Source organism: Chanos chanos, chromosome 4 (assembly GCF_902362185.1).
Source record: "Chanos chanos chromosome 4, fChaCha1.1, whole genome shotgun sequence".
Lineage (NCBI taxonomy): Eukaryota > Metazoa > Chordata > Actinopteri > Gonorynchiformes > Chanidae > Chanos > Chanos chanos.
This window is the reverse complement of record NC_044498.1, coordinates 41,640,045-41,761,940: the sequence shown is the minus strand read 5'-3', so window position 1 is coordinate 41,761,940 and position 121,896 is coordinate 41,640,045. Positions and strand designations below refer to the sequence as shown.

Here is a 121,896-nt window from a genome sequence, read left to right as displayed (position 1 = left end):
TGTTTTCTCCAGTGTGATACTGTTCAGTCTGGCCTTTCAACTCCTCAACAGTTTCTCATATCTCTTTACAAGTTTCTTAGAGAAGTGCTCATTCCAGAGCTTATGGAAGGAGCAGCTTAACATGTAAAAGAAGGTGCTTGAATCATTCAGGAAGAAAGTGGTGGTCCTGGAGTGTTTTCCCCACTGGGAGAGATGGAATGAGATGGATTTGGGGGAGGAGTGGGATCTAAGAGATAAGATAGGTGGAAACAAAAACAGTCTGACTTTTATCTGCTGCGGACGTGCTCAGCTCCTCTCGTCATGTTTTAAACCCTCCAAGCCTTTTTTCCATCTCACTCATTCATTCAGAGACAAAACAGGAGCTAGAAGCCTTAACTGACAACTAATGGAGTCATGATCTTGTTGAAATAAAGTCACATGCTGCACAAAGGCTACCTGTCAGAGTTGAAACAATGATATATTGCATTCAGTATAAAAGGTACCAATCTTTATATGCGTTATGAATGTAATGCACTCACCCTTTTCAACAACCCAATACGTGGCTCTGTTTATTGTTATAGATTTACTCTTCCATATTTAAAATGTCCTATTGTTACATGTCTGAAATTCTGGTCTAATAGATTGAATCCTTGTATACGTAGCTCTTAATTTAAGCGTGGCTATACTTCTTCAATGCCATAACTACAGCAATCAAACAAAGTGGTAACTCTGTCTGTCTGAAGTGAAGGACTGTAGTTTTAAAATGTGAGGCAAAACCTTGTGTTCCTCACTGGTTGTTTATCCATTTCCTCATACATTCAGTATGAGTTTCCATGAGTCTCATGCAACTCAATAGAGGAATAAGAGAGGAAAAAAAACTAGTCGGAAAAATATTTTATGAAACATATTCCATATTCATAAATTTCTGTGCATAAACATCTGCATTTCTCTTCAGTGATATGCTACACACTGAACTCATCCCAAATGTATTACAAGTGTTACAAATTATGCAGCAAAATGACATGAATATGGTCGACTTATGTGTGGTCTACTGAAATTTAATGGAGTGCCCTTGGAAGACATTTTGTTACGGTTTCCATATTGCAATGATCTCCCCTTGGCTGCCTTTCAGGCCATTACATAAGACTTTCCAGAGTACACTTAGAGACATTCATTATTGCAGATTAAGATTTTTTTAATGAGAACATAAAAGGCTTCAATTAGTCAAGTGTTTTCAACAACATTTGAACCCCTTCTTTGAAAACAATCTTACATTACCCAGAAAACAGGGCCAAACCTGTTTTGTGTCTTGGTCAGTCAATGCAGTCATGAGCATACTCCTCTGTCTGACAAGATGGAGAGCAGCTTTCCTGTGATCTGTTAGGAACCACAAATGCATGATGGTTCATAACAGATGCAAAATTGCAATCACTCTAAAGTGTCAAGCTGGTCTTAGTACATCTCAGTTTTTATACTGCTCCAGTGTTAACTACTATACCATGTACAAGCATTGTCTGTGCTTGTACATGGTATAAATTTTGTGTTTTGAAAAGCAATGAAAAACAAACACATATACACATGCACGCACACACACACACACACACACACCACACACACACACACACACCACACCACACAAAACAGCAAGGTTGGTTGTCTACAGAACCCTGCTTGATGAAAGTGGAGCATTGCGCATTTTTCTTTAGACAGCAGTCTGACAGGAGGTGACACATCTTAGGGTGAGATGACTGTGTTGGCATCAGTGATGCCAACCAGGCTCAAGTCATTCATCACTGCAGCACAGTCCCAGTGCAGAAAGATCTCAATGCTTCTGGCATGTCACAGAGTTGGACAAAGGAAATTTTAAACATACAGCCTATAACATTTTGGTGGTGAGCAATTTGACTGACACTTCATTGATTTTTGTAGCTTGTAACCTTGAATTGCCTTCCCTCTGTGTCTGCATTTTCTTACTACCAAAAACATGTCTACAACCACTCTCAGTTTTTGTGTCCAAAACTCTGACTATGAATATGAGTGTGATCACATTTTCCTCATCTCTTAACAATTGGCCCCTCCTCTAGCCCTTAAAAAGAATGGAGCATTTGTTTTAACAAGAAATGTCTTTTAGAATAAAAAATAAACCTAATGCGATCTGACAAGGCTTCATCTTGGATACTTGGGTTACATCACACTGTTCCATTATCTCCTCGGACAACAGCTGCAGCCTTCTGTCTTTGTACCATGCAGCTACACAGAAATATCAGATCCAGACAGAGCCAAACCAGTGAAGCACAATTACACATGTGACAAATGGGATAAGTGTCCTGGCATGGAAAGTAACAGGAGGATCCAGATTCCATCACATCACTGTCTTTGTGCTAAAACATGACACTTAGATCTCTCTTTATGTAAGTCTATGATGATATGGATGACAGTTCAGTGAGCAAACATTGACTCAGCGACAAAACAGATAGCAAAACAAAATGTGCTGAGGATATCAGCTTCAAGAAATGACAGGTTTTATTTGAAGTTAGGTTTGGGCACACATGCCAGTGAATGAGACTATTTTCTTGAAGTATGAGCTTTAACATATTTCATAATTGCCTTAGGACAAATTGTAGGAAGAGCAAAATGAGAATAAAACTCATATAAACTGTCTCCATGAAAATATTATACATAAGGTGCATCATACCTTTGAAATACCTTATTTGAAGTTACCACCACAAAATTTTACGTTTATTACATTATGAGACAATTATTACAATATTATGATGTAGTTATTGTTTTTTTTAATCATTATTTTGTTGGTTACTGCAGCTTATTACAATGAGGTAGCACAGTGATATTTTGTAGACAATAAACTGTTTTGTGCAATGGTTCCCAGGTATCTGATCTTTGTGGGAATGCAATTTAACAATCATTACAGGCAATAAAGACATGCCATAAATGTGCACCAAGAAACTAACAAACAGAAAAAAATTTCCTGGCTTTCACCATAAAAACTGGAAATTAAAGTCTCAGTTGAATATATTTAGATAATTACTGGAAAAGCAAACATCAGAAATAGAAATAAATAAAACAGAACATTGCATTTTTCGTTCCACGTGTTAAGATCAGTGTCACGTTCAGGACTGAAACATAGCAGACTGTTAGCAGACAGAACCACCCTAAATAGAACAGATATGATCTTATATTCTTCTGCTCAGTTCAGTGTGGCCCAGTAGTTAGGAACAACATCGTGTCCAAACTGTTTCCATTAATTCAAGAAAGTAAGACACAAAGTTAGTGCGTTCCAAAATGCCGGAAGAACAAAATTAAACAAAACACAACTATAAAACTTTGCAGCACCAGACCCACACACAAAGAAAGACAGAAAAAAAAACTAAATGGCAAACATTGGTAATAGAAAATTCTGGTGCTTCCAATTGCTGACAAAAAATGAATGCGTAACATCATCCTTAGTGTAGCAAAACTCAACTAGAGGAAATATTTCTTCCAAGTGCTGAAAATTGCGTTTGAATGTAGATTATGATGACCATAACCCTTTTATAACACTGTTCTGTTCCATTAATGTCCATTAATGTTCTTTTCTTGGTTTGGCCAATCTCTGAGAGGGTTTTTTTCAAATGCACTGGTGCTCCAAAACCCATACACAGTGCTGTCTTTTCACCAAACATTTCACCAAAACTTTAATTAAACAAGTGTATTTGACGATTTGCAAAGGCGGAAAGTGCTGTTACAAATAACTTTTAGAGCACAAAAACCCTAGCAAGACATGTTCTTTCAGACGCTGAATTAAAAAACCGTAACGTTGCAACGTTGAAGTGCAACCCACAATTCTCAGGACTGGGACATTACTCATTACATACAGCAACATAACATATGCTTTTTAAACTTCTTTTCTTTGAACAGCGTGGTGAATTCCTCCCACTTGCAGTATAGTCTCAGACCCCCCAGTCATAACTCCATGACTTAACCTAATCTTGTGCCTGCCTCTCATCAGAGTGAGATCAGTGAGTTCATCTCAGAGTCATTCCATCCTTGTTGACAAGTGGGAAAAGGAGGGAGAGCAAGAGAGAAGGGGAGGAAAGAGGGAAAAACAACACAATCGAGGTTTCTCACGAATCAGTCTGTATTCTAGAAGAACAATCTAAATTCCGTGTGAATAACGTTCATATCACTTTTCAGTTACAGCAACACCCTCTCTGTCTCTCTCTCTCTCTCTCTCTCTCTGAATGTCGACTGGTTCTTGTGTAATGAGGAGTGTTCTTTCATTTCTTTCTCCTAAAAGTGTAAGACGTATCAAATTGCAAGAACCTACAACCTAAGTTAGTGATAAGCCACATTCTCAAGTGATAGTGGGGGTCAGAATTAGTCAGTTTAAGATAGGTGTATCCACTTTCAAAGGACTGAGATGTGCCAAAGGAGACCAAGGGTCAGGCATCACATCAGACCAATAAACTAATAAACGCAAGCTTATTTTCCCCCATGCTGTTTAACATCAGCACTGGCCTTAGTTTACTTTTGTGTATACTTGGGTAACAACATCAAAGCACATTCTAGCACTGGATAAAATTTTCACAGACCTTTATTTAGTTTAATGCTGATAAAAAATTTTGCTATTAGTTTGTGTTTTGAACACTCAGGAGAGGGGATATTCATGACAGGGGATGTCTCTTTCATACCAACTGTATGAAAATTATATCAGGAAGGTCACAAACAGTGTCAAGATTATTTGCTGAGCAGATGCTTTGGGGGTATCTGCACAGAGTAGAATGAGTCAGTATTACCAGAAAAACATTGCTGTTTTCATATTGCGTCAGCAGATAAAGTTTGGAGACAAGACAACAGTTCTGGAGCCATGTCACAAGCCTGACTGAGTAGGTGTTGTATAACACGTTTTCCACAGCACTTCTATCTCATTAAACTGTTGATAACTAATCTTCTTTTTCTTTCTGTTTAAATGACTGACTGTTTGGAGCTCACCCAGTCAGGCATTTCCATAGACATAACTGATGAGATTAGGAGGCTACGCAATTGGAAAGAAAAAAAAAAAGAAAAAGTTTTCAGCCTGCGCATATCGCTAACAAACCAACCCTGGTGCAGGATACAATCATTTTTTTAACAACCTGAGAACTGAAATAAAATGCCAAATTCTGAGGAACTTTATATATGTTCTCAATAAAGAAATAATTTTTTTTTCAGGAAAATCACTATCTTTCATCTTTTGGTAGTTCAGCAGAATCAGTTTCATCCCTGATATATACAGTCCAGTTTAATGCTATACTCACTGGAACATGGACAACATCTATTAGTACTGAAATGTGAAATCGCTGTAAATTACACTTCTGCTTAACAGAGAGCAATAATATATCTAACCTTAAGTAAGCCCGAACTGTTGAGTGTTGAAAATGCTTTTCTAGGCCTGTCCTAGAAGATGAGAGGCGAGGGGTCAGTGAGGATCGACAGGCTCAGCAAAAGGTTCTGAAGCTCCATGTGAAAATCAGTGGGTGTATTTGCAAACAGCTGGTCACAAGCATTTTATGGTTTTAGAGGCTGGGCTACTGGTCTGTCTGAGGCTTTGCTCCGCTTCTTTGGCAAGCAGTCACCCACATGAGTGCCGGATGGCCGCTTTTATAAACACTGCCACAGACTTCTTTTTTTTCTCTAGCCTGCCCTCATTGCGTCTTCACTCAGTATGCGCAAGCTTTCTCTTTAGCATTCACTGGCTGAATGATACATTAATCATGTCAACACAAAAAGAGACCTTGTGACCATTTTAACAGAGCTTTAACAGAGGTAAAGCCACTTGGAAAAAATGTTCTTTGTGGTGTCTTTAACAATAAAGCATGGTTAGGCATCCAACACTGCCATTTGAGGCTTCACTAGAGGAATGTTGTGCCACGGTTGGAAAAGAAACATTTCACTATGGAATTTGATTGTTTATCCAAGTGTCAAGGTTAGATATTCTATTTGTTCCAAAGAAGGTGCAGAAAGATGAATTAACTTTTTGTGATGTCAGAATGAAATATCTTTTAATCCGCACATCATGAAAATTGCAGCACGACGTCCTACATGATCTTAATTTCTTCATTTTCATTGTGTTTTCCAGCATAATCAGGTGATGCATTCAACTATTTTTCCATTTCTTGTTGACTGACACGATTTTAGGACCATGTCATGTATTTGGTTATTTATGTGTTTCTTTGCTTTTTATGTAATTTTTTTGTTTTCTCTAAAACTAACATTTTTGGTCTCATGTCTATACTGAAATAAAAATAGAGGAAAAAGAGAAGAAGAAGGAGAAGAAGAAGAAGAAGAAGAAGATTCATTTTAAACAGCCGACACCATTGGCAAGGCAGGCTGAATTTTGCATATTTACCGCGCACTGTATTTACATTACAGTACAGTTTAAAAAGTTCTTAGTGAGAGCAAAGGATGCTAATTTTTTATGAATTCAGTTTGCGCCAGATTTAAAAGAAAATGTGAATGCTAACTTTGCAGTCAAAGTTTGAAAAGCCTTTAATAATTTTCCTGTTACCTCTCATTCCCTTTATATAGTTACCCATCCTGAATGATGGTTTGAGCTTTAAAAGGTTGAGAAACAACCTGTCACTTCTATCCAGGATTCTTAAAAATGTTTTATAACATAAGAATATGCACTTTTGTTAACTGCATAGCCTAGTCTTAAAGTCTGTTATGTGGTAGTGTTCCACTGTTTTGCTGTGCAGCTGTGCTCTTGCATCTTGGAAATCACTCAGAAAATTATTTACCTGAACTGCGCTGCAAAGTGTACAACAAGGGAGGGGAGTATTCTTTGGCCCTGTGCTTTCATTTCCAATGAATGTTATCCCACACACTTTAAAAGCCTGGACCCAATTATCTTGGTGGAGCTTGAAAGAGCGGGCAGCTTGCCATGGCTATTACAGATGGTCTGCTGCCAGTCTCCTTTTGACCCATGAACACAGACATACACACAAACACGTACATATACACAAACACACACACATACACATACACACACACACACACACACACACTCATATACACATGCATGCACACTCACATACACACGCACACGCACACGCACACGCACACAAAAATAAAGAAAAGGGCTTACATAAGACAGTGTATTGTCTTATGAACAAAAAATTACCAAAATATTCAGTTTAATTAAGTTTTGTTAGTCAATTTTTGAGGAAAAGAACTGCCCCAGATTGGTTGGCTTATCTTAAATTTTTCAGGATAAAATGGAGATATCAGGGTCCATTAATCTAAACTATAAAAAATTGACCTTCATATTAAATTAAGTAGAACATCATTTTTGCCAAGTGTACTTACTTGTTTCCCCATAAACATTTTTCCACTTTCTGATGAATTCAAAAACATGCCACTTACCATAAACTAGCAGTCAGTTTACACCACATGCCGGAACCTCTCATAGCATTGTCACTCACCCTGCTCATGGCAGTTATGTAATCTCTGCATTCTTTTCCCGGTCCTGCGCTTAAAAACCACAAGTTGCCCGAGTATCTAAAATATCCAATAATGCTATACTGAAAATATATATTGGATCTAACCTTGCTAGGGTTAAAACTGGTTACTCTACTGAAACTGTTCTGAAAAGTAACCCATCTCACTGATAAATTAAGGTTCTACATTAAAAATGAGATAAATATAAAATCTCAAGGGCAGGAAATAAGCCGACTGCAAACATTAACAGAAATGATAATTCTTTCAGTTGAATAGCAGAGGCTGTGACAAGCATTTGTTGCTGTTCATTAATTACCATATAACAATGGCTTTTCCTCAGGCTGTCAGCTAGCATCAAATGTCGTGCTTTACACATTCTCCCTTGGGTCTACTGTGGCGGCATGGTGACACTGGCTTAGTGCTTGGGGCTTGGCTTGCTCTTGTACAACAGAAGTTGGCTGTGTGGACGGAGTTGGCAGTCAGGCAATCATGACTCAGGATAAGCAGGCAGATTGAATTAACCCTCACCTGCACTGTCAGCAGTGCGGAGCACAATGTAGACAACAGAGGATTTTAGTACAGTCCATGGCAACAAATAGTCCACGGCAACAACCTCGAAGGGACCTTGTGAGGTGATGCCACAGAGAACAGTAATGTGAACAATTTTAAGACTGTGTTTCTCCATTATTAATCTTTAAAAGTCTTTATTTGAAAATACTAAAATAAACATTTGTTAGTACTTGTGCAAAGAATAGTGAACTCAGCTCTTACTATTTTCAGTTTTAACTGGATGAGAAAAAGAGGGGTCGGAGTGGGGGGAGAGGAAATTTAAAAAGTGTTGAGAGGAAGGAGAACCTTGGGCAAAACTAATGTCCATTTCCAGCTAAACTTAATTTCCACTGCGGACAGTTTGGCTGCTACAGCATTTCATTAGAGTCTAATAAGTCACACAATGCCTGACTCATGCCCTCTGTCCAATCCAGCTGAGTGAATAATTGTATGTAGACTGGTGAAACAATTGCAGCACTGGCTTCGAGACATGTATGCATTGCTACCTTTGTTCGCCTGCTTGATACTTTCACTTGCCCTGTGTATCTGGGAAAAATACCTTTTTTTTAACATTTAAATCACCATAGTAGCTTTTCACTTCATGTTTAATATCTTAGCCTTCGGGTCCCTCACATAAAGCTCTGTACATTTCACAACAGGCAGCACTGTAGGTGTAGGTGCCATATAGGTTGCTGGAATCTTCCCTTTTACCAGAGTCTTTGGATATTACTGTCCAATACATTCTAAGTAAAGCTATTAAAAGCGAATGATCATTCATTCTTACACTGGTACACCACTCAGTAGATACAGTCTGACAGTAGAGAGGATGTGAGTAAAGCAGGCAGTTTTGAGCTTAGTCTTTGGGAGCAGTGAGGGGTCATCACTGTCCTCTTTATTCTCCTGTCAGCAGTGAGGAAAACAAGTGGCCCCATCATTTCCTGCCTTGAGTCAATGACCTGGGCAAAGGCTCAAAAACAAACTCTTGAGCTTCTTTGAAATCTCTATTTCATTACATCCTCCTGTCCTTACAGGGCTTGGGGAGTTGGACATGTGATATGAAGCCTGAGACACTGTACTTAACTAAACCTGAAAATTATAGCCCAAGGCCCTTTTCAGTTAAGATGCTTCATAATTCAGTTAAATCAAGCCTTCTTGTCTCAAAATGACCTTGAGATGACCTTAGATGAGAACTGTGAGAAATTCAAATGATAGTTGCGGAAAACCGCTGGGACAGCAGTTTTCATCAGAAAAAAAAAATGCCATGATGGGATGTCATAAAAATAATCAACAAAAGTTACTGGGAAATATTAAAACATTAGACAAACTGTGACCCCCCCAAACCAGCTCTGGTTCAGTAGCAGGACATTAATTTGGTTCTTGCAGCTTTTATAAGTTAATTATAGCAGACTTGTACAACAAAATTCCCTCCACAAACTCTGTCACCTCACTCTCTGCAAAGACAAATTTATGTAACTCCCTCTCTCAAGTACAAGAGGCTGACTGAAAGGTTTATCTGTAGGCGTAAGCCAGGCTCTTTTATTTGTTCAGTCTCCATGACCCTACAGTTCATTCAGGCCTAATGCTGACTATTTGTAGCATCCTCTGGAGAAACAGCTGCACTGTGTTGTCCAGCTGACTCATAGAAAGCCATTACGAAACAATCAGACAAAAGCAACGAAAACATGTCACAATGTAGTAGATTTAATGCTTGGGAGTGGACAGTGAGCATGTCAACTGCAATAGTTAAGGGCTCTTTGCAATAATGTATCAAGTCCGATTCAAAAAAGTTATTTTTGGAATTGTGACTTCTAGATTTGACTGCCCAAAACTTAGGCCAGTTAAAGCCATTCAAGAAACCATACAGAAGTAAGACAGAAACTGATTTAAATCTTAATTTATGTTTTGTCGATACACCTCAACTGGCAACAGGTGCCGAACTGAACATTTGTTTCACTACCACATTGAATGCTAAGCGGGTGTCTGACTGCAGTCTTTTAGCTTTCACTCTGTTTCTTACAAATGGTCCTTCATAGAGAATCTTTCTTTGAACTGCTAAGATTCAAACCTAATTTTCAATATGATGTGTAGAAAAAATTCATCATACTACTTCTTGATATTTTGCAGTGGGGCCACAATATCTTCCTTGGATTGAATCTGAAGAATAATGTGGGTAGGGAAGTCCAAGTTCAGCAACAGTTAAGCTCATTGAGGAATGGTTTAGTCCTTAATTATTGACTAAAGAGGGAACTTGTCAACAGAGGGATACATTATAAAGCAAGCTTAACATGACATTCTATAAATTATTTGTTGTAACTTAATCCAACATTCCTATTCTGGCTTAAGGTTAACAAGATAGATCAGTTCAGTCTCTCTCTCTGTCTCTCTAGCAAAGTATGAGTCCATAAGGAGAAAAGTAGAATGAGCACTTAATGAATTATTTTACTGATCACCAGAAACTTTACTCAACTTAACCTGTTCCAAAGACTTCATCAAGGATCCCAGAGATCACCGATCTAGAACATTCCATTTTCGTTTATTTCTCCTTCTTGTCCTTCTTGTCCTCCTTGTCTTGCCGCTAAGCATAAAGTGAAACTGTAACTGACAATACAATGAGAGTTTGGGATAACTATAGACTTGGGGAAATTCCACTTTAAGAAAGAAAAAAATCCAAACAAAAACAAGCACGCAGATGGAAACTGTGCATCAAAATTTCTTTATTTTCAAATAGGTACAAATTCTACAGGCAGTTTTGTTCTGATAAGTGCAAGCTGTTGTTTCCCATCTGTCAATGCCTTTCAGCTGGAACTCTGCTTGAACTCTGTTTGACTGGATGACGTGTGATGTTGCAATGAGCTCAACCACACATAAAACAGACAGTACAGTCAGTGTTTACATTTTCTGTTCAGTGTTGTGATGACACGCTCTAGGTAGCTGGTCGATGCTTGTACTAAAACACTTGACACTTAAAAAAAAACTTTTGAAATATTTCACTCTCAAGAACCTTTCCTTTAACATGACCCTGACAGACAATAGTTCTAAGGTGCTTAACCCCTCTGCAATGAAACATTCCAGTGTAACATCCTCACATGAGAGTGATTTTGACACCATAACAGGAAAAACATGTTCATATGCACTTAATTCTACTGCCAAGATAATGTGTATACCATACATTTGATTATAATACAGTTACCATCTATAAAATATACACCTTTTGTCCATCTACATTGTTGGCATAATCATACAGATCTTCTGACGGTGTCTTACAGTAACTGTGTGAGACGGGCTTCCAGTCAAATTCTCTTATCCTTCACACTTACAGTATACAGATTTCATATCACTTGCAAAGAGCCACTGACTTCCTTTCTATTGTCCTCCCTTGTTTACACCTTACCACACCATAGCCTGAACTTAACTTGACATCAGCAGCGGTTGACAAAAAGACAAAAGTCAACAGAGAAAAACTAGCTTCAGTTCAAGTCTCATTCTATGGTCAAGGCCTTATTTGACATTGTTAAGATCACCACAGCTTGTCCACTGAAACATAACCCCTTTCTTTGTCTGAAATTCACCATTCTTCTGCCACAATATCACATATCAACAGGTAATTGTTCTATTAGTTCTGAGGAGGGCAGCAACAGAAAATGCCCAAGGACATTGTTCTGTGACACTGTATGGTCTATTGTTACAAAGCTTGTCTGGTCAGAAAAGCAAACTGACTGCTGATTAACATTTCTAGAATATTCTTTTCGGTTGTGTCATCATTACTTTATATTCAGTGGTGATTGATTATGCATAAATCAATTGTTCAGATTCACAGAATGTGTTTTTCTGTTGTTTTCACTAAAGGTTGCTGTATATTTATATAGCAACCATGCTATAATATAAATAATAACACAGAGGAGCTAATCTTAGAGAAATTACTCATCTGGCATAAATGGTTATCAGCATAAACACTGTTTAGAGACTATACAATTCAACATGAGAAAGAAGCCAATATCTCTAACAGTTGCCATGTATTCCAGCACTTCAAACTTAAAGACCGTAAAATTATCATCTCTGTTCTTGACCTATCAGTCAAGGGAGATGATGTAGCTGTTTTTAAATATAAGAATGAGGTACCTTGCATAAAAGCCCTATGATAAAACCCATGTAAACATGTCATGAGTTTGACTTAGTTGTGTTTTCAAAGTGTTAAGTCACAGACAATTTATGTCTCCATAACAAGAGATTTGCTGTTAATTAATCAGGCTGTACAAGGTCAATTAAAAGGTACCTTTCATCCATCATCATTAACTTTAGAATGACTGAAAATAAGCTAGATCAGACTGTGCAGCGCAAGACATGTCGATGATGTCAATCTGGTCTTCACTTCTTAAAGTAGGCCTACAAATATGCTGACATTCTCAACATCACATCAATCAGATTACTTTCCACTAAAGCACTGTAACAGCCAATCTTATCCATAACAACTGGCAGGGTGGCGTTTGTTTATGACCTATAAGCTGGTTAATGGCCTGACTGAAAGTTCATATGGTCTGCTGGTCTGGTGAGAGCAAGATCAGTCTGAGTGGCCCTGACCTCACGGTTTGTTTTGAATGAAACCTCTGGCATGCGTCCTAATGTAAACAAGAGTGAACCAAAAATTGAGTTGTAGCTACTCTCACATTTGGTGTTCTTGATGTGGGTCACATCAGGAAAGACTGCAAAGTGAAATATCTAAAATCAGTAAATGTCCTCCTTGAGTTATCTTGCAATGGAAAAGAGCATTTTAATAGATATAGAATACAAGGCAACACTGAATCTCTGAACCAGTTCCTGGGGCTGACTTCTGACTTGACTGATCAATAGCCTTTTATGTTCCATTGTAAAGGATCACTTTATGATCACTAGCTATTGATCGACTGTGACATCTAGGGATGACATCCACTCTTCCAGTTACCGTTCATCACCATGTTCTGGCCAAGTTTTATTCCTCCTCTTGATTCCCAGATTCAACAAATCCAGCTCCATAAAAATCTTATCCCACAAGAAGAGAGATCCAGTCCAACTGTAGAACTTTCAGGGGTAATTTCCACAACAACGGTCCTCACTAATGTGCGCCGACTACTATGCCAGACAGCAGTACTTTTTCCACCAGGACTTGGAGAGCTTCTTCATCTTGTCGGGTGTGCGTTTCTTATGCCTCTGCTGCTTCTGGCTGTCCGCTTGCTGGATGCCAGCTACGATAGCAGCATCAAACACTTCCTTAAGGTTCTTCTGGGTGAGAGCTGAGCACTCCATATAGGAGACAGCCTGTACATCCTCGGCACACAGACGAGCCTCCTGTGGATCCACAGGCCGCTCTTTGTACTTGGCAAGCTCGATAAGGACCTTAACGTCCTCTCGGAGGTCTGACTGCGTGCCCACCAGCAATATTGGCGTGCCTGGACAGTGCCTGCGAATCTCAGGTACCCACTTCTCCTGCACGTTCTGGAAAGATGAGGGGCTGACCACGCTGAAGCAAAGCAGAAAGATGTCGGCATTAGTGTAGCACAGTGGACGCAGTTTGTCAAACTCATCCTGTAGGGAAAAACAGAGAGAGAGAGAGGGAGAGGGAGAGAGAGAGAGAGAGAGAGAGGGAGAGAGAGGGAGAGAGACATGTTGAATGGATGGATAACCGTTTAGTTTATTCAGTCCCCACCTTCCCAGCAGACAGATGATACATGCTGGCACATACTGACACGTTTTTCAAAAGGTGTGGTTCACATTTGAGAATTTTTAGGCAGTGAGGTAATTTAACATTACATGGGCTTTTGGTCATAGGAATATTAATGCTTCTGTGTAAAACGGATGACCGCCTCATCTGCTCCAACACAAAGGTCTTTCGGTAGGCTCTTGCCTCAACACGATATGACCAAAAGTAGAGACACCAACAAACATTGAGAACTAAAGTAGACCCAAAGAGGGGCAGTTCACAAAACGTCCTCAAAGATTTTTTAAATGCAGAGATAAAACCATTTGATAAAGCCACCGACTGCATACAAGTGCTAGAGCCTATATTGTGGTGGAAAAATGAATGTCCATAGTGATATTAGTTGATAGTCACTTTTAAATGTGAAATCATGAAACAGAGCAAAGAAATTGAAAACACACAAATACAGGCTTATCTACAGGCCTGACCCAGCCGGTGATAACACTGAGATCTGAACTCATGACCTCAGCAATGGGGCAAACTGTTATCACCACACATACAGTATACGATTCTTCATTAGAAGAAAACCCACACAACTGGAAAGGCATGGAAATTCCAGTATGCTGTAGCTGATACTGTTTCTGCTTTATTACAAAAGCATGAGCAACACAAGTTTTCACAATTCACAATTTTAACATTTTCTCAAGATTTGGATAATATGGATTTTCTTACACAGACATTTGTTTTGCTTTAGATTTAGATGCTACGTATAGACCATATGAGATGCCATTGCTGGAATAGTACACATTTTCACAGTGGTGAGCAACAAGCTCACTGGACCGCAAAGTAAGGGAACAGGCTTATCTACAGTAACAGCCCTTTAATCCTTGTACATGCAAATCCTCATGATTAGATATCTCAACTCAGTCATATCCCATCAACATAAAAGGTTGGCATGCCTGGGCAAAACAACCTTATCTCTTAACTTCAGTATTCTGTCACTTTTACTCTCTTTCATCTTTCATGGTATCTTCCGGTTGGTCCAAGTGATTCTCTGAGAGACCTGAGTATCCTCATAAAAAACTTCAAAGTCTGTCACAATAAGGGTTTACATGTACAACTACCATACAAGACCAGTCTCAAATGTTCTGTTGTGTGTTACAGAACTTTCAAATGCCTTTGTGGGTGTTAGCTACTTAAAATGAAAACATTTAAGATTGGTCCACAGTCAGATCAATATGTTATTTAACAATTAGCTCTCTGTTGGAGTTCTCAAAAAGGCTTTTTTTCTGCATCAAGGCTAGATATTTGAGGTCCACCAGGCTTATGATCTGAACATTACACCAACTGCATTCTACATAACTGCATAGTCTACGGTTATGTGCTTCGATGAGATTTTCTCTTCCTAGCATTTCCAAACGTTTTCTATACTGTTTGTTTGCTAAACAAATCTAGAACCTTGTGAACTCAGTCTCTGAGCAGAATCTTTCTCCCTGTCTAGACAGCAGCGCTCCAGATCTCTCTTGGCTTGATTTCCTGCTGACTCTCCCCCAGGCTTTCTAATCGCCTCAAAAAACACAGTGGTCTCACGTTTCCTCTGACCAGCTCCAGCTGTGCCTCTGCTGAAACTAGGTCTCCTTTCCCTGAGTTCAGGAGAAATTTATCATAATTAAGAATGTTTCCCATTTGTAATCATCCCCTGCTGGTTCTGCTGTCCCAAACAGGGAGATACTTGTTTGACTGGGTAACCTCATTTCTGTCGTCTGTTCACACCAAGTGAGGCTCCCTAATCCACAGCCCCCATAAAGATCCTCAGCTAAACCAAGTTTTGTCAAACACCCTTAAAGAATCAGCAAATCATTGTTGGATCAGAATGTTAAGTACATTACATTCGTAAATGCTACATACATCACATTGATCACTGACAATTTATTACAGCCTTTTGATTCCGTCAGGAATAAGATCAAAATCACGGTAAAACTTATGGCTATAGAGACCCAATTAGTCCGGCTGAACTTTACACGACATTCTCTGCGTGTACACAATTGTGTCTGAAGTTTACGTAAATGGTTAACAGAACTGATGTCAGTATGTTTACAGAATGCAATGTAAACACTCGGCCATATCTTTACATCATGTTCAAAGTGAGGAGCTCGGAGATAAACGGACATTGTCCTCAAAGAATTACAGAATTTCACAAGGATAAAGATGACATAGAAAAACAAACCTGCCCAGCAGTGTCACACAGCTGAAGTTTCACAGGCTTCCCGTCAACGGCCACCATTGCTGTAGGACGAAAACCTGAGACTTAATGGTCGTTCAGCCTCCATGCAAAAGACCACAGTCTATAAGTTAACTGGGCCTCATTTATTCTCGTCTTATTTATTCTCTTGTTTATAAAACAAAAAATGAAAGGCAGAAGGTAAGTGCACCCGCTCATTTTAAGTATAGCGTGGATGTACACAGCCGATACAAAAAAATATTTACAGTAAATGCACATACTTCAAACAATCTAACAAAATATACTGGGAAAATAAAGAAATCAGGGGTAGGCTAAATGTAGTTGACAGACCTGACATACTGTGCTGTGGGTTCTATTCAGTTTACCTGAAAAATTATCAAAAGCTGTGGGGACGTATTCCGTTGGATATCCATTGGTGGTGTAGCTTACTATAAGACTCGTCTTCCCAACTGCACCGTCACCGACAAGCACGCACTTAACCTTGCGCTCTGCCGCGGAGCCGAATCGACACTTCACCGCAGTTGACAATTCCCTGTTCCGAAACCGTCTCGGGGGGACCGGAGGAACAGTGGTGGATGGAACAGGTTTGTATTCTCCAACCCCCTGAGGAGGCATCGCTGTAATAACTGAGAGTTAATCCCAGCTTCTCCAATCCATCTATCCACAGCGGTGATGGTCTGAATGGAAGAGTTGGATAGCAGGCTTCGCTTTCTCTAAAGTTTCCATAGCAAAGATAGTCATGGGCTGGACATCATCTGGGGGCACCCAATTCCAAAATAAAAAGTGAAAAAACTTCAACTACACTAGATCAGTAATAATATTTATAATAATAATAATAATAGATTTGATCACTAAAATCAGGGACTTTACGTAGGTTTAGCAAGTTTGCCTGATATTCGCGGAGGTGCCGTTGTACAACTCTACCCATCTACTCCAGTCTCAGTGCTTTACCCGAGAATAGCATGACATCATTGAGCAAGTGAAGAAATACTGGTTACGACCTCAGTGACCAATAGAGAGGCAGTATAGTCTGCTGAAATGAAACGAGCCTGTGAAATCCATACATTCGCGCGCATGCACGCACCGTTGAGTACAGTAATGCGAACTCCCGTCGGATTAAACGAAACTCTGAGTGAAAACCATTCTTGTTTTGAAAGACTTGAACAGGCAGCGGATGAACTCCAGTGAACTCATCTGCAGTTTGTTTCACTTGAGTTCATGTTGTAAAAATAGGTGACGGCTTTGCAGTTTTGATCAGTAAAACACGTTTTTGCCAGTTGACTACACTTATAGAGAGGATAGCAACAGATTGTGATTTCAGTTTGTTAGTGTTATTAGTCTATCAAAGCTTTTATCTGCATAGACAATAAAACTATGAAATACACAATCCACTTTATTGGAGTTTGGTGGAAATCATCTTTTTGTCACTTTTGTCTATTTTATTTTCAATAATAATTTCAATCATTTGTTTAAGTATCATTAAATTCTTTCAGGACATGCACTGAGAAAGTTTCAGTGACAATTCCTAAGTATTTAAAGCGATTTCTGCCCTCTACTGGCCAAATGCCTCAGTGGGGCAGAATTACAGTGAGTGTGTCATGAATGCCGTAAGTCTGTTCTCGGGGGTTCAATATTATTCACTCTTTATTCCAAGAAAAATACGCAAAATTTGAATTTGATTATTAGATTATTAAATTTGATTATTACAATGGATGTTGCAGGGCTGAAACCATATTCATAGTACACTGATGTAATTGTATTCCTTTTTCCAATGTCTGCAGGAATCTAAACATGATATGGAAGGATACATTCTAAGTGAGGAGTGTTGTACATCTGTGCCCTTCCTGGCATATGAGTTTAACCTCAGCTTCCCAGGTTTTCATGAGAAACTGAATGGCTAACTGGATACCAGTGTGAATGGCCAAATTTGAACATCTATGCACTTAGGTTGGGATTATTTTAGAGTCTAGACTAGAAACAGAGTTACTCAGAGGCCCTCATCAAAACAAAGTCATTGACCATGAGCCCAAATAAGTTTGAGAATGAAGTACTCATCCCTAGTGGAATATCAGGGAAATTTCTTATCTCTCACACATAGGCCCACCAGTTAGATATGAAAGAACAGCATCAACAGCACTGAACTCACCTGAAGCTCAAGGCAGGCTCAATGCCTGTCATTATGCTTCCAGCCATACTTACCTTGTACAACTGGTCCCCTCAGGAATATTCCCCACACTGTGTAGGGAGAGCAGGGTTATTTGAGTAATTAGGTAAAATCAGCAAGTAAACAAAAGTTGGCCATGCAACCAGGGGGCCCTTCGTATAAAGAGACTCATTCACAAGGAGCTGAAGAGGCATATGCTTGAGCAAAAAATTAAACCACTTTTCAAATTATGTGTTGCATTGTGTGAAGTGAATTTTTAATGTCCATAAAGCAAAGTTTAGAATATGTTAGGGATGTACTGATACATTGTAAAGCTTCTGTATGAACTCAGACATATGTACTCCAATTTGCTGTCTGTATATATATATACATATATACACACACACACCCAGACACACACACACACATACATACATATATATATAGCTGTGTGGTGAATTGAGCCACAGGACAGGTGCATGTTGAATCATTTGACTAGCGTACCTGCATAGTAATTTAATGTAAATTATTCTTAATTGTCATGATTTGTATTTTTATGATAAGCACAAATCAGCTAAGGCATGATCCTTTTTGCATTACACAGCAAAAATCCACAAGCACACAAGCACAACTTTTCCACTTGAAAAATTAATAATAATAATTAAAAAAAGCAGCAAAAGAGATACTATTCTAATCGTTACATTAGAATACGGAGAACAACAGTTTTTTTACCCCACAGTTGTAGGTAGGAAGCGGAACGATTAACTTTAGAGTATGTTTCCCGCCGGTAAATTCAACCAATGTAATCTGGAACGCACGCTGACTACTGAAGAGACATGATGGCAGAGAGTACGGAGAGTACCTCTGACAGGGAAACCGGTGTTGTTTTAGGATTTTTAGAGGAAGCTGAGCCATGGCAACTTTTGGCTTCCCAGTTTCCAAGCAAAGTAGGGGGTAAACCAGCGTGGCTGAGTCAAGTGGATCTGCCCGCTCTCCCGGAATTAACTTGCGAGAAATGCAACCTTCCACAAGTTTTTCTTTTGCAGGTTTATGCTCCGATTGCTGGATACGAACGAGGTTTTCACAGGACGCTATTTGTGTTCTGCTGCAGGACACCATCCTGTTACACACGAAACGACAATCTCTGTTTTAAAGGTAACGTGTTGATTTTGTTCGTAACAGTGTTAACTGATGCTCTGTTCTCAGTTACTCATCGCAACATTCGAACCTCTTACCAACTTTAGGTGCATCGTATGTTCTTACTTATAATCACACGTTCTGAAGATATTGAGACTAGTGTGCGGTATCAGTTATTGTACGGTTTCCCCTCACTTCCAGTGTACAGAAGTCAGCTACCAAGAAGAAATGACTTTTATCCATATGACCCTCCACCTGACGAGAAGCCCGTTGAGATTGAGGGTGAGCAGCACACACTCAGTTCTGGAGTAAAACTGTGCCGGTTATGCGGCTGCCCAGGGCAAAAAGCATGCTCTCGGTGTCACACCGTTACCTACTGCAGTAAAGAACACCAGACCATAGACTGGAAGCAGAGACACAAGGCTGAATGTTGTAAAGGTAAGTTCAGTTTGTATGAAGGTGTTCTAAAAGGATGATGATATTAGTCCATGTACTTTAGGAGTACACATGATACATGCACAATCATTTATTTGACAAGTACAAACAAAAACAGAATGATTAACTCAATAACTAATTTAAAAAGTGATCCTTAATTTAACTGACAGTTCCTCCAGGCGCGGATATATCAAATACTTTTCTGTTTCCTGAGTTGGAACTGGTCACAGAACCCGAGGAACTTCCAACAAAGGACAAAGACTCACCTGAAGCTGTCAAACTGGAGCAAGAGAGTATTCAGTGCTCAAATGACGGTAGGGATCTAATTGAACTTTTTCACAAACAGTGAGTTGCAAGCAAAGTGAGGGCTGCAGCTCCATTTGTATTTGGGCGGGGGCTCTTAAGGGGACACATTAGGGTTTATACCGATGCTTGCATGCCCTGATTTTTTTTTTTTCGCTCGGAGATGTGGGGTGGGTGGGGAGAAAAACTATTGGAAAACTCTACAGGTGCCAGTGAATGATTAAGTCAGACATACATGCATGAATTTTGCATTTTGGTTTTGTCAAGAAGACCTGCTAGTAGCCTAGTAACACCAAATCTCTATCTTGACTCGAACTGTTGAATTCAGAGTGTCAAGGAAAATAGGAAAATAATTAGAAATAGAGATCAAAGTGCCCGTCGTTTTCCACAGGTTTGGAGGAAAGTGAACTTGAAGGTATGGCTCTGCATGAATCTAAGGACAGTAAAATGTTTCAGAAGTTTAAGGAACGGATTGCTGCAGACCCTCATCAGGTCAGTACATGAAAGAGAGTAAAATTACCTCTGTCAAATCGCTCCCAAAAACCGTAGTGTTTTACGAATGCACTTCATACAAATTCAAGTGTGAATTAGATACATTTCTGTTGGAATTTTAACGGATTTTCCCACATTTTTCAGGTGTTGCGGTATTGCAGAGGTAGCTCTCCACTTTGGGTGTCATCTGAACATATGGCCAGTGAAGAGGAAATTCCCAAATGCTCATGTGGTGCCAAACGGATCTTTGAATGTCAGGCAAGTAAAAATCTGACCAAAAAAAGTCCAGCTAAGAGTTTTGTTATATCTTCATGTCTCAACCTGGCAATAACTGCTTTTCAGATCATGCCCCAGTTACTGAATCACCTCAAGGTAGACACCCTGGACGCCAGCATTGACTGGGGAACACTGGCCATCTACACATGTGCTGACAGCTGTGACCAAGGCAACAGATACTCCCCAGAATTCATTTGGAAACAAGACTTTGCAGTGGAGCAGTCTGTTTAAAATTGAATACTTAAAAAAGGACAACATAGTTAGCATTTGTAAAGAAAACAATTAGTGACTGACAAATCTGGCAGGTACTCAAGGCTCCATTTGCACTTGACTTTAAAGCTGAAGTCCAGATCCTACGGATATGATTGGGCTGTCATGGAGTGAGCACCTTTCCTTAACACATGGTATTAGTTTATGTTTCAGTACTCATTCAAATTGTCAAAAATATATGTATATTTCTTTTCACATGCTTGAAGTAGTGGGCATAATTGCAGGCAGGGTGACTTGACGGAGTCATTCCGATGATCTATTTTAATAAATGAATGCTTTGTCTCTCTCAAATGTCATACTTTTTGTGGGACTAAGTAGAATGTATTCTGTGTTATTAGGGTCAGAAGACCCACACACATAACTCACACATATCTTCATACATAACTGTTTGTCTTTGTACTTTCACATCACCTACACACTTACAAAATTTTGACCTTCACGCGTATATAGATGGTCATTTATATGTGTGATAAACCAGAGGGTCCACCAAAAAACACTCATTTTGCTCTCGGATATGGGTTAAAGGTGCTTGTTATCTAAGACATATAAGGTTAAAGGCCTTGTGGTGCCTGTGTATATCGTAGCTTTAGTCACAATAACACGTTGGACTCAGTAACCTTGTGTGGAAAAGCGTCTCCTCTCCCCTTCTCTCCTTCTTCGGCTGTACCATCAGTAAAAGAAGACTACAACCAAAATCCATCTCTGCGCCTTTTTTATTATTTTACCAACAAACGCAAATGCCATTTTCATAAAGCAGAACTCAATGCATTTTTTTCAATATAGAAAACATCTAGCTGAATACAGCTGTTGCAAGTGTATCCAGCTTTACAAACAAATACAGCATGGTTTACTTATCCTAAACACAATCTGCAAACATGCAATGTGTTGCAAAAACACTCGCTCCATTTGTGAATAATGTGACTTTTAGCCATTTCTTTTTTTTCACAGAATTGTTTTTGGAAATGACAGTCCCGAACATGAGGTGGTGCTATTTAAGGGATTACATGCCTCCCTTGTGGGGAAAGTTTAAGCCACTGTTGTGGCCATCCTTCCAGCCCTTCACTAATGTCCAGCATTTGGCTTGTTCCTAGCAGTGCAGGACTTTGGACAATAGAGGGCAATAAAGGACGCAAGGAGCATGTGGTCAAGTGTATAAAACTTGTTACTGAAGCTTTTTGCAATACATAATGCATTGAACATTTGTAATACTGAATATTTGTAAAAGACGCTACATTTGCTAGGTTTGGGCATGATTTTGGCTTTTTATAGCTTTGCTGGAGAAAGGCAGTGCTGAAAATGGCTTTAGCCAGTTCAGTGTGTCTGTATCGTGATCACAGTGCACGACCATCCAGATGTTACTAAGCGTCATAAGTGTCAACCACGATCAGATTAAAATGTCACGTGTGCTAACGCAAAACCAGAAATTCCCCGTTATCAAATCAGAGACAAATTTTGTTTTTAAGCATAGATGTTTTTTGGTAACATTTATGACTTTTCCAAAATTCTGTTGTTGTTGATCACTTCGAGGGGATTAAGCACATTTTTGGTTGATGAACGTGGGATCTTTAAGATGTCTCCTTAGAAACATACAAACTGTGTTGTTCCCCACTTGTCAGATCAGTCTCTTCATTATGCTGTTTTTCTTTTTCATTACAACGGTTACATTTACAGTCGTGTGAAGATAATTATGGCTGACAAAAAGAAGCTATGTTAAGTCCACAGTTGTTCAGACCTATGCCTGACAAAAGGTTCTGAGAGACCAGAGCAGTTTCTTCACAAGTTTAAAGTCACGTTCATATTTTGCACTAAAAGGCAGTCAGAACGATCGCTTAAATAACCGAAAACAAATAAAACCGGTAAAGAAATATTTATTTGTTTCCAATATGGCAAAAAAAAAAAGAAAAAAATTGAAAACACTGTGGGAGGGATTAAGATCAATAAAGAGTGCTTTTAAAAAGGTGCTGAGCATCAGACCTAGGACAGTATTTCTTCAAAAATCAGAAAAGTAAAGGAACAGAACACTGACTGGATGACTGGAATAAACTTCTGATTCGTCCCAGCCTTGTCTTAGTTCAAAAGCAACTAAAACATTTACAAACTGCACCAAAGTCTTTACACACAGACATGAAAGGCCTGCCCCAAAGGTACCATCTTAGGTTCTCATTAGAGTTACTATGCATTTGTTATTCAGTTTGTCCACGACATGAAAAGACTGGCAATTGAAAGAACTCAGACATCAGTCAAATCTGCTCAGAACAGGAATGTCTCATACAGGTGTCCCTGGTAGGGATGATATTTCGGGATTTTAATAATCGTTTAAGAACCCTTACGTAAAAATGTACAATAAACAACACGTAAAACTAATGTGTGAGGCAAGCAAGATGGAAAACAATAATCCATGTAAAAAGGAAATAAAACATACTAAAATAATGTGGATGTCTTCTGGACTTGATTCACAAATGGGTCCTGCATCAGTTCAGTTCTACCCAGAGGTTCCAATGCGCAAATGAACGACAAAACCTAAGCCACAATACGGAGAGATCTCCAGCATGACTCAGGAAATAGCAACAAGAAAATATGGCCTGCGAAGGAATTATGTCGTCTTCCTGAATCCTTTTAAAATTGGGTAAATGTTTTCAAATGCTTCATAGATTTCTCCTCGAACCTTTGCACCTGAAGGAAAACCAAAAGAGAACAGAAACCCATTGAAAAATATGAGCTTTTAACCTTTTTGAAATAACAGGTCACTAAGTGTAAAAGGTAAAACATGGTACAATAGGTTCTTACCTGTGAGTACAACTTTTCCAGACACAAATATTAAGAGCACAATTCTGGGCTTGATCATTCTGTAGATTAATCCAGGGAACAGCTCAGGTTCATAACTGTTGGATAAGCAGATTACAGAAAGCCTTTAGTCCTGATACATCATAGATCATATACATGTCCACACCTACAACCTCGCTCAGTTGCGGAAGAAACACATACTGCAAAAAAAAAAGCCAAGTCATTTACAAAGGGCCAAAGCAATATGACCTCATGATTTGCATTTTTTCTGAGATGACAGTCATTTGAAGTCAAGTTTGATAACTGGCTGCATCAGCTATTTCAAAGCGAATCCCTGCAAAGTATTAAATATATACAAGCAGCTGACTGCGGAAATGCAGCTATGTTTATGCCACTCCGTGTTGTGTTAGGTCTCCAAAAACATATGGTAATGAAGCTGTCCACTGACTTTGAAAGCTAACCCCAACTTACTTCACAAGAACTTCACTAATTTTAACTAGACATACATAAACATCTACAAATTTACAGCACACTCTCAGGCAGATTTCCAACATTTTATATTTCAAAAATTCTAGACGGTTCCATTTGTGATTTATATGTTTTGGCACCATGACACTTTAATCCTAACAAACACAAAGTTTCACAGTTTGTATAGTAACAGGACGTATCATCAAAGGTCTTTTAAACTAGCGGTATCTGAAAATGTTAACTGTCTCTTATGTCCTTGATCTTTTATCAAATTATTCAATAAACATTATGTAGCGTATTTTAACTTAAAAAACAAAAACAAAACAAAACATACAACACTGCGCCAGTAAGGCCTTCACTGGGCTTGCAGACATGTTTGGCCCTAACCTTGCTGGTTAGTGCCAAAATTCCTTAAGTTTCACTCCAGTTGGTAAAATTTCTCAGTAAGGTAGAAGCTCTCACTTGCTTGTCCACTACAACAAATGGGATGTGTGTACTTTCAATGGACCTTCAACGTCACCACCAAAACTGACTTATTCTGGCTAATTAGCAATAATGCTGTAAAGTAATGAGGCAATCCGGCAATCAAAGACAGCCTACTGTTTAGTTCTCATACCAACCTTTTGTACACTGAATTTTTTTGCTATCTGTATGGCAGAAAAAATAAACATGCAAAGTGTTTTGATTATTACTCTGCTGAACCCATTATATCTAATACACTTAAACTCAGAGTTTTAACTAAAAAAAAGTTGATTTTCAACTGTAAAGAAGGGTGAACCATTTGATTTTTCAACCTAAAAGTGTCTAAGAAAGTGTCAACTCAGATTTAAAGCTAAATTCTACACGACTATGGTACATTCTTATATGAACCAATACTGACCAAACTAAATTCATACCAGACATACTGAAATGTTTGGTACAAATACACCTGAACACCTCTGATATACTATGACACTCTAACATAAAAGAACCTACCGCACACACTTAAAAACACTATGATGAATCATACAGCCGTCAGTCATGTAACAAAAGCAACAGATTCTCAAAAAATAGGAAATGAAAACAAACAAACAAAAAACGGTTTTCTGAAAATGAGACGAGACACACCTGCTGAACTGTTGGTGTGTAAGAACAAGGCCCTCCAACCGAATTGGGAACTTCACATCACAGCTCCCCACCATGTTCTGAATTTTGAAATCCAGGAATTTGGCAGGGAATCCCAACTTCTGCACCACTCTGGCATATTTTCTGGCAGCCAAGCGCGACTGTTCCTCACTGTTGGGAGAGAAAGGACGGCAAAACAACGGTTCAACTTGTCTTGCTTTTTCCTTTCTAACATGGGGAGAGGGATGTCTTGGTAAATGTTCAGATAATAAAGTTATAGAGTTTTTTCGTTTTTTTTTTTTTACCTTTTGGCCCCTGTGCACACCATTTTGCCTGAACTGAAGATCAGGGCAGTTGTTCTCGGCTCTCGTATTCTCATGATGACAGCAGCAAAACGCTGAAAGGAAAAGAAAAAGAGGCTCTCATGACCATCAGGGCTACCACAAATTTAACAGGCTGACCATGAGTGGAGAGGAGGACAAAAATTAATAAATAAAAACGAACAATCAAAAAAAAAAGACAGACAACAGCTTCTCATTCCCTATAGTCAGTCTCCCTCTCAGTGGGTCTTGGCATGTTCACCATGAAAATGGACATTGAAAGAATGCCCTATGGTTCCCGTATTTATGGCCATACTTTAACGAGAACTTCTACCCACTGATAGAGACACATCTACTAAAACATCAAAAACCACATTTGCACTCAGCTACACAGTTAATTCATTAAAGAAGCAAAAGGTTAAAGTGTTACCTTTGGATTGTATTCAGCATTTCTAGCACGCAGAGCTATTGTCTTCAAGTCAAGTTTGCAGCCCAGATTCACTGTTGATACAATATTCCTTCACGGGAAGCAAGATAAGAGATCAGACATGTTGATATGAATTTCCAAAAAATTAATCCTCAGAGAGCAATTCCAGTGTTTAAACATACATTTAAAGTTTGCATCAGTAAATGTAACAGTTTCACTGGGTGAGCCATGGATGGTCCATCATACATCAAAAAGCAATATCTTCAAAGCATCTGACATGCATTCCTGTGTTGGTTATTTAATTGCTTACATTATAAGACAGACCACACCTGACCTTACATCATTTCTCATGACCTTTGAAGATAAAATAAAAACTTGTGGTCAAAAAGTAACCTCATTACATGACCAGATGTAAAAATACAGCCATAACTGTTCCACAGCTAACTCCCAAATAATTGCATCGCTTCTCAGAAATTAAAAATAGGATTATACATTGCTACATCTTTTGGATCGAGACCGTTAGATTTACTTCATCACTAAATTGGACTACTCCATATGATGGCTGTACTGTGCTATGTGTGCAGTAAGTGTTAGAGGTAACGCCACTCACTGGAGCTGGGGCACAATGCCAGAGCTTTCGGAGGCAGGCGTAGCGGGAGTGATGGGGGTCATGGGGGTAAGGGGTGTGGTAGTGTAAAGGGGTGTGTTGCCCGGCAATGCTGTGGTGGTGCTGACAACTTGTGAGTGGTAGAGCTGAGGTGTTTGGCCTGAACTGCCCGCTAGACCAGCCTGCTGCTGGGAAGCCTGCTGCTGCTGTTGCTGTTGTTGTTGCTGTCTCTGGTGCTCTTCCAGTGGAGACAGGCTGTGAGTATTCTGTACAGGCTGGGGTGTCAGCCCTGTGCCATATGGCATCATAGGGCTGAACATGGGGAGGCTTGGTGTCATTGCCCCCTATGGAGAGAGAGAGAGAGAGAGAGAGAGAGAGAGAGAGAGAGAGAGAGAGAGAGAAATTGATGCTCTTCCAAAGCATCAGTTTTTCCTAGGCCAACTTTTAGGACAATGGTTCACAGCCCAGTATTATCAGCTATTTATGTACTGAACTCAGTACAACTCACAGAGTCTAGTAATGGCCCTAAGTGGCTACTTCAGCATGAAAAACCACTAGACCTCTGCCTGTTTGTATTGAGTGATCCATATTAGAAGAACTATAAAACATAATGACTCTGTCATGTAATATTTTGAATCTCTACTGATCTAACATGTGTAATAGATAATTTTGTAACAAATAATAGAGAACAACATTTATTTCAGTTGTTAAAAAGCTAGAATCCATGTGCTGCCCGACTCTCTCTAAGGCAGCAGCTTGCCAATATCTAAGTGCCACTTAAATACAATATATTATTTACCAATAGGAGAAGATCCCCATGGACAAATCTGAGAACCATGATGTACAACGCATGGACTGACCAGCACTTGAGGCCACCAGACACGTCAACATATGTGAACAGACTGACAAATTCCTATACGACATGTTTTATGCTCTTTCTGGTAAAAACTCAATGCATGGTTGAGTCTGATACTCACCTGTGGAGATGCTAAGCCTTGAAAAGGAGGCAAACTGTTATTCTGCTCCATGCCTACGCGTTATGAAGCTAAAAGCAGTTGAATAAGCTCAACGGCTATGTCTGCAACGAGCAGCTTTCCAGGTTTGGATGACAGTTCTCAGTTACGATGACCTGCATAAAGAAACCATTTCATTTGACATACGTATAACACTGTGTATACACTGCTGGTGAACAATAACAAGTTGACTAGAGCACTGCTAAAATGACATTTAATCTATTTATCCAAACATGATGGGATGGTGGTGGCATAACGCAAACCCAGGTAATCTTAGGAAAAAAAGTATCAGATATTGTGGCATCGCAGCATGAATAACAAAAAACAATCTATAACATTGTACAAGTTACTGATGCTGATTTACACCGTGTTAACTCCGAGTGGCTTCTTGTTTGTACACAGTTAAAACCACTGCTGACACAGGCGCGAAAAACGTGATATCAGGAGACTATCTGGACAAATGGCCAATTAACTAACTTTATCAATTCACCTGAAATAAAGGTTGCATATACAGGATCAGATTAATTAGCACACATGCTATATCAGCTAGCGATGTAACGTAACCTAGGTTAGATGAACAAGCTACTCTAATTTCTGCGACAAAATGCGTGACGTTTCCTAATTTTCCCAATTCTCATGAACACAATTTCGGCGTCATACAAGTTCTGCGGCTGCTATGTAGAAAATGCTAGCAACAAAGTTACAATTTAACGAGCTAATTTATGATTTAGTGCTAGCTAAATTGGCTAACGTCACTCGGGTTTGCTAACGTTAGCTAAGCTAACCTGCCACACAACTGTGCTAGCAGTTTGGTTTACTGACAGAGCTAAAGTACGTTCTACATGCATTAGCAAACCGAATGCAAAGAACTCGAGTGTATGTTGTCCGGAAACGCGTTTCAAGTGTAAGCCAAGATTTTCAGAAATGAGAATAACCCAAAGTGTGCAAAACTTACAGTCTGTCAGCCCCAATCTAATATCCCTAGCTGAAATTTTCTCACTCCAACAAACTCATTGAGGTGCGCGGAAACATGAGAATACAAGCATTTCCGCCAAAGCAGATGAGAATTTCCGGTGTTGCTGCATCTTCACCGGCGGCGTCTATACAGAGTCACGTGCAAATAATTGGTTTTCAGAACAGCCTTACAACGAATACACTGTTTAATTAACCTGAATTACCTGAAATATTCTTCGTTCAAAATTGTGCCTATGCGTCTTTCATTTCACCGTAATACATTGTTACAAAAGGCTCCTGAATTTGAGTTTCGGTTATTTGAAAACAGACTGCTGTTACTCAAGAATGGTTTCATTCTTGATCCCTTTTTGTTCTGTATCAGAGGAATCTACTGATTTAATCCCTGGGTTTCATACCTTCTCCCAGACCGATTCTTAAATCGCCATAATTAAGGGGTCATTTGTGAGTGGACCATGTCTGCATTTTAACAACAGTCTAGAATTATGAGGACAATAAGCATAGTTTCTTTACAGATAATAGATTATAAATAACAATTATTATAAATAATGATTATGAATTAAAAATAACAAATGCCTCTGTGTTAAATAAGTCATTGTCAGATAAAACACATCTGAAACGTCCCTGTTTAACTGAACCAGTTTTCCCATGTAAATCAGACCAAACCACAGCGTCACAGAACAGTAGGTATCAGGCATAAATCACTCCTCACTAAAACTAGGCCTGTACAAAGTACCAACTGCAATTCAGTCAAACATCTTGCACAAATATTTCAGACTCTTCAGTTAATTGCCTTGTGACACAGCACTCCAATGATCATCTGTTCTACCAATATCCCTACACTTTAGCCATTACTTCCTCCTTTTGAAAGCCAACACCTTCATTTACTTTTGTTTCTATGTATTTAAACATGTGACAAATACCATAAATACAAGTTACTTTCTCACTGTGGAAATATGTCTGTCATCAATTCCAAAATTCAAAACATCATATTTCTTGAGGAAAGAGCAAAAAAAGACAACTGATACATTGAACAGATTTTTATTTTTAGTGAGAATACAAAAAGAACAGTAAGTGAAGGATCCATTACATGTAAAATCCCGGAAAGCAAAATGATTTTGGCGCGGCCAAATGCATGGCTTAGTCCTTCCTGAGTGGTACCATCTCCTCTTTGACGCCCTCCTTGGTAACGATGCAGATCATCAGGGCATCCCCAGTGTACACATCTCTCTCAGCTGCTGAGATGAAAACGTCTTTGACTAGCTGCACGGCCTTCTCCTTGGTCAAAGGCACATGCTGCACATTCTCCATGTTCTTGAATCCAATCTGAATACAAATAAATAGCTTTAATGTCACCAAAAGGGTATGAAAAGCAACAATTATCAGAATTTATTGTACAAAAGGTAAACTATGATGAGCTTGCGTTGTCACGTGTTCAGAAACGGTCAGTTTATACAAGACTTTTATGTGCCTACCTGGTTGTCAAGCAGTGGCTGCAGCATTGCGCTAGCTGAGCCTCCAGCTTTGTAAGTGTCTCTCTGATAGGATCCAACTGGGTCAAAACTATAAACTGCACCCCGCCCTGTGGAAAGAAACGTTCAAAATTGAGTGACTCTATATGTCTTTCATTTTACCATAACACATTGTTTTAAAAAGGCTCCTGAATTTGAGTGTCAGTACACTGAGAACAGACTATAGCCATTGAAAAGTAATCTCACTTTTCTCAATCCAGTTTTTCCAGTATTAGAGAAATCTGTAAATCCCATCCCTGTGTTCTGTATTTTCTCCCAGACGGATTCTTAAATTGCCATAGTCACGAGCTGTCATTTAATAGTAGATTATCTCTGTATTTTAATATGTCTTGAACTTAGCAGGCAAAAAGCACAGTTTCTTGACAGTTTGTTATAACTAAAGGGATGTCCCATGTGAAAAATGTCACTTTCAGATAGATTTGTAATGTCCCTATTTCACTGAAGCAATTTTCCCATGTAAATCAAACCATACTGCAGCATCACAGGACAACAGACATCAGGCACAAGTCACAAGCTTCAAAATATCAACTGCTACACAGCGAACTTGCTTGCACTATTAGTCCAGAGACCCTTCAGTTAATTGCTAAGACAAAAAGCTGTCCCATAATCATCAGCAGAAAGCATTTCACTGCCACCTTTTTACGCATTCTTCTGGTTGCAAAACCTGTAAGTCTCCACTGTGAACTTATATGCTGTGGCCAGCTGATTAAATACACTCATGTAGTACCAGACTAGTCTCACATGGTTCACAAACACCCTGAATTTGTTAGTGGCAAGTCTTCTACAAGCTACAAAAAAAAAAAAAAAAAAAAAAAACACTTCTCGGGGATGTTGGTCCATACTTGAACTATGGCTTGGTGTGACTTTTTTATTGATTCAACTAATGATGTTAACAACCTGCTCCATCTCAACCCAAAAACAATTAGATCAAGGCAGGTCTAAGGAGTGCACAGGTAACTTAAGCACAGTGAACTCGCTGTCATATTCCTGGAATCATCTGGAGGGAATGTGCCCTTTGTGACACCAATTATTGTAAGTACACTAGCTCCGGGCAGGATGGGTCCATGGACTCATGATGTTTATGCCAGTTCCTGACTCTTGATGTAATCAACATTTGTCAGATCAGGATATGATCATGTGCCCATGGTTGTCATCTGCTGCTTGAACAAATCCAGTCGTTGAGATGTATGTTCCAAGATGCCATTCTGTATGCCACTGATACGCTGCACTACTACTCCACTGTTTGTGGCATGCCTGTTTAGCTTGCACAATTCTTGCCATTCTCCATTGATGTTACCCATCAACAAGATGTTTTTCCTCATAGGACTGCTACTGACCAGACCTTATTGTCACACTCATTCTAACATTCAGTTAAACATGAACTGGATGCTTCAATGCCTATCTGCATGCTTTCTACAAACACAACATTCACATGAGTTTGTCTGCATGAGCAATGCATGAATTGGGTGCTGTATGTAATACGATGACCATTGAAAACAAATCTGTGCTATCAAAACTATCAATAATAATAATCAGTAACATTACATATTTGAGGATAACAATCCATAAATTACAATGACAGTCAGTACAGGAGGCTTTAACTCAATCACCAAAGGAAACCTACCCTCCTCATCAAGGCCACCGATGATGTTGTAGACATAGTAGGGGAAAAACCGCCTGCCGTACAGAATTGTAGACAACATAGCAGCGATGGCTCCACTGGTCATGGTCTTGTTATTTGCATGCTTGTACATCTGAAATAACACAGATGTTACTCTTTTAAAGGTTTTTTTTAAAATATCAGTATTTTTTAAAATACTCTGGGTATTTTGAAAAAAATGTAATTTGGACCTGTAAACTTAATTAATAACCCTTACAATGGTTTCAGTACAGATTCTGTGATTTGATTTATAGTCAAGAGTCATTAAAACAGCAAGCAGTTTCAATTCAACTGATGTTGGCTATCTGTATCATTTACTGTCGAGACGACTCTGGACAACAGCATCTAGAGAACAGTTCAAATTTCACTGGCATATAAGTAAACTCACCTTCAGCCTTGCATCAATGATTTTAGTCAGAGTGAGGCAGTCGCCATGGAATCCACTGCAGCCAATCACTGTTGTGTCTGTCCTGAAATTTTACGGACCAGAAATCTCAAATGTACACATCGCGACTATAACGTGCTTAAATTTAGGATGTGTAAATATCATCCCAATAATATTGTACTAAACAGGTAACTTATGATTTCAAACAAAGACTGAGCAAAAGAAGGATTCACTTACAGTTTGTAACATTTTGGAGAATCACGACTGTGGATCGAGTAGCCTTCACTTAAGCGTGTGTCTGAGGCAACGATAGCAAAGTCCTCGCCAGCAACAGCCAACACAGTCCTATGGGATGACAAATTGAACATATAAACATTAATAGATCACTCAGTGCTGGCTGTCAGGTATGAGATGGAAACAGCTGTCGACTTCAGAGCACGAACATAAGTAATATCATAAGTAAAAATAACACATAGTAAAATCCTAACTTTGGTCGGTAATATTTAGGTATGACTGGCAGATTATGACTATTGCACAGTTAGCATATAGTTACTACAACAAAGATAATAAAATGAAACTAAAATAGAACCTCCCTGGTAAACACTGAACCAAGGCTAAATCGCTTAAAAAGCTTAACTCAAACTTGTTCTGCATTACAACTTCAAGTCAAAGTAATAAATAGAATGTACCAAGCCAAATTAATTTTTCGTTTCGGTTCACTCTCCCTAAGTTAGCTAGCACAGAGCCTGACAGATACCCGAATATTCCCTTACTTGCACTTAAGGTTTATAAATGATTTTTAAAGCCTGAAAATCGCCACAAGACAAAAACTTTCGCTTAACTGCCAAGAGTGACGCTTTGTTATTACGGCCAACATTACTTAAATGGACTTGTTTAGCACAACCATTGTATGGCATACGCAACCAGCTTAGCAAGATAGTCAGAGTTTAGAAGTAAACCGGTTAATTTTGCTTGAAGTCTGGTGAGATCTTACCCTCCATTGAATGCATATGGGGAGAACTTGTGTTCTACTGGTCCAGTGTAATGATACTCTTTCATCCCCCCATTATTTCCAGAAAACTGTGTTGAAAGCATTGTGGCTAGATACAAAATGTTAGCTCCTCCAGAGAAATCTCGCTGTCTCACTGCAATATGGCGGTCGTTTCCGTACGTCTCTTCTTCTACGTTTGAACCTTGACATCCACATGAGTCGTATCGCGCCACCTATCGCCATGTAATGTGTTGACAAAGGATCAGAAATCCACTACTTGGGACTGGCACCTCCCTTACACATGTTTTGCCGCACATTCCAAATATAATCCTGTATTCATATTCTGAAAACTAAAGCGATTTCAATGAGCAAGAATTAAGGTATTACATGCAAAGCATAAACTTAAAATGTATGCGACGTGCTTTACAAATATTCTACACTATCCAAGAACTTCATGCGTTTTGCAAATGTACAGTACAATGATCATAACAGTAGAGTTTGCAAATATATCGCACCTCAGAATAAGCAGTAAGTACATGAAGCATGGTTTATAAACACTTTGTGTTCGCAAACAAATATAGTGCGAGCAATAAACTAGAAAAAAACCCGATTTGTTAACAAATCTTTGTGTTACACGTGCAGTCGGTTCTTTAGTGAATTTTATGGCTTTTCAGCAGGATTTATCAAAGCTTCATTGACAAACATGTTCTCACTGACTGAACTGCCTTTTACAAATATGCCCAACCAACTAAAACATGTTTTATTAATTTGCTAAGACCTTTTACAGTATTTGTAAAACATGTGTTTGTTTTTAAAGCGTGGTATAATTGCAAATGATTCTATGTTTTTGACGGCTGTGTTGTGTTTTTGCAAAAAAAAAAAAAAAACGATTTCCAATCTTGTACGATTACAGTTTTAGCAAGAATATGTAGTGATTGCACTATGATACAGAAGAACCTTTTTGCTTATCTGACTTTCTCGTCACTAGTGGGTTTTGATATAAATTTTGAAACATGTGACTTGAGCTGTATTTATTTTCGTAAACATTCGAAATTGTTTGCGTGTTTACTATACTGGTGAATGCAACTAATGTTGAATTGCAACATGACTGCAATGTAGGACCAACATTCACGCCTCAGGTTTGCTGACGGAATGTAATTGTTTCCTGGTCCATCACAATCAAGATGGCTACTGTTCTATCTCCTCGTCAGTGTGATAGCAGTCCTGCTACCCCTGGAACGCAATCTTTAAAGGTAAATTTGCATTGCTTCTAGTGTTTTAGTCACACAGAGCACCATTAGTGCGAACAAGCCATAAAAAGTACGTTTACTGTCGCGTGTGAAGTCGAAAACGTAACGTGTAATATTCCGCCTTTGTTTTCATTCATCTCTGTGGCGACCGTTACCGAAGCGCGGCGTAGCTGGTTAGGAGAACATAACTCAGAAGTAATTAGAAGCATCTCTGCATCCAGTAACGTGTTTTCCGGGATGTTTAATACACTGGCGACCGCACACCTCAGTTTCTTTTGCCGACAAGTATTTGCTGACTTCGCATTGCACCTAAACTGGTTGAATACTTCTGTGACCCTATGTTTTAATCAGTTATTGTGACCTGAATTAGTCCCATTTAGTCTCATTTTTGTCAATTTCCATCTGCTCTTTATTCTCATGGAGACCAAAGTCTTTAAACTTTACACGAGTTACTGATATCTCTATCCAAGCGAACATGCTTCAGTAGTCATTACTTTGTAAAACTGTATGAATTCGGTTCACTGTTTTCCAAGGACGACTCAGAAGATTATTTCAATGATGGCAGCCAACCACCAAAAAGACGTCGCATGGGCTCAGGCGACAGCTCAAGAAGCTGTGACACGTCCAGCCAGGAACTTGGGTAATGTTACTACATTAAACGGTACCGGCGGTAGTTCATTTGGATAATGCCGCTGATTTAGATTTTTGTTCAGAGCTCACACAGTAATGCACAATTCATTTCTGACTTGGAAATTGACCACATCTTTAACATGTTTGCTGATGTGTTCCAGAATAGTATTTTATATTTTACACCATGTTTTGTTTTGTTTGTTTTTTTCACAGGCCAACATATTTTCCAGCAGAAAATCTAACAGAATACAAGTGGCCCCCAGATGATACTGGAGAATACTATATGTTACAAGAGCAAGTCAGCGAGTACTTAGGTGTAACATCGTTTAAGCGCAAATATCCAGGTAATGTGTTAATAATCCTTTCATTATTATCATTTTGATATAGATAATGTTGAAAGGGTACGGCAAAATTTCTCTGTTTTTGTGTGTTTGTGTTTCTCATCCTTTGATAAAGATTCGCATGTTTACTGTGTCATTATTTCTCTGAAAAAATGTATTAAGTGATTTATATTAACTATGTTAAATGTTGAACGTTATTGAACGATAGATTGAAATAGTGAGAGTGTGTATTCACAGCATGTATTTATCACTAAAGTATTGCTATTGTGCTTGCTAAACCTTTCCTGTCATTTAAGATGTTTATTTGTTTCTGTGGTTCTCAGATTTGGAAAGGAGAGACCTGTCTCACAAAGAGAAGCTGTATCTGAGGGAGCAAAATGTCATTACGGAGACACAGTGTACTTTAGGTGAACTTTTTCTGTGACCGTCTGGCTCTTTTGGATCATGAACGAACCATTTTTCAGGGTGTTTAGAGAGTGAACTTGTAGAAAATGTTTATTTATAATCTGTGTCATTCTTGTTACTTGTCATCCCTTCACTGTTTTTTCCCCTTCTGCTCCAGGTCTAACAGCATTGCGGAGTGATGAGGTCATTGACCTGATGATTAAGGAGTACCCGACAAAACATGCAGAGTATTCTGTCATCCTCCAAGAGCGTGAGCGCCAGAGGATCACGAAAGAGTACTCTGTAAGTACTCTCAGTGCTGTAAGTACCCCTCTCACTGTAGAGTTCTCTGAAATGTTTGAATAATCTGCACATATTTCCAAAATAGCAATTTAAAACGAGACAATAAATTTGAACGAAAGGTTATTACTCTTTTGTGTGTTCGTATGGATTGCTGTTAACCGTGCTGTTATTGGGCATTGTTGGTGTAGGAAAAGATTTGAACTTTTTTTTTTTTTCATTTTAGAACCACATGGAGAAGTGAAATTAACATTTATTCAAATACTTACCCCCTGACTTAAAATTAAGTGGAAAACACATTAGCAATTAAACATCATATTTATTCCAGCAATTAAAACATTTCCGTGTAACACACAACTACGCACTCCGCCTGTACAAATGATTTTTCTGTGACTTGTAGTTTACAGTTTAATTATTTAATCTGAGCCACAAGCCTCTGTTTGTTTGCAGTTTTCTTGCATTGTGCATTGTTGTGATTGATGTTTGTCATTGCAAAACATAAAAAGTGTACATATATGCCATAGTTACTAAAACATGCCTGGAACAAGAAAATGAGAAGCAAAAGAGGCAATAAAAAAGCAACATTTGATAAGTAAAATTTGAACTGAAAACTAAATTTGTATGAGAATTTACTAATTAAACTGATATAATATGACACTGTACACTGTTGCCAAGGCTTGCTATCACATTTCCACCATTATGTGGCTGAGGAATGTGGCCATCATGTGAGAGAGTTTGAGGATGTTTCTTTTGTGACTGCATTCCCCCACAAACTTTTCTGTCCGAATCTTGTTACAAAAGTATTTGTGCAAATATGGGACGATCTCTTCCGGATAGCAGCAAAAGAGAAATTTGTATTGAAGTCAAAAGTGTAGTTTTAAATCAAGAAATGTATGAAACCCCCATGGCTGGTTCAGACCCTACTGTTTGTAAGAAGAAAAAAAAAAGAAAAATTTAAGTTGAACAGAAACTATTTTTTAAAGACAAACTCACTGGTAATGGTAATCTTATTAATATGTATAATTTGAGGGTATGAATAGTTATAGTGATGAAAAAGTTGAATTTAAATTAATTTTAGATAATCGGTATGTTTTTGTATGGGGGTGGCCAGAGAAAACCCTCACATGTTTAGATTAATTAAAACTAACAAATAAAAATGAACAAATGTTACTTATTTTGCCCTTGATCTCTCTCTCCTATAGATTTTTAGCAGTCAGTTTACTTAGAGCTTTAGTAGTGACGCCACGTAATTTAAGTGTAATTGGTAAACCACATTGTCATCTATATTTTCTGGCAAGATCAGCAGTAATTGTAAAACCTGATGTGTTATTTATGTTAGGAGATGTGGTGGACTGAAAGGTTTCATATTTGACTAGGTGGTACTAGAGAAGCCTACCGTAAAAATTCCAGCACTCTCAAGGATGAGTGCTAAACATGTATCTCCACCTAAGTGTAAATTTGGCAATGTCTTACAAAAGACTCCTTACTTTGCCCATTTGGTTGTATAGCAGCTTTTTCCTTTTTCCAATTTAACTTGTAGTCAGACATACGGCACAAGGGAAGGAGATTTTTCCACAAACTTCAAAAGGGTAGACATTGTTAGTCCTTGAGGTAAATTTGACTTTGCGGTAGTGCTAGAACATTAGTCCGCTTGACTCTAAAATTGCTTTGTTTCGTATTGACACGTCTCCTGACTATCAGCTGACATTGACTCTCATTAAAGAAAAAAGGATCAAGGCAATAGGTTAAATCTACCCCAGCTTTGCTAAGCTACATGAAAACACACTAAATATAGTCATTTTTCCTTTTTAGCAAATGCAACAACAAAACCCTCAAAAGGTTGAAGCCAGCAAGGTTCCAGAGTACATAAAGAAAGCTGCTAAAAAGGCTGCCGAATTCAACAGTAATTTCAACAGAGAACGGATGGAGGAAAGACGAGCCTATTTTGACCTGCAAACTCACGTGAGTCCATATTGTCTGACTGCAACCACTCAGCCTTACTTTATACAGATAGTTTTAGGACACTGTGTTTATTTTTTAATGTTATGATCTGGATACAATTTTTAATATTTTTACGAGCGTGTTAAATGATTCAGGGTCTTAACGTGTTAGAAGAAAGATCCAGATTAACATTTTACCTTCTCATTGTCTGTGCAGATTATTCAGGTACCTCAGGGAAAATACAAAATTCTCCCTCCAGACAGAACCAAGACTGGCCCATATCCTGTTGCCCTAATCCCCGGGCAATTTCAGGACTACTACAAAAGGTAAATTATGCTGTCTCTGTCTCCATATTTTCTTTGCTTGGGTGGAATTTGCATAGTCAGTGTGTTGTCAGTATGTTCAAATAATGACCACTTTGTAAACCTCCAAGGTTTTGAAATATTAAATGACAGAAAGATCTCAGCATTACTCTGACAATAAATGATGCCTTCCTGCTTGAAACCCTTTGACTGGTGTGTTCTTTTTCTGTGTGCAGATCTGTAATACTATCCAAGACTTCAGTGTCCAGGTTTTAGCATCATGAGTAACACTAATGGTTGTTTAATCACTTGCAGATATTCTCCGAACGAGCTACGTTACCTGCCCCTGAACACGGCTTTGTACGAACCTCCGCTGGACCCAGAGCTCCCGGCCCTGGACAGTGATGGAGATTCAGATGATGCGGAGGAGGGCAAAGGAGAGGACGGCAAGAGAAATAAAGGCTCCTCGGTAAGAGAAACTGAGTGGGTTTCTTTAAACTGCACCCTGTGAGGAGGTATGAAATCATGTCAAACAGCTGCAGGAATCTTTCATGATTTCATCAGAACAGTCGCCTCTGTCTTGCTACATGTCATGATTTGTTATTGCTCTGAAGACAACTGTGAAATATAAAAAAAAAAAAAAAAAAAAGTTAACCTTTCGCATATTTAACATTTAACGGATAATTGTCCCAAATGCTTTTCAATGAGAATTACGACGTTGTGTACCCAGGATAGTTCATCCGGAAACACGTCGGACGGAGACAGTCAAGACAGCGGAATTCAGTCAAAGGGCAAGAGCAAGGACCGCGCTGGAACCACGGGCAAAGATGCCACCCCTCGCCCCCTACAACACAAATCTGTCCCCGGGTACAAGGTAGAAGAAAAAAGCCCCTGATCTTCTTGTCTCCCAACACCATCTCTCTTCCCCTTTTCCTTTTTCCTCCACGATCCTTTTAGATTCTCCAGCACTTTCAACTCAGAAAGATTTTTTTCTGACCCGACGTTCAACATAGCCTGTACACACAAACACACACACACACACACACATACGTGCATACGTACATAAACACTCCTAGTGGTCATGGCATGTTCTCGGGACCTCCTTTGTGGACGGGACTTTCTTAGTTTTCCTTTTTTTTTTTTTTCCAATGTTTGCTACAACCTACCCCACTCAGAAAACACAGTACAGACTATGAAGCAATAATGTTTTTGGTTGTTTCTGTTAGCACTTTGGGGCTTTCTTGTGCAAACTGCACTTTTATTTCCCCCCTTCAATATGTACAGTACTTTACGTTTTATTATTGAGTTTCTTAAAATACCTCTTTTTCTGCCTGCCTGTCAGATTAGTTACAAGGCAAGTGTGCAGACCCTGGCTGCTAAATTCTTTTTTTTTTTCTTTTCTGAATTATTTAGGTTTTAAAATTTTCATCATATAGCACTACAAGAAAAGAAATTTTAATATTTGAAAGTGTCTATGTCTTGTTGTCCATGCTCTTAATGCAGTATAGCTGTAAAGGCATGCAGTTGTTATCAAACTACTGTTTGATGTGAACTTCTCCAGCTATTCTGTTTAGCTGAGTGCCAATCATTTTTCAGCATTGGATTTCATACTTGATCTGATTGAAATTTTTGTTTTGGTTGCCTTTGATGAAAAAATTGATGCTTTATTTTTTTCTTGTTAAAACATTTCATGGATCAACAAAAGATCTACCTGTTTTCAGACCCGATAATCTGGCAGAAAATAACAAATGAAGGGGCATCGCTGCCAGCAGTCAGGACTTGGCCTTTCTCAAAAGCTATTTAATTATGGCCAAAAGGTTCCTGTATATTTCATTAGCCTAAGCTTTACATTACAGTTTTGATGTGCACTTTTTCACCTTTTTTTGACATTTTATCATACCCCTGCCTCCTCCATAACACCCTCCGCTCTCTGTAGATATAATCATTTCTAAATATCTACTTGACTGAGTTATACTTGTAGACTGCATTCACTTGAATACTCATTTAGAGGCGTATTGTGTTTGCTCTCTTAGGTTTTCTTTATCTTTCTATGCATTAGTTGCACAGTGTGTAATATGCGTATTCTAGTTTGACATCCCCTGATTAGCAAGCGCCCTGTTGTGTCTGTACATATCTGCAGAAAATAAGCAGAGTGACATGTTTCACTTCATGAGGGGAATTTTACACCAGTTTTGAGTTTACTGTAGACAGCAGCGTGATTGTAGGGAATGAGTACTGGGCATGAGGAAACTTTAAAGAAACACTGTATTTTGAACTAATTTGCAGAACACTTTTGTTGAGACAAGTGGCAGTTTGGATTATAGACCTTGTTTTGGGTCATCACACCTTAAAAGACCTCCACAAAGTATGAAACATCATGTTTCTGCATTCCTGAAAGTGCAGAGAAAACAGGTTCACATTCACTATTTTTCCCAATATTGTAACACTATAAAGATGAGATCAGATAATTACATATACATGAATGATAATGTGATTATTTTTATATAGACTTCAGCTGTTGTCCAGCCTAAAACAACATGAATCCAGCAATGGCAATAAATACTCTAAAAAGGAATTGAATTTCTTCAGAAAGACATCATTTGTAAAATACCAGTTACACTAACAGTTGCAAACAGTTTCTTTGCAGGAACTGTTTTTGTTCTAAATGCAACATCATACAAAAACAGTACCTGTGTTAATGTCAGGCTTCTCAAAGACTGTCTTGAGCCTCAGCCGTACTGTTATGTGATTTTGTCGAGTGTTATATTGGAAAAATGTGCACTGGCTGATTTAATTTGACTTTGGCACAGTCTTAAGAGGCTGTCTCTCGCTCTTTTTCGCGGGGGGGAAAAAAAAAAGGTCTTGCTCTAGGTTTAGGTGAAACTTTTGGAAAAAAAAACTTGGAATAAAAGAACAAATAACAACTATAATATTATACATCTTGTTTACACAGACATTGTGTTATTTTTTTTGAAGATCTTTTTCATAAAACTGTTGGTGGCATAAAAGCATTTAGATTTTAAAGTTACAGACATTTTAGCCCCGTCTTGTGCAGTGGTCAAGTAAATATTGTTGTTAAGAAACAAAACAACAAGAAATCAGTACAAAACTTCTTTTTTGAATGTGGGGCAAAAAATATGAGCCTATTTTGTATTTATTTCCAAGAAAGAATTAGAAATCGTATAATCTCTCTCCGTATGCTGAGGGCCCATTATAGCTTTTAATCTCTCTGTTCCATCACAACTTGCATCTCCATTTTCTCCATTTTTTTCTCTCCTTAAGATAGTAAATATATAGTAAATATATACCAAATATTGTATTTGGCCAAGGCTGGAATCCGTTAGGGAACATCCTTCATTTTAGCCTGCTGCTCTATACACAGCAACAATAAAACGTATGTTCATAACAAATACAGCCCTAATTGAGTTGAACACAATATAGGTACAGCTTCTGTTGATCCTTCACTGTACTGAATGTTGATGACTTGTTTTTTTTCTCTTCTCTTCAAAATTTTCCTGTCTGACATACTTGGTTTTAGTGCCACAGCTCCCGTATGGTTTTTTGCAGTGAAATGGTTTCCTTTTAATGAAACACTGCTCTTAAGTTAACTCAGCATTCCACTTACTGTGAAGATATGGAACCCTATTGCCCTTTGTTTACTTTGCCGAGAGCTTTATTAACATCTATCACATGTCTATAACCTGTAGCATCTCCTTTACCCTCTCTCTGTTCAATGTTTGTCTCTTAAAAATGATTACCGATCTATAGAGTGCAATCGTTTTTATAGCAATGCAGCCTTTTTGACATGTCAGTATTTAGAGTGGTCCTCACAGTAAAGCATTTGAATAAAAAGGTTTCAAACCAATTAGACTGTACAGAGATTTTTTGATGGCGTGAACACTGCATTAAAATGTCCAGCCTCTCAGGAGAACAATTGTACATGATCATTTGCACGTGACATAAGATGGAGGTGTCCTCTTTCCTCTACATGAAAATGCCTAAAAAATGCAGAGGTTATTTTTATATGTATCTGTTTACTCTGAGAAGTATAATAGAAATGACTCGTTTCTCTCAGCACTGAGTGAGTCGGTTTAACCCACGACAGTTCACTTGGTTTAAACATAGTGCTTCTAAGACACCAGATAGATCATTTTTCTAGTTTGAGAGGAGTTCACAAGTACTTGATTTTGTGAACATTTATATTTAAAGGCTGGGATGTAGGTAGTTGACCTTCACAGAAAATGTGTATGTTTGAACAACAGCACAAATCATAGACTGCGTTAACTTTAATTCATCGTGCAGTAGGACTTACACGTAATTTAGGCAAATGTTACGCTGCCAGTTTCTTAATTTTCTGCTCAATGTTTTTAAAATATATGATTAATGTTCCTATGTTGTATTAGAACATATGAATAGGTTTACCAAATCTTTCATTTTGCATATTGTGTTTTTATGTGAGGAATCTATTTAACAGTATGGCCCAGAGGCATACTAGGCATCGATGCCATGACGTTTATAGCATTGTTCTGCCCTTGCAGCCAAAGGTCATACCCAATGCTATATGTGGTATATGCCAGAAGGGTAAGGAGTCCAACAAGAAAGGCAAACCGGAAGCTCTCATTCACTGCTCCCAGTGCAATAACAGTGGTAAGTTATAGGCTCAAGGATGTCCAAAAACAGTAAATATTTTCTATTTTTTAAAAGGCCAATTTAATGATTGTGTTTGTTTATCTGAGTTTGTTTATTGAGGTTTGGTCACGGACGTAGTGTTTATTCCTTTAAGTGTACAATTTCAGCAGTCGAATCAACTGAATCTACGCTTAAAACAATTAGTTGCATAAAGTAAGCATTCATTTTGGTTGTATTACATATCTAGTGGTTAGGTCACTACCCTACCTGCAGGGTTTTCTGTAAAGCCACCAACCAGTGTGCTATATAAACAATATCATGCGTGCTGTAACACTGAAAGACAAATCATAACTGGCAACCATGTTGACATATGTACTGCATTCTCTTTTAATTAAGTCATTGGATTCCTCCTGACAAATTCTTCCCATCCCTGCCCTCAAAACTTGGAATGTGTACATATGGTGTTAACAACATGACTGAATGTGTGTCAGTATGAATAAACATTAAGAGTGAACTTTTGCGTGTGCTGTAGGTCACCCATCTTGTTTGGACATGAGTCTTGAGTTGGTGGCGATGATTAAGACGTACCCGTGGCAGTGCATGGAGTGTAAAACGTGCACCGTGTGTGAACAGCCCCACCATGAGGAGGAGATGATGTTCTGCGACAAGTGTGACCGTGGTTTTCACACTTTCTGCGTGGGTATGGACTCCATCCCCACTGGTAAGTCAACCCTGATTTCTTTCACCACTTCACTTCCTTTCTGTTTTAAAATATGTGAGGATAAGGGCCAACAGATAGGTAGACAAATATTTCTGCTTGCGCTTGCAAGTGTTTTTTTTTTGTTTTTTTTTGTGAACCACAGTAAAGAATTATACAGTACCAGCATTGAGTGTCTTCGTAGAGCGTTGTTCCAGAACTGAGCATTGGCAGTGGTTCTATAAATTCCTGAAACTCTTTTGGTTAGATGCGACACTGTTTTTCCACATTAAAAAAAAAAAAAAAATCCACTAGCTGACGATGTGAGAAAACGCTGTTTCAGTGGCCGCACCATTCTGTAAATGTGCAATGATTGTTGATTTTATATGCAGTCAGCTGGTTCAAATTTGTGTCTGTTTTGACATGCGTTTTAAAACAGTGTGTGGACTTTGCGGTAGAACAATGGTTTTTTTTTTTTTTTTTGGCTGCGGTTGACTCTCATCTTAATTTCACTTTCATTTTACTTTTACTCTGGCTTCATTTCCTTGTGAAACATCAACAAGTTAATCCATCTTTGTCCTCTTTTTTTCTTCTTGTCATGATAGCCAAGATAATTGGATGCTATGTGTGTGCTACCACACGGCCTTTATTGGCAGTCATGCTTGGCTGGTATTTGACTCATTTATGTCTCATTCGTGCCGGCAAAATCAACATGTTTTTGTGTTTTTGTTTGCTGAGATACAGCTTCTCAGAAGAACTGAAACTAATGATCAAGTTTTTCCTTAGTTTTGGCAGTTACCTCATATAAGAGCTACTATTAACTCCAGGTTTGCCCTGAAATATCCTCACGTGTTTGCTTTAAAAATTCGAGTGAGAAGACAGCATGCATGTTGGAGGTGTCGTACTGCTGTAGTGTTCTGAGTTCAAAGCATGATTTTCTTTTTGTTTCTGCTTCTGTTACAGGTTGCTGGGTTTGTGAAATTTGCAACAAGGACTTTTCCACCCCACAGAAAAAGGGAGGAACAAAAACGCCCAAAAAGTCCAAATCAGCCCATAAATAGGGCTGATTTATTTGAAATGAAATATGAAATGCACATTTTTTTTTTACATACTTTTCTGTATTTTTTTTGTTAAATTGAATTCATAGACAAGGTATTTGAATTGATGTATATACTGACTTGCTTTTCAGGTAACTGTTCAAATTTGTAGCTGATCCTTAACTTTTTTTTACTTTTTTTTTTTTCATTTGTTTATAAAATAAACTACTCATGACTGTGAGATTTTACTGCAGTTCATGGGAGAATTCAAACCTTTTCCTTTTGTTTGTGAATTTAATGAGCTGTAAACCTAGCTGACTGGCTAACACTCTGTGGCATTAACAAACAGATGTCCTGTAAAGACTCATGCCTGCTGGACATATATCTTTATTACAATACCTCCTCATGTATATTTGACACTGGTCACCTTAATTGCCTTCAGTTGATCACCTGGAAGGCGAGCAGCTTACCACTGCTCCTGAACGAGTCTCTCAGGGCACTAGCCAAAGGAGCTCCGATTTCCTTGTTTAGTTCAGTTGGACTGGAGTGTGTCTGTATGATGTCATGTAGCAGATGCCACGTGGTGGGTCAATGGAGTGTTTTGTTTGTGGATTCATGTCACCTGATAGGTCTGTGTGTGTGTGTGTGTGTGTGTGTGGAACAGTGAGTATGTAGGAAAGACAGGTGTGTGAACACCAGATTAAAAGAGACAGAGCTCCGTTCAACAGCCGGTGTTTTGGACTGAGCCAGTAAAGATTGGAAACTGCCGGCAGTTTATGTTACGAAACCGCCGAGGCCGTCCGCCGTCGCGGTTTTCACACTGTCCCATTTGTGATACGCTACCTATTCAAGAACTGTTTAATCAGTCACAGACCAACATAAATTTGCTCTTTTTAAGATAATTTCTGATAAAAAAAAAGAGGGGGGTAAAAGTTTGGTAATATTGTAGTGAAGCAGTGATGCTGTGAAATAGTGTAATGTAATGTTTTCCATGGGTTGTCCACTAGATGGAAGCCAAGGGCTTTTCTTTTCAAAGATTCCCTCATGCATTGTATGTCAGCGCATGAGGATGCCTGTGATGCCTTTGGTCTTATTTTTCATTACTACAATTAGTGAAATGTAACAGTAAAAAAAAAAAATTCAGAGGCAGTAAAACATAAACTCTCAGCAAAGTGGAAGTTTACTCTCTGAACTCATTAAAGGACCTATCTAAGTTTTTCTTTTCTTTTTGTTATATAAGAAAAGACTTAGGAATCAACTTAGTTTATTTTCGTTTGTGGTGATGTTGCTTTGTTTCCTTTAGATACAACTTAATCTGACAAACGTAACGGAGCTTTTTCTGATCCCTTGAAAAATCAGGAAAAAAAAAAAACAAAAACAAACTGAAATAAACTGCTTGTTGAATGTTGAGCAGAGGGAGGAAAACAATAAATACCCCCAGACAAGCCCCCACCCCCAACTACTACTAAAACAGTCATGGTTGCAGCACAGTAGTTAGGGATTGGAATTACCTCATACATATTCCAGTGGCCTGGACTCAGGGTGGACACCTGCCTCACACCTGTTTTCTTCTCCCAAACATATGAAAGGCAGGGTCTAGGTGTGCAGGCTGCTTCACATGGATACCACGCTGTAGCTGTGGTCAGTGTTCCATTCCCATTCCGTCAGAATAGGGTGTCACTTAGTGAAGGTAAAGAGGCGTGTGAGAGGAGAGGTTTGGCTGTTTTCTCTCTGTAACCACGTAATTGCTGAGGGGCTTTAGGACTCTTTACTGTTGCAGATGGGAATGTACAGGTAGTTAATAATTGACATGTCTGTAGAGTCTGAGGATGGCTCCCGGCAGGATCCCAACCTGCATAATCTCGTACTCGGGTCTTGTCCCACTCAGGGCACGTATAGCAGAATAATTTGGGTGCAAATGCGTAAATAAGGGCCTTTTTTCTATGTAAGGACCCTGATGATGACATTGTGATCGGACTGGCCTTATATATTTGAAGTACATCAGTAGACTCCATGAGCCTTGTATCCATGAGCCTTTTGTTGTTTTTAAATGGATATGCCAGTTTTCATGCCCGAGGGATCAAGAATGATGTTAAACTCAAACTGTCTAATATGGTGATAAGTATTCATGATCTGTGACAAGACTTTACTCCTACAATGGACATTGTCTATATCTCTCTCGCATATGTCAGTTTTTTTTTTTTTTTATGTATTTGGGATTAGGGAAATGCTGAATAGCTACTCCTTGACATTTGTTTCGCTACCAGTGATCACCATGTACACAGTGTCCCTCGGGAACAAACTGATGTCTTTCCTGATACTAAATGAAACCTACTGGAATAGTGCAGCAGTCAACACACAGTGCAAGAGTTAACAGCTGGTTGCAGTTGTTCTCAGGCTGCACACACACACATCGATTAAGTCAAGAGCCCGCTGTGCTGCCATGTGACTGCTGTTACTCTGCAGCTGTACAGTTGGTTAGTGTGTAAGATGTCTCACTGCAAATGGTACAAAGAAGAGAGCAGCTGCAGATGTTGAGTTTACCCTTAGTGAGCATCTACCCTACTTCATGTGGATGGTAATGGTGGATTGCCGCTAACAAGGCACTTGGTTTTAAAGTTCTCCCTTCTTGTCATGTTTTTTGTGAGTCTGGGGGGGGGGGGGGGGGGGGGGGGGGGGGGTATGGGGGATTTACACCTCTACGTTAAAGCTTTTTTTCAGGCTGTCCATAAGTGCTACACTCTCACATTTTAACACACCACTAAACCGAAGCACACTGCTCTGCACCACTGTGCCCCCGTGAGTGAAGACAACATATGGACAATGCCCTCCCTTCCTGTTTCGAGGCAATGTCGTTTCTGGCTGAGTGAACTCCTGGGAAGGGGACGGTTACCTTTGACCTCTTGGAGAACTCATTTACTCTGGCACACATTGAGAAGATGATGGGATCTGCAGGAAGGGATGCAGCCAGCCAGCTGTCACTGAAAACTTGTGGTGGAGCTGTGAGACTCCTATGGAGGAATGCTCCCCTTTTGAGTAGATCAAAAAGTCCTGAAACAGTTTCAGAGAACCCCACCCCCCACCCCTATTAAAATCGCCATTTATTTTACTTATTGTCTATTAACATACTGTGTGCCCATCAATGGTTCGCATACACTCTGTAATGACATCATTTCTGAAGTTCTACATTTTCCTGTGTAAGAATAAACCGTGTTAGACAGTTTAACTTTACTCTTAGTAGATCTTTTTTTGTTTATCATTGTTAATCTGTACCCCCACCCTCCCACCCCCAACCAAACCTCTTGCTTTTCCTTCATTTTACAATTCCTATTACTCAGGCATGACAGCTGTGGAACTGACATCACTTCCCTGTCCTTTATCTGGTGGGGCGGTAATTTAAGCAGCCAGTATTTACAGACTCTAACCCATCTCTCCACCACTCTCCATCATCCTGTGGGATCTCCATTCTTTCTGATGTGTCACTGGAGCACTGTGTGCACTGAAACTTGACCTGTTCAGAATACACAGTCCTCTAGGGACATGTCAAAAGTAGCCCACCTGTTGGTTTGTCTTTTCTGTCTTTTATGAAAGCGTTATGAAATGAACAATACAGGTAATTTATTTTTATTAACCTTTATTTTACCTGAAATAATAGCATTGTCATTCAAAAATCTCTTTCGCTATGGGCTCCTGACTAGAATAGCAACACACAAAGTTTCACATTTAAAGAACAAAAAAACAAAAAAAAAAAAACATATCGCATCAAGAAATCAACCAGTAGTCAGTGCATTGGCTGTAAAGTATTCTTTGTTCCTATTTTTGAATTCTTTCACTCTTGTAAAGGAGTGAAAGAATTTAACATAGATAAGGAGGCAAGCCTTCCAAGAAGGCTTTAGAGTATGTGTTAGTGGGTCACTCATTCAGTTGCTCAGAGAAAAAGAGTTTGTTCAACAAATAATAGCTTTAAAAAAACATATAGATGACTCACTAATTTGTTCAAATAGTGGTTTTTCGAAATTAAACTAAAAAGTTACAGCTGTGTTACCGTGCTGTTCATCTCAGTCTTATGAAACCGAACTGTGGCCTCCCTTGGCTTTCTGTTTCAATGGGCCATAAAAATGAATTAACACACACGTAAAATTCACCATAAGGTGAATGAGAGAGCTAAATGACTAAAGAAGACAAAGGTTACTCTCCTTTGTAAGCCAGCAGATGGTTACAAAAACCATTAAAAAAAAAAATCCCACAGATACCTTTTAATTGTCGTCGGTAACCAGTGACATTCAAAAAAACTCTGACCTAGTGGAAAATCACATATTTTGGCATCATATTAGGTTGATGAGTCAGTGGGTTTGTCAGACTAATAAAAATCCAAGGACTGCAGTTAGAAATCTGTAAAGCATTTGCATCTTGAGAACACAATGTCTCCCAACTTACCAGCCAACATAACCTCCATGCTACCAGGAGGTTTCGGAGGGGTCACCAGTAAAAAAAAAAAAAAAAAATCTTTGTTTCGGGCCATCAACAAAAACATAGTGATTTTGCTAAACAGCACTGGTTGTACTGGAGGCAGGTGTTATGGTCAGGCCAAATTTGCACATTTTGTCCTTGAACATCAATAATATTTAAGGTGTTAGAAAAGAATGTGCATGAATTTTGTTGTTGATTTGGTTTACATTCAATCGTATTTATCGAGATTGTGAAATTACTGTTGTGTGAATATCGCAGGTCAACGACGATGTCTTAGTATAAACTGCAAAAGTGTGGATTTTAAAGAAAACATGAGGAATTTATGTTGTCTCTCGTGAGATTAAAATTATGCTATAACAGTGAGGTAATTTTCCAATCTCTTATGATTTTGTAGAGATGATTATATTTGAATCACAACTTGCACAAACGGTAAATGTAATCATGTAATGTAATGTAATAATAAACAGTTGAGTTTAATATAGAAACCATTAGACACAGTGTGTGTTGCAGGCCTCTGAAGACGAGAACAAGGGGACTTGTGGGTAGACAGTGAAGAAAAGACCTTTCAGGCTAGAAACTTCAGTCGGTCATTGAGGATAAATAGTGTAATCTTTAAGTCTGCATTACAAAACGTTAGTAATTAATTATGCTAGCAGCATTTTTTTATGACTTCAACTACTAATCGAGCTGGTTTGAGAAATTTGGTGTGCTTACATCTGTTGGAAATGGTTAGGCAAATGACCTAGTGATCTATGTAGAACAAGGAGCAGTTGTCTTTATATTACTAAATGTTTGCTTCTGGAGACTGGTATTTGAGCTACACATTCTGGATTTAAACCAAACCTTCATGGGGCATTGTTCAGTCCCTTTTTCTTTGCTGTTCCAGTGTAGGCTCTGACAGAGACAGCCCTTTGCCCAAGTTTGCTGTGTCCGTGATGTACCACACAGTCCCCTCTGGTGGCAGCCTTTGTTTCCTCCTGGTTAATGTTGAGAGAGATCCTTGCAGAAACATCTGCTTCCCACAGAAAATGCATTAATGCTACGGTTTGGACAATCTTAACTGAGATAGGGCCAACATCATGAGGACAAGCCACTGTCCATTTCTGCTTTTACCCAAAGACGTGCAAAGCACATGTCTTGGTATGTCTTTGGGAACCATTCAGTGTAGGACTGCCCATCATCTCTTAGTAAGGTATTGTCAGAACTCATAAATATAATGGATCGTGAACAAACCCTGCAGCATTTTCCCAAAACCAGCTAAGAACCCAGTCAGCAAACTGTCAGTTCCTGAGCTAAAAATCCTCAGTGGGCATTCTGCATGATCTACCAGAGTTATTAGTTCCTACATTCTGGTTCCTGGCTTGTTTTCATGATTAATCGCCTCACCAATATGTTTTTGTTGTACATGGCAGATGCTTTTGTAAAGCTCCCACTGAACTGTGCCACCTGTGCAGATATGTTTCATATTAATTATGTGGCACCCCTCATTCTCCATAGCTATCAAGCTGACAAGTGGAAACAGGAATAAAATGCGAACAAAAAGACTTAAGGAGCCAATTACAGTCCTGGTTCCTTTGGACACTTTGCCAGCATTGCAAACCACGATTTTTGCACTTGGTAGGTGGCTGGTCAAGTGTCCTGCCAGGAGCTAATCAATGAACAGACTTATTAGTGAAATCCGTAGACCTAGACCAGGTCAGCTTAAAAACTCGACTCTTCACTACAGTCTGGTACATTTAATGTTCATTTGGCTAGCTCAGTTCCAAAACCTGCTGGAAACTGATGCCTGACTCATTTCAAATTTAAAAGTCAAATGGAACAAATTGCTTTCCTAGAAACAACCACCCAATGATTGACAAAGCAAATACTTTACTCTACAGTTCACTCCATAAAAGCACTATTCATCTTCTTCACTGACAGTTACCACACTTAAGTAAACAAAGCATGCCATGCTTCTCACAAGTTCCTGTCTTTGTATTTCTGTGTGTTCAGTTGAAATAATAAATAAATGATACATAATAAACAACAAGGAGCTGTTTGGAAAGAAAGGGGAAATTGTGTCACAATGAAACAGGGGATTACCATGATGTTGTGATTCCATAATCTTTGGTATTGACCGAATTTTTCAATGAAATTGCGTGATTCTTTTATTCAAGCCTTCTTTTTGCTCTCTATCACCAAACAAGTAATCTATAGGCAATGGAAATGGTTGGCAGCCGTCATATGTTAGAAATATGATGTGGCATGTGTGTTTACCAACACCCGGCCCAAACGCCAAAGCAAAATTCATTCAGACATGTAGTAGTTTGGTTGGGATTAAGAACGCATTTGTATCTAAATAGTTCGTATTTTCTGAAATTACACCAAATAGCCACAGTGCATGTTTGGAAAATGTAAAGTAAAAAATAATATGGAGATCATTTTGTTAGTTTTGGTAGTTGTTTCCCGAAATACACATATAACAAAATTTTGGTGTATTAGGGCCTGACATTTGCTTAGGCAAGTTCACGATTAAAACAGGAGTATATATAATCTAATCTCCAACAGGCTTTGGTGAGATGACCAAAAGAGGCATGCTCCCAGGCTACTGGACGGATTGTGAGAGGCCATAGACAAGAGCTGGAAACCCACTGGGAGGAGAGAAAACATTCACTGGCCCTGTCTGACACCAAAGGGCAGAGGGTCAACCTCTGCCACTGTAGGCAGCTTAAAAGACGAGGGTCTCCCTGCTCCCCCCAGCACCATCATTTTGAAGGCCAAGCAGCTGGCAGGTGTCAGGAGTTACAAAGGGCCATCTGTGCATGGAGAACTGTCCCCACCGGTCTCTTGCTTGCCACTTCATTAAACTTTCCACTTTATAAACCCACTGAGTTGGCTCACTCCACTGGCCAACATGTGGGACACTCTCCAATTTGCTTTTTTTTTTTTTTTGATCTGTTGTGTCTCACATTGCTAGCCATACACACAGAGTCCCCTTTTCTCCCTTTGCCCTCTCTTTGCCCTTTATTTCCTCTGTCACCTCTTGATTAGGATAAAATGAAAATTTCTCCCAGATAATTGTGATGGCTTTTTCAAAAAATGTACCAGCCTTTCACTTTTATTTCTCATGCAGTTTAGGAATCAACAGCTTCATTGTTTTTCTGTGATGGCAATGGCAACTGAGAAACAGCAGTGCAATTTTAAAAAGCCCAATAATTCCATATGATAGCATCATATTGCACACATTTGCACATTGTGGAAACTTGTATAGTTTTTCTCAGCATTAGTTTCTATTTTCTGAAGTGTTCAAGAAGATTTTCAGTTGCGCAACTATGGAAAAATTGAAGCTGTCTCATCAATAGCTTTTATTTGAAACCTTGTTCAGCAAGGAAAGATTGTTCCTCGTTGAACAAGGTTTCAGATATTGAATTTTTATGTGCTTTAAATGTTTTTACAGTGTTAGCGGAATAGTCTTACTCCCTCGTTTATGGGGAAAGAAATCAATTTTGAGTTATTCACATTAAAATTGTGAAAACACTCATTCTGAGTTGTAGCTCATCTTTTTCCTTAGTGCACCCATTATCTGAACAGGTTACACAACAAAATTAAAAATGAGTTTAAATTGAAAGATTTTCTAAAAGAAACGTGAGCTGAAAAGACGCATCATAAATCTGGTGAAAATCAGCATTCCAACCTTCAAATGCAATGACTAGACAGAATGAAAAGCTCGATTAGGCAGTTTATGATTAGGCCCATGAGAGCTGGCCTTGGTTTCCTTGTAGCTTCCTTTAGGGTGTTGAAACAGTTAAGTCTGTAAGTTTGGTTGGAAAGGATGGGCTCAGGATATGGGAGGGAAACGGTCAGAGTAAGGAAAGCCTCATTCTTTGCTCTGTCAAATAGGAAATGGGCACAGATTCCAAGGAAACTGTCTTGTTCCTGACTAATCATTTCGGCAAGCCCTCTCTCTTAGCAAAGCAACACCCTTCCAACTCTGGTTAGTGCTTCAGCGGCACCGAGAAGTTGGAAAACCCATCAACTCAATATATTCTCATGAGTGTGAATTTGTGAAGGAAAAAAAAAGTTTCAACTTCTGTTTAAATTTTTTGATTGAAAAAATGAAATGAGTTCTCTCATTATTATTAGTGATAGTATTTATTGAAATTAACAGTACTCTTCCACCATTTTGCTATTGTTTTCAGAGCAGTTTGAAGTGAATTACATTTCTCAAAGGCTCTACACTGGGGATTTCAACCTTGGTTCCAGGATTATGAACCTGGCACCGCTGGTACCCAGGGAATTTTTTCACTCTATTCTACTTTGGACTTGAACAGCAACCCCTTGGTTAAGATTTACATCTGTCCTAGATGCAACAGACTTAAATTCAAATAACATTCATGAAAATTCAAGGGAGTCCAAGACAAAAATACCTTTTTGCAACCTCAAAAATGCAAAATTTGCCGTCACCACTACTGAGTGACAATGGTGTTTTCTGATTTCTCATAGCCTTGCTCAAGGGTCTCTCTGCTTCTATTTGCACAAGACCAATTCCCTCTCTTGGCAGAACAATTAAAGTTCAGATTGTGGGAAAAGAGAATTAAGTAGAAAGAAACCCCATGTAGCAGTGTGGGAAGGTGTTGGTGCCCTAAATGTATTTGGTTGTCCTTCAGTAGTGTCTTTCAGTAATGAGATTTTGCAGAACTTCTGTGGACTTTTCCCCCAAACTTTTATTTATGTCTGATCACCTCAATTAGGATGTCTAGGTTGTATTATTAAGTCTGTGTTTTAAAGAACCAACATAGTACAAACCAATACTGGTACTTTTGTTTGTCCAGAGAAATGGTCCAGACTTTCAGTTTTGGGGTCACTGGACAAAGGTTTTTGCAGCCATATGTTACTAAATGCACTTTAAAATGTTTGGTAAGAAATTAGCAACTAGGTTTCATCCTCCACCACTTGAGCTGTTTCCACTGATTCTGTTTGTGGGATTTTAACTTATCCACATTTTAATCTTATCCACAGAAAAATTCTCAAAAGTCAAAATTCAAGTCAAGTCAAATCTGGCTGAAGTCATTTGCTCATTTTGTCTTCTGTCCTTGTGTTTTCTCTATACTGTACCTTTTACAACTTTAAATTGCTCTCAATAGTTGGTGGCATTTTTACAAAGAGAGGGCCCTCATTTTTTAAGTCACATGAAAATTGTCTCATATAAATAAAATTTAAAATATTACCCTACATAAAAAATTTGTGAAGCCAGTGCACAGCTGTAAGTTATTAGCACTAATAAATATAGACTGCTCCTAGCCTCCCTCCATTGGCATGGTTCTAATTATTTGCAAACAAGGGTGATCGCAGCATGAATGTACATATTGGCCATATATAATGAAAAATGTCCCTTGAAAAAATCACACCAAAATGCTATTGGGCTACAAACTTTGAGAAACGACAAAGGGAGCAAAGAAGAGAAGCTTTTTTGAAACAGAAAGTAACACGTAATGGAGACCAACCAAAAAAATGTTTTTTGCTCCACACAGTGCAGGCTTAAACAAACAGCAGAAAAATGTTGCAGGGGAACAGGTGACAAATGAAGTCAACTCTGAATTGTCTGAAAATAAAACATTTTAAAAGGCAAAACTCGTCCTCTGGATCAAACTATAGCATAACAAGCAGCATTAGCAATCCAGCATTGCCTGGCAGCGGTGATGCAGCACTACCTGAAGATGATGACCCTTCTTATTCCCATAGCAGATCAAAGTGGGTAATCAAACCATCAAAATACAACAATAGACTGGTTGGTAAATAATTGTAAATTGGTAAATAATTGTTCCCTCTTTCATAAATGGCACAATTTTAATTAATCATTTTTTCAACTTTATCACCTAGTTATGGTTGGCTGTATGCACAGCGACTCTCTCCAGGCAATCCTCCTGCAACCCTTAAATTTGCCTGTAAATTTCCAAATAAATCTGCACTCTGCACGCCATTCTTTCTGGCTGTAGTGGTATTCTTTAAAAAAATGTGACTTTAATGACTTTGTTTAGAACATCCTGGAAAAAACATGGAAATGTTTTGACCAAGCCTTGCCATAGATCAGTACTTGGTGAAAAAATACAGTTGCTCACTCTTACATAACCATAGTTTGTTAATTTTGTTTTGGAGTTCTTTTTTTTTCCAAAAAGCCCAAAACAAAACTAAAGAACTATGGATACATAAACGTTTGAAATTGCACTTTTTACAGACTTCAGTAATTATCAAAATGATCAGAATCAGTAGCTTAAATAATGTAGGTGTCCCTCAACCAAATTTTGGTAATTCTTCAAGCTTCTTTTCCTATGCAATGCTTATAAAAAATAAAAAGCTTTGTTTTTTTTATAATCTCCTGATAGTTGCTGCTTTGTGGGTCTTCAGAGGTCTCTAATGTGAATATATGTGAAAGCTTTTTGGCATGAGAATGCCTCTTGGAAGCTCACATACCATCAGAGAAAAGGGAAGTTCCTCTTATATGTGACAAATCCAGTTGAGACATGCCATTGCATCTACATTCTACATTGCACTACAATCACCACTTTTGTCTCAAGGGACTCACGGTATTTTTGCTTCATTTGTCAAACTGAGGCTCCCCAAATACAATAACAATTAGACAGTGTCTTGACCCACACACAGCTTTAATGTACTCCTCAGCCGTAAAAACAGCAGAACAAGGGTTATGGATGTGATGTTTCCAGTAAACACCTCGTCTTTTTTTCCTCCTTCAGTATGATGCATTTGTGGAGCTCTACATTTTACAGTTGTACAGCAGTACAATATTTATAGGCACTATCAGAATGACTCTTTGAGGGGCTTTTACCATTTTAAAAGAAGAAGTATCTTCACAGTGGCATTCTTGGAGATTATTCTGCAGTTTCAAGGATTTAGGTCAGTCTTGTATCTTTGGGGAAAAATTGTTTAAAAAAAAAAGCTCTCTCAAAACCAATGGAGGAGGTTACTGTCTGTGCTGGCACACACACACACACACCTTTCATGGCTAGAAACCTCCCTGCTGAGATTCAAAGTTAATTCCTTCAGTTGAACAGTCCAAGGGGCAAAGGGAATCAAAATGCTAGCCTTTTAAAACTTCCTTCATGGCTTTTCTTTACAAATTGTAGCTGATTTTCTCATCCAGAGGTTTCCCATAGGCTGAGAGAAACAAACAGACAGAAAGAATATGATGTCACCAGAATAAATAAGAATCAATCAGCATGTAGGAGTGAAAAAGTAAATACTCTCTACATTATGTCAGGTTCAGACAGTTTACGGCTGTGGCTCTGTTTATGTTAGCGTTTGTTTTTCCCCTTCCCTGTGCAGTAGATAGAGGGCGGATACTGGTAAGGGTTTCCTCTAGGTCCTGATGCACTTCCTCAGTAAAACGTCTGAACAGACCCCATCAGTGTGAACAATATCTGAAGCATTCCACTGGAACTGATATACATTCTAATTCTAGGATTGCCTACAACAAATCCAGTATCATTGTAATATTAAAAGACTTCAAGTAATTTTGACTCATTTGCAACAGAGTTTACATTCACTAAAACATCTGGTTTTGCATATCTGTCTTCAATGTCTTTGCACTGTTTAATTTATCATTTAATTTACTTCAAAGACCATTTTAAGCAAATTTCAAGTTGTCTAGGTTCATTTAATTCAAGTTTTAATCAAATTTGTAAAGTAATATTTTGATATCCTCAAATTCATTAAGTTATTTCTGTCTACTTTGGTCTAATGGCTGGCAGCCAATGGAAATATGTGAAGCTGAAAAAGTGAGTGGGCAAGTGGAAAATGAACTTGGCTTCAACCACATAATGACAATGCTGCACCCCAAGTGGAAAGACCCACAAAATCAATGACGCCTGCTACAGTGTGAGCTGGCATGCACGCGGTGAATAAAAATGTCAGTATGCGAGTGACATTCGCTAAGTAGAGTCCTCTGCCAGACCAGTGTCGAAAATAAGAGGAAATGCAAGGCGGAGTAAGTGGTGTTATTGATTCTAGTCAACAAATGAGTCCATAATCCGTCTGCTTTTGTTCCGTTCGTTTGGCGAAGCACTCTCATTAGCCCCCCATGAACGGTCAACCTGTCAGCAGGTCGGGCCTCCAACCAACTGACCTCTGACTCTGGCTCATTCTTGGACAAATTAAATCTCTTAAATGACAAATCCGGGCATGCGGCACTCCCTGTGCAGCACATTTGCCCTAATGCTGGTGCCCATTAGGCAGGCAGGCAGAAAAGCCCCTTCAGTGGCACTCTCTAGATCCGGTAGCAGGTTAATGTTCATTCATTTTGACAGCAAGCAGAGGTCCTTGCAAACAAATATCTGTGTCTTGGAGCGTGGCTTCTTTATCTACCCTGACGTTGCTGTTTTGCGACGGGAGTGAGAGCCGGGCGCTCTCTGTTTGTTTTTGGCCTCGTGGAGAGCATAGGAAAAGAGATTGATTAACACCTGAGGGGGGGGGGGGCTTCTTTCAGGCTACAGGCTAGTTTTTTTTTGAGAGAGAGAGAGAGAGAGAGAGAGAGAGAACATTAAGATAATCATCATCATACAAACACAGATATTTGGGGGGTTAGATATGACATCAGGGAAACCGTGAATTTGAGTCCTCACTAAAGAAAATGTTTTTGTCTCAAAGTGACATAAATGACAGGCAGATCCATTAATCTGTAGACATTGGGTCACTTAGTATCTACCATCATCTATCACTTGTTTTTTACCCTTTTCTGGAACTCAGGGGAGGAAACGGGCAGAGTTTCCTGCTGCAGCAATACTGGTAGTCTGCAATCCCTCTTCGCCATACTCTTTCTTAATCAGCAACTCTCTGTTATTCTACCACCAGAGGAAGTATTGTTGTTTGCCTTAGAGGTTGTGCTATCACCCTGGTTGGGCAGGAACACTTCAGTTTGAACCATATTGTAATTTTCAAAAGAGGTCTCTATAGATACACATGGATTTTCCAAAACCAATGTTATGGTATTTTACACTTAGAAACTAAGTTGGTAGGACAAATATTTAGTTCAGTGGTTAAAGATATCTGAAGGTATCACCTCAAAATTAAAATGCTGTCATAATTTTAAATGAAACATTCACAGATGCAGAGTTATAGAGTCTCAGTCACACATATAACAGCCAGGATTAAAGGAATCACGATGATCCACCATCATCTGGACACTTCATTGTGCATTTGTTATCATTCAGTAATAACACCATTAAAACTTATACCCAGCATATAGCATTGTATAATTTGTTTTACAGTTGGTTTGAAAAAAGCATTAATCCTTCTAGCATGAAAATGAAGATAAGCTTACCCAACCAAACCTGGTAGATTGTCTTAGGTACTGGGGAAACCATATGAGTAGCTGGATCTAGCTGCTGGTGTCTCATACACTTTATTCCTCAATTTCTGACCAATTTTAGTGATGCATTCTCATGTACAGGACTATTCTGTACCTTTGTAATATAGAATGAATAACGCCTTTTATGTGTTTCAATCGAGGGCATTGGAGCATTTCAAAATTCAAAACTTATATGCTTCGTGAATGCATTTTCAACTCTTGCACTTGTATTACATTTTGCTGTGCGTGAAAATGTTACCTACATAAGAGCAGCATTATTTGAATTCAAATCATTAGTGCATCTGATCTTTGAGTTTCTCTTTATTTGAGTTTCTGTGTAGACAGGGGCAGTTTTAGAGCTAAATGGTTGTTGTTTTGTTTTGAGGTTTGTTTGTATTAAAGTGTTCGATGGGAATTATTTCAAGAATTGTTACTTTTCGTACTGTTAAGCCCTGACTGACAATGATCATGAGCTTTGTAATCTGTCAGAGTTGGGATTGTGGGATACATGTGTGTCTTTGACCTATCTTAACATTACAATTGCTTTCTCTTTTACTTGAGTGGCAGATTGCATCCTGACCAGTTACATCATTAAGACAATTCAGACAGACAAAAATATTGTAAACATGCATTATCTTTGAAGATCTTTTTTTTTCTCCCAATGATTCTGTCTCAGTAAAATCTCTCAGTGGAAGCAAACTGTTTGCTCTTGTTTGACTGAAATGACATTTATTATTGTTATGAGTATGCCAAACATAAAGCAAAGTCTATGGGAAACAATGGGGAATATGTCTTTGTTTTAATCTATTTGATTGTGTCTTGTCTGAGTTTTGTTTTTATAATGAAGTCTGTTGGGTGGGGTTTGGAGCTGTCCCCCCCCTCCCCCCTCCCCTTTCATTTCTCTTTCTCTCCCCCTCTGGGCTTTCTCTCCTCATTCTATTCATATTCAGATGAAAGCAGGCTTTCTCTGTCTGGGTATTTACATACTTGAGAGAACTGCAGCGAGGGCCAGTGGCTGGCATGTCTGTTGGTGGAAATCGGCAGGAGAAAATGCCTGCACAGACCAGCAGTTACCAGGGAAAGGATGGAGCAATGCCGGTCATCCCATTAATGGGCAATGCTCGCCATCTGTCCAGTGAAGAGCTGGAGCAGCCTGTCGACCTGGCAGATCTGCTCCGGAGCAGGCTGTCTGGAGCCAGAGCCAGAGGTCTTCAGAGGACTGCCGCTGTTGGGATTTCACACACTCAAGCACATACCCTCACAGCCTAGAAGAGGGGGGGGATGGGTGAGAGCAGATAGCCGTTCACTACTGATTCACAGTCCCCCTGAATAGATTCAAGAGGATGTCTGACTACCCAAATTAGTGATAGATCTACAACCTGCCCCATATGTCAGCAGTCACTCTGAACTTTAATCTGAACTCTCCGGGCTTGTGCGTGTAAAATTGGAACTGTAGAGAAATGAGATTGGAAAGGTCAAAATGACTTGTTTATCTGCTCTGCTTAACCATTTGTGTTCTTTTAATAGATATTAACAGATAGCATAGTTTTCTCTCGTTTTTCACGTCAGAAGATCATAAGATCCATTGTATGCTCTTCTCACATCAGCTGAATTCACCGCTGTTCTACACTCCTTGCTATTGCTTTATTTAGTTCAAATGTTTATACATAACTACAAAAGAATTCAAACAAAAGCAAGCTCCCACGGATAAAGAGAAATGGCGTCAGCATTGTTTGTGAAAAGAGGATCACACTTAGATGTTGCTACATCACTGTTCTTGTAAACATAACATATTGGCCCTAACTGCTGTTTCTTCTAAGAAGTGCCCAAGAGGCGATCTATTTCTTTCCCTTCTTTGTCCGCAACTTTAAGTGATTGCCATTCATTGTCACGACTGCAATGAAACCTTTCCCCATCTGCCATTAGAAATGATTATCATGTGAAGAGAATGGAGCATTCAGTGTTTGTGGTCATTAATCAGGCGTCAGTCCACTAGTCGATTCCCACACATCGTACCAAATATGTTTTCAAAGGGGCTCTGCTTCACTGCCCTACTTGAAGTTCGTCGAAACTTTTCTGTTTTCTTTACACAAAAAGATTAAGGTGCTGTTCATCCATAGTTCATTTTTGTATGTTCAAATTGGACCAGGAAGACCATTTTTAAAGATGTTTGATTCTTTTGGGAACAGTGTTGATTATGGCTCCTCTGCTCAAAGTCTTGTGTCCTGTGACCTCCTCAGGTCACTGACGCCCCTTCATGTTCAGAATACATTCAGCAACAACCCCCTCGCATTAAAGCCAGCAGCTGCTGGCAATGGTTTTACTATTGACCGTTGTCTATACAGAACAAACACAGCACTACGGCAAAACAGGAAAAAATACATCAGTGCATGATAAAATGCCATTTCATAGATGTCATCGGTCAGCACTTCTAGTAATGTGTCCACTGGGTGTTATGTAATCTCATTAGACCCTCACAGCATTCTAGGCAGCATTTAGAAAAAGCCGTATTGTGAAAGCATGTTTATATATTCTGGGCTGGTGGGCAGATTGATGTGTTCTAAGCCTAAAGTCACTGATGTCATCTATTGTTGTGGGGATTGGCCTATATCTTATTCTTGATCCATGACAAATCATTTGAGTAGGAGTATCTGAAAGGCCAATCAGATGTTACCCAGGATTGCAGAACCAGCAGCTTTTGATTTGCTGTGAGCTTGTGCACCCCTTTATTAAATACATGTGTGTGTGTGTGTGTGTGTGTGTGTGTGTGTGTGTGTGTGTGTGTGTGTGTGTGTGTGTATGTGTGTGTGTGTGTTCCAGGCAACTGAAAACAATTTCTTTGGACGCACTGCCGAGTATCGTGGTAATAACTGAATCACTTATTTCCCTGCTTGTGAATTATATATGAATTATATATAGTGTTTGGAAATGTGTTGTTGGATTGTATTCTTATTCACAAATTTATGTTAAAAACCTCTTAGAAAGCAGATTGTTTACAAAATATTTTGTCTTAAAAAGCTTAGACACATGGAGACACATTGCATATACACACAAACATCAGTCTTACCACAAATTACACCTCCCCTTTCCAGCTCGTCCACCACTACTATTCATGTGTACCACCATTCTAACTCTGCTTTAATGCACTTTTTTGCTGCGTTGGGGATGTGCTTGCTGAACAGTGGCTGAATGCTTGCAAGGAAGGCATCTGTTGCTTAAAGCTTTGACAACATCTGCTGCTATTGCTCCTTTTTCCCAGCATGCCATGGGATATGGTTTCTCCCAAAGGTGGCCTTTGTATGCACCATTGTGAATTCAATCATTGTCTACATAGGCAGTTCCCACGATTGCAAGAGGAAGTTATTGCCATGCTGTTGCCATATACGGTGTGTTATTTGTGCTATTAATTGTGTAACACTTGGTGACTTTATTTAACCTCTTTAAAGTCTTTGTTTTGAATATGTGAAAGAATGTTCCAACTAATTCTAAAAGCGGTTCTTTGACTAAATATTCGTGAATGATGTGTATGCACTGGGGATGTGTGGTACTGGCCTCTTGCAGATTCTGTTGGGATTATTCTCTGTCATGTAATTTGTAATAAAGTAAACAGAATCACTGGAGGTGCCAAACTTCTACTGTTGCTACCTTCCCCTGAGTATCTTTCAACTAGTTTGTCCCTCCCGAGAGCGCAAGGATCTGAAAGGATCTCAAACCATAAAGGACTGCTTTTAAGTCAAGCCAGTGTACAAAATGTCATAATACAATAGTCCACCATGAGGCAGATGTTAATAATTAACTTTTTTCACCATTTTCTGCTGCACTGTGATTGGTCCTTGTAGTAAAGATAGCAAGCTGTTGAGACGCAGAGTTAATTAAAATTTTTATATAATAATTCTATCAAAATCACAATAGATCTTGCTGATATACGCTTAACAATACAATCAAACATGAGGTCAATATCATACTAAATGCTTTTTTCTTGTTTACATAATCCAAAAAAAATTTAAGCTCCTATAAAAAAATCTGTGTCGACTGATGTTTGTACAGAAGTGATCAAAATTTGGAAGGCAGTGCCATTTGTCAAATTGACATGGAGAAGCTTAACCCTACAAATGACATTTCACAAATGTTCTGTCCCTTAATTCAACAGTCAAAACTGTGCAATTCAAATAGTGCACAATTCAAATCTTAAAAATGATAACGAAATCTTGCCACTAAAGTCTACACACTTTGGCCAATGCCCACTTGACTGTTGTCTGAATGTGTATTTATTATTACCATGGAGTGAGTTGTAACAAGTACAGAAGCCTTTAAATGCACTAGTCATTCTTAAGTACGCTGTTCGTATAAGGGCTTGCATAGTGTCAGCCCTAACGTGCGTTCTGAAAACAATGAAGAAAATGGCCATGCTTTCAAAAACAGTAGGTTTATTTAATAGCTGGGTTAGCACCAGTCAAGAGGTCTTTAGATCCCCCCCTTAAGATGAGAGTAAAAGTGTGATTGATGGTCTCAGGGTTCTGAGGTCCACTGTCACCTCCAGAGTGGGTGGTCTCTCCCGTGCAAAGTTGAGGATGACTTTTCTGACAGAATGGAAAGGGTCACATGCTATGTGCTCTCTAATTCTACCAGAGTGTAGAAATGAGACTGAATGCATTCTGTGTCATTTGTAGTACTGTTTGTTTTACCTCTCCATCAGAAATGTATATGACTTCCAAAATTTAAAATGATCTGTAATGACTTTTCCGAAGCTTATAGAAGTTGCTATGCTCTGCACATTATGTGAGGTAAGAAAGTGTTGCGTGAACAGTCCTAATATGGCCAAATTGTTTACGCATTACAGTTGTGATCCATTTGGCTGAATGATGTAGTTTCACTGGATGAACACAGGCTTCATCTTGTATCTCACTAGGTGGTTGATGAGACAAACACATGTTTGCAGTGACGACATTCCAGAATCTTCTTTGTACTCTTCCTGAACTCTGTGTGACTCATGTTCTTATGTTCTATCTATATTTCCCCAGACCTCTTTATAGAGTTTTGTGCAAGATACTTTGTAAAACACCCATTACATCCATTGTCATTTAAAATGTTCAATTAATACATATTTTAGAGAATAGTAGGTTTTACCATATAGTGGATCATAAGTTTTTTTGCTCATGTCTAATCTGAAATCATAGAGAATAATGTATTGTTGCTATGCTGTATTACAGATATACTTACTGATGACATAGTTTCTCTTGCAAACACTCATTCATCATGGTGTGATTTTGATTGTTCTGGATGAAACTTCTCTTTTCCAAGACTCCCTTGGCACAACCCTGAATCCTGTCTTTACCCCATAAAATAAGATCTGAAGACCCAGGTTGCACTGGTTGAAAGAAGGGTGGCTCAGCATTGTGGAGACTGACAGGTGACCACTATACTGGAACAAAGAGTGGGTCATTGCCAGAACCAGATCCCTTTTCTTCTCTTCATGTTCCCCTCTCTCCACAATCTGTCAAAATTTAACTTGCCATTGAAAAGCTTGGCAGCGGACAACGGCTTTATACAGACTAATCCATGCAGAAGTAAGAGTGCACACACAAACCCAGTCTAAAGGCAAGCGGTACACAAGCACCCAGTCTTATTTTTGAGAAAAAGAAAGACAGAGAGAGAAAAAAAAAGAAAAAGAAAGAGAAGGGAAAGGGGGACAATCTTTGACAAGATTAATCTGCCCGTGAAACTGAGGCAGTTAAACAGGCGACTGGTGGTTCTAAATCCAACTCTCCTCCTTCCATGCTCATGTAAGATTACTACAAAAGAGTGAGTGCTGTCTTGATGGATCTTAGAAAGTGATGAAAAAAAACATAACAATAGTGTCCTTAATTGAAATGATTCAACGCTTGACACATTTCACTATTAATCTACCTATTAGACATGCTATCACAGGTGTCATAAATATGTTATCAATTATTGGAAAAGTTGCCTCTGTATACATTAGACGTTGGTAGAAATGTGTATTATACTATATTTATAATATGTATAGTCCAGTAATATAATACGAAATGCAGGAAAGAAACATTTCAGATAACACCTCTTTGGGTAAAGATTGCTGTACAACTTCTGGTTAATACTGAACTGTGCTGAGGTGATCCTTTGTGGACCATAAAATTACAAAATGTGCGATTTATGATTATTTTGGTATCTAAGTGTTCTGGGGAATATTTTTGTACACAAATCAAGTTTGCACTAAAATCAAAATTCACATGCTTCATTTTATGAAAAAATGCGTTTATATCACAAAATTATCTTTTTTTGTATAGGAGAGAGAATGTGTGGCTTACTTTGGTTGTGTTACAGAGCTGTATCTGCTTATGTACCTTAGCACCTGCATAGCTACGACTGTATGATCCATATAAACCTATTGATTAGGTGGTCTAAGCTTTGATGGTTTTGAAGCTTCATTGTGATTTTGTTTATTTATTTATCTACTTATTTATTTCTTTTATTTTCACCGGTCACAATAGATTACATAAATATGTGGAATGTGGTAGCTGGCAATGATTGCCAGACTATCCTATTCAGTGTTTTCAGTATTTGAGAAATCTAACTGTGCTTCAACCTAACTGAGTCCAGTTATATAAATTTAAGTATCAATGCATACCTTTGTGATAGAATGCAATGGGAAAGATGTTGCCTTTTAGAGAGGAAATGCTGTTTGTTGCTCACATAAGTCATAACACCAAGCTCAAGGCCCAGTTGGACCAAATTCTAAGGATGAATCATGCAAAGGTAGAGTAAATTGAGTTACGCTGCAACGCAGTAATACGACATTGATATTTTTACTCTTTGACATTGCCAGGCATTTGCAGCTTTGTAATAAAATTGTAATATTGTTCCTCTCTGAATTTTGTCTTTTGTTTTTGTTTATTCTTCATGCTTGCACGTTATATTCGTTCTGATTTCATTTTAACAAAACACAATCAATGTCAAATTCCTCCTTGAGAAATGCTTTTTTAATGACCTCTGAATAACATGTTAGTGCAACTCTGAAAACTGTTGCCAATAATTTGAAAGCTTTGCTTAATTACTTACAGAGAAAAAGCATTAAATAGAAGATATTTGCCACTGGATACAAAGCCATGCAACAGACCTATACTGAATGAAGAAACAAAAGAGCTGCTTCAGGCCTGTGTCCTGATATTTTCCAACTCAGCGAAAAGCCATTGTGTGAGTGAAAAAAGTTAAGTTAAAAGCTTAGCATGGTATGTGAAAACAACTGTCCAACAGTTGTGTAATACAAGCAAATACTTTTCACAGTTCCCTATCAGAGCCACTGTCTCTCCTCCGCTTTACAAAGTTGTGATGTCTGTAGAGGTTGTTTCTGACTTCTATGATTCCAAGGTATCTATATAAAATATAATTACGAGATTATTTCAAGAATTATGTAGAAAGAGACATGAATGTTGTAATGTCTGCATGTAGTTACATATGACGTAAACTCTGCTGAGTGGTAAGTGTAGTCAACTGCTAGCAATGTATTGCCAAAACCTATCTGAGATGAACAAAGTTGAAAGAAGTGGCAAGTGTGTGTTGTAAGGTACTCTCATTGGTGAAGCTGTGATTTACACTGTCATGAAAATGGTCAGACCTTCGGTTTTCTTACAGATGTTCAATTCAGAAAACTTGTCACTTCAGACTTTGTCAGACATTTCAAACTAGACATAAAAGTTACTAACTGAGATTTTGCTTTAGCAAATTTTTAAAACAAAGTGATATTTTGTAGTTACATACCACCACATGCCAAAAATATTAGTCACATGTTTCCCCAATAAGTTATGACAACAGATGGTAATCCCTGAATGATGATTAGGATACAAGAGAATCAGAGTTTATGGCTTAAAATAACAGCTTGTTTTAATTACACGGTTCAATAGTAATTAAATATATAAATTATGTCTTTTTTTCCTTTTTAGAGATGACTCCCAGAATAATGTTTCATGTTTTCAATTACATTACATGTGTTCTCTATGTGATTCATCTTTGATGAGTTTTATGGTAATGTTTTTCTGTCTGCAAGACCTTACTTAATGAGCTTGGTCGTAGTTTAAACAGAGTTTAAAAAGTTTGACCAACCTATTTTCCAAGGGTGGTTTCTCCCTTTTTTGTCAGAGGACTCTTGTCCTAAAATAAACTGCCATCAAGATGAGGGTTGTAATTTGTGATTACCGGGTGTGTCTTTGTCTCACTTTGAGAGGTACCAGAAGGAGACAGTTGTCTGTTGCATCAGACCAGAGTCTCAGAGTTTACATTTTGAGTCTGAAATACTTGAAAGATTAACTGGAACCATTATTCTTAGTCTTTAGGGAGTTAGTAGTCTGTGGCTAATAAAACGTGACAAAACACATAGAAAAACTCTTGTGTTATTATTTCATACATGATTTATTTGGAAAAATATTTAGATGATTTTCTTCACAAGCAACAGTTATAATACAATTCCTATAAGTTCTATACAATGTGTTTTAAATACATTTGTGTTGAAAAACAGTCACATTGACCCGAAGTGCCATATATACATTATACATATGTACAAATGAAGAAAAGATAAATTATATCAAAAGTGGACTCCACAAAAATGTAAATGGAACACAATCAAAAATTAAATAAAAACAATACAGCTTAAAAAAAACACACACACACACACATCAATAACTGAATAAATTTGAAGGCAGTGTCTTTCCTCTTCACACCAATGGAGTGAAAGAGAGGACTCTGAAATATACACTGCTATCAGTGCATATTTATACACAGTAATCATCTCAAATGTATGTTGATAACATTTCTTTTTTTAAAAAAAAAAAAAGAAAAAAAGCAAACCCTCTGTAGTGCAATGAGGTAAAACTCTCCCAACAGGAAGTGCAACAAGTCCATTTGGCACACTCCTGGGAAACAAACTTCTGAGAGCAAGAGCCAGTATGGCCCAACATCCTTATCTGCAGTCACTGTGCTTACTTCAGTTGAGAACCAGCTCATTCTGAAAATCACTTTCAACATTAGTCCCACAGCAGCAGTCACGTGAAGGAAACCTTCCCTCTGGTTTGAGCAGCATTCATTGGAGTAAAACCTCCTGTAGAGCAGACGAGCAACAGTTCTGTTGTGCCATCACACCTGCAAGCATCCAGAGGAGAAGGTGGATTTAGTGTCAGATCAGTTCATGGGACTGTCATAGTGCATGTAGCTTTACAGGTAAAATGCAATTAAAGGGCCAGTTCAACTTACCTCCGTTGCTATAATACATTCATCCCTCTCATCTGATATGACATACACGGACTGGTACTTTGTATCCTTGCACATAGATTCTGTACATTTCACCTCTGAAGAATCACTGAAAATGCAAGAAGAACATATTTAGCACTGCATGGCAATCAGGTTCTTACTTTTCTGTCAACTTTCAGTTTCAATCAACAGAAAGCCTATGCATTTGATTTTATTTACCTCTTTAAATGATTGCTGTGTTTTTCTTCTAGATCAGAATCAAGTGCTTCACATTTTGTTTCACTCTTTTCCAAGTCCTCTTTTCCCAAGTCCTCCTGCTTCAGCTCATGCACAATATTGAAATCCACTAGCGAATAACGGGATTTGTAGCCATTTTTTTCACCTCCGGTTGTATCACCATGAAAGTCCACTTTCTTATTAGTGTTTTTCACCTGTGTCGTGCCTACGACACTAACAGAAAGGTCCTTTTCCCGGTTACAGTTATTTGTCAGGTTGTTCATTGTCTCGCTCTCGCTGTGGCTGTCACCCTGTTGGCTCCGCTGCTGCAGTTTCACACGGATATATACGACTAAGAGAGCGCCGCCCAGCAAAAACAACAACACCAAAATAACTCCAGCAGAAATTGCCATCCAGGGAAAGCCTCCATCATCCTCATCAGAGTATCTCTTGTTATGTTCCTCTACCACAGCCTGTCCCTTGGGACTTTCAGGCAGCAAGAATTGGCAGTTGTGTCCTCCATACCCTGGTATGCAGGCGCATACGTAGCGACCATCCCTTTCATGGCAGGTGGCTCCATTGTGACAGGGGTTGTGCACACACTTACTCACTGGTGAACTACAGTTCTTTCCAGTGTATCCAGGTGGGCAGGTACATATGTAGTCATTCAGTCCATCCTGGCATGTGCCACCATTCTGACAAGGATAGCTCGCACACTCATCAATGTTGTCATTGCAGTGCGTTCCTTTAAACCCCTCAGCACACTGGCATAGGTAGGAATCCACAAGGTCTATACACTGGGCACCTGGAACACAAAAAATATTTTTTAGAACTTCAAGCATCTTTCATATTTATGAAAAGGCTTCAGATTCTGTAACATTCAAAACTCATTTAAAAAAATTGTAATCTTACCATTTGAACATGGGTTTGAAGTACAGTGGTCAATCTTCTTTTCACAATTAAAACCAGCATAACCCATCGGACACTGGCAGAAATATCCTCCCTCGGGATTATTAGCACAGCGTCCACCATTGAAGCAAGGCCCATCTGCACAGGTCATGGCACTCAGTTCGCAGTTGTTTCCATAAAAGCCAGGAGGACAGGTACAGCTGTATGTCTTTTCTAGATCCTGTAGGAACAAAAAACGTCTTAATTGATAAAGACGAAAGGAGCTTCACGATGCCAAAGACACTATCACTCCAGACACTGAGAACAATTGCTAATGTTATGTCTCTGTGCTCTAAGGGAAAGTGAGCCAAGTAATACTTACAGTGCAGATTCCTCCATTCTTGCAAGGGTTGCCTGAACATTCATTGACCTCAGGTCTCACAGCTGTCACCAGTGAAGCCAGGTTTGCAGGAACAGGTGTAGCTTCCCTGGCCAGTGTTGGTACATGTGGCTCCATTCTTACAGGGTTTATGATGTGTACAGTAATTCAGATCTGAAACAGTTGAACATGAGATTTAGTCTCCCATGTTTCTGTTCTGGTACGTCCCAAGTCTAAAAAGTTCCTTTTATGAGTACATAGTGGGGTGCATGTCAAAATAAAATTATACCTGTAAATAAGCAATTAACATGACTCACCTTGGTTGCAGAAGAGTCCGCCCCAGCCCTCCTGACAGTTACACTGCCATGGCTGCTGGCAAGTTCCATGCAAGCAACCAGGATAGCGAATGCAGTCATCACAGTACCGTCCGCTGAAGCCCACCCTGCATCTGTACATAGGGGGAAAAAACAGGACAGGTGAGAATCTGTAAATGATGCTTACTTACTCCTGTCATTTTTTTGTATATACGGGTTTTGCTCCAATTAGTTTTACAAAAACATAAAGGAACTTAGAAAACTTTTGAACACTTAGAATACTCACTTGCATTCACCGGGCTTGTCACAATATCCATGTTCCTCATCACATCCAGGAAGACAGATTGCTACAACGAGAAAAATTCACACATTAATTGCAGAAGCTTCCATTACTGGGGCCTATGTTTATTCAGACACAAACTTAATGGGCCATTTCAGTAAACATTTGCTAATTTATTTCAGTGGGCTGGTGGCCCCATTTGTTGGTTCTGAGAAAAATATGCTCCCCTCATCACTAGGGGAAAGACATTCTACTTAACACAGTTGCTCCCATACAAAAGATTCACACACAAAAGCACCCTTTTTTCCTAACTATGGGTCAGAAGTCCTTTTTTCATTCTGTTCCTACAGCCCCTCCCCTAAATGTCCCCTAGTCGGTGCAGATAAGGGTGGACAGCTGGTGTGCATGGTGCCAGTGCAGGACAGCTGCTCCATTGTCTACTCTCACTCAGCAGCTGCCCACTTCCAACAATACCTCGCCGCGCTAAGCCAATCAACGCCAAGCGCACTGCCAAGTATCCAATCAGGCATTACACTTATAATAATCTACGGCACGCGTGTGATTACTCGATAAACGTCTCTAATTTTATCCACTATGATGACTACTGCAAAATATTTTTAACAGAAACTTTGCTCCGTGGGATAATTATAGAACTTAGACATTATTATTATCAATGATAACTCTGAAAATTAGAAAAAAAACTTCAGTTATATCAAATTAATTTACCTTCTGTGCAGTACTGCCCCTTCCATCCGGAATTGCAAACGATCTCCCCACGTTCCCCACAGGTGAAGTGGCCGAAAGCATCATCTCGTGGGCGGCAAAAAACAGAGCAGCCCTCGCCGTAATAATGCTCGTCACAAACAAATCTGTACGAGTATTTCAACTCTGTTCTCCCACCAACTTGAATGTCTTGGGACCATTCCTCTCCCACTGTAAGGTGTCTCTGGGTGGTCATTCGACTAATCAGACGTTCTGGATTTTCTGGAAATGTCATAATGGAGTCAAAATGAGTTGAACAGTCACTTCTGATAAAAAGCATGGTTCCCTACCAGAAAGTGTACGTGCTCTCACCTGTTGACAAATCTTCAGTGGAATCTGTGTGCAAGGCCTCAATAATGAGTGAGAATGTCCCCTGTAAGGATAACAATAAACGTTTGTCAAAAACTGGGATACCTAATAAAATGACTAATAGTGCAGAGCACACGAAAAACGCATCTACTTATAAATAGCCAGCTCTATTATACATCTGACGGAAGACACTGATTAATAGAGGCGTGTTGTCGTTGGACTTCACGCTCAATTTCTCCACTTTCACACTTACTCACAGCTGTAAAATGAAAGGTTTCGGAATGTCACGCTGGGCTGACAATTATATACCAACTGTGAGGATGCGAAGTTTCCCACCCCTCTAACATTTGTTAAAAGCGTTTAAATGAGCCATCCTAATAGGAGAGATCTTAGGTCGACTCTTTGCTGACTTAAAGTCGAATACCAAGCTTGCTTTAAATACAGTAGCTAAATACCAGAACTTAAAAGAGAGGAGTCAAGTACCCACCGGCCACGTGAATCCGAAGGAGAATTGAATTGGATTTGTGAATGTGCTGTCCGAGTTTGTTTCGGGAACTTGGAAGGAATTTGATCCAAGCACAGGAGTCACAGTCCCACCGTAGGTGCACGGAGGCTCTGGAGATACGTTTGCCTGATAATGCTTCAGGCAAATTCTAAAATATGTTTTGCACTCGCATTGCTGAAATCCTGCTGCTGACCCTCCTTTGCAGCAATTCATGTTGCCTGTCACCCCTTTCTTGTTGAGAAACTCTTGCAACTTCAGCTCAAATACCCCTGAACAAATCGCCTGAAAGAAAGTAAATAAGGAATTAGTAATGATGATTGTATGATTACTGATGATATATGAGCTCTGCTGGAAGTCTAATACACGAGTACTATCGGTGTATGACCACTGACAGACTGATTATTTAATAAAGATTACCTGGCTTATCATAACGCAAACGATGGCTGCAATCAAAAGACGTCCCATGGTAATAATGGTCTTCAACAAGCTGTTACGCTTCCACGGGCCTGAGCTATTTAATTGTCCTGCTCAAAAAATCATTGAGAAGGTATTTTCCTTCACCAGAGCAGCACCTCAAGTTCGCTTCGCTCTCGCGCACTCTAGTAATCAGGGGCGTCTGGTGAAGACAAACTTTTTGGCCGCTTTATTTTCTGGTGCAGGCCATTTAAGTCCTTTCTTCTTAAACAAAAGAATTAAATCCCAACGATGAAGGAGAAAAACAGAAGAGCCAAGGTAAAATCTGAAAATAAACTAGAAATTCCTTGCCAGGGCAATAATTCCAATCCAGTTATCAATTTCTGCAGCGCAGTACAGAAGTTGGTTTGAAGGTATGGAGAGAAACACAACGCAGTCGCGAGGTTGCTTGTGTGTTGTTGACTTTCCCCTTGATTTATTAAGCCCAAAGATGCTGCTGGTTCAAAACACTTCCCCTCGGAGCCTGTTGTTTGGTACTTTTAAACTCTACGCGTGTAACTGATGTCCTACGCTGTCTTCCGCCGGTTATATACAGACTGCGCCTGCTAGGGTAATGAGATGTAAATGAGCTACTCCCCAATCTGACTCGAGCTGTCACAAAGAGACACTTTTCAACCCCTCCTCTCAAAAGATCGCCAAATGGTCGCTGAGCTATAAAATGCGCAACCCTTCCACATGGACTGAAAGGGAAAAACATCTCATTTACATACTGGAAAATTCAGCCGCTAGAATCCTTTACATCCCTTGCTGGATTACATCCGCAAATAACTTCACATATTGCTTGCACGTTGAATTCCACAGAGAGACCTCTGTATTTTGTTTTACAAACGCGTTATTAACATAACGTCAGAAATCGAGAATTCTGCATACCAGTGATGTTGATTGTTTGGTATTACATTTACATCCAGTATTTTAAAAAATGAAAAATTTTATCGATGAAAAATTTTATGCTTAGTTGTAGGTAGCCTATTCAGCCACACAACCATACACACAAGACTACCACGGTAGGTATGCTGCGCACCTTAGCTATGCCGAAAACTTTAAGGGGCATTGAACAACTTCGAGGACCCTGTGCTACTGAACTGATTGTTCTTTGTATCGAGTTTCTAGTTCTTAGTTTGGTCAGGTTACCTATCTAGAATCCTTCACACGATGCTGGGGCATATTTTCCTTTGCAGCCCAATTATGAAAACCTAAGGTGCAAAAGCACTTTTTAATCACTGTTGATTATTTAGTTTACTCGTGGGTTTAGATTTTACATGTTACATCACTAAGCTAGGCTGTAAAACTGAGTCGGTGTGTGTCGTTCGCGTGGCTGTCATTAAGGCACTTTGTTATTGTGTGAGGAAAGAATAAGTTTGTTCTTTGTGCTCTCAGCTGTATGGTAATTCGGACAGCACCTGCTCCCCTCACAATATAGCAGGGAGAAAGAGCTCCCCTCGGCGCACGCTGCCGTCTCTACAACAATGTCCTCACTTTCAAAAGTAGCTCTACCAGAAAAGTGTACCAACCGTTATACACCCTGTGATACTCACTAGGTCAGTTGTTTTGATTTGTTTGTCTGTCTTTACCATAATTTTCCACCAGTTTTGCTGTAAGTTTTCGATAAATTGTGGGAACTTGTACGTTAGTTTGTTCCTTAGTTGTAGTGGCTCTGCAAATAATTTACATGCCCCCTTCCTCTCTTTCTTGTGTGTGTGTGTGTGTGTGTGTGTGTGTGTGTGTGGCGGGGTGGCCTTCATTAGGGCGTTAATTGAAGCGGCTGGTCATTTTAATTCCAGAGGAATGCTGCGACAGGCAACTGGATTTCTGGAGCAGCTTGCCACACTAATGACAGCTTAAAGATTCCTCATACTGTTATTACATACACCGTAGCTATTTATATAGTTCAGCTTACCTGAGGGAAAGAATGGTCTACATCGACACGTTAGACTGATATAGTTGGACACATCAGTGTAGCCTACATACCATTTCAGTTTGATAAACTGTCGAAAACTTCGTAGAATATATCGTTGATGCAAATGGGTAAGGGTGTGTTTTAATGAGATAAAGTGAATCTTTTAAAAGTTGTACTTTATTTAATTGTATAACTTTTTAAAGTCAGGCCTACTTGAATAATACAATTTGCAATAATATTAACAATCATTGTCATCTCCTGATTTAAGGTAACTTTCAGTGATACTTCATTATGTCTCTGCCTACGTGTTCGTAGACTGTCCTTTCAGTGTTAGTGTTGCTGCCGCTTTGGATATTAGGCTATGAGGCACAGATAATAATAAGCTGGAGCTTTCCTCTGAACTGACGTCTCGAACGTTTTATATCCACACTCCATCACACAATTCTTTATGTTGACGTAACACACATTTCTCGATTACTACAGCAAAGCGTAACTGAAAGCCATGATGAAATCCGTCAGATTCATGCCCACTACACTTATTCTTTTCATGCGTAATTTATGCCACGCGATTCTGTCTTGGTTAAATCAAGCAGAAAGTTCTCTTTACGAAAACCTCCTCCTCTCTGAAGGTGGACTATGGGGAGACTGTTTAACTTAAGTGTTTCTATAGGGGGCTGTTGTACTTTAACTCCTGCCCACCAGTAGCTGCAATGAACAAAGGAGGGACTCGAGGTCTGACTATTCATCTTTTCTTTGCGCTTTAATTTTCATTGATTCCGAATACAAGGGGAGCCCTTGGGGATTCTCTCTGAAGGGCACGACACGCCTTTGGACGCGGACAGCCCCCAAGCCAGCCATCTGCTCCCAACCAAATGGCGTTTTTTTCCACCTCTCAACTGCATGTCTCCACTGTCTCTGCGGAGACCCAAAATCATCCAAATTGGACTCGAAGCATGTTAAAGAAACTACAACTGAATGGTATTGGCCATATGGTTAGGGAAGCTTCAACTTCCCAAAGTTTTTTTTCTTCCGTGGGAACATCACACGAGCCATAATACAGTAACGGTCAGAGCAACGGCTTCACTTCAAATGTCCATTTTTACTGCCCACAGAACTGGTTAAACTGAATAAAAGACGATCGAAAACAGCTAGGAGACGACACAAATATCAGATATTGATTTAGAGGCTATAACGCCATGTACTCGTTGGCACCAGTTGCACTACACTCTCCTTCTCCTGATATTATGACGATTATCAAAGGCTCTCTAAGGTATGTGGTCACATAGATATAATACTGTGAGCGGACAGGAATACACTCCCAGGATTTCCACTTGGCTCAGAGAGGGATAGTGGAGTTCAGGCAAAGGACATAACTTTTCAACTCCAGAAGATAGTACTTCTTTTAGCAAGAACAATATATTCCTGAGCATGATGCAGCAAATACGAGCACTGATTACAATGATAAAGGGCTTGTCGCGTGGCTTGGGTTGCGCTCAGATGATGGATAAGCAGCAGCTCAGCATCAGTCCTTGTAAAGAAGAACCGAATAGCAATCATCCGCTCTTACTTTGTCCCTTCCTGATTTTCATGATAATGCGTTGCGTGTTTACCTGTGATCCTATGGCCACGCAGGCATCTCTTTGTGTCCCACAAGTCAGATTACTTCGGCCAGCTGCTCTGTGTGGATAGGACCTATTTGAAGTGGCCTGTTTTGTTGATACGGTCATGACGAAAAAATTGATCGGTTGTGTGTGTGTGTGTGTGTGTGTGTGTGTGTGTGTGTGTGTGTGTATGTTAGCGGATGGGGGTGGGGGTGCATTCTCAAACAGTAGGCTACTGAAGAGAGTCGCGTGCCGATGTCCTCTAGAGAACATCTGCCACTTTCCCTAGGGTGGTTTTGTTCATGTGGGAAACCTAAGTCCAGAAGGAAAAAATCAATAGTAGGCTACTCCGAAACCAACAGTTGTTAGCCACATTGAGGTAGTGAGGTCTACAACACTCAAGTCTTGAGTGTTATTGTACATGTTACCGTAATTATTTTAGGACCCCACTTTTTTTAAGATCCCATTTTTTTCTTTTCTTTTATAAATCATCACCACTGAAAAAATTTGAGAAGATGGCATTTGAGCTCATGAGTGACATTTGTGGAATTAAACAATAATCAACTAAAAGAAAAAAAACTGTGCTCCACTGCGTATTACGAAACCATAATCCTTTCTGCCCTACAAGACCAGAGCTTGCAAGTAGGCTATTTTGCATTCCGAGATGTGGTGCAAAAATGCCATTAGTCTAATGACACCCACACACACACACACACAAAGCTATGCTATGGGACTCGAATTTCCCTCAGAAATAACACAGTTCTGAACCCTCTCATACTTCTACAATTCCTCTGTGACTGTCTACCAAGATCTGAGCAGACGCATGCAACTGCAAAGACAGCCTGCAGAGGCTATTTTGAGTCAGTACACGATTATAGTGCTCACAGTGGGTTTGAAATCATTACTACACGATAACATTTAATTACCCTGAGAAATTCTCAAGGATAATAGCCTATAGGCTAGATAAGGTATCATAAGTAGAAAAAAGAATGGTTATCCATTTATTTAGTGCACTTCGAATCGTCATCTTTTAATTTTACGTCGAAGGAAGGCCACTCGAAAACTAGCATCCTGTCTGAACATCACTCAATTATTTATGTAGCTACACCTATGCTACTGGTCCACAGATTTAGACTGGAAATGTATCGCTCTTCGCAGCAACACGCTTAAATGATGAAGGTAGCCTAGGTGGGACCAAATAAATAATCGGAACCTGTAGCGATTCAGAACAACCAGCACAAGCTACAAAAGTCACCGGGGACAGATTTTTATTGGTCCGTTTAAAGAAATGTATAAGTCATATCAGTTCAAAAATGATTTTATCATCAAAAGCATACACCATACCGTCCCTCTTTGCTTGAGTTACGTACACTTCATTCAGTAAAAGCCGGGGGAATGTGTTAGTGGTGGAACGAGTTCCGGAAGAGGAAGTAGACTGTCTGTTTCTCTGTCGTAGCGGTGATAGGCAAGTGGTGTGGTTCGTACCAGTCACATTGGACCAGTAGTGCATAGAATTATTATTTTTTATACTAACAGAAGATCCTCAGATACCTCTTAACTGCGGGTTAATGTATCAGTATAGGCTCGGAATACACTGTTTGAAACTAGATGTTACACACAAGCCATCGTAATTTAGCTTCCTCCATGGCGTAGCGTATTTTATACATAGTCGTTATCTCTAACAGGATTATTGCAGAAAGAGGCACGGCTTCTGACGTATCCTAGGAGCAGATATGTTTGGATATATATCATATGAAACACACGAAGTGGTTAAGATATGATGATTTAAAATGTTGCACGTCAGACAGTAATAGGCTACAAAATTGTTTTGGATGGGAAGATCTCTGTGATTCATACCACAGGACACACACAGCTTTGGACAGTGGATAGTGTTCATGTGCAGAAACATGGGTGTGAGAGGCTTACAGCACTTCATGGAGAGTTGTTATCCAGAGACCTGCATTCGTGTCAACTTGAGAGAGATGGCCAGGAATCATGTCAAAGTCCATAACTGTAACACTGCAACAGTGGTTGTAGATGGGATGGCTTGTCTGAGGTATTGGTATAGCTGTCAGGCCTGGGTACATGGAGGCCAGTGGCAAGAGTACATGCACTTCTTAAGGGAATTTGTGGATGCATTCAGTGCTGTGGCTATCCGATTAGTATTTTTCTTTGACGGCACGGTAGAGGAAGATAAACGTGCAGAATGGGTGAAAAGGCGACTGAGGGTCAATCAGGATATAGTGAGAGTGTTTAACTTCATAAAAAGCTATGGCAAACAACCAGAGAGAGATATGTTCCTGATTCCCTCAGGACTTGCTACTTTCTCCCGTTTTGCCCTGAAGTCACTGGGACAGGAAACCTGGTGCTCTGTTCGGGAAGGTGACTATGAAATTGCTGACTATGCCCGGCGTCACAGCTGTATGGGAATTCTTGGACAAGACTCAGACTTTGTTATATATGACACTGTTCCATACCTGTCAATCAATAAACTGAGATTAGACAATATGACAACAGTATTGTTCTCCAGAGAGAAGCTTTGCCATATTCTACAGCTTTATAAAGGTGACCTGCCGCTCTTGGCATGTCTGTTGGGAAATGACGTTGTCTCAGAGCAACGGATGCAGCGACTCCGCAATACTATGTTAACTTCCTACAGGAGAAAATGCCAGCAATCCCAAGGAGACAAGGTCCTTGCTGTGGCAGATTTTGTCAGCAGTAATCGACCTCCTGGAGAGGGTTTGCAGGGCATTTCTTCGCTGCCATTGTCCATTGCTGATAGAGAAGTCTTGGAAGGAGGAATACGGTCATATCTCCTTCCGGGGCAATCGTCCTCATGGGTGAATGGCATTGCGTCGTCCTTTAACTCTGTACGTGCAGTGGAAAAATGCACAGACGTTGATATACTGCAGGTAATTAATGAAAAACTGTCAATACAAAACAACACTTCAATTCTTGAAAAGTGATTTTTTTTGATCATTTATCTTTTTGTCTCTTTCAGGCAGCCAGAGAGAAGCATATACGGGCTGAGTGTTTTATGACATACAATATTCTACATGATGGAGTGGTTGAGTGCAGTAATACACTTGAAGATATACATGAAGATGAAGTACCACCGCAGGCAGTTCTGTTTCAACCAGTCAGAGAGCATGTCTACAGCTTGCTGTTGCAAGCACGGCCAGGTGTCGGCCTTTATTTAGCTTACTCATAGTGTGGGAATTACTTCAGACCTTAAATGAATTAAACCTTAATAGTGTTATGATATGTCTTACTCTTAAGTTGAACTCTTTCTGTTACGTGGCCAGTGTAACTTGTTTGTAACTTGTTTGTTAATATGACTGTGTTAATATCCTGCCTAGGCTGCTCTCTGCCGTTTCCATCAGTGAAAGAATGGTTTGTCACACCAGGGGACCCCCTTAAGGAACCCAAAATTGTGACTCCAAATCCCATCAGTCATCCAGGTATTCAGTGAGATTACTGTTCGAATGTTTTTTTATGGTCCAAAGACCCCATGAGTTCCAGTAACTACCAGTCTACCCACTGGCCTAACATATAAATAACAAAAAAATACTATAATGAAATGCCCTTTCCACCAGGGTAGTTTTAAGTAAATACCACATGAGAGTGTGTAGTTTCCTGACAGTGGCCAAGGAACATTCATGCTCTATGACTGGTTTTAATGCCCGTTGGCCTCCCTCTTGTTTCACCTTTCCTGCAATGTGAAACAATCACTAATACTGTACCATTCATTTACAGATGGGGCTCCAGACTTAAGGACTCTGTGGTTTGGGAAGGGCACTGAAGTGCTAAGAATGCGTGTGTCCACATTCATGGCTGTCTTTGACCTACAGGATCATGCAGAAAAGCTTGAACATCTGGACGGCCCCATGGTTGCTGTGTTTTGCCTTGTTGCGTACATTGCAACTCACGTGAGTTTAATGTTTGACTCCCCTCACTGTTTTTCCATTAGAACTCCTGGAATGTTTTCTTTTCCTCCATTTACACTTGTAATGTCTTAACAGACTAGACACTATACAGTAGATGTTGACTGACTCTTTACTATTGTTTGTAAGATGTAGCTCTCATCAGACAATTGGCTTGTCTTCTCATTGTTCGTGTTTTAAGTGTTTAGCATGAATGATCTCTCATTGTTTCTTTGTTTTGTATACTAAGTTGTAGACTAAGACTGTAGTTAGCAGTACGTTCAATGTGAAAACACCAAATTTGTTTGTTTTCAGACAAAACACCTTTCCTTGGAAGATCTAGATGCATATCTCAGCCAAGCTGTCTGCATCAGATTCAAGCCATACCCAGAGCTGCTTCACACCTCAGTGAGTTTCAACACAAATTTTTGACGTGTTTGCCACCCAGGGCTTCTTGTGCCCGTTTTGCTGGTGTTTGACTCTGTGTGTTTGCCGTGTCTTTTGTGTTCTTTGTGTCTGTTGTTGATTTTTATCGTGTATATCATTTACTACTAGCGGCTATTCTGATAGGAATAGGCTTGAGTGATTGGGTGTGTTGAAGATTTTCTTTGAGATTTGTTGGTACAATAATAGTAATAAATATTCTCAGCAGCTGAGGTGTTCATTTTTTTAAAGGATATAAATTCAAATCATGAAATTGAATGGCTCTGATCAAGATTTGGTCATGTCTGTTGAGATACGTTCAAATAAATAGCCTCTCAAAAAAGCCATTTTCACAAATGTGTGTTGTGTCCTCTGCAGAATTCTGAGAGATTGTGTAATACTTATCCAGACAAAAATGACTGTTAACATATGAAATGCTCTTCAGTATGCTAGTATAAGCTATGCCATCATTAATCACTATCCACTGTTACACTAATGAAAAAACACCTTCATTCCTCTGAAATTCTTCCAAAAAAACCCCCACGATGGTTGTACCTCCTTCATGTTAGAAACGGCTTTTGCTGCTAGTTAAAGCTTAAAACTCAATGTGCTGTCTTTGCTGTCCAGCCTTTAACTCGAGCTGTCTTTGCCATGTGTCTCATCTGAAAAATGGTCTGTCTCTAAGTGAATAATTGCATTACTGCTGGGCAAGAATCTAGAGATAGCAGAATGTTTCATCTCACAGCTATGGACAACACATTAAATAAAAAAAAAAAACCTTGAGTATCAGCCAAAAGAGAGGACAAACAGCAGACTTGCAAAGAAATAAATCCACTATTGTTCGTCTCCAAACAGCGCAGTTTCTCTTCAGTAAACCTATTGGATTCTATTCACTATTTTGCAAAAAAAAAAAGAAAAGAAAAGATATGGAAAAGAGAAGACTGTGGGGATAATTGTGGGCCGCCTTGCAACATTCCTCTCAAAAAGCTGCTCTAATTGTGGTCTGAACGTGAGAGCGATGCTCTGGCAGTGGGCTCCATGCCGTCCCTGCTGGTGACCACAGGGTTATTTCAGCTCCCACCCTGATTGAAACCTACTATGCGTGCTATTTCAGACAGCCACTGAGGGCGGCCTGCGGTTTTGCAGTGCCCGGATTGATAGCTCTCCCCCGCCGTAGAGATAATGGATGATAGGAGGACAAATTAGAGCCTGGTGGGAGACATCCAGAAAGTTTCCTGAATTATGGAGCCTTTTACTGTCATCGAGTGTCTTCCCTCCATCATCAAGACTCTTGGGATAAAAGTGTTCATGAAGCAGGGAGAGCGTTTTATACATATGCTGATGAGGATCATGAGTTACAACAGTTAATTGAACTTTTTTTGGCTTTGGGCTCATGCTTTCAACTCTGTACAGGTATTCAAAACGTTTATTTAACTCATTTATTTTACACTATTTAATCTCAGATGGCTTTTATAACTGTAAAGTGTTGCTCCAAGGCTTGTTTTGTTTGCATGTTTTCGGATCAGTATGAGAGAACCTGGAGACGGCGGGCTGCAGTAAGCCCTTTTGTGTTTTTTAATGGCTGTTTGTTGTGTACATGTCATCGTTGTCAATAAGTGTGCGTTTATATGTCGTGAGGTAGAGTTAGTTTATATTGCCAAATATATGCTGAGTGGTGAATGATTGTGTTTATTGTGTGTGTTTAGTGAGCAAACAGCAGCAGCAGGTGTTGAATGGGTTAGGGTCTGGGGCTGTGTGTGTGTGTGTGTGTGTGTGTGTGTTTGTGAAGAGGGTGTGGCGGTGACAGCCTGCCGCTGGCCAGATTAAAGTGCATTCTTGTCTTTGTGTGTGCTTTCGGGAAGTTGGAGCACCTGTTGCATGCGCCATTGTTGCCCCCCCATCAAGAGTGATACTGTCACATCTGCCTAAAAATCTCTGAAGGATAGGGCGGTAAGGCAGGCAAAACACATCGGTGCAGTTAGCAGAAAGAGGCAGATGGCGGGATATTCTCCCGGGACCGTGTGATACCTCCTTCTAATCTCTCTCCCTTTGTGCGGCTTTCTCACACCGAGGGAATGTGCATGTGGGCAACGGACTGAGGATTCAACAGCCAGTATCCACGTGTAAACCTGACAGCGGCAGTAGGCAGTGTGAAATTTTGTTAGAATTTATTCGTACGAAGCTTATAAAATATTTGACACGTCGCACATACATACAATACATAAAAAAAGATTAAAAAAGTTGGTTGTTTTATCTTCATAAAGCATGTCCTTAGAGGGAAAAGGTTGCGATTCATGGTCTACAATGCCCCAAGGGTCCTTGGAAGCCGTCCAGGCATCTGGTCCGAGGAGCTTTCGTTGTTTATGTTTTGAAATAGTAGAAGGACAGCTGCCGCACTTACTTGAAGAGAGAGGCCTTGCTGGTTACTTTCACACTTGGAGGGTGGCACCAGCAATGTCTGGTAGCCTAAGGGCACGACACCTTAAAATGAGGGCATAAATTAGAGTGTCTGGCTGAATGTCAGAGAGTACCACAGTTTTAAAGTAATGTGGAAGTTAATGTCAAATCCAACTGTAAAGAGTCTATTAGAGATATATATGGCCAACTCATAAGTGCAGTAAAAGTTGCCTGATAAACCTTGTTCAAAGGCTGCCAGGCATTTTAAAGGAGGGCATATCTTTTAATGTAGTCGGTATGTCCAATAAAGGCTTGGATTGCAATCTGTGTGACTGCCAGGCGGCAGGCTGGTCCTGTTTCTCTGTCTTTATCTCTTGACATATATTGTTTGCTTTAGTTAAAGCTGTGTTTGAGAGCAGAGCAGGTGGCAGGCCAATCTTTCGTTTAGGTGTCATAGGGTCTCTTATCTCCTGTGGGTGGGGGATGAGATCCAGGTGAGCACCAGAGGGTCGGGTTCCGCTGCTGCTCAATGCTCTTGTCCCCCCCGATCATGTCTGATAACCTGAACTAAAGTTGGACACCCCCCCCCTTGTAGCCACAGTTGAGTTGTATTTATTTTAAGTTTTTTTGTGTGTTTGATAAATGCTAAGGATTACTGCGTATGACATTCGCATTACTCAGGCATTACTCAGTAGATAGCCAAGTGTGCCACTTGCCCATCTTTGGTATCCTGTAACTCCAAAAGACTTGTTCACACGCTTTTCGCTTGGGTTAAGACTTAACACCTGATACAAACAAGACGTTATATAACATTGTAGCGATGTTACAGTAAACATCTCTTCAAACTCTCTTTTTTCCCCTGTGCAGACTGCACAATAACCCAGTCTAATGGATTTTCCAGATTCCACTGTGGTAGGATGAAGATTACAGTCGCTTTACACCATCGAGTTTGACACTGTGATCTTCCTCCCTCCTGCAGGTCCCAGTAGTGGACCCCAGGGCCGTCCAGCTTGGCTCTCTTTTTGTTCGAGGGCTTACCTACCTCATTGCAGCCAACAGTGCCTGTGGCCTCCCTTTTAACATGGATGACCTGATGCCTTGGAAAACCTTTGATGGTTTGCTTTTCCACTCCAAGTACCTCCAGGCACACTCTGCCTGTACCACCGAGGAACTCCTCGAAGGCAACGTGAGTGGAGGTGGAGTTTCCTACACTAAAGACACCAACCTTTCTGTCTTTCTGTCAGTCTCTGTCTTTCACTGTCTCCTAGAAAGTCTTCTGGCAGCGCTGCTTTCTGGCAGTGGTGTTCTGCACCCGCAGAGTATGTTTACAATATGAGCAAAGTCAGAGGTTTGGACAAACGTCACACCAGACGCAGTGCTGCTCATAATTAACAGAATGCCGAGCCCCGTAGAGAGTTTGGTTACTGAGGTTGACTGTTGTCTGACTTATCCACTGTTTTTAAACATGTTTCTGCTGTTGTCATCTTCTCTCTGTAGCCCTCCTGCTCTCAACTCTTCCTCTCCCTCAGAGAGCAGGTCCTGGGAGTCTGCAGGAGGTGTGGCGTCACCATTCAGAGTCTCCCGCGGAGAGCACATATCGGTAAAAGCACGCAGCAAACATTATTTCTGATAATAAATGCATATTTTTTAAAAGCTTTAAAGACCTAAAGTATATTTATATACATGGTTCCGTGTATCATCGTAGCTCGTTACATTTTGAACTTGTTACGTGCAAAATTGTGTTGGCATTATCCCTTTTATTATCACCCCAAATGTCATTCAGAGATGCAGCAACAGCTGTAATTGGAACACCATTACAAATATATTTGGTGATGTTGGACTTAAACCCCATTCCAGTGCTTCAAGGGCAGTCCAGATAAGATCAAAACAAGTGAAAGGCAGTCCCAGCGTAAGTCCGCTACAGCGCCGAGTGACTCTTGGCATAAAGGGCTTCCACACATTATGATACATCCAGCATTGTAGTGCATATGTTACGAGAATAGGAACTGAGAGTGTGTGCCAGACTGTGTGGAAACGTTGGTGCCTTTTGCGGGAAAACAATAGCCAGCGTGCTGTATAATAGAATCCATCTGGTTGAAACAATCTGGTAGTAGACAATTTTGGATACAGAGGATGCTTTGTCATAACAAGAATAATTCTTGAGTTTTTTTTATAGGAGGTGATCTATATTAAGTAACATAACAAGACAACAAAATTATAACGTAGGAACCGCCGCAAACTCCTTTTCTTTCAACTGGCATCCAGTTCTGTGGTTCTGTAGGGAGATTAAAAGAGACCTTAGAGCAAGATTGTCTCCATCTGTTTTTCTCTTGTTGAACAACACATGAAATGTGAGTAACTTTTCAGTAACCAAATCTGTGTTTTTGTTTACACTGTTGTGTTATCTTTTCTGGAGTATGTCTTGTAGCTCTTGAATGTTTTGACCAAGTTGCTTTATTGTAAACAGAAGGATTGTCGTTCGTTTTTGGTTGGTTTTTTTTTGTTTTTTTTTTCTGGAACAGTACTGCATTCTTCTCTTAAAGCAATGCAGGGTGTTTTTTTTTACCCATCTAGCTATAATTCTTTAATAATAATTTTACGAAAAAAAGGTATGTATATATGTTATATACATGTAAAAATGTAATATGTATGTAAAAAATATAATGCAAGAAATGCTTAGTTACCCACAAAGACCACATAGAAAAGACCACGACAATGCGTTCTTGTGTGATGCCAGTGATTTTTGATAGCTGGTCATTCTTCTTTCTCTCATGAGAATAAATCTATTTAGTTTTATTGCCTTAAGATGCCTGTTTTCATTCACAAATGTCACGTTTTCAATGAAAATACGGTAATATTTGTCAATTTATGTGTCTTTTCCAATATGGAATGCCCAATTACCCACAGTCTCCCTAGTCTACCCCTCATATGCCTGTCTCTTCACCCAGGGCCAGTGAAGCTAGCACATACCTCCTCCACCGCATCACTCACTTTTCCACACGTATTATTGTCAGGCAGTGAAACAAACTTGGAGGAAAGTACCATTTGCTGAACCTGTAACTACATGGATGGCTGCCTAAGAGAGGGACAGGCAACCTCAGGCAACTAACCTGGTCAGCTGTTAACCTGCAGATTCCTGGCTACTGCCAGCAAACTCTGGGGTTTTGAAATTTAAATTCCCAGATTTAGATAGCGCCTTACCCTGGCATGCCACTCTTAAGGCTTCAGGAGTATGTCATTAAAGTCACGTCTGTCTCTGAGCGAGCCACCGCTGCCTCAGTCTGGTAGAGACATGGTGATGGAATCTGCACCCGAAGAGAACTGCTCTGGTTTGAGTTTTCAGTGATTCTCAGAATTTCTTCTCTAGAGCGAATATTCATTCTGACAGAGTGAAACCTATAATTAAAACTTAAATATAAATGTTTTTTTTTTTTTTTTTTTATTTCCCCCAGAGAGGCCCTCAAATTTTGGTGAATCCTGCAGGGAGAGAGGACCCCAAACTTACCAAGCCCGAGGGTCTAGGACTTCTCCACATAGCAACAGACAGCAACAAAGAGGTCAGAAAAACCACACGCACAGAATGGTTCTGGCTTTCATTTCAGAGCTCAGAAGAACAGCTCTCAGAGTTTGCTCTTAACTAGTTACAAAATATTGTAACGGCTCAGTATGCTTATTTCATTGTGAATATACTTAATGCTAAATGCTAAATAGTATGAAGACTTTACTGTAAATATAAAAGGGGAAAATAAAAACATATCTTGGTTTCTCAGCTTTCAAAAGAGAGCTCACTTAAGTCCTTATGGGAAAAGATCAGAAGTTGCATCCTGAGATTACATAACAATTGCAAAATGATTTTTCTTGTTGTTGAATTAACTTTGACGTGTCATGACTCTTACCTTCCCACAGGCCCTGACCACAGACCAAAATCAAGACATCCAAACAGAAGGAGATATCATCAGACACCTCATTGAAAAGTTAAGCAGAGGACTTGAGAGGAGAAGGAACTTTAAGGAAAAAACCCTAAGCTTTATTTAATGCATGAGACTGCTGTATGTCTGTCAAAAAAAGAGCGTAATTTTGTTGTCAGCAGCACACTCCAACTTCATCTCCAGAGAAGGAGAAAGCCCCTAACATCAGGGCATAGAAGCTGAGAGCATTTGTGCTAAAACAGACTGGAAAGTCACATTCTGGAATATGTTACGGCAATCTGGAACCTACTGTCTCAAGACCTATTATCGCAGACACACCCTCTTTTTTATTGTATTTTTTGTTTGGTTTGGTTTGGTTTGGGGGTTTTTTTGGTTCGCATACTGACCAACCCACTTTGTGTGAACTAGTTTCAGTGTTGTTTCAAATACAGTGTTTGAATGATCTTGTTAAAATATGCTATTCACTAAAGTGTGATATTATTGCACTATTAATAAGATCAAATCAATAAACATGAAAAATAAAGGAGCGGAGTGTGGTTTTAGGTACATGGAGAAGTCCTCCCTTGTCTTCTCTCATTGGCTTGACGTCCTAAAATGGTTCCAAACGTGTTTTTATTCTCATTGTGGGTAATATGAATCAGTGAGAAAATGGAAAGCTTCCTGAAGTGTGAGCCAAACCCCTCATGATGAATATTCAGGCTTAGTCCACAATTAGTCCCAGATGATCTCTTATCTTTCAACCCTGCTGGTTTGGAGCAGGTCCAATGACACACAAGTCCTACGATTATCTCTCAGGCGTATCGACGCAGAAGAGTCTCTCAGCGCATATGCGAGTGAAGGGTTTCAATTACGCGAGCTGTGAATGAAAAAATAGCTAATGTGGCTGTATTATGACATAGCTTTTTGGGATTTAGTGTAGGTCAGAGGGGTGGCTGATGGGGAGACTGGAAAGTGGTAGACATTAGCGTTGCCAAGAGATCCATATGGTTTTAGAATTGGAAGCAGAAGCTGTTTGTTTAACTTTTCCTTTGTTTTAATTGGCCTATACCTATTACCTTAGGCCAATTTAGAAGAACCATAGCAACAAAATATTTTCCTAGGAATCACATCGGAGTGATTTTTGTCTTTGTTTTTGGAGTAGTCATTTAGTTACCTTTAAACATACTTAGATAAATGTGGAGGTCTGATTGTGATATTATTACCAAGATAAATAATATGTGAAACATGTCAGGTGAAGATAGGTGCTTGCACCCCCCCCACCTCGCACACATGCACACACACATTTTAATAATATATGTGTGTGTCTGTGTGTATATAGGCAGTCCCTGAGTTACGAATGTCCGACTTACTGGACAACTCATGCTTATGAACGGACTGCCATAAGGCCTATTATATTAAAAATTTGAGTTTAATACAATGGTTCAGAATAATGAACGCACGCACTACTTTGTGATGCTCATGAAAACATTGCGTGGCTTCAGCAGTTTGTTGGCTTGAGGAGGGAGAGCTCCATCCGCCATTTTAAGTCGGATCACATTGCTGTTAACACTGTATGTACCTGTTCCGACTTGCATACACATTCAACTTAAAGACAGACCTTGGGAACAGATCTTGTTCATAACCCAGGGACCTATAATTTCCAGTTCCAATTTTTAGTCACTTCAGCTTAATTTACTCACTCATTAATTTATGTCAGTGCTATGCTGTATGATCATCAAAGCCAAAGGGTGAAATCTGTCATTCGTCTGAATTTTCTAGAATGGCCCTTGATATTTCATATAGTCTGGATTAGTCCATAGCAGGAGGGGAATTGAAGCAATTAAGTTCAGAATGAATCAGCTAAGTGACAAAACTGTTGTTCCAGCACGTCAAAAAGTTGTTCTGACATGTCTTGTAGGAGAACTTCACCTTAGTTATCAAATGCTGTTTATGGGCTGGGCTTTATTCCTAAAGTCAGCTGAACCTGACCTGTGACTGAATCAAATACACACATACATACATACATACATATGTGTGTGTGTGTGTGTGTGTGTGTGTGTGTGTGTATATATATATATGTATATATAATCACTAATAACATGTAATCACAATGTAAAAATTTTGCCATTAGTGGCCTTAAGAACACTTATAAAAACCCACAGAGAGACAGTTAATTGACAAAAAAATAAACATTTTGACAACCACCTTAAACATCTTTAATTTGAGTTGAAGATAAAAAAAAAAAAGTCCAGGATGTTGAAATTCCAGAAAGATTGTCTTCAGAGGAATAGAAAACCCCGAGTGTTTCCCTGAAATCGTAGAAAAATAGCTTAGCGCTGTTCTCTTGCAAGGAGAGGGTGAACAAAGCACCTAAATAAGGATTGGCAATAACTTTTAAATGAATACCTTTTTAAATAAATGTTTTGCTTGAATCATTAACACAGAAAACTATATTCCACATTTTGGAAAACTGCAGTAGAAGACATTATATTATAACACAGTAAATTATATGTGAATATTCAGTCTTATTTACTTTGTCGTGTTTTTATTCATCTTTATGAACAAAAGCATGGTGCGATTTCATATTCAGGTGAACACTCATTGGCAACAATGAATGAAATTACTACGTAGTAGATTTTACTCATAACATAAAGAGCATTGATGTAGCTGGAATAGAGGGCCCTGGAAATACTTTTCGTGTGTTTTGACAAAAAAGGAGTGGACTCCTGTACGTTATCTTTCATTGTGCCCGTGAGACCATATGACATTGGCTCTGCTGAGTGTTGTAAAATGGCTCGAAAGCGGAAATAGGATATGGAGAACGTTCCACAGCTCAAGTGGTCAAAGCACAGCTCTTTCCCTTATCTGCAGAAAATGACACACACGCTGAAACCACAGAGCTGAATGAACCATTGAGTGGTCCTAAGACAATATCAGTGCATTTTTGACAGAGGAGGGGATAGAACATACTGATTGATTTTTTAGGAAGGGGAAAATAGATAAAGTAGATTAGGTTACTGAGATGGTGAGAATGCTTGTGTATTCAATATGTTTTGTTTTTTTTTAAATGGCATCCTTTGAAAATCATGCAATCTGGAAATACCAGAAGCAAAAAAAAGGAATGATTTTAGTCATTTTCATGTTGGAGAGAAGAAGGAAAATACATACGATAAAAATATTAGAATTTCACCTTGATCAACAAATCATTCTGTGCTTTTTTTCATTTTTTTTTTTTCTTGTTCACTTTACAACAAGCCTGAATTGAACTGAATTGAAAACATCACAATTTTGACTGAGATTTCCTTAAAATTTTGATAAACAAAAGAAACTGCAGTACATTCAAGAGTCATTGTAATACTCAAACAGAGCCACTGACAGTGAATCAAGAGATTTGATGACTTGTAACTGACAGATGGATACAGTTACCAAATGAAAAGATCACAGGAAGGTCCACCACAGAGAAATCCTTCCTCTTCTGAGATTTGTCCCTGCTACTTTGTGCAGCTTTTTCTCTCATATACTTATTTAAGAAAGTTGCCGAAAACTATTGAAATAACACTCAGCTGGTTTTGAGTTTCCCATGCACTCTCATTTAGTCAAAAGAAAGTGCTTATTTTTTGGAAAGGAAAAAACCTCTTGGCATTGTTCATGGAGAAGTCTTCTGATGACAAAAACTGTGTTCCAGCCTATGCTTGGGTCTTTTACTGTGAGGGACTGGTTGTTGTCTTGCAACATGATATAAAAATGTTTATCCTAAACACTGACATGAGTATTACAGCAATTAAACTATACCAGAGCTTAATATAAAAGTGTAGAATAGAGACAGGATTTTTAAATTTTTTTTTTAATCCATATATTTGAACTTACTCAGAGATTTTTTTCCTTGTTCAAAAAAACATTTTCAGCATTTTTAGTTTCATTCAAAAAGGCATGATCAAAAAAGTTCGCCACCAATTCTCATGACATCTTCAATGTTTAGTAAAATTATGGTATTCATAGTGCCTTGTTTAAGATTTAAATGTCCCAGTTGTGTGCGTTCACGAAAGAGCTGGGCAAGTAAGGCATTCAGCCATTTTTCATGGCATTTGTATGTTTAATTATGGTTTGTGTGTGTATGTGTGTACGTGTGTGTGTGTGTGTCTCACCCTCACAGCCATCATGGCGAGTGAAGCGTTTGTTCCACAGCAGGCTTGGTAGGTTGGTGGGGAGGAGAGGGGGTAGACTTTGCCACAGGAACCTGGACCTTGGCACACTGTCATCTCTGTTTCCTCCATGAAGCGTGATGGGGGATGGGGTAGTGAGAGTCATAGGCACCGTGGAGCCAGTGATTATCCAGTGCTCTCCCTCTGTCGTCCTCAAAGAACTGAAAGCTCGCAAGGCTGCTGGTTTGAGTTTGGGGTTGATGTTTTATCGGTTGGATGTGGTAAGAACTCTTGAGTGAAACCAAGAGAGACTGAGAGGGTAGAGCCCAAGGCTAAAGGGGATTACATGTGCCCAAAGAACAAATGACTGAATGAATTAACATTTATGTGCCATTAGCTGTCATTAATGGGTGTTAAATTACATTTGAATTTTGGTTTTAGCCTAAATTAAACCTCCTGTGTACCATTAATAGTAAAATAAACTGTCACAGTATAAAAAAATAGGAGTGTTTACTTGAAACGGTGGTTGTAATGATGATAATTATAGATTGTCAAATCTGTTTTCTATAATAGCCCCCTTTTAAGGACTTAACTTGGAATCCTGGAGTCAAACACAAAGTAGAGTTAAAATTACTTCTCACTGTCTCGGACGAATTGTAATTGCTTCCTGACCAAAAAAGAAAGTAGCTAAATTTATTCTTTGAAAATGTCAGGTAAGTGTTTATCTCATAATGATGTGATGTTTTCTTTATCAAAAAGTTATTTTTGTTTGAGACTGACCATCTGCACGCATGGCAACAAATGATAAAAATGGTTTTCTAAGTCTCTAAAATTGTCTATAGTGAATAAATACCCACTGATATTTGCAGCAGCAGTCTATAAATAGATGTCCGTGAAGCTCAGGAACAAGACTCAGATTTACTCTTGCCATAATTGTAGACTGAGATGAAAACCAACAGTGAAAATAGACAACTGCACAAACTGTCTGGACTGCCTGCTGCCTCTGAGTTCTGTTTTTTTTTTTTTTTTATGTTTTTTGAGAATTGAGCTGTTTGTGATGGCGACATTACTCACCAAACTGCACATTCATAAAACGTAGTAGTTCTGTGTGTGTTTTGAATTTGTGATTCTGAGCATGGTCTTTTTGAGCAGAGAGCATGGACTGAGTCGTACTGCCGTGTATCAGTGAAATCTCTGTAGCCTGGGCAGTAATCGGCGCAGTTTTCATATCAACAGAAAAGATGGGAATGGATCACAATGCCGTGTACTGGCGGTGTTATAAACTGCTCTGTTTGAAAAAGACACACCCTTAACGTCCTAAAAACAGTACAGCACCATGGCTTAACACTCAGCGCATTGTTTTAAATGTGCTTTTGGGTGTCGGTTTACTCAGGTCCCCCTTTCTTCTGTTCTGATTTTAATCGTGCATCCATCTAGCATTTAAATAGCTCAACGGCACTCATCCACGCTTAGATAAAATTTCCTTTTCAGTACTTGACATCACAAAACATGCTTCAACGGCATGTTTAAGATCAGTGACTTCTCCAAAGCCAAATTAAATCAGGTTTTGGTATCACATGACATTATTGTTTGTCTGCTTTTCATGAGACCCGTCAATGGTTGCAGAGGACCGTTGACCTAACACATCTACTGTTAAGCACTGTGTCCTCACAGAGTAAAAAAGAAAAAAAGAAAAAAAGAAAAAACCTCCAGTGGAACAAGACAGCCATATATCAGTCAGCATGAGTAAACCAGCGCTTCTCTTTCCCAGCCCAATGAATGAAATACACAGAATTTGGTTAACTCTGTGGAAAAATGCAAGGGACTGTTAGTAATTTGCCTTTAAAGAGATTTTGTGGTGCTATTCACCGCTTAGGGCTAATCTTCCTTTGTGATATGTAACAATGCAGCACCTAATGAGGAGGAAATGTCAGGTTGTGTTTCAGAGCCAGCCTCCATCCCACACTCCATCTGTAGTAATGGCCACCGCTTATTGGAACATATGCTGCCTGTTGCACGCCTGCCATCTGTTCACCCAACTGATGAAGTGATCCTGTTGTCAAGGTGATGGAGCCATTTAGTGGAATAGCCCTGGAAGCATGTCCCACAATAGTTTCCCCAATTCCCCCACTTTTTCTCTTATTGTACATAGGAATTTATCACAGCCATACACCCCATCTACAAATGAAGAAAATTTTAATCGCCTCACTACCAAATGTTGTCGTTGTTTTTAACACAAATTGGCCTTTTGTTTTTGTTTGACTGACAGTTTCAAATGGCACATGGACTAAACTGGGGCACCTAGAAGTCTAGACTTCTCATGTTTACACTTTAGCTTTTGTGATCCTGCAGGAATACAGTAGATGAAAGGAACTCCTCCAAAACTTGTAATATGTGCGCACTTGTCCTCTAATCTGGAAAATCATTTTATATATGATTTTTGTCAATGGAGAATCGGATTGCTGTAGTGGCACAGTAAACTGTTACCTATATTTGTTTCTTCGGTGTAGTTTTCTTTCCAAAGCAAATGGCACTGAATGCTGTATGTTATTTATTTAGTTATTCAATGTTTGAATGGCTCCCATGGGGGACTGACCAACGGTAAATCTCCCAAAGGAATGGCGAGTCTCAATGAAAGATTCGTTTGTATCACTGTACTGTATGTGGCTCAGATGCTGATGGTGTCTGATTCCCCAGCTTGTAACTGTCATCACTTAAAAGAACATGATCCACAATGGCAGAGAAGTGAAGCAGCACAAAAGAGGAGAGAAAGAGCGGGTGTCTCTCGAAATAGAATCCTGAAGACTTTGGCTAAAGCCTGTCTGTTTTGTTTCAGCCCAACCGTAGCAACTGATGTTGTATCCACCTCAAAAGTCTAAAAGGCCCAAGGAGGCCCCCTACTCCTCCTGGTCTGGCAGACCTGTTAACCATATGTCAGACTCCAAACATAAACTAACGTACCACAACTGAGAGGTTTTCAAACACACGCTCCCACAACGTATCAGTAATCCAGTAATTCAAATAGCCGGTGTGACATGATTTGATTGATGAATGAAATGAGGTAACGTTAGTGGAGATTGACTAAACAAACAGCCTTAGGTTTTTGATATACCGAATGCTCTCTCAACAGTATTTAATGTGTTTAGAGGATTTATGGAGGTGGATGAAGAGGTCATACAGACACAATGGTATGGCCATCACAGCCATGAAGCATAGCATTTTCCTTCCCTCCGTTGACATGTTGTGTAGAAATGTCCTTCTTAATTCACATTCAAAATTCACTTTTCATTTCTTCTAAGTCACTCTCAGTTGGCAAACTATACTTTGTTTCACAGTCTAGCTGAATGTATGTCATAAATTAGTCTCTTTGCAATTGTGACATACAGTGTTGATAAAATCTGAAAAAAAAAAAAAAGATTCAGTGAACAACAGCTCATCTCAAACTTAAATTTCTCTGGTCTTCTTCTAGCGCATTGGTTACTTGTCCTTTATGAAGTGGTAGTTGCTTAAACCTTTGTTAGCATCTACCTACTTGACTTGAAGTTTGATCAAACTATCTTGTAAGACAGTCTCGTAATTTTCATTAGTGCCTGCTTGTTTTCAAGAGTCACTATTTTTTCATCTAGGTTCCTAAAATGCACTTCTTTTAATCTCCATAGTACTTCTTTTAATCTCCATAGTACGACGAGTCACGTGACTGTTATCATCGTGGGATATAAGGTGAAGGTTCAAATTTCAGGCAGTGCTGAAATAGAATTGGGCGTGTGATATAACTGAGAGTAGCGGTCTGCCATGCAGTAGTTTGACTTGTCAAACGTTTTAATGACAAGGAGGAAAGCAATAAACACACGATTACTGAAAGATGTTTTGCTGAAACAATGTGCAAACTAATCAGTAGACTTGCCCAGCCAGACACACATCAGGAATACACCCAGGGGCGGGAAAGGGGGGTGGGAGCTCCACATGGAAAGCACTTGCCATGGAAGTGGAAGTTATAGATGTGAGTGTATAGAGGGAAAGGTGTGGACTTCCTGATTGTTGCTCTCTCGCAGTGTGATACAGCAGTAGAGAAGTCGGTGCTGTCTGTTGGGACAGTGATGACCTTTTGTTATGTTTCGCACTTTTTTTCCCCTTTCTGTTCTTTCTTTTTCGTACATGCCCTTTAGGGATGTCTGCACGCATATTTGTCTGACGCCGAATCGCCGAATCATCTGAATTTTTACTCAGTCTCTTTAAGCAGTAAAATGATGTTAGTCCAGATGACTTTGGATAGAAAAAATACAAATTAGTGCTAATTTTGCATTTTGTGTTTTGGCTATTAATTAAACCACAGCAAACATCACAGATGTTAAACAGCTGTGTGGCCATGACAAATGTCACTGTCTTTAAGCAGAAGTAAGCTGGATGAACACAGTAACGAAGAGGAAGTCTAACTCGTTTAGTTTATTCAGTTCAAGAAATTGCTCCACAGTCTAGAGAATTTGACAACTGAATTGCCTTTAGACAAACATGAACAGGTTTGTAAATCATGTTTCATGTGTTTGGACCGCACGGAAAATGCTCCTTCGCCGCGTTGGTCTTTTCTCAAATATTGTTGCTGCACAAATGAACATGCCTGTGTGAGCCACTGTAAAGCATAACACCACTTGTGAATGACTTGCACTGGGGAGCAGGGGGTTAACCAGGACTGAATGCCTGCACAGTTTTTTTTTTTTTTTTTCGGTCCAGTGCCCATTTATGTACACGGGGGCCTCGGATCTCTGGGTCTTTGGTTCATTTGTGAACTCTTGTAGACTGTTGATGGCAGGTGCATCAGCCTTGATTTGGAACAATAACACGAGTTAACTGTGCCAAAAAAAAAAAAAAAAAAAAGATGAAGCCCTTAGCTGAACTCAGTTCAGAGGCACCAGCCACAATGCTAAATGAAACATCAAATCATGCTGAACCTCACTTGGGAACAAACATGTTTAAAACTTGGTAATGTTTGATTATGTATATATTTATTTATTCTGCTTGGATGATTACCTTGCGGTATCTTATATAAGCATGTATGTTTATCAAAACTGGTTCATTTTTTAAAAATTATTTACTTATTTACTTATATCTTATAAGTAAAAAATTATTTACATATAACTATGTACCTTTAACATTAAGCTAATTTATATGTTAGTGTTTTCATAGGGAAACATATTATACTGTATCTTGTGAAAAAGGTAATGTAGCCAGTATCTAGTGTGGATTTCTTCTTGTAAATATCTTGTGTTTTGTCTCACTCTAAATGTCACTCCCAGTTAAAAAGAACAGTTTAATTTAGAAAAAAAAAGTGCGTCTCAGAGTTTGCTAATATACACATCTGTATTTGTTCAAGTCTCGTGAAGCTGCATATAGTAGTGTTTGGCAGCTAAACATGGATGTGTGGTCTCATGGGTTTATTTGTTACAAGGAAAAACCCCACTTGCCTTTGCCGAAAAATGTCTCAAATGTTGCCAGAATAGCCAACACAAGTCCCTAGACAAACTAAAAATTAAATTTAGATGAGTTGTGATTTACTGGAGCCTGCAAGTCCAGTCGCAGCCGAAAAAACCTCCCCTCAGAAAACAAAGGAGCAAGAGAGAAACCTCATAGATTGCATGCAGTGGTCACCCCTCCCCAAGATCCACAAGGCTCTACTAGCAAACAAATCTGAACCAGTTTTATATTCTCCCCACATTTTAGACGGTTTGCTGCTGATGACTCAGATGTATTTCTCAAAGTAACAAAGGGAGTTTAAAAAGTAACCATTGAAGCTTCCTATTGTTGTCTCTTTAGTAATGATCCTCTCCACGTTTTAGGAGTTTTATTCTTAACGGTACAGTTTGGCCCAGGTCTCAAGCTCTGTTTCTATGTATAACTCTCCCCATTTATAAACTGAATGTATGAAAGTGTTTATTCAGAAGCTCTGCCATAATTGAGCTCAGTGCTGTAGTTTATACAGTATGTTGCCCTCCTTCAAAGACACTAAACCAGAAACTAAGAGTTGATCTCAAACAACAGTTGCCTCTTATAACAGCCCTGTGAACATAGGCTCACCCCCGCATATGCTTACAAACTCAGCTTAAATATTTATACATTTGGATTGTGGATGAACCGTTCATTTAAGTCTCAACTTATTACTCACACTTACAGGCTTGACGTTCTTCCAGGAAGACAGGCAACATTAAGGAGTTGCTGTTAGGAGTTGTGCGTAGTACATGTCAGGGTTTTAATATATTATGACACCTCGCCTTAGAAATTCACTATTCTGTTTGTACATTTACTTCCCCGAGGCTATGATAAGAACCACTGGTTTTTTTTTTTAACATACTGTAAGTGTTTTTCCTGTATCTGGTAGCTTTATTTATCTGTCACTGATTACATCTTTCACCAGTTGGTTCTGTCAAAACTTATAATTGTGACATTCTCAGATTTATTTTCATACAGTTGTTGTATTGAATTATATTACATAGTAAGCTGATCCTCTGTTTTGCAATGAAGCTTAAAGTAAGCAATTCAGATATCTCATGGACTGTAACCGACTTTGGTTTAACCACGCTGAACAACAGTGCTCATTTTTCATCCGTGTAAAATTCAAAACGTCATCGCTCGTTGCTCAGACCCTCCTATGTTCATTGTGGTATAAATAGACTTATCTCTTTAAAACATATGCAAAGCTTTAAGTTCTCTCTGAGGAAATGAAATCACACTCTTAAAGTGTTCCAAATTTGTATAAATATCATGGAATGTAATTAAATAGCCAGGCTTTTAATTTTGTCTTGGTCATGGAATCTTTATAACATTGAAGTCGAAAGCAATTCTATATTATGTAACATTCAACAAGCATTTAGTACGTGACCTCTTTCCCACCCTTAACCCCCAATTACACTTAATGACACAGGGAGAATGATGGAATCATGGTGCTTTCATCTATGCAAGATTTATGCTATTCAAAATAGGAATTGGTGGCCCATATTCCCAATCATTATCCTTTATTATGCTTTCTGAGCTATGTTTTGGACACTGACTAACTGTGCCATAGTGTGGCTCATGGGGGACATCTGGAATGTGCTACCACTCTTGCGGATCCAATAGCTCCTGTGATCACTGAGCACATCTTCAACAGTGCTGCAAATATGCTGTGAAACGAGCCCCCCTTGCGACATATGGCATTGTAGTTAGACCGGGATCCACATTTCCTGGGTTGAGCAATGGTCTTTCTGCCAAAGTTCAATACATGGCCAATTGCTTGTGCGTTTTAACATGGCAGTTTTAACTGCTTAGCAGAACCGGCCTCCTGATGCACCGCAGTCAGTTTCCAACCCTCCGCACGCCCCCGCAACCCCCTATTGATCGCCCCGTGGAAACTTCTGCTTTCTCCACACTTGGTTTCAGTGACACTTAGTTGTGAATGCACTAATTTCCCCCAGATGGTACCTGGAGAACCTATGCACTTCCTCTGATCTTATGTCAATCACAAGCATGACGACCAGGGTTAAGAATGAGGTGTAGGGGTTACGTTCCACCTCTGCCTCTCTGTGAACGGTGTTGTCCTTCTCTCAGAGTATGCTGAGGTGATGACCCTCACTCAGGTGTGGTTGTCATGGCTCCTTCATGATAAATCATGAGGAAAAGTCTCAGCTCTTATTCAAGATGCACCCTTTGATCCTGCCGTCAGCAGCAATAAATAGCTTTGATGCTGATTTAGTACTCTCCGTGTTCCACACTGTCGGGCTCTTTAGCTCCAGACTGAATGGAAGTGTTACCTTGATCTTAAAAGGGTTGCTACCAAATATGGTGGGGGGTGAGACCAGTAAGTGTGAGCACGTAGATCAGCTATGATTGTTACCCTTCTTTCCCTCCATGGTCATGCAAATTTCAACTGCATATTTTCGTCTCGGAAAGCCTCCACAGGAAAGAGAGGTAAACACCTTCAGTATTACAGCTGTTTCAGTTCCGTCTGTTACCACTTCAAAAGAATCTGCTCATGCAGTTTACTCTGTGTTGAAGTCAGTAGGAGGTATCACTCTTTCTGCATTACGTATACCTTCAAATCGTACAAATTCACTTCAGGATAGATCCATGCCTAACATGAACCTGAGATAATGTGAGATAACAGCATCGATATAAAAATAACTGCTGAGAAGAGAGGATGTATTTTAATACAAGGAATACACTCATTTTGATGTACTTCCAATAGGTAAGGGGCAATTTTATAGAAACACAGTAGCACATCTTGCAAGCTAATAATAGCAAAAGCTCAGAAGATGCTCATTGGATGTGATGTGCAAGACTTTACAAAAAGAAAGTCTTTGACAAGAAATTATGACCGATTCTTTCATTCCATCATTCAAAAGTATCCGTGGTGTAATAAGAAAGTATGAACTGTGTTCAGTTAAAAGAGAAAATTCATCTGCGCTAACACATGTCAACTTTATCTTGTAGCAAGCTAAGAGTTATGTTGAGCCCAGATGTCAACACAGTAGAACTTCCCCTTTAAACATTTTAAGTTCCTATTGCCAGTTATCAGAATTCCACGACATTTCAGGAAGCTCATTTATTTTGAACTAAGGAGACCCTGAGTTCTTTTAAGATGTCACACATACTCTGTGGTGTCACAAGATAGGATGTTCGCATCTTTTGACGGAGCGCTATTAGTTCTCCAGGGATGAAACATTACGACCTGGGTTATCTCACTCAGGCCACTGACAAATATCACCTTCCCTGCTCAGGTCAATAACTTATCTTTGGCTGAAAATGAGAGGTAGCCACTGTAAACTGAAGACAAGGTGTATTATACAGTTAAGCAACATTATTGGGCAGTAAAATGGACACCCCGTTCCACAGGCAGGTAAGTGACATAACACTATTCTCTTTGATAAGGGACTGGGCTTCCCTTTCACAGAACTGTGTTAAACACCACCTCACCAGTGTTTGTGGTTACTCAACCTCACAAGGGAGGAGCTCCAGGATCTCTTGTTGTTGTCATGTAAGTTACTCTGCTACAGACTCTAATTAAGCAAACAGGTGGTAATAGGCATTTTAGGACAAAAGCTAGAATGCTTCAATGTCTGTCTTGTTATATTGTTGTTGCTCTAGAAGACATGACTGAACATATGACAGTACAAGTGGAAATGCATGTGTTGGGGGGTCAGTGGTGGACTTGATGGAGAAGCCCAGACCATTACACATTGTTAACCCTGGAAGTGGGGAAGGGCTCATCCCTTCAGCCCCTGCTGCTGACTAGGTGTGAATAATCCTTATTCTCACCTTGGTCAATTCCCCACGTGCAAATGGCCCACTGAGCTACCACTTCACAAATGCCTGGGAAAGAACAAGAGACAAGAACAGACACAGATGAGGAGACCTATTACGCACTATGGAACTAGCGATGACTTAAATGCCTCCATATTCTCCAGGCCTGTCCATTTTGTGACAAGATCCGACGTGAAAAACAAAAAGAGAGTTATTGGTTGCGACCACTGAGAACGATCCAGTGTATTAATCAAGTGGTTTGCCCTTTTACACGATTAAGAGTCCCAAACCTGCAGGGGACAAACATTGCCGTAAGGGTTATAATGTTGTAACAGTACTGTGCTTAGGGTTATAATGAGCCCACGTGTGGGAAAAGGTTGAGCTTCTCCTTTAAGAAAGGCTTTAGTAGAGACCTCAGACTTCTCTGGGAGCTTTTTCAAGAAATTTATCGTCTCTGCTTTCAGTCTCCCCACCTTTTCCTCCTCTGATAAATCTGTCTTGTCCAGTAGAGTTAAGTGCTAGGGATGTTAAGCTTATAAATACCCGTGTATTGGGCTGATAACATGACGGGAGCTGATTATGTGTTCAGAGAGACAAATGAGTGGCTGTCTTAATGAAGGCCTTGTGTTTTTTACAGCACAGTGTCACATCGTCTCATCTCAGTGCCTTGAGTTTGTCGTACGATGAGTCTGTCATATCATGACTTATAATGTCATTAATATCTGTAAGCAATCATTGAGTATCTGCTGCAGAGTATGATCCCACTTAAAATAAATACATGGAATTGTCAGAATTGTCAACTTTTCATCATATCATAATGTGTAAAAACACATTCATGCTCTTGATACTTTTAATTTTATCATGCAATAAACTGAAGGGATTTAATGTAAGCATTTTCAGTGGTGTACACCTTATGATTTTTAATACTTTTGCAAAAACAATACAACATAACTGACATAAATCATGTTTAATAATACCTTTTAATAGTTTCTCTTATAAAATAAAGTATGCAAGTGTGAAGGACAACGTGTAGCATCATAAAACTGTTGTTAAAAAAAGGAGAGCCAGAAGGTAAGTAAGATGAAAGTTATTGATTTGAAGTTGAAATTCAGCAAATCTGTTTTTATACATTATTTATTTATTTATTTATTTATTTATTTATCTATCGTTCTTTTCTCATTGTCACGTGATGCAGCTACTATATCGAATCCTTCAGATCACTCTGCGAAAGAACAAAACCAGCCCAGACCTACTTTGTGATCTGATTGAATTAATAGCTCTTTCCCACAAGCTGGTGTCTGCCCTTTCACTCCCCACACTCCTCCCCCGTCCTCCCCCAGGCTCTATGGGAAAGGCCGTCCTGCTCACTGTGTGTAGTACACATTGTAACAGGTAATTCAATTTTACACCATAGCAGTTAGAAGTACAATAGAGGGAATAAGGATGAGGAAAGACAGAGGAGAAGGGTTTAGCAAAAAAGCTTTTCACGGGCCATGTTTCTTTGCATGTGTGAGAAAACTGATCGCTGTCTGGTTGACTGGGCTTAAGAGAGAGTGAAATGTTCTGTGGTGTTGAGAGCTCAGCCACAGGCGGCAGCTGATAAAACGCGCCACCTAATGTTAACACAGATGGATAATAACAGAGAACTATATGGAGTGGAGAAATATATACTTTGGAAAGATCGTTTTTTTTCTCCCTTAAAAATGAGAGCAGGAAGAAAGGAGAATATAGTTTTCTTTTGTAGAAACTTTTTTTTTTTTAAATGTTGACTATTTAGCCGTTAGATTCCCGTCACCACAAAAGTATATAATCTGCTTCCGAACTGTCAGTTAACACAAGTTCTGATAGAACAGTAAACCCTCTAATCTCCTGACATACTGTTTCCAGAGTTATTCTCAATTCACGAGAAGTGAATTCTATCTGAGCAGAAATGAACTGTTCCCAGACTCTGAGGAATTTATTACACCTCTGAAGCATGTCACTGCGGGAGAATTAGTTTAGAATAATGCTGTTAATCCATAGACTGTTGTTAATATAATGATACAGAACGTTTGCTTGGTTTTTAAGGAAATCATTGCGCAGAAACATGCGAGTTGCTCATGAGTATTGATGTGAATTCCTACGATTCGAGTAAGGAAGGCCAGAGGGGATGTAGTCACGCAGTAGCTGCTGAAGATAGCCACTGAGTGTCAATAGTAACGCTTCCCTGTCCCTGGGTGTCATGCAGGTCTGATAACAGCCGGCAAGGATATGAGACGTGCCATTAGAGCAGACAGGGCAGAGTTCCAGCTTCACACTCTTATGGTAACACCCCCACCTCTCCAGGCCCTGTGTGTTTGTGTATTTCTCTCTTCTCAACTGCCTTCTGTGCTTCTTTAATGAGTCTGTGTGTCAGAATGGGGATGATGAATAGGAAGTGGTCGTGTGCAGAGGCAGCGTAAGTAGCAGAGGGAGGGACGATGTGTGTGTGTGTGTGTGTGTGTGTGTGTGTGTGTGTGTGTGTGTGTTTGTGTGTGTGTGTTTTATAAAGGGGGAGACTATAGATCAAAGGAAACTCTGCTTTGGAGTTTGATTAGAATTAGCACTTAACTGTTACTTTGGTTTAGTCGATTGAGTTGCAGAGATTTGCGTTCTGCAGAGGTAAGCTTGGAGTATTTGAATGTATCCACGTGTGACTGAGTAATCATGATGTCCCCAGAGAAGTACAGTACGTGTTTCTTACCTCAGCTTGTGCTGCACACTAATGTGGTGCTGCAAAGTAAATACTGGGGGGGAAAAAAAAGGCTCTCACAGCAGTTAAAATTTTAAGACCGCAGTACTGAAGACTGAAGCCTCTTACAGAAATAAAGCCGAGCTCTCTGCAGTTGACGCTGGCAGTGAGATATATACGCGCAGTGGCCTAACAATCCTGGGTGCATCTCTCAGGACTTTCAAAGCAAAAACAAAAACTAAACAAAAAATGGTAAAAGTTGGCTGCTGTTCACCACGGTTTCATCCACATGTGTGTTAGTTTTTACTTAAAACAGCGCTCACTGGTTTGAACAGCTTATTAAATGGTCAGAGAAGGATATCTTTAAAGGGAGCACAAATTCATTGAAAATTAAACCTGAAAACTGGGAGAAATTGCAGCTGTAATGTAATTACTAGAAGTAGAAGTAGTATCAAATTTCAGAAACTCATGGACTGGACAAATTCTACATTAAAATTCTGTTCATAGAGACAATTAACTGGTTCAGTTCATCAAAGAGGGTGAGTACTCTATGCCTCGTAGAGTCACATTTACTATCTAATGCCTTCTGTCTGTTACCTTTGTAAATATTTACCTCAGATTAAGCCACTGTCCACCAGATCAAACCACTCTCTCAGACCTCATAGCACGGCACTGCTTAAGACTGCCAATATTTGATTGATTTCTGGTTCTTCACTTTTAAGGGCTCAGTAGACACAGACATCAGCGGTAAGTAGCTTTGCCCTGTTTGCCTTTTCCTTTAATCCATTTAAGTGAAATAGGCTAGTGACAAGCAGCACTCAGCAGCTCACATCTTCCATAGCACACCAATTCCAGAATATTCCGCAAGTGATATCAGACAGTTTGAGTCAATGTGTTTCTGTTATTTACACCAGTGATCATTCACAAAATGTATAATGAAGGATTTGGTCATAAACTAAAGGTTCTCATGAAGTACAGAGGTGACTATTTATATATATATTTAACTTTCCGTAAAATAGGGAAAAATACATGCTTATTTTTGAGGAGTTAGTATGGTACATGTTATAGTATATCCTCCATGTAAAAGGACAATAAGTCGTAACTGAGCATTTAACAGACTAATTTAATATAAAACAACACATGAAAAACCTTCCAGTGAGTGAGGAACGGAAAGGTGGATGTTCATCTTCGGTCTTGCTTCCAACTATTTGACCTTTATTAGCTTACACTAACTGTCTGGATAGACTTTTTTTCCCCTCAGTTAATTGTTCAGCAGTGAACACATGTTTTTGTATTTATCACTCTGTTGTAGCATCATATTGTTTCATCCAAACAAAAAGTATTTAGACCAACATTTTACACATTTAACCAGGTGGGGTTTTTTTGAAAGAAGATTACATTTGCCATCCAACTGCTTCAGCTGCAGTGTTCACTGGAGAAAATGTGAAATGTGCTCAAATGTGCTTGTTTCTATTTCTAATGTCGCTCACTATCTGTTTTTGAGCTCATAGGCTCTCTGACCCTCCTCTCCAAACAAGTGAGAGAAAAACAAAAACAAAAAACGAAAACAAGCACAACAAAACAATAACAACAGCGTGGAAATGAATGAGAGGACTTCTCACAGAAGCTCATAAATCCTACCTCTCTTCAGAATGTGTTTTCATGCCCCCCCCCAACCCCCCCCCCCCCCCCCCCCCACACACACACACCCTACACACCCTACACACACACACACACACACACACACACACACACACACACCACCACCACCACCCCTTTTGTACTGCTGTCTTTCCATGGTGATTCCCAGGCCTTAGATGCTGGAAAAGGCCATGACTGCATTGACTGTTGACAGCAGATGGAGAAGAATAGGGGCTTAGCAAAATGTAGGCAAACATCTGACCCAACACTTTTCACAGCGGCCAGCTCTTTCCACCATAACACAAACGCCCAAGGTGAGAAAACAAACTTATTTAAGACAATCACCGCACTTTCTCGGTATCCTACTCTGTGGATCTCACTCGTTTTGGCCCAAATGGTATTCACACCCGTCATCTGTTTTGGAAAGGGCATCTCTTATTTAGCACGTTTCAGCTAAACAGTTATACCAAGTATAAACAAACAGAACGGTGGCAAGACCTCTGTCTGAGACTTGTGTCATCTCTCTAGCCCTGTTCTTTTCTGACAGAAAGACATTCAAGAATGGCACTTTTTAATTACTCTCAAGACTTACTTTGCATGTGTGTCACCCATTTGAGAGAGTTAAGAAAGTGAGAGAGCGAGAGAGCAAGAGATAGTGCAGTAGTGATGGTATGTATGACAGAACAATGGATAATCAGCACACACATTATAACAACATTTATTCATCTGTAGCATGCATTCAACACACTACACTGATTTAAAAAAAAAAAAAAACTTACTGAAGTAGGCTGACAAAAAAATAGAGAAACAGATCAGAGTCATAGAAATACAGGATAGATAGATAGAAAGACAGACAGATAGATAGATAGATAGATAGATAGATAGATAGATAGATAGATAGATAGATAGATAGATAGATAGATAGATAGATAGATAGATAGATAGCCAGACAGACAGACAGACAGATAGATAGACAGATAGATAGATACATACATACATACATACATACATACATACACAGAGAAAATCAGAATTTATGACTGTCACAAAATTAACTGCACCCTCATTGATGGACTCAGTGCTGCACATCATTTTTGACAGTATTTGTAGATATTGACAGAGTACATGTATTTAATGCAGACATTTGCTGTGTATGTGCATGTTAAATTGTCACTGACAAGCGTTAAACAAATAGTTTCAACTAAAAGTTTCCCGTCAGACCACTGTCTCTGTACTGATTTGAGTGAATTGCTAGCACTTGTATCAGCATTGTTTCTATAAAATGTATACTTTGTCCAGTTTTGATGGGCAGCACACAGGAACATCACAGCTATGATAACCACAAACACACATCCCTGATTCATCAGCATTCTACCAATCAACAAAGCAGCTTTCTCTCACACCCCCAGAATCCCACCACTCCCCTTTGCCAATGGATGGGCTGCCATATTGTTGGAGAAGAGATCCATCATCGGGTGCAAATGCAGATCCCCTTAAATCCGCCTCATTCTTCTGCTTTGCCCGTTCACCCACAGACAGTATTGCTTTAGGGAGGGTGGGGGGGGTGCTGCCGGGGTCATACTGTCCTGGGAAAGTTAAGTTCTCCATTTGAATCAACATGTGATGTGGCCTTCTGTCTAGTATATGAATATGCCCAGTGGCAGATGGCAGTGTTCCATACCCACAGACACTGCAAGCTCCTAATCCCTTGGGGGGGATCACGCATTCCCAGGTCATCAGTTGCTTACATCAAGCAGAAAAGGGGAGTGTGTAAGAAAGTAGGAGAAGAAGAGGGCAACCCTTGTTCCCCACTTAATTCCACCACCACCCCCACCCCCACCCCACCCCTGCACCATCAACACCACCACCATGTCTGCTTTTGCAAAAAATAGAATAAAGCTGAAATGAAATTGAAAAAAAAAAAGAGAAGATCACTGATTAGGTGTTTGTCTTCTCAGACATAGGACAGAGTAAGTCATCAGTGCATGGTCATGTCTAATCATAACACAAACACCAGCGGCACTAAGAGGGTACAATTAACAGGGATGCCACTTGAAAAGAGCTCTGTCGTCTGTGCATCTCCCGTTGGCGCGCACCAAAGTAAATTAGTCGTACCCATTTTTTTTTTTTGTCATTGTTCTTTCGGCAAAGACGGGCCAATCTATATTGTTTATTTAGCTGGTTGGGGTGCCACACCAGTCCCACGATCCAGTCATGTGCATGTGTTTGTACACATCAGCTGCTGCAGACCAAACAAAGGGTCTCATGTGACTCAGCAGTTGAAGGAATAATTTTGTCCCCCATCCCCCCCATCGGGCTTCCATTGCTGAGAAGAGACTTTCTCACACCTCTCCATCTGGACGGGCTTCTTTCGAAATGTCAATCACAGCAGGGACTCCCATTTTTAGCCAGTGCTGGGGGGTGGGAGTGTGGGGCGGGGAGTGGAGGGTGTTGGGGGCGGGGTAGGGGTGGGGGGGGTGGGGGGGGGTGGGGGGTGACCCCCTCCCTGGGAGATTTGCTAGAACACCACTGGGATTGCTGATTTCTACTTTATGCCTTTAAGGAGATCAAGTGTCAGCTGGTTGATCCTTTTTTTTTCTTACTGCAAAGCCTGATAAAAAAAATCAAGTGTATAAGAAACTTAGAGCCACATTAATTAAGCAAGTTCTCCAACGTTTTCAACGCGGCACCTTTTTTTTTTTCCGGCGATGAGTATCCCTGGAATACTACCCTGAGATTCCAAGCTTTTAGAAATCCAAAAAGTTTTTTTTCAGATAACAGTTTCAGTTTCACTGTCATAGATCCTATTCAAATGCTTTTCTCACCTGTTGAGTAATTCAAAGATAGATAAAGATTTACCTCTAATCAGATGCTTTCATCAAATGAACTTGCAATATATAGCCAAGTTTCTAGTATTCAAAAAAAAGAAGATAAAAAAGGAAACCAAACACTTATTATTCTCATTTGTCATCATGTGGTGTATTTTCAGTATTTGTACAGTGCCAACGCACAAATGCAAATCATAATTTGTGCCTGAGCGCCCCCTGTGGGAAGATGTTGTGAGTGTTGTGAGATGATTGTGATACTAATACTGATGTGTAGGCATCCACAATTACCTGCAATGCAACTACTGTTAACACTCCCATCTCTGAATCCTTTGATTCTTCGTGTTAGTTTTCATTAATCTTAACTCATGAATACTGCTCCAGACAAAATATGTATATAAGATATGAGAACTCTGCCATTGCCTTTCCAGATAGTCCATGATCCCAGCTGAGGATGCAGTTTACAGCTGTGAGTAAAATCCTTCTTTTAGATTGGTACATTAAGCCTTGGCAATAGATATATAATAAATGTTCAACATTTTAGCTGAAGATGATGTGGTTTATTTTGCAACAGTTCATTATTTTAGGATCACATATACTATTTGAGCAAGAAAACGTTAGCAAACTGGTTGGTTACATTTGTTTATAAATGAATAAATTAGTCAGTATAAGCTGTCTTTGCCAAAGAGGGTTCTAAAGCCATGTCTGTGCAAAAGCGTTCCTCCTGAATTCTGCTCCACTCACTACACCCTCCTCTCTGCCGGTTCAGTAATAGGCCGCTTGCTATGATGTATGGTCTGTCCATGTGCAAGTCTGAGGGAAGATTTAGGGCATTTTGTAAATTCAATGGATTGAAGCCTATTGGTGCTTAAGCGTGGGATGCGGAGAGCATGTAGACCAAAATGAAGTGAGCCTCAAACATTGATATTGTATATATGTTTCCCTCTTGTGTACTCTTGGCTTGGAATCACATCTAGAGTGTTCATTATTCAATAGGTATCTTTGACACTGATCTATCATCTTTAAAATCAGTACAATGAGATTTCAATTCCAGGAGGATTCTGGACTTTAATCAGCCCACTGAAATAAGAGAGAACCTTTTATTAGGCACCTATATCGTGTACAGTGGTCTGGTTTGCTATGAACTATGCATGGTGAATAGCATGCTGGCATGTTTTAACTGCTTTTCCAACACTTAAGAGACAGTGATTAATATGCGGGACAATGACCAAATTTGCTGAATGACATGAGGCCAGCTGACTGCTCACTCAGACGAGACATAATGTTTTTTGTCTACTAAATCTGCATGTGCCGTTATGGTATCTCCGTTAACATCTTGAGAACAACAGGGGCTTCAGTACAGCCCTTTCATTTTGAATGACAGGAAGAATCTAGGATTTAAAAACACATATAAAAAATTTATCGCTAAGACATACGTAAAATAACATATAAGCTGATATAATAATATAAAACACAAAATAACACATAAGACAATCGCTCTAAGACATATAGGTAACTGCCACAACAAGGGAAGCACCAATACAAAGCATCTTAATATGGCATGAGTAGCTTCAGTGCACCTTGGCACAGTTTCCATATTAGAGGATTTCCAATGTAGGAATGCAATGCCATTCCTCCACAAGGAATTCCGTCATCGAGTATTTTTACAATTTAATGCAAAATTCTGTCCCAGGTACTGGTCTAGAATCCCCATTATGGGCAGTATGGTTGAGATCTGGTACTTATGACGTGGTTTACACAGTTCTCATGCTGATTAAACCAACCAGTGACTCTGTGGAACAGGACATGCTCATGCCAGAATGGACCAAGTTAGAAACAGTTCTCCAAAGGATGACAAAAATCAACGGAATTCTATATATTGACATTTAACTTGTTCTTTAAAGGGTTAACTGGACCAAAATCATGCCAGGAAAATACATCATAACAGAACTCACTGAAGCCCTCACTGTGGGAAACAAACACCCAGGCCCGTAGATTTCTTTTCACATGCAAAACAAATGCACTCATCCAGTGCCTGGGGACCAGGACTAAGGATGACTCATCCAACCACATGACTCTGTTCCACTGTTTAGTCAACCGGTGCCTTTTTCTTAGCACCACTTTATTCAGAAATATGTTTTTTTCAGTGTAATAATGGGTTTGTGCAACATAACCTAACCATAATATCCGTGTCTTTGAAGTTCTTGGACAGACTGTTCTTGATGAAAATGCCTGCTCTGGATATATGTAGTCAGTTGAGGGGCTTGTCTCTTTTGCCTTACATCTGAGGCCAATGCATAGTCATCATAACTGAGCAGCATGAGGTGCTGGGGTCTTGATTAGTGCTGCTCATCCTCTTGCATCTCTTGCGTTGAAAGTAATTCAGTACATTTTTATGAGTTTGACCATTTCTTCCCAAGAGAGAGAGAGAGAGAGAGAGAGAGAGAGAGAGAGAGAGAGAGAGAGAGGGGTAGAGAGGCAAGCAGCTATATGCCATTTCATTTCAGTCAAATGGGGTATTTCATTTCATGTTTTCTCACGACATACTTTGATATTAAAAATAATGACTCTGACAATCAAGCCATTTAACATTTCATAGGAGGGGAGGTTGAGATGAGAGGACGTTTGCTTGTTGTATCTTCTTTGTTGTTGGTATGTGCTTGCTGCACTCTAATGGTGACTCCAGGCATTGCATCTTTAAAAGCTTCCAGTTGTTCCCACGGCGTCTTCATGACATTAGCTTTGCACCGTGAGGCATTTATTACAGGTACTGTATCCTACGATATAGAGGTCCCATCCCTATGGGTCAGTGTGGTGTAGTTTAGGATTCACTGACCTTTTTTAACAGCGTAATTGTTGATATCTGTATAACCACCTATTACAGCACGGTGGCTCAGTGGTTAGCACTGTTGCCTCACGCAAGAAGTTCGAATCTCAGCTGTCCCAGGTCCTTTCTGCGTGGAGTTTGCATGTTCTCCCCGTGTTTGTGTGGGTCATCGCCAGGTGCTCCGGTTTCCTCCCACCATCAAAGATCAAAGACATGTATGTTAGCGTTAATACTCTGGAATTGGTCCCAGGGCATAGCACTCTACTCCTGGCTCCTAGTGTAGGTGTGTTCACTGCTCCTAGAGTGGGCGTATAGGGTGAGTCAAATGCGGAGGTTGAATTTCATTGCTCACTGCTCCAAGAGTGTGTCTGTGTGATCAATAAAGTACTTCTTCCTCAACTCCAGAACTGTGGATTCTTGGAATTCACCCCAAAAATGACCCTATTTGAATGGGAATCACTGGGAGAAGAGGTCTTGCAGCATTCAGGAGCTGACAATAAGAAGAAGCCTCAGACCTGGAGCCCCCCCTCCTGGAGGCAAAAATTATCTGTGTACAGTTTAAATGAGGCACAGTAACAAGCTTTGCCCACAAGATGTCCTCCAAAGACCACTGTGGCATACCCTCCAGGTTTTAGTGAAATGGAAAACTTGGAGTCTCAGATCTCAGGAACATAGGGGCTTTTCTGGCTGAATCAATGAGCGAACTGGCTTTGGAAAAGTTTTCCAGATCGTGTCTCAGGCCAGGACTGCCTTCTGCTTTCTAATTCAGTGTGGATAGGATGACTGTTACTGTTACTATGGGCATTTCATTGGATCACGCTACACACTACAATACAGGCACCTAAACTTATGAGCATTGTGCATAAAATTTAACAGTAAGAGAACCAAGATATGAGAGATCCAATTGTTCCTTTTGTTTTTACAATCAGAATGGAATAAAGGGCATTGCACTGACCACCTAGGACTCTAAACGCTGTCCACGTGAGCCACTGGGCGAGGCCATTGATGCTGTTGATTGCTCCTAGGGGGCTAAAGGGCCATGGAGAGGAGCTCACGGAAATGCGACACCTCTGAAGACAGTGGCTCAGCCACATTAAAGGTTGAGGTACGTGGGCCATCATGGCAGAAGTGGTAACAGAGGTTCAGTTTCCCTTGCCTGGCTCCAGTGCATCTGAGAGCGAGGAGAGACAAAAGGAGTGGAAGACAATGAAAAGAATTTGAAACACCGACACAGCTATGTTGATCACTTCCTCGACAGTCACGTTCAGCAAGACAGCCCAGCAGTGGGTATTCTGGCATGAGATGAGGCGAGACAGCAACCTGAAAAGCCAGGACTCGTGCCTTGGGATCCCCCTCTGCCTGCCTGGGATACCAGTGGAGAACATTCAGGTGTCACGAGGGACCACAGCCTGGGATCTCTGACACCTGACTTTAAACTCAGCCACATGGAGATGTGATACACACACTGCGTTGAGCTCTCGTGTGTCCTCCTTGGGAATCCTATGCATTCTCTTCCTGTGCCAAACACAGATTTATAAAACCATATAGGTGTTGTGCCTTCCTGTGTTGTCCACTAGAGGTCATATGTTGTTTATGAATGTGATGGTACTCCACTGCAAATGGAGGTTGTACTTTTTATGTTTGAAATTGGTGTAAACTAATTTTGGTCATATGTAGCACTCACAATACAGGAATGTTCTGTGGCATTAGCACTATGTCAATCATTAGTTCCCACTAGTGACCACATGCAGCTTGATGCTGAAATAAAGTCTATATATGCAAATCATACAAAAGGAAATCTTACATACATTTCCCCCATCTCCAAATTACTGATAGGTGATGAATCCAGTTGTTCTAGTTGACTATTGTGAGCTGTCCAGGGCTTTCTAGTCTATGAAGATGACTGAGTGAGTACACGCCAGGACTTTCAGTCCAGCTGCTGTTTTAAAACCATCCGCAGTAGATCAGAGAGGTCGCGGGATTAAAGTTCTATATTTATTCTCAGGTGGATTTTGTGCTTATGACTGGGATTAATGAAATGAAAATGTGTTTTTTTCTTTTATTTTGCTTAGTAATGGCACAGTTGAGAATTCATCTCTACTAACTGCAGTTTTTGTGTTGTTCCTGATGACCTGGTTTCAAAGATGAATCTCTCTGCCCAGTGTGTGTGTGTGTGTGTGTGTGTGTGTTTCACTGTGTTCCATGGTAGGGTATGGTGGCGAATTTCTGTGTGACTCAAAGGAAAGGGCTTGCAGCGATTTCAATTACCAGTCCACCAATCACTTACCTGTCCATATTACTTTTAATGAAACAAATAGTATGGGTATACTCAGGTTATTACAGTAAGTGATCCACTTCAGTAAAACATCTGAATGTGGCAGGCCACAGCTTTGATGGGAAGTGACTGTGAAATGTGATCACAAACATGAATAATGTGTGATTGCTTTTCACAGTATTTGGGCCATGCTGTCTCAGATTATGAACCCTTTTGTGCACAAGGCATAAAATGGCAGTTCCTGTTTGTTGTAGACACACCTGTTTAAGTCCCCTTATCTCAAAACTTTATAATTGCACACCCATGAATGCTTTTCATGAGAGCAAACCAATTAACCATCGAGTATCAGGGCTTAAAGTGCTTATTTTCAGAACGTAGAAATTATTTTAGTGGACAGTGATTGCATAAGTGCAATTTGGTGATAATGAATAAATAAAAGATAAGAAAAAAACATTTACAGCTCTGTTTGATTTTCAATTTAGTCCGTTTTTATCTCAAGGCAGAAGGTGTGTGTGTGCGTGTGTGTGTTTGTGTGTGTATGTGTGTGTGCGCGCGTGTGAGTTTTGGAGGGGGGGGGCACAGGACACAGGAATCTTCGAAGAGGATGCAGCAGGCTACTTCTTTGAGCAAGGTGACAAGAGTAAAACGCGTTTTAAGAAATGACAAATTAACAAGATCTTATATAAATGAGGCCAGTGTAATCATACACAAATAGGATACAGCAAAGAAAATAAGACCAGGAATATTAGTCACAATGGCAGGAGTCATCAAGGCTTTTTGTCCATGTTAAATTATTTACATAACACAATGAGAAAATCCCTGGTTTGCAAAAAATATTTGAAACAATTAATATTTTAGCAAAACGGCTTTGCAAATTTGGTTTATAAAATGAAGTCCTAACTCGGCTGAATAAATTGAAAAATAGGCTACTTCCCCTTAATTCATATCTGGTGGCAAGACTGACACTGACAAAAACATCAAAATTATGTTTAAAGTACACTTTGAAATTCAGAGCATCTTGCAACTGGTCCAAGCTATGCAAGTCAACAAATTAGCACAAGCAATAAAGCACAAACCAAGGCTAGCGCATATTATGCAGCAGATAACATAAATATTGTAGCAACAGGTACACTAATGAATCTACTCCTTATGTGAGAAAAGTAAACATTTAACTAACAACTCAAGGACGATACCGAGTCTTGCTGCAAGGCAGCCGTTTGAATGTCCTTGCTGCCTGTTACGGAGTGTAGTTTGTAGGGTGTGTATATAACAAAATGAGATTCACAGGTTAGCAAATTAGCTTTGGGTTCAGTTCAGGGTTGTGTGTGTCATGGAGTTGGCTGCAGGAGCAATGCAGAGCTCATTCTCTCACTGCTGGGTACGGCAGTTCACCTCTGGCCCTCAGAGGACGAATTTGTTTTAGCTTCTGATCAAAGCCCTCTGGATTCATCTGAGAGAAATTCACGGCGAGAGAGTGAAGAGGAGGGAAAAAGGTGCAGAGGAGAGAGGGGGGACAGAAAAGGAAAAAGGAAAAGACAGAGAAGGAAAAAGAACGAGGCAGAGGGGAGAAAACCGTAAAGCAGAGCTTTAAAAATGGCTCTGTGTTATTGCGCAGTGATATGTTCCAAGATTTTCCCACATGGATTTGGCACTCCGGCTCCCAGCTGATTTATACATCAGGCATTTATACAGGCCTTGGCCCTGATTTCCATACACTCAGAGTTAACTGAGTGTGAGGCAGACAAACATTAAATTTAATTAACAGATGAATTAACTTTCTGCTCTCTTCTTATATCATCACACAAAAAACATTACATGAAAACAGTTCTCCTGGCAACTGCAGATACTCATAGCATCTTCATGGATACTCAAATAAAAATTCAAATCAAATTTAAAATGAATTTTCTTGTCTATATACATCGCTGTGTGTCTCACATAGCCTTAAGTCAGGGAGGAGGCTGAGTGGTGTGTGTTGGTTTTGGGTGGGTATGTGTTAGCGCAGCAGAGTATGGGATCACTATGGGATAAACACATACACACACACGCACACACAAATGCACACATGCACACACACACAAGTATCATTTGGGTCAATACTAAAAACAGTTATCACATATTTACTAAGTCTGCAAAGAAAAAAAGTAGCGAGAGAGAGAGACAGAGACAGAGAGAAAGAAAGAGAGAGAGAGACATGAGAGAGACAGAGACAGAGAGACAGACAGACAGACAGAGAGAGAGACAGGAGAGAGACAGAGGCGGGGGGGATTTTAGAACTCTGGGAGACTGATATCTAACAGGATAAATGTTGATGAGCTTAAGGTATTACAGGAAATGTGAGTGTGTGTTCTTGATTACATTGCTATATTGAGAGAGAGGAAATATACATGTTTTATTTTATATATTGTACACAACAGCATCGTTAGAGTATTATGGTAACATATTGTTGTGGCTATCAAAAAGGACATGGTTTGTTTTCCAAAAAGTCATAGAGACAACAAGAGCCCTGTAGCAGAGACAGCACACATAGACATGAAAGTAAAATATGAATGAGGAGAGACCTGAATACAAAAATAAACGCCCTTAGTCAAGACTCTAAGAACACACACACACGCGCGCACGCACACACACACACAAGAGAATCTTACAAAGGACTCAGCCGAGACACAGAGACTCAGGGCCAGGTTATTCCAAGACGGAACAAAGAACAAGAGAAAACAAAGAGCTTAAATATTCAAAATGAAACAAGACATTCAGATGACGTCTGGGGTCCTCCAGCTCCCTCTGGTGACCAGACAGTGGCAGAGACTGACACATAAACTAAAAGCATACACTAACACTCACAGAGGCACACTTGCATAACCACACATCCTCACAAATATCCATATACAGTAAAAATGCCCACACAGAGACATACACAAATACTACAGCGCTTTGCTATTGAGATCAATTTCTGTCACTGATGATAAAATGTCTCATACAAGGCAAATCTTTGCTTACCAGTGAACATACATACATAGAGCAGAAATACACATACATAGGGCAGACCCACACATAACACACGTACACACTTTGAAAGTCGTATCGTGTGAATGCAAACATGGCTCTGTGGGCTGTGAGCAGAGTTTGCGTGACTGTGGTGACATTCTGAACCCCCCCCACGGGCAAAGGTCAAAGCTTTTCAAACATCATCATCTTCACTGACCCACAGCCAAAACTCAAATCACAATGTGTTCACGTATGTGCGCACACACGTGTGTGGGTCTCCGTGCGTGTGCGTGTGTGTGTGTGTGTGTGTGTGTGTGTGTGTGTGTCTGTCACCTGTGTCACTGTTTCCAAATACAAATTAGCTCATTGGATCACTAGCAAGATGTGCTTGCCTTTATTTTGATGTCCCATTTTCAGTTTGTGTGTGTGTGTTGTGTATAATGTGTGTTACACATTGATGTGACAGAGAGAGAGAGAGAGAGCGAGAGCGAGAGGGCGAGAGGGAGAGAGAGAGAGAGAGAGAGAGAGAGAGAGAGAGAGAGAGAGCAACAGAGAGAGCACTGGCTCTGATATTAGTTCTTTCCTCAAAGCCATCTCACACTGTGAACACACCCTGCATGTCTCCACTAAGCTTTCCACAGAGGCATTACATAACACACACACACACACACACACACACATACACACACACACACACACACACACACACACACATACTATCCCCCACTGTGGATCATCTCCTATAATACAAACTCCTATAGATCCCATTCAGTCCACTCAGTCTGAACAATCACATACATTATACACACTTATCCATATCAGCCTCTCTCACATGCACACACGCACACACACACACACATAGAGCAGATGGGCTGTGGTGCGCACCGATGCTGATATAGTAGGAGGGCTGATTGCTTAATATGCTCACTGCTATTCTAGAACATGCTCAGCTAACCCTACAGCCCAGCTCACATCAATCTCATTCTCTCAACACAGTTTTAGCGCTTCCATTTCCAGTGCACTGCCTCTGTGTGACCGTCTCTCTCTAACCGCTTCAGTATCAGTGCCTTTGTACCTCACTGCCTCTCTTTTACTGCCTCATCCAATGTCACAGCCTCAGTCTAGCACACCTCAGTCTCTTTTTGCCCCTGTCCAACTCATTGGCTCTACCACACTGCCTCAGTCCTGTTCCCTGTCTCAATACAGCATCACCGAATAAAGTTATTAAAACACCCGCAATAACCAAATGGCAAATCTTTATGCAACCATGTTGGGCCCATGAAACACTTTTGCTCTTTTTAAAGCTGCCAGACTTGGGGTGAAGAGGAGAGGGGTAGAACAGAGAGGTGTTGCTGCTCTCTTAAAGCAACTGGCTTTAGACCTCATTACTATGCATGATACGTGCTTTTGAAGACTGTGACATTCCAAGCAGTAATCTCACACAGTCTGTGATATAACACCCCCCCCCCCCATGTCATTCCATTCTATTAGTCTAAGGATTAGAGGGGCATTTTATTGAATAGATTTGAACATACTTGCTCTTATTTCATTTTAGCGTATCAGTAACCACTGTGTCTGTTTGATGGGTTGTATCTGTGCTCATAAAGAAGGCATCATTTGGGTCAGTTCCCTCCTCTCAGTGGGACACAGTATGACTTTACATCCTAATGATGAGTGTGCTTTATGAGCTCTCTGTCTGGAAAACGACTCCGTACTTTATTTCTCTTATATAATTTCTGGAAGAAAAGAAAAAAGATATAGTGGAAGACAACATGCATAATCTGTATCCCAGCTGTGGTGCAATGGCCCACTGTGGCTGAGCCCATGAAAACACAGCGCTCTGTGTGTGTGTGTGTGTGTGTGTGTGTGTGTGTGTGTACACGTGTGCATGTTTTCCATCTCCTTAGCACTCAGACCTGCTCTCCGATCTAAGCAGTGCTGAACTTATCAGTGCTGATTCATTTATAAATTATTCTTAAGTCCATCTCTATTTCTGGAAGAAACATTTGTGGAAAGTGTTGAAATGACACAGGCAGCAACCCACACGCATGCACAGAGTCACATGAGCAATACAACTCCCACAGGCTGTGCAAGGTCTGCCCGATCTAAGAGAAATGAATGCAGACATCTCTCTCTCTCTCTCTCTCTCTCTCTCTCTCTCTTCCCTATTGCTCTCAGGCTCATGCAGGGCTCAGGGGTCAGATGTAAGCATAAATACAGATTCACTCATCCTTCCCCCGCCACACTCAGAATGACAACAGCTCCGTAAATAGGACGCTTTTGATGTTGAAAATCATTGTGTTTGAAATCAGTACGCTTGTTTACAAAATAATGAGAGGCAGCAACTCTGTAAAGTGGCGTGAACACTGACCCACTGTACAGTCTGAGCTCCTGAGAACACAAAAGCCTCAGTGTGTGTGTGTGTGTGTGTGTGTGTGTGTGTGTGTGTGTGTGTGTGTGTGTATGTGTGCATGTGCGCTAGAGGACAGTATGTCTGAGGGCACGTTTACGCTGGCTTGCACTCCACTGACTGAATTATTTTTGAAATATGTAAATGAACTCTTTCGCTTGCGGCTGTTGTTGGAGTTGAACATCTTATTAAATAGGATGACGTCAGTTTCACTAGTAACTCACAACAACACAACAGGAGCTACTCAGGGTTGGATATTTTAATGGGTTCTTTGACTGAGTTCTATGGTTCTTTGGATGTGTACAGACTTCAGGTGCAGAGAAATCACCTGAATGGAGCAGGCAGTGTGTGTATTTTTTAAATTAGGATTAATATGTTCTCTTCAAATTAGGATTAGGATTAATCTCACCTCTTAAATTAGGATTATTTTTAGTCCCTAGTCCCATTAATTTAAGATTCTGTTTGAATGAGTCTCACCCTTTAGGTTAGGGACAATCACAACACACACACACACACACACACACATACACAGAGAGAGAGAGAGAGAGAGAGAGAGAGCGAGAGAGAGAGAGAGAGAGAGAGAGAGAGCGAGAGAGAGAGAGAGAGAGAGAGAGAGAGAGAGCACTAACCAGAGGAAAGATGAACAAATGAGCATTCTAAGATCAGAGATGGATACACTTACTCTCTCACAGTTTATTCCTGTTTATTTCTCTCTTTACATTCTCTGTCTGCTCGAGGAAATAAGTATGGCACACCACCTTCCAAGAACCCTGCAAACTCCAATGCTTTCCAACAAAAAAAAGGTGTATAAAACATACTATACCATTTGCTGTATCTTATAGGAGAAAACAACAGTTGCATGACAAGCACATAAAAAGGACAAACTGAATGATATAACTATAAAGAGCGTGTTCAATCAATGTGCCTTGAGGAGCCCTTTAACAGTCCAAACTCACTGTGTCCCTCTAATGGTAACTGGGATTGAACTCTAAAGTTTCGTAGCGCTCACAGGGGAGGATTTGCCACCTTAAGTGTTTAGTCTGGTATCTGGAACCACAGGAAAATATCTCTCTAAGGACCATAGCGTTCTGCCATAGCTGTGGGGCATAAGCAGCTCTGAGATATGTGGTAGGCTATGTTTTAAGTTAATCCTCAGCAGGAGGTTGGTAAACATTAGAGCATTAAACAACACTCACAAATTGGCATATCTTAATTAGTACACATTAGTAATGGTAAACTGTTTTTTACACCCAGGCTTTCGCTCTTCTGCTCCTCCATGCTGGGTTCCAGTTTTACATATGAAAGATGTATCGTAGACTCCGTGTCCCTGGCATCACAGGCTGGGTTACAGAAATCACCATTCAGCGTTACGTGCTGAGTTTTTAATATACACGCTGATCATAGTGAGGTATCTTATCTTGCGCATAAATGGGGGTAAATTGTTATTGTCAGTAACTATGTGATTTATTGACACAAAGGTTTTTGTTGTTGTTGTTGTTATTGTCGTTGTTGTTATTTTATGTCTAAACTGTGCGTTCAGTATTCATGCCTGTGGATGCGACAATATGAAAGTATCCTTCGACTGAGATCACATTCTCAAACATTTAAAATGGATTTAGCACGTTAAATGGTTGTATTTCGTATCGTTTATAGTGGTCTAACCGTAGTTCCAAGTGCTACTCAAAGGAGAATCGTTTAATGCCGTGAACTTGGACAATTTCGTCCCTCGAATACTCCCCTGACTCAGCCCTTTCCCCCCTCCCCGACCCTTAGACCGTGTCGCTACAGATCAGCGCTCGGGACCCCGACAAGAGCATGTTTTCTCCCGCGCGCTCCTGCCAGCGGCACCGTCACACACACACACACACATACACCGCGCGCGGTGGGTGCTGGGTCCTTGCGCAAGGATGAGATGAAGGCAGTTTGAAGCGATCAGTTGCATGATTACGAGGACTTGTGATGTGTAGGTGTGTGTAGGACCCAAGCATGAGCTTTGAAACGACACAAAACATCCCCTCGTTTTTAAGAGGAGAGATTCTTTTGCGCGCAATGTACTGACACAAGATCATTCTTTAAGAAGGAACTGAAATTCAGGCACGGAGACGTGTTTTGGACTGCATCTGTCCCGCGCTGGACTAGTTGTGAAGTTCGGTGTACGGTAAGTTTTTTCACATGTTTTCGTTTAGCTTCCACGATGCGTGTAGTTTGAACACACTTTCACAAAAAGATTTCTAGACTTGAAAAATGTCATATGCTACTTTTTATGTCTCAGTGTAGTAGCCACAACTGTAAAGCGTTGGCTGTAATTTTAAGTCTTTTCAGGCTATTTCGGTTTGAGAATGTTCTTTCTGATGGGTTTACCATTTTGTGACAGTAATTGGCAGCTGGAATTATACATTTTAAGAATAGAGCATCTGAGATAGGCCTACAGATTGTGAACAGCAACATAAAGATATTTTGATTTTTGTTTTCCATATCAACAAGAATGCTTATTAGCGAAAATGAACTACAGCTTCCTTGTGGAAACTGTGTCAAGAACAGTGCCCAGGGTCTTGCGTAAGAAACAGATGGCAATGTTTAAATTAAACAAGGAAAATCTAAAGCTATTTGGTTACCGAGAATCTGGCACCCGCTGAATGTTTCTGGATTAATTTTGTGCCTGGTGGAGATTTATTTCTTTGCGGGTAAGACAAGCCGTGGATCCGGAGTGGATGCGAAGTTGTGGAGAGCTTTTGCGCTGTGCTGTGTTTTCTGTCTCCAGACTACATCCTCCCTCTGTGGTACCTAGTAAGTATGTTCGGGGGCTGTCTGTCTTCATGGTCCTCATGCAGACCAAAGCCCCCGTCCTGTCTCTGTGTACATTTAATTAGCTCTGGGAATGCATGATAGAATAAGTGTTTCATTATCACGTGCGACCAGACTCAAATATTCTTCCATACCAAAAAACAAATACCAATGATCATACCACTGTCCTCGTCAGTAATATCAAAAACGCTGCACTTCTGTATTGGAGAAGGATCTAGGATGTACTGAACCCGTTATGTTCTGGTGGAGTGGGAACACTAAAGACACCGTTATGTGTTTGCTTGCATTGCTGCATAGAAATATTATGAACTAGTTATTTAACCATTCTGTGCAGGTGTTACCTCTTAATTCCCACTCTAAATGCGATCAGAGATGTTTGTTTAATCCTGGTTAATAACACATCACAGTGTGTATGTCATGAACCACTCTGCTTAAGAGAGGGCTAATTATCATACACTGTGCTATGAGCATGTGTTCTGATGGTGTACCTTGATTATTTACTCCAGCAGAGAGAGAGAGAGAGAGAGAGAGAGCAGTCATCAAAGGATATGTCTTGAGATTTATACTGTGTGCATTAGATTGGGTGTTTAAAGGATGAGAAGACTTTCTTGAAGCATAAAGATTAAAGCTACTGTTTCCAAACATATGGGGTTGCCCTGACTGACTCATAAGTAATCCATGCAGGGAAAGATTAATCTTCAAGTACAAATGAGTTGTACTAGGCACAGGCTGTGGCCACAACAATACAGGGAAAATGTAACTTGACTCTGTATCTAACCGCTTGTCTCCTGTCACAATAATACATCAATAAATAAATAAATAACAAAAAAAAATGCTTATGATTCTCTCTCTTCAGTGTTAGCAGATAATGTAAAGTTGATTAAAGTGGTAAGGGTTAGTGTTAGGGCTAGGGATGTGATAGGATTCAGATTAAGTTTAGGGATAGGATTGGGTTAAATCTAGATTAGGGTAACAGTTACGGTTAGAGTTTGGTTAGGGTGGAGCAAAGGTTAGAGTCAGTTTAGGATTTAGGGTTAGGGTTCTTTGTGGATACTCAGAGCAATAATCAGTCCCTGTGTCATTCTCAACCTCATCTCCTGATATAGGGAAAAATATTAATGTTTCAAGAGTCAGAGATTGAGAACATCTTCCTTGCATTTGCGAGCTGAATTTCTGTCTGGCGCTGACATACAGATAAAGAAGTATCGTTCACACGAAGGTTTCTTAAAAAGGTGACACTGAGAGTTCAGCTGATCCAGTATTGCAATTGTTCTTGGTCTTGGATTCCTCCCTTTGATTATACAGTCATATAAGAATACGCAGTGTGAAACCTGAATAGTATGCCCTGTGTCAGAGAAATCCAGCACCCCTGAGAGAGGGATGTAGTGTTTGTGTGAGAGGGGGGAGAGAGAGAGAGGAGAGAGGAGAGAGGAGGAGAGTGGCGGTTCATAGGAGCCCTATGTTCTGCTTTCCATTACTTAGGAATCCATTGTGTCAAAGGCCATTGCAAATGCCAAGTATTCTCATTTCAACCACAATATGGAGTCTGTACTTCATGGTCAGATATCTGGCTGACATGCAGAGACACATGCACACGTACAACTCACACACACTCACACACACACATGTGCGCGTGAACACACACACACACACACACACACACACACACACACACACACACACACACAAGCAAGCACATATATGCATGGGCACAAAATCAAGCCCAAAATGACAAATGGGTAAGCTGATACACATAGAAAAAAACACATACAAACACAAGCCCACACGGGCATACAACCACAGACAAACAGGAACATGCGTGTGTGCATATGCACACACACGCGCGCGCACACACACACGCGCACACACACACACACACACACACACACACACACACACACACACACACACACTCTCTCTC

At 39.8% G+C, this 121,896-nt stretch overlaps 7 protein-coding genes across 7 annotated transcripts; 3 read left to right on the top strand and 4 right to left on the bottom strand.

Moving 5' to 3' along the window:
- Nucleotides 1-10,704: 10,704 nt before the first annotated feature.
- rhoua (ras homolog family member Ua) lies at nt 10,705-16,844 on the bottom strand. Its single transcript, XM_030773040.1, has 3 exons — nt 16,283-16,844; nt 15,903-15,961; nt 10,705-13,563 (listed from the first exon to the last, which is right to left on the bottom strand). Exons 1-3 carry the CDS (start codon nt 16,530-16,532, stop codon nt 13,111-13,113), a joined length of 762 nt encoding a protein of 253 aa, XP_030628900.1. The 5' UTR covers nt 16,533-16,844; the 3' UTR covers nt 10,705-13,110.
- Nucleotides 16,845-18,891: 2,047 nt separating this feature from the next.
- Nucleotides 18,892-20,998, top strand: pdcd2 (programmed cell death 2). The gene is made up of 6 exons (XM_030772507.1): nt 18,892-19,215; nt 19,399-19,635; nt 19,803-19,946; nt 20,327-20,427; nt 20,572-20,685; nt 20,770-20,998. The coding sequence occupies exons 1-6, from the start codon at nt 18,897-18,899 to the stop codon at nt 20,932-20,934; spliced, it is 1,080 nt and encodes a 359-aa protein (XP_030628367.1). The 5' UTR covers nt 18,892-18,896; the 3' UTR covers nt 20,935-20,998.
- Nucleotides 20,999-22,930: 1,932 nt separating this feature from the next.
- tbp (TATA box binding protein) lies at nt 22,931-28,725 on the bottom strand. The gene is made up of 8 exons (XM_030771315.1): nt 28,652-28,725; nt 27,661-27,812; nt 26,687-27,027; nt 26,080-26,167; nt 25,635-25,726; nt 25,333-25,500; nt 23,761-23,855; nt 22,931-23,646 (listed from the first exon to the last, which is right to left on the bottom strand). Exons 2-8 carry the CDS (start codon nt 27,709-27,711, stop codon nt 23,567-23,569), a joined length of 915 nt encoding a protein of 304 aa, XP_030627175.1. The 5' UTR covers nt 27,712-27,812; nt 28,652-28,725; the 3' UTR covers nt 22,931-23,566.
- A 968-nt stretch (nt 28,726-29,693) lies between these two features.
- On the bottom strand, nt 29,694-33,396 carry psmb1 (proteasome 20S subunit beta 1). Its single transcript, XM_030771004.1, has 6 exons — nt 33,240-33,396; nt 32,483-32,590; nt 32,249-32,330; nt 31,825-31,954; nt 30,144-30,250; nt 29,694-29,994 (listed from the first exon to the last, which is right to left on the bottom strand). The coding sequence occupies exons 1-6, from the start codon at nt 33,338-33,340 to the stop codon at nt 29,809-29,811; spliced, it is 714 nt and encodes a 237-aa protein (XP_030626864.1). The 5' UTR covers nt 33,341-33,396; the 3' UTR covers nt 29,694-29,808.
- A 1,020-nt stretch (nt 33,397-34,416) lies between these two features.
- Nucleotides 34,417-44,771, top strand: phf10 (PHD finger protein 10). Its single transcript, XM_030772527.1, has 12 exons — nt 34,417-34,489; nt 35,020-35,126; nt 35,330-35,460; nt 35,781-35,864; nt 36,020-36,144; nt 37,954-38,103; nt 38,299-38,408; nt 38,700-38,853; nt 39,115-39,258; nt 42,923-43,031; nt 43,546-43,734; nt 44,674-44,771. Exons 1-12 carry the CDS (start codon nt 34,421-34,423, stop codon nt 44,769-44,771), a joined length of 1,470 nt encoding a protein of 489 aa, XP_030628387.1. The 5' UTR covers nt 34,417-34,420.
- A 23,035-nt stretch (nt 44,772-67,806) lies between these two features.
- dldh (dihydrolipoamide dehydrogenase) lies at nt 67,807-71,930 on the bottom strand. The gene is given in 11 exon segments (XM_030771732.1): nt 67,807-67,921; nt 68,032-68,833; nt 68,941-69,157; nt 69,299-69,349; nt 69,351-69,469; nt 69,613-69,743; nt 69,896-69,956; nt 70,616-70,873; nt 70,964-71,024; nt 71,448-71,747; nt 71,883-71,930. Coding segments are annotated over 11 exon segments (2,163 nt in total).
- A 5,145-nt stretch (nt 71,931-77,075) lies between these two features.
- fam120b (family with sequence similarity 120 member B) lies at nt 77,076-86,444 on the top strand. Its single transcript, XM_030771904.1, has 9 exons — nt 77,076-78,349; nt 78,439-78,619; nt 78,797-78,898; nt 79,194-79,366; nt 79,676-79,768; nt 83,160-83,366; nt 83,678-83,780; nt 85,633-85,737; nt 86,087-86,444. Exons 1-9 carry the CDS (start codon nt 77,333-77,335, stop codon nt 86,149-86,151), a joined length of 2,046 nt encoding a protein of 681 aa, XP_030627764.1. The 5' UTR covers nt 77,076-77,332; the 3' UTR covers nt 86,152-86,444.
- The last annotated feature ends 35,452 nt before the right edge of the window (nt 86,445-121,896 follow it).

Coding starts and splice junctions, on each gene's coding strand:
- psmb1 (XM_030771004.1), bottom strand. CDS start 33,340: ATGCTTTCAACACAGTTTTCTGGAAATAATGGGGGGATGAAAGAGTAT. Junction 31,955..32,248: donor TCATTGATGCAAGGCTGAAG/GTGAGTTTACTT, acceptor GTGTTATTTCAG/ATGTACAAGCATGCAAATAA. Junction 29,995..30,143: donor AGCCACTGCTTGACAACCAG/GTAGGCACATAA, acceptor ATTTGTATTCAG/ATTGGATTCAAGAACATGGA.
- pdcd2 (XM_030772507.1), top strand. CDS start 18,897: ATGATGGCAGAGAGTACGGAGAGTACCTCTGACAGGGAAACCGGTGTT. Junction 19,636..19,802: donor CAAGGCTGAATGTTGTAAAG/GTAAGTTCAGTT, acceptor TTTAACTGACAG/TTCCTCCAGGCGCGGATATA. Junction 20,686..20,769: donor AACGGATCTTTGAATGTCAG/GCAAGTAAAAAT, acceptor ACTGCTTTTCAG/ATCATGCCCCAGTTACTGAA.
- phf10 (XM_030772527.1), top strand. CDS start 34,421: ATGGCTACTGTTCTATCTCCTCGTCAGTGTGATAGCAGTCCTGCTACC. Junction 35,865..36,019: donor GGAGACACAGTGTACTTTAG/GTGAACTTTTTC, acceptor CTTCTGCTCCAG/GTCTAACAGCATTGCGGAGT. Junction 43,032..43,545: donor CTCCCAGTGCAATAACAGTG/GTAAGTTATAGG, acceptor CGTGTGCTGTAG/GTCACCCATCTTGTTTGGAC.
- rhoua (XM_030773040.1), bottom strand. CDS start 16,532: ATGCCTCCTCAGGGGGTTGGAGAATACAAACCTGTTCCATCCACCACT. Junction 15,962..16,282: donor AGCTTTTGATAATTTTTCAG/GTAAACTGAATA, acceptor TTCGTCCTACAG/CAATGGTGGCCGTTGACGGG. Junction 13,564..15,902: donor TGTGTGACACTGCTGGGCAG/GTTTGTTTTTCT, acceptor TTTTCCCTACAG/GATGAGTTTGACAAACTGCG.
- fam120b (XM_030771904.1), top strand. CDS start 77,333: ATGTGCAGAAACATGGGTGTGAGAGGCTTACAGCACTTCATGGAGAGT. Junction 83,367..83,677: donor AGGAACTCCTCGAAGGCAAC/GTGAGTGGAGGT, acceptor TTCTCTCTGTAG/CCCTCCTGCTCTCAACTCTT. Junction 85,738..86,086: donor CAACAGACAGCAACAAAGAG/GTCAGAAAAACC, acceptor ACCTTCCCACAG/GCCCTGACCACAGACCAAAA.
- tbp (XM_030771315.1), bottom strand. CDS start 27,711: ATGGAGCAGAATAACAGTTTGCCTCCTTTTCAAGGCTTAGCATCTCCA. Junction 26,168..26,686: donor GGCATTGTGCCCCAGCTCCA/GTGAGTGGCGTT, acceptor CTTCCCGTGAAG/GAATATTGTATCAACAGTGA. Junction 23,647..23,760: donor TGGAAAAGTTGTACTCACAG/GTAAGAACCTAT, acceptor GTTTTCCTTCAG/GTGCAAAGGTTCGAGGAGAA.